General features: G+C 40.2%; 3 protein-coding genes across 6 annotated transcripts in view; all 3 read right to left on the reverse strand.

Annotated features, from left to right (window-relative positions):
- The window catches only part of LOC117479701 (prosaposin receptor GPR37-like), a 15,119-nt gene extending 3,036 nt beyond the window's left edge, over positions 1-12,083 (reverse strand). For both annotated transcript variants that reach the window (XM_034126784.1, XM_034126785.1), the window contains exon 1: positions 10,638-12,083. In XM_034126784.1, coding sequence (XP_033982675.1) covers positions 10,638-11,699 — 1,062 coding nt within the window. In that variant the 5' untranslated portion in view covers positions 11,700-12,083. The remainder of the gene's footprint in view (positions 1-10,637) is intronic.
- Positions 12,084-14,563: 2,480 nt separating this feature from the next.
- pot1 (protection of telomeres 1 homolog) lies at positions 14,564-109,655 on the reverse strand. Of its 2 annotated transcripts, XM_034126775.1 has the most exons (21): positions 109,608-109,655; positions 87,445-87,578; positions 86,098-86,170; positions 83,054-83,154; positions 76,488-76,595; positions 73,879-73,950; positions 72,476-72,602; positions 67,806-67,936; positions 66,004-66,297; positions 61,382-61,537; positions 32,673-32,854; positions 29,413-29,510; positions 27,600-27,647; positions 24,341-24,388; positions 23,456-23,612; positions 23,152-23,348; positions 20,578-20,713; positions 18,138-18,223; positions 17,858-17,952; positions 16,737-16,842; positions 14,564-14,926 (listed from the first exon to the last, which is right to left on the reverse strand). In XM_034126775.1, the coding sequence occupies exons 2-21, from the start codon at positions 87,562-87,564 to the stop codon at positions 14,778-14,780; spliced, it is 2,484 nt and encodes an 827-aa protein (XP_033982666.1). In that variant the 5' UTR covers positions 87,565-87,578; positions 109,608-109,655; the 3' UTR covers positions 14,564-14,777. The 2 variants fall into 2 exon arrangements, with proteins under 2 accessions (XP_033982666.1, XP_033982667.1); XM_034126776.1 differs by lacking the exon at positions 27,600-27,647.
- Positions 109,656-144,027: 34,372 nt separating this feature from the next.
- grm8b (glutamate receptor, metabotropic 8b) overlaps positions 144,028-144,179 on the reverse strand; it is a 144,538-nt gene continuing 144,386 nt past the window's right edge. For both annotated transcript variants that reach the window (XM_034126779.1, XM_034126780.1), the window contains exon 11: positions 144,028-144,179. This exon is cut by the window's right edge and continues 413 nt beyond it. The gene's annotated coding sequence lies outside the window, so the exon portion shown is untranslated.

The raw sequence follows: 144,179 nt of genomic DNA on the forward strand, positions 1-144,179 counted from the left end.
CATCAATATATTATAGGTCTCAGATATATACAGAGCCTGTCTCTGATTGGCTGAAACACCAAACAGATCATTGCAGCATTACCCATAATCCCCTCTGTTTCAGCCCTGTTTCCAAAGTGCTGATTCTCTGTCTGTTACTTAGATGAAAATAAGGAGCCCCTCCCCACGCCCCTCTGAGAGACATTTGGTTAAAAAGAACACAATGGTGCTCTAGGAGGAGATTCAGGTGATAAGGTGGGGGGGGGGTTACCTTGGTTGCTGATTGGCTAATGGTTACACAAGCCAAAACATCGTTATGACATCACAAAGTGGCCAAAATCTGATCAGCTCATTTTCAGACAGGTTTTTATAGAAATGGATCAAAAAGAGAGAGAATCTTTGTTCCTGAAACTTTCAGAGTCTCTTTACACAGAGGGGACACATGGTGATGAAGAAGAGACATGAAGAAGAGGGGACACATGTTGATGTAGAAGAGACATGAAGAAGAGGGGACACATGGTGATGTAGAAGAGACCTGAAGAAGAGGGGACACATGTTGATGTAGAAGAGACATGAAGAAGAGGGGACACATGTTGATGTAGAAGAGACATGAAGAAGAGGGGACACATGTTGATGTAGAAGAGACATGAAGAAGAGGGGACACATGTTGATGTAGAAGATACATGAAGAAGAGGGGACACATGGTGATGAAGAAGAGACATGAAGAAGAGGGGACACATGTTGATGTAGAAGAGACATGAAGAAGAGGGGACACATGTTGATGTAGAAGATACATGAAGAAGAGGGGACACATGGTGATGAAGAAGAGACATGAAGAAGAGGGGACACATGTTGATGTAGAAGAGACATGAAGAAGAGGGGACACATGTTGATGTAGAAGAGACATGAAGAAGAGGGGACACATGTTGATGTAGAAGAGACATGAAGAAGAGGGGACACATGTTGATGTAGAAGAGACATGAAGAAGAGGGGACACATGTTGATGTAGAAGAGACATGAAGAAGAGGGGGACACATGTTGATGAAGAAGAGACATGAAGAAGAGGGGACACATGTTGATGTAGAAGAGACATGAAGAAGAGGGGACACATGTTGATGTAGAAGAGACATGAAGAAGAGGGGACACATGTTGATGTAGAAGAGACATGAAGAAGAGGGGACACATGTTGATGAAGAAGAGACATGAAGAAGAGGGGACACATGTTGATGTAGAAGAGACATGAAGAAGAGGGGACACATGTTGATGTAGAAGAGACATGAAGAAGAGGGGACACATGTTGATGTAGAAGAGACATGAAGAAGAGGGGACACATGTTGATGTAGAAGAGACATGAAGAAGAGGGGACACATGTTGATGTAGAAGACATGAAGAGAGGGGACACATGGTGATGAAGAAGAGACATGAAGAAGAGGGGACACATGTTGATGTAGAAGAGACATGAAGAAGAGGGGACACATGTTGATGTAGAAGAGACATGAAGAAGAGGGGACACATGCTGATGTAGAAGAGACATGAAGAAGAGGGGACACATGGTGATGTAGAAGAGACATGAAGAAGAGGGGACACATGTTGATGTAGAAGAGACATGAAGAAGAGGGGACACATGTTGATGTAGAAGAGACATGAAGAAGAGGGGACACATGTTGATGTAGAAGAGACATGAAGAAGAGGGGACACATGTTGATGTAGAAGATACATGAAGAAAAGGGGGACACATGGTGATGAAGAAGAGACATGAAGAAGAGGGGACACATGTTGATGTAGAAGAGACATGAAGAAGAGGGGACACATGTTGATGTAGAAGATACATGAAGAAGAGGGGACACATGGTGATGAAGAAGAGACATGAAGAAGAGGGGACACATGTTGATGTAGAAGAGACATGAAGAAGAGGGGACACATGTTGATGTAGAAGAGACATGAAGAAGAGGGGACACATGTTGATGTAGAAGAGACATGAAGAAGAGGGGACACATGTTGATGTAGAAGAGACATGAAGAAGAGGGGACACATGTTGATGTAGAAGAGACATGAAGAAGAGGGGACACATGTTGATGAAGAAGAGACATGAAGAAGAGGGGACACATGTTGATGTAGAAGAGACATGAAGAAGAGGGGACACATGTTGATGTAGAAGAGACATGAAGAAGAGGGGACACATGTTGATGTAGAAGAGACATGAAGAAGAGGGGACACATGTTGATGAAGAAGAGACATGAAGAAGAGGGGACACATGTTGATGTAGAAGAGACATGAAGAAGAGGGGACACATGTTGATGTAGAAGAGACATGAAGAAGAGGGGACACATGTTGATGTAGAAGAGACATGAAGAAGAGGGGACACATGTTGATGTAGAAGAGACATGAAGAAGAGGGGACACATGTTGAAGAAGAGGGGACACATGTTGATGTAGAAGAGACATGAAGAAGAGGGGACACATGTTGATGTAGAAGAGACATGAAGAAGAGGGGACACATGTTGATGTAGAAGAGACATGAAGAAGAGGGGACACATGTTGATGTAGAAGATACATGAAGAAGAGGGGACACATGGTGATGAAGAAGAGACATGAAGAAGAGGGGACACATGTTGATGTAGAAGAGACATGAAGAAGAGGGGACACATGTTGATGTAGAAGAGACATGAAGAAGAGGGGGACACATGTTGATGTAGAAGATACATGAAGAAGAGGGGACACATGGTGATGAAGAAGAGACATGAAGAAGAGGGGACACATGTTGATGTAGAAGAGACATGAAGAAGAGGGGACACATGTTGATGTAGAAGAGACATGAAGAAGAGGGGACACATGTTGATGTAGAAGAGACATGAAGAAGAGGGGACACATGTTGATGAAGAAGAGACATGAAGAAGAGGGGACACATGTTGATGTAGAAGAGACATGAAGAAGAGGGGACACATGTTGATGTAGAAGAGACATGAAGAAGAGGGGACACATGTTGATGTAGAAGAAACATGAAGAAGAGAGGACACATGTTGATGTAGAAGAGACATGAAGAAGAGGGGACACATGTTGATGAAGAAGAGACATGAAGAAGAGGGGACACATGTTGATGTAGAAGAGACATGAAGAAGAGGGGACACATGTTGATGTAGAAGAGACATGAAGAAGAGGGGACACATGTTGATGTAGAAGAGACATGAAGAAGAGGGGACACATGTTGATGTAGAAGAGACATGAAGAAGAGGGGACACATGTTGAAGAAGAGGGGACACATGTTGATGTAGAAGAGACATGAAGAAGAGAGGACACATGTTGATGAAGAAGAGATATGAAGAAGAGGGGACACATGTTGATGTAGAAGAGACATGGAGAAGAGGGGACACATGTTGATGTAGAAGAGACATGGAGAAGAGGGGACACATGTTGATGTAGAAGAGACATGAAGAAGAGGGGACACATGTTGATGAAGAAGAGATATGAAGAAGAGGGGACACATGTTGATGTAGAAGAGACATGAAGAAGAGAGGACACATGTTGATGAAGAAGAGATATGAAGAAGAGGGGACACATGTTGATGTAGAAGAGACATGAAGAAGAGGGGACACATGTTGAAGAAGAGGGGACACATGTTGATGTAGAAGAGACATGGAGAAGAGGGGACACATGTTGATGTAGAAGAGACATGAAGAAGAGGGGACACATGTTGATGTAGAAGAGACATGAAGAAGAGGGGACACATGTTGATGTAGAAGAGACATGAAGAAGAGGGGACACATGTTGATGAAGAAGAGATATGAAGAAGAGGGGACACATGTTGATGTAGAAGAGACATGAAGAAGAGGGGACACATGTTGATGTAGAAGAGACATGAAGAAGAGGGGACACATGTTGATGTAGAAGAGACATGAAGAAGAGGGGACACATGTTGATGTAGAAGAGACATGAAGAAGAGGGGACACATGTTGATGTAGAAGAGACATGAAGAAGAGGGGACACATGTTGATGTAGAAGAGAGATGAAGAAGAGGGGACACATGTTGGTGAAGAAGAGACATGAAGAAGAGGGGACACATGTTGATGTAGAAGAGAGATGAAGAAGAGGGGACACATGTTGATGTAGAAGAGACATGAAGAAGAGGGGACACATGTTGATGTAGAAGAGACATGAAGAAGAGGGGACACATGTTGATGTAGAAGAGACATGAAGAAGAGGGGACACATGTTGATGTAGAAGAGACATGAAGAAGAGGATTTTCCATAACAGGTGACCTTTAATAATGAGAAGTGCAACATAAAAAATATATATATACATATTGACCATATGAAAATGTAGACCTAAGATGGAGATGTCAAGAATATTTTGGAGAACAAAAATTCAAAAACATTTGAGTTTTAAGTTTGAATTTTCTAAAGAGTTGTGTTTGGACTTTAAACGTTGCTCTAAATCCTGTTCTAATTAACATATTATAAATATTATTTTATATTTGCCAATCATAACATTCAACTGCTCTCAACTGTTTACTTATAGGAGGTTAGAAATATGTCTTAAAAATTACAAATGTATTCCTGTGAAATGTTTCCATGACTTGAAAACTAATTTTCAAATCAAATTCAGACTTTATTATAAAACACATGAATCTTTATTCCCCCTCAAACTATTTCACCAAGCTTTCACGATCAGAAGATACTGTAAATGACTTTATTTGACCTCACTGTGATACTGGAGCACGAAGGAGACTAAAAACTGAGCTGAGTCTGTAAACGTGTTAATGCTGCTTCACAGAGCAGCTGGTGTGTCTGCAGCAAACAGTTCACTGTGTGTGTGTGTGTGTGTGTGTGTGTGTGTGTGTGTGTGTGTGTGTGTGTGTGTGTGTGTGTGTGCGTGTGCGTGTGCGTGTGCGTGTGCGTGTGCGTGTGCGTGTGCGTGTGCGTGTGCGTGTGTGTGTGTGTGGACAGAGCGACGCTGCTGACAGTCATAAACAACATGATGTCACTTCCTGTCTAGCTGCTACTCCTCTAGCTTCTGTCAGTCAAAACATTATCACTTTGGTATCAAAATAAATCGTGTCCATGTGGTTTAATGTCGATATTCAAAGAAAAAATATAATATTTAAATATGAAAACATCCTGATTTTAACAAAGGACTTGCTAAATAGCATTAAAAAACTGCAGTGCAATTAAAGACGCACAATTTCAAATGTTTAGTCCATAATCTCTGCTGTGTTAAATCACATAATTCAAAATGTGCATAACAACATGAATGGATGGGACACAACCACAATTTGAAATGTATGAAAGGAAAACATATTGATTATATTTGTGGGTTTAATAATCTTAAGCAACAGAAGTGAAGTCTCGATGTTTGTCTGATTTTAGGAACATGATATCTATCTAACCCCTAATTGAATATATCAGAGCGTAAAAAGCATGAAATAGTGGTTTATAAGTGCAGGTAAATCAGAGACATTAGATCATTATTTGATGTCCAGATACATGGAGTAATTGTTGCGGTGAAGTCTTATTTATTCATATTTTATTAAGATGTAAGTGTGTGTTTTGTTATTAATTTGGAACTAAATGAAAGGACAGTCTACACTTAAATTAGATAATAAAAATAAGTGAGGAAAATGTTAAATAGAGAGGCGAAGTCTCGCCCTTCTACTTCCGACCCATGGGAACTTATTTCGGAAGTTAATGGGGAGAGAAAACGTCCGATCCCGTTTGAATTGTGCCACGAATTACACATGTGATGTTTGTCAATCTTAAAAAATAATTTCCACGTCAAAAAAGTCACAGTTTGTCGTAAAACTGTTGAAATATAAGACTATGAAAAATACGCATCTAGAAAGACTACAAATCCCAGAGTCCTGGTCCCGCATGCTGGCTCTTACGGAACCGACTAACTTCGCATCATTCTGACAGAAAGAAGTGAAATGTGCCAACGTGACGGCCGTCTTGGTGTGTGGTGCGAGACGGGAGATGTAGTTCATTGAGCGGTTTCACACAAAAAAAAGTGGTACTTCTCAGTTTTACGACACATTTAAAAGAAATTGACTTTTTTTTTTTTTTTTTTTTTTTTTTTACTAAAATGATCTTTTAAATGGACAAACATCATATGTGTAATTCGTGGCACAATTCAAACGGGATCAAAAGATAATCTTTCTCTCTCCATTGACTTCAATACATACTTTTCTCTGAAATAATGTCCCATGGAGGTCAACCGGAAGGGGAGGGACTTCTCCTCTCTATACGCTGACAGTTGGAGATCAGTAGATCATTAACGTCCTCATGTAGGTCATCTCCTCAAACAAAGAGCTGCTGCTGCTAAGAGCATTAAACTCAACAAACACATCGTTTACAATAAAAAGCTTTAAAAAACATGCTAACCTGCTGCTAACGTTCACATATCTGACATATCAGCGGATTTAAAACACGTCAATATTGTTGACTTCCGCTCAACTTCAACACCGGGATTACAGACGCATGTTGAACTGCACGGACAGAAGTATGTGGAGCGCTGAAGCTTTGTTATTCAAAATCCATTCTTTCTAAAACTGGCTGCAACGATTCGTCACCATTTTGCCCCAAAAGCAGCATAACGGTCCTAAACTGACGGTCTACAGAGAGAAGAACGGATCCTTCCTACAACCAGGACTTGGTTAAACCATGCGCTCTAGAACGGCCACTTAGCGCTGCATCGGCCAATCAGCTCGCTCCCTCACTGTTAGTGGGAATCAGGTAACCCTCTGATAAACCATTACTCACACCAGGTGCTTTCTATCATGCTTTTAATTATTTTACTCCCATTGTGTTATTTGATATTGTATGTATTGCCTGTACAGCACTTTGGTCAACTGAGGTTGTTTTACATGTGCTATATAAATAAATAAAGATTGAGATTGAACCCTCAACAAAAACACACCCGTTTGCAGCAGGGTCAAAATGGTGGAACGAGCTCCACGTTGATATCAGGACAGCAGAGAGTCTAAACGTCTTCAGCAGAATGAAAACCAAGCTGTTTCAACTGCACTTTGGTCCTTAAAATACAAACTAAATCCTTATCATTTCTTTATCTTGTACTTCAAAAGGTTTAGCTAATTTGAAGGTAATGTCCTAAGGCTCTGTTTAATAAAAGGTAGTGTTGTGTAATGGCGTTTATGTCTGCCTGATGGTTGGTTCCAGTTTCCCTCAAACATGTTGGAGAGCGTTGAGGTGCGCAAACAAGTGAAGTTATTCGGCACCAAACAGAAAAACTATTTATTTTTGGAGTTGGCTTTGTGCAGAAACTCCCATAACGTTTTAAGTATATCATATGATGTCATCCTGCAGCTTTAAGATTTCCTTAAAGGGGACCTATCATGCAAAATGCACTTTTGTACGTCTTTTATACATGAATATGTGTCCCCGGTGTTCCAGGGAACTCACCAAGTGTCAGAAAACACAACCCTCTCTATTTTCCTCCATACCCAAATCCAGTGGCGTCGCCTGGCCTGGGCATCCGGGGCTTTAGCCCCGGATGTTTTTTCTGTAGCCCCGGACAATTCTCCCTCAATAATATAATACATTAACCATGCTTTACGTGAACCTCATCATGACACAAGAGAGGACGGCAGCACTGTAATTTCCCGTGTTCAGTGAATGCAACAGAGGCATGACACCAGACCAATCAGAGAGTTGCATGGAAATAAACGTGTGCTTGTGTCATTCAAGCTCGGCTCTGTGTGTGTGGCAATAGCGCATTTAGTGTGATAGAGAGAGAGAGAGAGAGGGAGAGAGGGTCCGGTGTCAGCATGGACCGTGTTGTTAGCATCTGGTTAGCTAGCTGCACTAACGGACATAAGGAGCTGTTTGTTCCACAACAAGCTGGAGGAGAGTCCTCTCCTCTCAGACTGAGGGGCTCAGGTGAGCTAAAGGACTCTCTGAGTGTTTAGATAGTTAACTTTAGTCTAAGTTATCTCAGTGGGTCTCAAACGGTTTGGTCACAAATTATTCAAAAGATTATTTCCGCGGCACACCTTCATATGATCATTATAGTTATTAAAAAAAAGAGAATAAAGGAAAAACAGTTATGAAATACTATATGGCAGTAAAACAAGAATAGAGTTTAAAAGGGGAGTGATTAGTAAAATATCCATAAAGAAAAAGTACATCTGTTTACAGTTCTGCTTCATATGGGTGTTGAGAGAGGAACATAGATCTCTTCATTTTGCTCTCAAAGTGCACCAGATTGATGCATTTAACTTCAATATTTAAAAAAAAATCTTCCCGGGGGAGCATCCCCCCGGACCCCCCTAGAGGAGGTGAGCCACCCACTCATAAAAAATACCACTTTACCCCTGCCTATATGCCGTGAGCTGATTATCGAGCCTTCATTGTAACAGTCGCGGGTGTACTGTGTGTGTGCGTGTGGGGAGTGTTGCAGTAAAAAATGCCACTGTAGTGCCGCCGCCACTGTGGGCTAAGCCCCGAATGTTTTCAGGTCCAGGCGACGCCCCTGCCCAAATCTCTAAAAAAGGGGCTGCAACGGATCTGATAAAAACTGATCCAGATTTGAACACTGTCCTGACGTCAGGACGGTGGCGCTACGGCTATTGGGCCAACTCCACCAATCAGGAGGAGACAGCCACGGCCATTGCCGTTCGAAAGCGCTGGAGACGCTGTAGTACATATGCCAGGCCAGTAGGTGGTGCTGTTCTCACAGAATCTGCCCTTGCTAAAACAGAGCTAAAAAATGTCAAATTGAGCAAAATGAGGCATGGCTAAAATGCATGATCTGTTTGGTATTTTGAAAAAAAAAATGTATAAATATGCCTTATATAGGTATGGTCCTACACTATATTATTCAAATATAGCATGATAGGTCCACTTTAAGTGAGAACAAACGGACAGATTGATGTTGAAACCAAAAGAAGATCTGAACTATGAACGTCCAAATATATCCAGATCTGAACGTAGAGGAGGGGTCGCTGTCTGATCTCAGTCTGACACACTCTTCATTAATCCTGATCTCCTCTCTGATTGGACGGCAGGATGCTCAGCAGGTGTCGTGTTGTTGACTCTGATCAGATTAAAAGACATTAGGGCGACATTAAACCTGACTAAACCCTGAGTGCAGTCTGGAGACACTCTTTGAAGTCTAATCAACCTCATTTCCACATTACCAACTAAAGCTCATGAACACATCGAGGTCCGAAGAACGACTCCCAAAATCTGGAAATGGGAATATCGGAGGAGAAGGAAATGGATCATCGTCTGAGTGCCAGTCTAGTTATCACAGTATAATTAAATCAGTTAGTTTTAAACCACAAAAACGTTTAATGATCTATTTCAGACATTCAGAAATGTTAAATATTGTCTTATTATCAATCTGCCATTTTGTTTGAGTTTGAATTATCCAAAAATTTGTTTAGTTTCCAAGTGCTAATCACGCAGAAGGAGGTTCAATGCCAACAAGAAACTATATTTTGTAATACTTGATGTAATACTGAACAATTCTGAAAAATAATGTGTTATAAGGCTGTTAATGTCTGTTTAACATCACCATACTACATTTTTTATATCAGTAGACCTGGGCGATAGAAAATCATACATCACGATATTTTTTATCAATTATTTCAAACTATATTGTAGGGTTGACTATTGGCGCTTTCACAAAATATTCATACAATGAGATAATTGAAAAAAGTAACAACAGTCTGGTGAATGTAGAAAAATGATTCCTTAACGCAGCCTTTAAAACCATGTGATTTTATAATATCCAACACTACGAGGATATCTCATCTCATATCACGATATCAAAATAATATCGATATTGTCCAACCTTCACGAATTCACGAAGAGCAGAGATGGCAAAAGTACACACATCCTTTACTCAAGTAGAAGTACAGATACTCGTGTTTAAAAATACTCTGGTGAAAGTAGAAGTACTGACTAAACTTCTTTACTCAAGTAAAAGTAAAGAGGGCTTTGAAATGTACTTCAGTAAAAAGTACCCATAACTAGCAGCTGTTTTAAAGAGTACCTGACCTCCCTTTATATTAATAGAACAATAATGTCATTGTTAGCTAATGAATGTTTCCATGCTGAACAACGGCAACATGACAACGTTTTCATTGGTCCCTCTTCTTTAGAGAAGACCAGGAAATGATGGATACACGGATCGTGTTCAAATCAATAGGCACGCAATGACTCTAAATAATAATGATCACGCCACCAAACACACATTCAAACTAAAGGAACCAGCCTGTTTGGAAAATGAGAGAAGTAGAAAGTACAGGTATTTGTGTTCAACATGTAAGAAGTAGAAAGTACAGGTATTTGTGTTCAACATGTAAGAAGTAGAAAGTACAGGTATTTGTGTTCAACATGTAAGAAGTAGAAAGTACAGGTATTTGTGTTCAACATGTAAGAAGTAGAAAGTACAGGTATTTGTGTTCAACATGTAAGAAGTAGAAAGTACAGGTATTTGTGTTCAACATGTAAGAAGTAGAAAGTACAGGTATTTGTGTTCAACATGTAAGAAGTAAAAGTAAAAAGTCGTCAGAAAAATAAGTAGTGGAGTAAAGTACTGATACCAGAAAAATGTACTTAAAGTATTTGTACTCCACTACTTCCCACCTCTGACGACGAGTTACTTCCGGTTTGAACCCCCCCCCCCCGTCTCTTATCTCACCTCCAGGTAGGGGATGATCCTGCACGAGAGCTCCCCCAGCAGCCAGTTCTTGGTGAGCTCGTGGAAGAGCACGAGCGGCAGGCAGAAGAAGATGATGATGAAGTCCCAGAGCGCGAGGTTGGCCAGCAGCGAGTTGGAGATGCTCCTCATGTAGTAGTTGTGACACACGATGCACATCAGAGACACGTTCCCGATGATGCCCACGCTGAAGATGAGCGCGGAGAAGATAAGGATCGCGTACGCGCCGCACGCCTCCGCGGTCACCGGGTAGAAAGGGTTCTTCAGCTGCTTCCGGCGCGTGCGTGGGATCACCGGAGTGGTGTCGGGATAGTCCGGCACAGAATACTCTTCCTCCACCTCATAGTCCGTGGAGTTTAAGGGGGGTTCGGCCTCTTGTTCCTGCGCCATGGAGGCTTCGTCCGCGTCACTTCGCTTCCTTCTGCTGCGTTTCGCGCTTCGCTTCTGCCGAAACGTGCGTCCATGTTGGGTTTTTTCAAGCACTTCTCCCGGTTTGCATCCATTACTCACATCAGGCGTCTTTATAGCCGTGTGTAAAGCTTCCCGTTCGCGTAGGATGTGCTGCGATCCGTGTTGCGCGTCGCTTTTACGCACCTGTGATCCAAACGGCACAGAGGGTGACCGCCTGTGCCGCCTGTTGTGTCCAATCCTTGTCAAGTTACAAGTGCTTCCATGTTTTGTTCCAATCACTTCTCCCTGTTTGCACCCACTACTCTCATTGGGTTTGTTTATATCCGTGCGTAAAGCTTCGTGAACACGCTCTCCGTTTTGCGCGTCGCTTTTACGCACAGCGCGCCCGGGTGTCTGTGTCCCCAGCAGCTCAGAGGGTGACAGATTTACAGTCTCCAGCCCCGAGGGCTCTGCACCGCCCGTCCTCTCATTGTCCTCCCCGGTTACTGTGCGCCATCTCCGGCTCTGCGCACTCCTCTCAGCGGCTGTGGATGCAAAGTGAGGGCTGAAAGTCGGCTTTGTTTTGTGGATCTGAGTCGCGAAGGCCTCGCTGCACAGCCACAAACACAGAAACCCCGAAAATGGAAGCAGCATCGTGTGATTCTGTCTAACCCGTGACTTCGAAATGGTTCCAAAATGATCGATCCATCCCTGGTTTTTGACAAAAAAAGCGAAAATATCAACTTTAACTGCGATCAGTTTTCCTTCATCTTTGCGCGTAAAAAGCTTCCACTAACTCTTTGGTGGTGTATCAGAGGTGCACCTGTTTGGTTTGGGTGCGTCCCGGAGCAGCTCCAGTCTGGAGGCATCACCAAAGAGACCAGAGCGGAATAGTTTCCTCAAACTGGGTGGGAAAAAAAGTTAACTGACCGTTCAGATCCTCCGTAGCTAAAAGGTGTTGAATGAACCCGGGGAAAGTCCACCTTCGTCCCGGGAGGATTCTGTGAGAACAGCCGCTCCTGGGCGCTCAGAGGCCGGGGGGAGAGAGAGGGGAAATGCGGCCAGTGGAGACCCCGAGCTCCGTGTGAGAGAAAAGAGGAACAGAGAGAGGAGGAGGAGAAAAAGGGGGGAGGGAGGGGGAGGGGGAGGGGGTCATCTGTCAAACCTCTGATCCGATTATAAACTGTTCAAATAACACACTGAGATTAATCTGGGATATCATGTGGGAATTACAATTTCAAAATCAGTTATTTGTTTTATGTCAAAGATAAAGTTATTTTGGGCAATTTTGATAAAGTCACACTGATATCAATTAGCAGTGTTAAAAACATATATTACAATTTACCATTTTAAGACAATACATGTTGTAGTGTTTAGTATCTTCATCATGCAGCATTATTACCTTTACTTAGCACTGAGCAGGAACTTAGAAACACCGGTCAACTGATCTAACGCTTTTAAATAATACATAAACAAAAAGACAAATACCGAAAGATATTTCTTTCAGATAAACCTTTTTCCTACTTGCATTTGTCATACAATAACTAATAAACACAGGTTATTACAGTAACAGTTATCGATACTTAAAGAAAGTAAAATATTACTTTCTATTATTGGACATAGACTAACTTTATACAACGAACACAAAAACCCACACATTTCTAAATAACTGTATAGCAGTAAATTGTGATCTGTGTTATAAATGCCTTTTAAGTTTTGGGAATAGTTGTAGTAATACGTAAAAAAGTTCCAGTGATGAAATGTTATCTGGGTTTCTCTTGTGTTTAAAGGCAAGATCATTGAATTCACTGCGAGTGTAAATACTTAGAGGCTTTGGCGCCATCCAGCGTACACTCTGGGTATTACACCAGCTCTCTCCCGAGAAACTCATGAAAAGTGAACTCTAGATCTCCGTGGTTCCTCACAGGACAAAGCTACAACCATTTGATGATTTTATGGAATATGATGCATAACTGTAAATTAAACTAGCCGACAGTATGTCAACCACGAGCAATAACTTAAAGCAGGAGAAAAATGCTGAAATTGTAAAACATATCTGGAAAATATGCCAATAAAGTCTGGAAACGATCTGAAAATTAAATTAAAAATATCTGAAAACTACTTGAAAAAATGTCTGAAATTTAAACGGAAATAATTCGGAAAATTGAATGAAAACATTCTGGAAATGTAACGAAGATTATATAAAAAATATCTGAAAATGTTACGGAAAATATCTGAAAATTATATGAAAGTTATCGGAAAATGAAACAAAAAATCTGAAAAAAATCATGCAAAATAAATCTGAAAATTATATGAAAAATATCTGAAAGTATATGAAATGTCTTCTGAAAATAGAGCACGATGAAGTGACTAAACCAGCCAACTGTAGTAAAATGCAACAGTAATACTAATCCAGAAGCATCAACTATAATATTAAAACTAAACTACATTTACTTGTATTTTAAACACATTTAGTTGATAATACTTACATAGTTTGAATTGTAGTGAATTCCTTTCCTGTGTCACCTCTGCATAACATGAACAACTAAAAGGGAAATGTGACAGCAGAACCAGAAAAAACTAAATCTGCTCGATACAGTTTGTATTTTTGTACTTAGTTACCATCATGTGATTGCACTCTGCAGAATATATATCTTAAAGGCCCATGTCATGGCCATTTCTACTGATCATAATTCCATAGTTGAGGTCTACTAGAATATATTTAAATTGTGCAATTTTCCAAACTCACATTGGTTTCTCATACAGCATCTCTGTATAGTATGGGTATTCACTCTCTGTCCTAAATGGCTTGTTGGAGCTCCTCCCCCCCCCCCCCTCCCTGTGAGCCCAGTGTGCTCTGATTGGTCGGGACGTTGCGAGGCTCGTTGCTGCTGCGACAGGACAGGCTTCCGGGTCAGCGATACAGCGAGACACAGCGAAACTCATCCTGAGCACACACAAACACTCACAGCCGAAGTGAAAACAATAAGTGTGGCTTGATATTGAGTTAGAAAAAGGTTTATAACGCTGTGAGAATGGGTCTGCAGAGAGCATCTCTCCGCCATCCCAACTCGTCTATTACCAGCGTTCAGGGAGCTCTATGCAAGTCAATGGGGACTCCCTGTTAGTTAGCTAAGGGATCCTGGTGTGTGAGGTGCTCCACAGATTGGTCCATTTGGGCCAATCCGGTCATGTGTTGTTGATTTGGGTGTTCACACATCACAGAACCCAGGAAGTAAACAATGGAAAATGAGAAATGTCCAACGAGGCGTTCTGGGGCAGCATAGACAGGTCTTTTCTGTGTTAGAGTTTTACTCACTACAGGGTGTACTTTGAGGGTTTTGACTCTGCAGACCGTTCACATGCAGACAAACCTTCATAACACACAAGGGGCCGGGTAATAACCGGAAAAGCATGACATGGGCCCTTTAAGGATAAAAACAAGTGTTAAATAAATCATGCGTCATGTGGTCAGCTGAGCAGCAGAGGGCGCTGTGACTCCACAAAACAGTATGTTGTAAAAGCAAATTACTCTTTATTGAAACACTTCATTAAAAAACAGTCAGATGTCAGTTTTACACATTTTTGCAGCAACATTTATGTACATGTATCCAATTTAATCCAATAAATACAAATAAACAGCACAGATAATGTAAAATACACAAAGATTAAAACAGGAACAGTTTTTTTTTTTTAAGCAGGTTTTAACGACGGCCTTTAAATCAGGCGGGGTTAGCGTTGGGAGGCGCTGACGGTCGGGTTGGGTGGTGCTGACGGGCGGGTGAAGGTGCTGTGGCTGATCTGGTAGCAGATTTGGTTCAGACCATCGTCATCCACACTTTGGTACTTTGTCAGACAAAGATCCATCCATGGCCGCTCAGCTGAGGGAACAGAACATCGATATGAAACACCTGGACTCAGTGTTACTAAAACCCTTTGTGAACAGTCAGAAATACACTACAATTATACAGCTTTCTACACTTAACGTTTTTCGACTGTAAGTGTAAATATGCACATTCACTATTGTATCTCGTTGCACTGTCATCGCTACTACCTCTGCTTTTACCACTCTTATTTATTTATTTATTTGTGTCTATTTTTTACTGGGGTGTGCTAGTGACTTATCCGACCGGCCCACCTCGGTGCCGCAAGTAAATACTGCTAGTAAATGTATCCGACCGGCCCACATCGTCCGACCGGCCCACTTCAGTACCGGCCCTGGGTTCAACCAACGATTGACTTTTAGTCCTTCTTTAAAACGGTACAAGAAACTCAAAACGGTGCATGTGTTGCTTCATGGGAAACTTTACCTACAAGGTTCACGTTTGTAAATCAACAATTCACTCTGTGTTAAATTGCATTATTAAAGAAAGTGTCTTTTTTTCTCAAATATGGGGAAATTATAGGAAAAATATCGGGAAATAATATTATATGAAAAGGAGGAAAGCCCATGATCAAACTTCCTGTAGTTAGCTAACGTCACATGACATTTTTTATTTTCTTATTTTAGGAGAGAACCAAACCAGTTGCTCATCCAACTGGCTCTGGTTTGTACTTTGATTATGTTTACGATGCACTTCCTATCATATTTATTCCTCCCTAATCCACGAAAGGCTGATCTGTGTATCTACTCGTTCTAAATAAGCAGATGTATCAGTTAGTAACTCGTGTATAATGTTGCAGGACTTTCATCTCTTTACTCCAGCTGTTTGAATGAATGTAATGTACAGGGTTCATCTCATGGATGTATAATAAGAACTGGATACAGCGTGGGAGGCGGGGTCTCGTTCTTTCCTATGAGAGTTGCTCAGTGGCGCATGAAGACAAAATGGCCCAACTTTTGAGAGAGCGAAACGTCACGAAAGCATTCATATAATCATATATAATGGATAATTGATAATCCGTTCTTATTGTGCATCCATGGGTAAAGGTACAACTCATGTAGTGCTGAACACGCCACATGAACGTGCCGGGCGGCGCGGTCCCGTGGGTTGGATCCGCGTTCATAATGCTGAGGGAAATAACTCTCAGAATAACGTTATTAGCACATTTTACAACTTGAGGACTGAATGTTTTTAATAAGGGCTATACAAGTGTTCATACTGGGTAGCTTATTTAGTTTAAAAAAAATTATCCAACGATTTACAGACGTCTCTTTCCCCATGTTAGTCAATGGGAAAAAGTCTTTCCGGGCCCAGCAACCTATACGGAAGTGTAGTACCGCCGTTTGGCCACAACGAATATTTTCCTCAGAGTCCGGCGCACTTCCTGGGGGCTTGGTTCATACACTTTTTCACCAATGATTTTCAATGACTTCTCCATGACCTTTACCTAATTTTCCATGACCAAAGAAAGTACTCTTTCTCAGCGGTACCACTGAAAATGGTTTATTTTAACATGGAACAGGAAAATAAGGTCTGCATATGAAACATGTCGTGCCTATCTAAAACAAATCAACTAGAGGGCGTGATTGTAAACATCTCTCCCCAGCAAAATACCTCGACAGTTAAATGCCATTTTACATTTCCTTACTATACGATACAGTATTTATTATCATTATAGTATTACTATTTCGGCGATTAGATAAAATATAAATTATATTTGATGCAACTTTAGTTAAATTTCCTTGACTTTTCCAGGTTTTTAATGACCGTACGAACCCTGAATGTAATGTAATAATAACAGATGTACCGGTGCTGCCCCCTGCTGGACAGAGGGAGTCCATTGATTGGCTGATTATGTCCTGAGCTTCCTGATTGGCTGCCGCGTCCTCCGCTGACACGCCGAAGAACTCCTCCTGATGAGAGAGACAAAACATAATCATCATCGTCGTCATCGTCGTCATCATAATCGTCGTCGTCATCATCATCACTCATTAAAATATACACAACTCTTTCTGAACAGTTTCCGGTGGTTTCATCATGTGTTTTTTTCCCGTTAAGATGTTTATTTGATGTCAGAACTTCAGATCTCTGCAGAAGAGTTTAGATTTCATCAAAACGTTCCTTGTTATTTTCACTGATATAAAAGTAGTCTTTGCTGTCAGTCCAAACATATCACTCCACGTATTTAGAGCCGGAGAAAACACACTCCCTCATCATATCAGAGACATCTCATTCCTACAAGACATATTTTTATTTTAATGTGTTTTTTATTTCACCTTTTTAACTTAACTTCTGTTATTTATACAAATCTTTATTGCACATTTTCAATTTTGTTTATTTGAATATTTATATCCTATTTTCTTTTATTGGCACACTTTTCTTTAACTTATGTTATGTTCATATAAATATTTGTGTTTATTATATCTTTTATTATAATTATTTTGTGTCATGACCGAAAGAACGAGATGGCGGATACTAGGGGCCGAGATGGCTTTTCTCCGCAGGGTGGCTGACGTCATAAATATTTGTATTCCTTTTATTTCATTTAATCTTTTATTGTACATTTTTATTAACTTATTTCGTTAACATAAATACTTTTAATGTAACTTTGTTTGAAATGATCTTTTTCTTTCACATAAATCAATATCTGTATTTTATTGCACATCTTTACTTCTCATGCATTAAAATATTTGATTCTATTTTACCGGTCACATTTTCCCCGTGATAAAAAAAAGTATTTATTATCAGAGGAGATGAATTTGGTTGCACACACACAGTGACGAATAACACACACATGCCATGCAGGTCACAGTAGGTCCATATATATATACATTAAGACACACAGCAGTAACTTTTTAATCTCTCCTCCTCATGATCTAATCTCCTCTGATCCTGAGTCAGCAGCTTTTTAAACGGGGTGTAACTCACGGCGCTTCTCCACAGGAAGACGTGCAGCGAGTCGGAAACGTCCCGCAGCTCGAGCTTCATCAGGAGGACGAAACGCAGCGGGACCACGCCCAGAGCTGAGGAACCAGAGGAGACGTTAAAACACACACACACACATATGTGAGGAGCAAAGCTAACAGACCTGAGATCAGCCTGAAACAAACAGCTGAGTCAGGAGAACGACTCAAAGTTTGAGTGAAAGAGCGAGGAGTTCAGAAACTAAAGAAAGATTCAGGTATTGTCTGAAAGTCCTCTCTCTCACCTTCTGCGATGATCTTCTCATCCAGTATTCTGCCTCCTCCTGCACACACAGGTTCCCTCACTGCAGCCTCAGAGCATCGCTCACACCTGAAACACACAGGAAACATCAAGAGGACCGGAGCTTTTCGGGGCTAATGCTCATTGGAAGAGCCATTTGAATGACTTCATGTTTGGGTGTTATTCACTGTGTGTGCCATCGGGTGTCGCTGTCCGATTCCCTATGGCACAGGCATTTAAGGTGTGTGTTGGTACAGGCATTTAAGGTGTGTGTTGGCACAGGCATTTAAGGTGTGTGTTGGCACAGGCATTTAAGGTGTGTGTTGGTACAGGCATTTAAGGTGTGTGTTGGTACAGGCATTTAAGGTGTGTGTTGGTACAGGCATCTAAGGTGTGTGTTGGCACAGGCATTTAAGGTGTGTGTTGGTACAGGCATTTAAGGTGTGTGTTGGTACAGGCATTTAAGGTGTGTGTTGGTACAGGCATTTAAGGTGTGTGTTGGTACAGGCATTTAAGGTGTGTGTTGGTACAGGCATCTAAGGTGTGTGTTGGTACAGGCATTTAAGGTGTGTGTTGGCACAGGCATCTAAGGTGTGTGTTGGCACAGGCATTTAAGGTGTGTGTTGGTACAGGCATTTAAGGTGTGTGTTGGTACAGGCATTTAAGGTGTGTGTTGGTACAGGCATTTAAGGTGTGTGTTGGTACAGGCATCTAAGGTGTGTGTTGGTACAGGCATTTAAGGTGTGTGTTGGTACAGGCATCTAAGGTGTGTGTTGGTACAGGCATTTAAGGTGTGTGTTGGTACAGGCATTTAAGGTGTGTGTTGGTACAGGCATCTAAGGTGTGTGTTGGTACAGGGATTTAAGGTGTGTGTTGGTACAGGCATTTAAGGTGTGTGTTGGCACAGGCATTTAAGGTGTGTGTTGGTACAGGCATTTAAGGTGTGTGTTGGTACAGGCATTTAAGGTGTGTGTTGGCACAGGCATCTAAGGTGTGTGTTGGCACAGGCATTTAAGGTGTGTGTTGGTACAGGCATTTAAGGTGTGTGTTGGCACAGGCATCTAAGGTGTGTGTTGGCACAGGCATTTAAGGTGTGTGTTGGTACAGGCATTTAAGGTGTGTGTTGGTACAGGCATTTAAGGTGTGTGTTGGTACAGGCATTTAAGGTGTGTGTTGGTACAGGCATCTAAGGTGTGTGTTGGTACAGGCATTTAAGGTGTGTGTTGGCACAGGCATTTAAGGTGTGTGTTGGTACAGGCATTTAAGGTCACCTATTATGCAAAACCCTCTTCTTCATGTCTCTTCTACATCAACATGTGTCCCCTCTTCTTCATGTCTCTTCTACATCAACATGTGTCCCCTCTTCTTCATGTCTCTTCTACATCAACATGTGTCCCCTCTTCTTCATGTCTCTCCTACATCAACATGTGTCCCCTCTTGTTCATGTCTCTCCTACATCAACATGTGTCCCCTCTTGTTCATGTCTCTCCTACATCAACATGTGTCCCCTCTTCTTCATGTCTCTTCTACATCAACATGTGTCCCCTCTTCTTCATGTCTCTTCTACATCAACATGTGTCCCCTCTTCTTCATGTCTCTTCTACATCAACATGTGTCCCCTCTTCTTCATGTCTCTCCTACATCAACATGTGTCCCCTCTTCTTCATGTCTCTTCTACATCAACATGTGTCCCCTCTTCTTCATGTCTCTTCTACATCAACATGTGTCCCCTCTTCTTCATGTCTCTTCTACATCAACATGTGTCCCCTCTTCTTCATGTCTCTTCTACATCAACATGTGTCCCCTCTTCTTCATGTCTCTTCTCCATCAACATGTGTCCCCTCTTCTTCATGTCTCTTCTACATCAGCATGTGTCCCCTCTTCTTCATGTCTCTTCTACATCAACATGTGTCCCCTCTTCTTCATGTCTCTTCTACATCAACATGTGTCCCCTCTTCTTCATGTCTCTTCTACATCAACATGTGTCCCCTCTTCTTCATGTCTCTTCTACATCAACATGTGTCCCCTCTTCTTCATGTCTCTTCTTCATCACCATGTGTCCCCTCTGTGTAAAGAGACTCTGAAAGTTTCAGGAACAAAGATTCTCTCTCTTTTTGATCCATTTCTATAAAAACCTGTCTGAAAATGAGCTGATCAGATTTTGGCCACTTTATGATGTCATCACGATGTTTTGGCTTGTGTAACCATTAGCCAATCACCAACCAAGGTAACCCCCCCCCCCCCACCTTATCACCTGAATCTCCTCCTAGAGCACCATTGTGTTCTTTTTAACCAAATCTCTCTCAGAGGGGCGTGGGGAGGGGCTCCTTATTTTCATCTAAAGTAACAGACAGAGAATCAGCTCTTTGCTACCAGAGTAGAAATGTCTGCTTGTTTGCTATAAAATGTAGCGTATGACTGATCTAAAGGAGCTCTAAGTGTACCCGTAGTATGTCCTCGTGCCTCTGAACAGGAACGGGGCAGACGGGTGGAGCAGAGTCAGTTGACCTCCAGACGACCTCACAGGGACGATGTTCTGGTAACCGGACGAGAGGACACACGTTTCCTCCAGAGAGGAACCTGCAACAACAAAACCTCCGTCAGCAGGGATCTGATGCAAAGAGAAAAACTTGAAGAGGCCCTACTATGCTTTTTGGGGGTTGGAGAGGACTCTTTAAAGTAGAGACACTGGATACTGATATGAACCTGAACATCAGCAGGAGAGGACTCTTTAAAGTAGAGACACTACATACTGATATACACCTGATCATCAGCAGGAGAGGACTCTTTAAAGTAGAGACACTACATACGGATATACACCAGAACATCAGCAGGAGAGGACTCTTTAAAGTAGAGACACTGGATACTGATATGAACCTGAACATCAGCAGGAGAGGACTCTTTAAAGTAGAGACACTACATACTGATATACACCTGAACATCAGCAGGAGAGGACTCTTTAAAGTAGAGACACTACATACGGATATACACCTGAACATCAACAAGAGAGGACTCTTTAAAGTAGAGACACTACATACTGATATACACCTGAACATCAGCAGGAGAGGACTCTTTAAAGTAGAGACACTACATACTGATATACACCTGAACACCAGCAGGAGAGGACTCTTTAAAGTAGAGACACTACATACTGATATACACCTGAACATCAGCAGGAGAGGACTCTTTAAAGTAGAGACACTACATACTGATATACACCTGAACATCAGCAGGAGAGGACTCTTTAAAGTAGAGACACTACATACTGATATACACTTGAACATCAGCAGGAGAGGACTCTTTAAAGTAGAGACACTACATACTGATATACACTTGAACATCAGCAGGAGAGGACTCTTTAAAGTAGAGACACTACATACTGATATACACCTGAACATCAGCAGGAGAGGACTCTTTAAAGTCGAGACACTACATACTGATATACACCTGAACATCAGCAGGAGAGGACTCTTTAAAGTAGAGACACTACATACTGATATACACCTGAACATCAGCATGAGAGGACTCTTTAAAGTAGAGACACTACATACTGATATACACCAGAACATCAGCAGGAGAGGACTCTTTAAAGTAGAGACACTACATACTGATATACACCTGAACATCAGCATGAGAGGACTCTTTAAAGTAGAGACACTACATACTGATATACACCTGAACATCAGCAGGAGAGGACTCTTTAAAGTAGAGACACTACATACTGATATACACCTGAACATCAGCAGGAGAGGACTCTTTAAAGTAGAGACACTACATACTGATATACACCTGAACATCAGCAGGAGAGGACTCTTTAAAGTAGAGACACTACATACTGATATACACCTGAACATCAGCAGGAGAGGACTCTTTAAAGTAGAGACACTACATACTGATATACACCTGAACATCAGCAGGAGAGGACTCTTTAAAGTAGAGACACTACATACTGATATACACCTGAACATCAGCAGGAGAGGACTCTTTAAAGTAGAGACACTACATACTGATATACACCTGAACACCAGCAGGAGAGGACTCTTTAAAGTAGAGACACTACATACTGATATACACCTGAACATCAGCAGGAGAGGACTCTTTAAAGTAGAGACACTACATACTGATATACACCTGAACATCAGCAGGAGAGGACTCTTTAAAGTAGAGACACTACATACTGATATACACCTGAACACCAGCAGGAGAGGACTCTTTAAAGTAGAGACACTACATACTGATATACACCTGAACATCAGCAGGAGAGGACTCTTTAAAGTAGAGACACTACATACTGATATACACCTGAACATCAGCAGGAAAGGACTCTTTAAAGTAGAGACACTACATACTGATATACACCTGAACATCAGCAGGAGAGGACTCTTTAAAGTAGAGACACTACATACTGATATACACCTGAACACCAGCAGGAGAGGACTCTTTAAAGTAGAGACACTACATACTGATATACACCTGAACATCAGCAGGAGAGGACTCTTTAAAGTAGAGACACTACATACTGATATACACCTGAACACCAGCAGGAGAGGACTCTTTAAAGTAGAGACACTACATACTGATATACACCTGAACACCAGCAGGAGAGGACTCTTTAAAGTAGAGACACTACATACTGATATACACCTGAACATCAGCAGGAGAGGACTCTTTAAAGTAGAGACACTACATACTGATATACACCTGAACATCAGCAGGAGAGGACTCTTTAAAGTAGAGACACTACATACTGATATACACCTGAACATCAGCAGGAGAGGACTCTTTAAAGTAGAGACACTACATACTGATATACACCTGAACATCAGCAGGAGAGGACTCTTTAAAGTCGAGACACTACATACTGATATACACCTGAACATCAGCAGGAGAGGACTCTTTAAAGTAGAGACACTACATACTGATATACACCTGAACATCAGCAGGAGAGGACTCTTTAAAGTAGAGACACTACATACTTTAAATCTTGAATATAACATTTTAACTGTTGGTTGTGTTACCCATGAGGAAGAGGAGCTGCTTGTACATGAACTCTGTGGACAGGTGGACTCCCAGAGTTCGTGTCTTGGATCCCGGGGGGTTTCCGGGGACGTCGACCTGCCCAGAGACCGCCCAGTCGGGGGGGCTGAAGGGGCCGGAGTCTCGTGACGCCTCGGAGAAGAGACCCGCCAACATCTCGTCATCTGGGACTTCCTGCCTGAGACCAGAGGGGGAATATTTAATTTAACAGTTCGTTTAACTTGTTGTTAGTGTGAGTGGTGTGTGAGTGTGTGTGTGTGTGTGTGTGTGTGTGTGAGTTCCTACAGTGTAGAGCACTTGCTGCAGTACAGCTTCAGAGACTGGTGGAGTTTCTGAGGCTCGTAGGATTTCAGCTGGACTCTGACGTGATGAACTCCAGCCGGACCGGAGCGCTTCACCTCGGAGAGAGACACCGAGTGTGTGTCGTGATCACAGCGTCTCTCTGACACACACACACACACACACACACACACACACACACACACACACACACACACACACACACACACACACACACACACACACACACACACACACACACACACACACACACACACACACACACACACACACACACACACACACACACACACACACACACACACACACCACACACACACACACACACACACACACACACACACACACCACACACACACACACACACACACACACACACACACACACACACACACACACACACACACACACACACACACACACACACACACACACACACACACACACACACACACACACTTCATTATGATAGTCAAGAAAACTCTCCTGGTGAATTGTATTCAAATTCCAACAACATTTACCCCTCCCTCATCAACCTTGAAGTTTAGCCTCACGTAGGGTGGTCCTTAAAATCTCACACACCTCAATCTGACAACATGTACCCCCCCCCCCCCTCATGCACGGTGCTGCAACTGAGGCTACACTTCCAGGTCGATGAGGGGGGGGTACATGTTGTCAGATTGAGGAAAACATTCACCAGGAGAGTCTTCTTGACTAATAGAATGAATTCTGGGGGTTGGAGCTTAGACTTTCCGACTCTCAATTTTAAGGACCACCCTATTGTACATGTTCAGATAACTGCCACGTGTGGAATGAATACATAAATAACTAAACACTAAGAAAGGAATATAAAGTGTTTTGCTTGCAGACCTGTGGAGCTGCTGCAGTCTGTGTTGATGCTCTCCGATGTTTCAGCATCTACAAACAGAAACAGAGGAAACACCAGGGACTGAAACAGACTTGGTTCAAACCATATTTAGTTTTTTTTTAATAAAAAGTTCTTTAGATCTCCTTTTTTATTCTACAAAATGAGAGAGCAGCAGTTTCAAGAAAATATCTAAAATATCTTAAAAAAGCTAAAAAAAAACATTTGAATTTCCCGTTTCTTCAAGAACATATTTCATCTATTGAAAAGGATCAGTTATGAGAAACTAACCTACTTCTTAATCAAATATAAGCACAGGTTAGTTACATAAAAAAGAGTGTGTAGTTTGGAATACAAAATGAAATGCAATGAGGTCAAGATTGATGTATAATAGCAAAGGGAACAAATTGAGTTAACCCTTGTGTTGTGTTTGAAAGCTGTTACCGTTCATGGTGTTCGCGGGTCAGTTTTGAGCCATGATTTATCTCAGTCCAAAACACTCAAAAAAATGACTATCATCTAATATTGTTTTAACTACATCATAACTAACTTATAATGCATTCATAACCGTACAATCCTGTTGTAATTTAATGTTATGGCCCGAAACACATTACACCACATATTGCACACGTGACCCCGAGTGACCCACAACAATGCTGCTGGGTCTCCCCAGACCCGAACACCAAATTATACACTTTTTTTTTTTAGAGACCTTCAGACTTGGCAAAAATTGTTTAAAGGGGACCTATCATGCAAAATGCACTTTTGTACGTCTTTTATACATGATTCCAGGGAACTCACCAAGTGTCAGAAAACACAACCCTCTCTATTTTCCTCCATACCCAAATCTCTAAAAAATGGGGCTGCAACGGATCTGATACAGACTGATCCAGATTTGAACACTTCTATGTCGTCACAGAAGTGGCGTTACCGCTATTGGGCCAACTCTCCACCTATCAGGGGAATGTGGGGTTGGGCCACGGCCGGCCATTGCCGCTCGAAAGCGCTGGAGACGCTGTAGTACATATGCCAGGCCTGTAAGTGGCGCTGTAGTCTGCCACAAAAGCAGCGAAGAAGACTTCCCGCCCATAGTTACCATGGTTACCCTTCTGTTTATTCTCCGCTGTGGCTTTTTTTCTCCCTCCCCGAGGCAAGCATTTGCTCCCGCTGCTTTAATTCAATGCAATCCCTCCCCGTCGAGGCAAGCACTGTAATTATCTCCGGTTAGTCCACCAGCAGATGACAAACACCCACCTCTCCGCCTCTTCCAAGGAACGAGAGGACCGTGCGGCAGAGTTTCAGTTTCAGTTTCTTTCGCCGGTCAAGATGTCCGTTAAAGTTTAAATCTTCCGGACAAAATTAGAAAAGTGCCGGTCAAAGGTCTTCTTTGTTATTTATTGAGCTTTAAAACAAATGAATAACGACCAGTGGCAGCCGGTCCATAGGGGCGCCGCCCCACCTCTTCCCATATTTAAAAATAAAAATAAAAAATATATTTAAAAAAAAATATATATTTTTATTTTTATTTTTAATGAACAAGGTAAATATTATATAATTGGTATCAGTAAAATGTATAATCTACAATAAAATCTCGTTTAAAATTGTGTTACGATGTCTAAAGTTACTGATAAGTCACATGTTTCCTGCCTGGCCTTGCCCGTGTACCTTCTCTCGTCTGGGCGCTAAGAGAGGAGCCCTCAACCAGTGCAGCAGCAGCCACTGGCAGCTGACTGTTGCTATCTGTAACGTGTAAACTATGCCGCGAAAACATAATTTCAGCCAATCAGCGTCGTCAAATATGATGGTCACAGGGCTCCTACGTGAGCGCCCGGTGCAGTCTGTGAGTTGTTTGGACTCGTATCCAAGGAGACAAAACAGGAAGCTGTCATACACTCTGAAGCTACTAACTAAGCAGCTAATGAAAACTCAGTTTTTGACATAAAAATTGAATTATGGATCATCAATCATTTTTCAAAGTGACAGACACATTGGATTAACCTATGGATTAACCTTCAGCTGCGTTTTTCTCGTTTTTGATCAGAATTGTTATTCTGCAAAAGGTGAGCATATCTCCGTGTTTTGCTACCTAAAGCTACGTCGTGTGATGTCTGTATTTGCTTCCCCTGTCGCGAGTTCTGATCGCTCAGTGATGATACTTATATTTCTAGAATATGTGGAATCTCAGCTTGTAAGCTTGTTTGTGCATATCCGATAAGTATATCGATTGATTTATACCTAGAGTGCGTTAGCATTTTTCGCTCAGGGCTCATTTAGACGCTTCTTGTGAGACTTGTGTTTTGTTTCGGTAAACATGGTTCATATCATCAGTCAGCTGCGTTTCCTCTGAGTAGGACACATGAATAGTTTATTACATTTTAAGAAGCCCTGAGACACAGTTTCGTGAGAAAAAAAACGGGGGGAAAAAAGCCCCTTAACAGGTTAAATGGGAATTAAATCAGTGTTCCCAAAGCCCCGGTGTTCTGCAGTTTGTGTGGGCCTACTGTACTGTTGCACAGTTTATGCTGTAGAAACTATGTCCAGGACAAGGAGTTTGGAAGTTTTGGAAGATTCATAGCTAACCACACTGAAGTTATGGAGGTATTGATCAGTCTTCTCATATTTTTAAGCCTCAAATTGTCCTTCTCCCCCCCCCCTCTAACATCACCAGAAGTCATGATTTAAGGGGTCTTTGCTCAAAAAAAATTACCGGGGGAGCATCCCCCCGGACCCCTCTAGTATTGTTTGATCACCATTTCCACAGCCCCACCTAAAATATTTTCCACCAGCCGCCACTGATAACGACTCTATATAGGCTATAATAAAACACGGAGGACGGAGATCTCTTTTTCTCCCCCTCTTCTGACAGCCCAGCAGCTGATCAGAGCACGGCTCCCCTCTCCTGCAGGGGGGCGTGGTCAGCTGCAGCTCACAAAATCAGACCCGTAGACAGCAAACAACACATAGAGCGAAATGAGGCATGGCTAAAATGCATGATCTGTTTGGTATTTTGAAAACATGATAGGTCCACTTTAAATCAGTTGTGTAGTGTTTATATAGCTGTTGTGGAGGATATCATGAAGCCTTGGTCCGATAAAAAAAAAACTAGTAGTTATTATATAATTTGAACTTGAAGAGGGTCACGGGAGACCCGAACACAACATAAGGGTTAAGTGTTAAAACTATACTTTGAATTTGTTTTTACTTATTTTAAGGTATATTTGTAATATCAGTAGCTTCAAGTAATTAATTGAATATCCTTTTTACCTTCTCCTCGTGCAGACTCTGGTATCTGTGCCCTTAAAAGACTTGGCTCTGATAAAAAAACAAAAACAGAAACAGTGACTTTAGTCCGTGCACATTGTTGATAAAGAAGTGACTTTTAGAAAGACTGTTTGTTTCTGCTCCTGTAAAGAAACTGCGGCACAAATATTTTAAGAATTGCACAACAGAAATCATGCCTGCAGCTCTGCACACAGCTGCAGCTCTAAAAGATCCGCTCAGCACTCACAAAGCTGTGTGTGTGTGTGTGTGTGTGTGTGTGTGTGTGTGTGTGTGTGTGTGTGTGTGTGTGTGTGTGTGTGTGTGTAAACCTTGAGGTCACTGTCCAAGTTTGGACTTTCTATTTCATCCCCACTGAAGCGTGGGCTTTTAGATGCCCCTCTAATGGAAGCATCTCCTGCAGCTTCAGTCCAGCCTCTCTCCTCTTCCTCCTCTTCCTCAGTCTAAAAATCTCTCCGTGTGAGCCGCCAGGAAGCTCAGATTTACGCTCCGAGCAGACGTTATCTAATCAAAGAGCAGCGGGCGGGCAGCACTTACAGCACTCTGTCTACTTGAGATTTCAGTCACGCAATAAAAATATTTGAGATGTTTGAGAGTTTTTTCGGAAAACACAAAAGAGGATGATGTTACATTTTCAATTTCCAACGACGAGTGATAAAGTGGATGCCAACTTCTCCTTGAATATGGAGGGAACAGGGAGGCTGTGGCTCAGTGCATAGTGCGCTGGACTTCGAATCAGGGGATAGCAAGTTCGAGTCCCACTGCAGTCAGCATGTCATTGTGTCCCTGAGACACTTCACCCCAAATTGCTCCTGTGGGGATTGTCCACAGTACTGAGTATGTAAGTCGCTTTGGATAAAAGCGTCTAACAAGTGACATGTAATGTAATGTAATAGGCCTCCACTTTTGTATAGTTAGGACTTTTAGGTAGACTACAGTATATGAAGGTTTAACAATGATTTAATCACTTAAAGGTAGGGTAGGTAATTTTGGAGAAACCAGCTCGAGATCGCTAGAATTTGAAAATACACAACCGGAGAAAATCTGCCACTTCCTTACAGAGCCCCTCCTCCAACACACACGAACGCGCACATGACCAATGAGGGCACGAGATAAGTTTGTGCACAGATGGAAGGCTGACAGGCAGGTAGGCCATCCAGTTATTTTAGCCGGGCCGGCTAAAATGATTGGTCGTGCTTTTTACAGTACTACAGCTTCCACAGATGATATTATTTTATGGATTTTTTGTCAAAGCACTTAAGATTTTCATTGCTATCGGGATGTTAAGAGCATTCCATGGAATATAACAAAAAGTGTATCTCGAGCCGGTTTCTCAAACTTACCTACCCCACCTTTAAGGTTTTGACTTTTTCCTAGTGTTTAATATGGTAGCCAACAGATGCAAACACGTCCCAAAACATTTCCATTAGGAGAAACGCACTTAAGTTCACAAAACGATCAAATATAAAAACACAAATGTGTCAAAACAAACGCAAAGGAAGAAACATCTTCACCAACAGATTTCCCCTTCAATATGGAGAGGAAAGCTCAATTTCAGACGGATAAAATACATTCTTAAAAAGTGAAGTTATTGTACATCAGGACTTTGTCTCTCTGTAATCAAAAGATAAATCGATCTCTCCATAAACAATAGATATCCAACAGTCTACAGAAACTGAGCATAGGGACAGTAGTGCTGTTAGCTGAATGCTACGTAGCATTAGTTTCTCCTCTGTTATAGTCGATGGTTTAGTGGAAAGACTGATCAATTATAGATCTATCCAACATAGATTCATACCGATGGACTCAGGCGGCGTGCTCCAGATCTCCATCAACTCTGAGTCGTTCAGAGCGGAGAAATCGTCTTCATCATCCTCTGGACACGCCTCCATGACTCTACAGATACAGACACAAGGAGACACCTGGTTAGGAGACGTACGATCACAGTCACACATATATAAATACAGTTAGGAGAACTGAAGGAGAATGGAACAATAATCAACATGTACAAATGAAAAGGGATGCACCAACAAGGATTTAGTGTTATACTAAAGCTCAGTTAAAAGTCCTTTGAGTTCTCTTTTAAACAGTTGTTTTAATTCAGAACTAAAGCCAACTTGTAAACAACTGAAAAACGAAAGTCAGCCGTTCCTTACATCTCATTTGGCTGATGCTTTTATCCAAAAGCGACTTTCAAGTGCAATCAACCATGAAGAAACTAACTCAAAACAGCAACAATACTTCAAGTCCTGAGCTTTCACTCACTAAAACCTTTTGAAGTGCTACAGACAGAAAGATTTCAGTCTTTGACGGATGACGTGTAAGGCAAGGCAAGGCAAGACAAGGCGAGGCGAGGCGAGGCGAGGCGAGGCGAGGCGAGGCGAGGCGAGGCGAGGCGAGGCGAGGCGAGGCAAGTTTATTTATATAGCACTTTTCTGTACGCGACAATTCAAAGTGCTTTACAAAACAAATTAAAATACTTTTTATGAATAAATACAGTAAAAACACATTATATAATGGCATTTTACAACAGGCGTTACAAAGCAAAGATAATAAAAATAATAAAATAAACACCACCGGTATACAATACATGTTTAAAAGGCATACTGTAGTTCGAATATGAGCAGCTCAATTAAAAGCAGCGGCAAAGAGATATGTTTTTAGTCTGGATTTAAAAATGGTAAGCGTTTCTGCGGACGTGATTCAGGTAGTTTGTTCCAGAGTGTCGGGGCATAACAGCTAATGCTGCCTCTCCATGTTTTGTTGTTACTCTCGGAGCCGATAGCAGATCCGTCCCAGAAGACCTGAGGCACCTTGATGGCTCGTAATGATGGCTTGTGTAGGAGTTCATCAATATACTTTGGTCCTAAACCATGTAATGATTTAAAAACTAGGAATAGTACTTTAAAATCAATTCTTTGGCCGACTGGAAGCCAGTGTAAAGATTTCAGAACCGGACTGATGTGATCCACTTTCTTAGTGTTAGTGAGGACTCGTGCAGCAGCGTTCTGAATCAGCTGCAGCTTTCTGTGAAGACACTATTGCAGTAGTCGAGTCGACTGAAAATAAAAGCATGGACAAGCTTTTCTAAGTCCTGCTGTGACATTAGTTTTTTAATCCTCGATATATTCTTCAGGTGGTAATAAGCAGACCTAATGACTGTTGTAATGTGGCTGTTGAAATTCAGGTCTGAGTCCTTCACTACACCCAGATCTCTGGCTTTATTAGTGGTTTTGTAGTCATGCCGACTGAAGCTCTGCGAGTACTTTTAATCGGCCCTTCTTTGCTCAAAAAACAATGATCTCAGTTTTTTGTTTGTTCAGTTGGAGAAAGTTAGTAAGTAAGTAAGTCAAACTTTATTTATATACTGTAGCACCCTTCTCAACACGAATGTACAAAGTGCTTTACAGTACAGTACACAATTCACAGTACAACTAAAATGTAGAATAAAAGGCATAAAACAACAGCAGGTAATACATAGGATAAAACACCAATAAAAGACAGCTACTAACTCACCTCCTCCGACGCCCCAAAGGCCTGTCGGAAGAGGTGGGTCTTTAGCTGCCCCTTAAAAATCTCTATTGAGGGAGAGGTTTTTATTTTCTGGGGGAGTTTGTTCCAAAGCCTTGGGGCCACCGCCTCAAATGCACGGTCCCCCTTAGTCTTTAGCCTGGTTCGGGGCACCCTTAGGAGGCCTTGCTCAGAGGACCAAAGTTCTGAGTCATCCAGTCAGATGTGCTCAATGCACTTGCTCAGTGTACTGTAGACTTTATTGTGTCTTGATATCAATTAAACAACTGCTTTGGTGTTATCTTTTCAAATTGTGAATCACAGCAGGAACCAGAGCTCTGTTTGCAACATAAAGCACGTTCACGACTATTCTTTTCAGGATTCAAGATTCAGATTCAAGGCTTTATTGTCATGTGCACATTAGCTACAGTGTAGATATGGCAACAGAGCAACATGAATATATATAGGACATAAACTAATGAAACCAATACAAATAGGGAAATAAATAACAATAGAAATAAAATAGTGCAATTCAACCCATAGTTTATCTCAGTATACATTTGTCCCTTGTCTCCTGTATAAATGTGTCTTTTTTTAATTTTGTATATATAATATCTTTATTACATTTTTCAAATACAACACAAAACAGAACAGCTCAGACATGACAAGACAAGTAAGCGACGTAGATAAGAACAAGAAATAAAAAACACTGCACAATGTAGGGATCCCCAACCTCTACCATTCTCTATCCGGGGGATAGAGGCAACAACAACATTAAAGGGGACCTATCATGCAAAATGCACTTTTGTACGTCTTTTCTACATGAATATGTGTCCCCGGTGTTCCAGGGAACTCACCAAGTGTCAGAAAACACAACCCTCTCTATTTTCCTCCATACCCAAATCTCTAAAAAAGGGGCTGCAACGGATCTGATAAAAACTGATCCAGATTTGAACACTGTCCTGACGTCAGGACGGTGGCGCTACGGCTATTGGGCCAACTCCACCAATCAGGAGGAGACAGCCACGGCCATTGCCGTTCGAAAGCGCTGGAGACGCTGTAGTACATATGCCAGGCCTGTAGGTGGTGCTGTTCTCACTGAATCTGCCCTTGCTAAAACAGAGCTAAAAAATGTCAAATTGAGCAAAATGAGGCATGGCTAAAATGCATGATCTGTTTGGTATTTTGAAAAAAAAAAAGTATAAATATGCCTTATATAGGTATGGTCCTACACTATATTATTAACATATAGCATGATAGGTCCACTTTAAGTTAGATAGTAATAATTATCAAAAATAAATGGACAATAAATGTGTCTTTTGATTGTGTATATATATATATATACACAATCAAAAGACACATTTATACAGGTCTTAATGTGTGCATATGTATAAATGTGTCTTTTGATTGTGTATATAAAAAGGTATACATATTTTTATATATATTTGGTTTTGTATTCTGGATTGTGGGAAACGGTATTTTGATCTCTCTGTCTGTGCACCCAAACTGAAAGATTGACAATCAAGTTGACTTTGTCTCCTGCCGTACCTCTTCATCTCCTGCACGTCGGGGCAGTCTTCTGGAAGCACCCGGATGCCCCTCCCGAAGGCGTTTCCTCCGTGCAGGTGGAAGGCCAGGTGGTCCAGCTCCTTCTGGCTGCTGGTGAGGCCCGGCACCTTGCTGGATCCTGGGATCGCTCGCAGGTTGTAGATCCGCAGGAACTCCCCGGGCTGATGGACAGACAAACGAGACGAAGAGGACATCAGAAAAGCATCAAATATAAGAAATGATTATTAAAGGTCACCTATTATGCAGAATCCACTTCTTCATGTCTCTTCTACATCAACATGTGTCCCCTCTTCTTCATGTCTCTTCTACATCAACATGTGTCCCCTCTTCTTCATGTCTCTTCTACATCAACATGTGTCCCCTCTTCTTCATGTCTCTTCTACATCAACATGTGTCCCCTCTTCTTCATGTCTCTTCTACATCAACATGTGTCCCCTCTTCTTCATGTCTCTTCTACATCAACATGTGTCCCCTCTTCTTCATGTCTCTTCTACATCAACATGTGTCCCCTCTTCTTCATGTCTCTTCTACATCAACATGTGTCCCCTCTTCTTCATGTCTCTTCTATATCAACATGTGTCCCCTCTTCTTCATGTCTCTTCTACATCAACATGTGTCCCCTCTTCTTCATGTCTCTTCTACATCAACATGTGTCCCCTCTTCTTCATGTCTCTTCTACATCAACATGTGTCCCCTCTTCTCCATGTCTCTTCTACATCAACATGTGTCCCCTCTTCTTCATGTCTCTTCTTCATCAACATGTGTCCCCTCTTCTTCATGTCTCTTCTACATCAACATGTGTCCCCTCTTCTTCATGTCTCTTCTACATCAACATGTGTCCCCTCTTCTTCATGTCTCTTCTACATCAACATGTGTCCCCTCTTCTTCATGTCTCTTCTACATCAACATGTGTCCCCTCTTCTTCATGTCTCTTCTACATCAGCATGTGTCCCCTCTTCTTCATGTCTCTTCTACATCAACATGTGTCCCCTCTGTGTAAAGAGACTCTGAAAGTTTCAGGAACAAAGATTCTCTCTCTTTTTGTCCTGATCCATTTCTATAAAAACCTGTCTGAAAATGAGCTGATCAGATTTTGGCCACTTTATGATGTCATAACGATGTTTTGTCTTGTGTAACCATTAGCCAATCACCAACCAAGGTAACCCCCCCCCCCACCTTATCACCTGAATCTCCTCCTAGAGCACCATTGAGTTCTTTTTAACCAAATCTCTCTCAGAGGGGCGTGGGGAGGGGCTCCTTATTTTCATCTGAAGTAACAGACAGAGACAAATGTGTGATCTGTGGTATTGCTATATAAATAAAATGTTTCTAAAACAAAAACATAGAAAACCAGTCAATCACAAAGCAGCCACGCCCTAAGACACACGATGTTTTATCGTCTATTTGACTCTGAATTGGACAATAATGTACAGAAACAACATCATGCTGTATTCAATACGTCTGGAAACTAGAGATTAAGACTCCAAACTCATTAGAAATCTGCTCCCGAGGTAATTAAACAAGAAAAAAGTCGGCTCATTTTCTCATAGACTTCTATAGAATCAGACTTCTTTGTGCAAACAGTGGAGTCGCCCCCTGCTGGACAGTAGATCAAATGCAGGCTTAAGGCACTTTTGGGGCAATTGTCTTTGGATTTCCACCCACAAGATAATGATTACATGCATTTATTTCTAATATTGTGTCCCTAAATGTGTGTTAATGGCCATAAAGGTTGACATCCAACCTCCTTAACCAACTCTTCTGATACTACCAACAAGCGGACATGTTTCCTCAACCATTTATCTCATCTTTGATCACACTGTTCACACTGTGGAGGTGTCAGTGTAGCCTTCACCAGGTTTTATCAACAGCAGATGGCGCTGTTGCACCAACCTACAGTGACAGTGTTTCAGAGGATGCTCAAAGGACTTGGTTTGGAGGTTTGTCATTTTTAGTTTTTTCTCCCCGTCACAACGAGCTTGCAGTCAACAGAAATCTTTCCTCCCTCTCTTCAGTGAGCGCTTCAGTGATCTAGTGTCAGACGTATTCACTCTTTAAACTGTTTTTACGTGACAGGGTCTCGTCAATTTAAGACCTAGATATTCCCATATATACAGTATGTGATCTTTAATTGCTTTATAGCCTGGGAGCAGAAGAATGACTCCGAAAGTGAAGCTTTCTTTAAATCCATTTCCTCCGTACAGTGAGTGAAGTTGGAGTCAGTGTCAGGGTGGATTAGCAGCTTCTCTCCGGAGGCCTCTCGCCCTCTGGAGATACTCATGAAGAGCTGACAGTTTAACTGGGAGGACTGGCAACTTTCCCTCACAGGGATGGATGTATTATTCTCAAACTATATATACTCGTCTAGAATTATGTCATCATTGCCCGATGTTACTGTGAAACTGACAAATGGGAAATCCGAAAAATGTCCCCATGCAATTAACAACTTAGGCTCGATTTGGAATCTTTTTCAAATGTGAAGTTGAGATCAAAATGAAGACTGCGTTCAAAATTATCAAGGGAACCAGAAGTCAGAGGAAAGGAAGCGAGGAAAGCTCCATTGGTTGTACGCCCATGCCCAGATTTGGACGTAGCAGCTCGTGAGACACTATTTCGAGACGGTTTCTAGTTTCATTAGATAGACAATTACATTTAGGATGTCAATGGCTAACTTGAGTGTGTGTTTAGGACAGAAATGACAAAACGGTCTTTGTTTTTGAGATATAGGGACTCATATTCTCTCACAGATGTCACACACTTGTGTTCTTAATGGTAAGTTCAGAAAGCAAAGTCAATATTGAAAAAAAATTCTCCGAATTCATGTAAAGTCATTGGAAAGATGCAAGTGTACGGAAGAGGATTAGGGCAATATTTGAAACGTTTTTGACCAAAAGTGTTTGTTTTTTTGTGGATTGTGACTCTGAACTCAGAACTCACATGTGGTCCTAATACTCTAGTACAAGTGAGTGTGAACAGACACAAATTGTCACAAGACATGCTTGAAAGTTTTTCCAACTGAAGTTAAAAAAAATCACGCTAATCCAAAAAAGAGCCTATTCCAAAAAAAATTGGAAACAGGAAAAACTCAAGTCTATTCTAACAGACGTGTGGATGTATTATCTGGAACTATATATACTCGTCTAGAATGATGTCATCATAACTGGATGTTACTGTGAAACTGACGGGAAATCCAGAAAATAAATTCACAAGCTGCCATTTAACCCATCCAATTTACAATTTAGGCTTTTTGGAATCTTTTTCAAATGTGAAGTTGAGATCAAAATGAAGACTGCGTTCAAAATGAGGTGTGGTCCAAACAAGGAGACCAGAAGTCTGAGGATAGGAAGCGAGGAAAGCTCTATTGGTTGTACGCCCATGCCCACATTTGAAGTACTAGCTCGTGAGACACTATTTCAAGACGGTTTCTAGTTTCATTAGGTAGACAATTCAGTTTAGGATGTCAATGGCTAACTTGAGTGGATTCTGTACACTTTGTATGTGTTGCGGACACAAATGATATACAGTCTTTGTTTTTGAGATATAAGGACTTCTATTCGCTCACAGATGTCACACACTTGTGTACGGAAGAGGATTAGGGCAATATTTGAAATATTTTTGAAAGGTTTTGACCAAAAGTGTTTTGTTTTTTTGTGGATGGTGACTCTAAACTCAGAACTAAAAAATAAATTCACATGTGGTCCTAATACTCTAGTACAAGTGAGTGTGAACTGACACCAAATCTCACAAGACATGCTTCAACGTATTCCAAATCAAGTTAAAAAAAAGAACGCTAATCCATAAAACAGGAGAAATAAAAGTCTATTCTAACAGACGTGAATTATTTTAGCATTAGTTGGAAACATAGCCTACTAAAATGCATAGTTACTAAATACTTAATCCCATCGAAAGACTGGATGATTTTGTACTACAAGATTAAAAAAAAGATTTGTGTTTTTCTCAAAATACCAAACAGATCTAGCCACGCCTCATACCCCTCTATTTCACTTCCTGTTTCAAAAGTGCTGATTTTGGCGTTTGATGATGAAACGCCATATCATGGATTATCAAGGATTGTCTCTGAAACAGTATGGAGCTCAAAGGCTTTCTCTCTTGCCGGTTATACCACAAGGTGAGTTCCTTTTTATTTCCTGCTTCTTCACACACATGCTCTCCAGTACAGGTTAGCTCTGAGTGTTAGCGATGCTAATGTAAACACAGACCATATTACATCCAAAACAGTCGGGCATTGTTTCTGATAGCAACGTTTCTGATAGGCCCGTGGGTCCACATTTCAGATATTACGTCATATCGGACGCAAATCTAGATCAGCTCCGTTGTTCCCCCGTTTTTAGAGATGTGGGTACGGAGGAAAAGAGAGAGGGTTTTATTTCCTGACACTTTGTGAGTTCTCCGACACACCGGGGACACATATTGATGTATAAAAGACATCAGAAAGTGCATTTTGCATGATAGGTCCCCTTGCAATAAAAGCACAGAAGAAGCACTCTTTTCTTCAGTTTACTCAGCAGCACTTTCTAAGTATGAAAGAGAACATGCTATATGAACACGGATCATTTTAAAGACCATATGAATCCCACTGTGGGAGGAAGCAAACAAAGACACCAAACACAGTATTTTTGTTTGCACATTCGCAGACTTTGCTCGGGTTTCTGTGTCCCCGGAGACCTGGATGTTTAGCCGAAAGAGACAAAAGAAAACAACTTTAAATTGAGAGAGTCTGTCTGTGTTTTCTCAGGGACTATAGCAGCATTTACCACAGTTTGTGTTTGCAAACAGGTGTAGGGAAGAGAGCTCAGAGAGTGACTAATGCAGGGGGAAAAGCAACAGAAGACAGACGAGTGGAGGCGGTGCCATGTGGCGGAGCGTCCTGCCTGTAGCCACAAATTAAATCCTGTGCAGCGGTCCTGTGAGGCCAGGTGTGAGAATAATGAGCAGACTTTCAGCTGAGAGAAGCAGCACTAAGTTTAGACATGAACATGACTCATCTGATCAGAGGACTACGGTCACAGTATGTCCAAAAAGTACCGTAGCGGCTTACCGAGACAATTTTGTTGATGAAAGTTGAGAGAGGAAGTTCTTCTTGGGTTCCTCCCTTTCTTTTAATTATCTGTATCCTGATTTATGTAGGCACAGGTTGAAGGAGATCCATTAGGAAAGCCCAATTCAACACCTCTTAGATCAAGTGCGATATTGACCTCATCACCGACACTTTGTAAATTATTAACAATTTTTTTTAACCTTACAAGGTCCCGCTCAATATCGAGAAAGTACATATACAGTTATCCCAAAATGTTGCTGCTAATATAATCAAATTCTGAACAAATACGTGAATTATCTATGATATTGCAATATTGACTCACGTCCCCCCAGTTTGTTTCAACACCGTCACGCCACACCATTTACCCTCCTATTAAAATAATGGATCAGTCCATGTGTGATCTACATTGAGGGAGTGACATCACAAAAGTCTTCTGAAGAAAAGGTGGCAAAGAAAACCAAGTGTCAGTATCTTCTCTTACCTATATTTCTTTTTTTTTTAATTGTCAGATTAAGATTGTCAAACTCAACATTTCAACTCTGTTATATGAATTAATAATAGTAAACAATTGTTTGGTAAAAAATAAACAATAGTTTTGCAAAATATTAGAATTGTGTAATGTCCTTAACTTCCATGTGGTGCCATATCTTAGCTAAACAAGGTCTCATGGCTACTTTTTGTCAAAAACTTCAACCCCGTCACATTCAACCCCGTCACATTGTTTTGCATAACAGGGTTGAACTGTAGTGACAGGGTTGAATATTTTACTTTTCTAAGATGACTAAATGGTAGACTGTAATGTTTACTGTCTGTAATCATTCTTACAAGAGACATCTGATTATTAAGGTTCAACAAGAATTCACTTGAATATCTTTTCGAATCATATTCACACAGAGAATCACCCTTGTAATATATATATCTGCCAATGCATCCTCTTCAGATGTTTTATCTCCACTACAGTTGAGGCTCTAAGAATAGCTAACCCAACATGGATGATAGGAGAACATTTCATTTGAAGGAATTCTTGTTCTCATGTTTTATTGACCTTACAACCTTGAAAAAAAGTCAACTTTCAACATAGAAAAGTGCCCAAATTGACCAATCTCTTGAAGAACATTACGGGATATGGTTAAAAGATCAAGAACAGCTTTGTGGTGATATTGTTATCAGTCACATAACGTACAAATTGGATTCAGAAGCACCAGCATACTCTTTGTTCTGTCCAATACTTTGTTATCGTGGCTGAAATGACCACTCTTACATTTCTTCTGATCACAGACAAAATCCTTTCAATGATTTTCAAAGTATAGCCAACGATATGTCAAACAACACATCACACAGGCAAGATGAACTATACACAAGAGTCAGATGGTCATCACCTTTAGCATGTATGTGTTTGACTTAAAGGTCACCTATCATGCTATTTTTAGGCAATAGCATAGGTCTCAGATATATAAAAACATATAAAAAACATGTCTATGAAGTGTTTGGGTCAAAAAACCAAACAGATCACCCATTCTAGCCATGCCTCATACCCCTCTATTTCACTTCCTGTTTCAAAAGTGCTGATTCTGGGTATAAACGGGTCTCTCTTGAGAATGAGACCCTGTGTCTCAATGATATTTTCACCTGTATAAATAAATGCAAAAAAAAATAATATTTTTTTAAACTGAAAACAAATAAAAATAAGAGGGGCGGAGCTTATGCCGGCTCATGCGGGACCCGGCAGCTACTGTCTAAACTAAATACTGCCGTGATGAAACACCATATCATGGATTATCAAGGATTATTTCTGAAACAGTATGGAGCTCAAAAGCTTTCTCTCTTGCCGGTTATACCACAAGGTGAGTTCCTTTTTATTTCCTGCTTCTTCACACACATGCTCTCCAGTACAGGTTAGCTCTGAGTGTTAGCGATGCTAATGTAAACACCGACCATATTACGTCCAAAACAGTCGGGCATTGTTTCTGATAGCAACTTTCTGATAGTGTTGTGGGTCTGCCGCCGATTTGACGTCATATCGGCGGCAAATCAGCTCCGTTGTAGCCCGTTTTTAAAGAGATTTGGGTACGGAGGAAAAGAGAGAGGGTTTTATTTTCTGACGCTGCGTGAGTTCCCTCACACACCGGGGACACGTATTTATGTATAAAAGACATCAAAAAGTGCATTTTGCATGATAGGTCCCCTTTAAGCCTTATATATATGTTGTAGAGATATTTATCGATCTTAGTGCAAAGTGAACAATGAAACTAAACCACAAGATCAACAATATTGGTGTTGAACTATTGCTTGGTTGGTTGAACGGGAGAAAATCCCTGAAGCAAGATTTACCATTGGGGTGAAAATACTGAAACCATCAAATTGAAGGATGTCACTGTTAACTTGGTCCCAGAACTCTGCGTTTCTGGATTTAAACTCATAGATAATTAATCTTGTTGTGTTGTGAAAATATCAACGAATCAGACGTCTTAAGGCAGCTAGCTCCGTGAAGAATACACATCCAGGTAAAATACACCTCGATATATAAAGCAGATCAAAAAGTGTTTATTTTAGAATGTAATCCCTTTCAAATAATACTTAATATATGGTCTTATGGTTATTAAATCAGGGTTAGGGATGACTGATTTAAACCACATTTGGGCCAGTTTTAGGGTGCATTTAATCCATGTATGCTTATCTTTCCTGCTGACAGTATTCAAAGCATCAACTGGTGGCTAGAATTTATATTTCTAATTATGTAGTTTTGCTAAAAGAGTATTTATGTGGCATTGATAGCACAACATAGGTATCGTACTGGTAATCATTTGTCTTTTGCATCTGCAGGACCCAGAGAAATGGTAGATTTAAATATCAAAGCTACAGATGCAGTTAATAAAAAAAGACGTACATAAACTACATTAGAGCCGTTTGCATTACCAAGAGAGTTTCTCATCTTTCTTTGGCGGTACCAAAGAGTTAAGATCTTAATAAAAACAACACTACCTGAGAATATTTCTTATTTAAAGGATAATAAAAGTGCAGATAAAAGAGAAAAATCACCCCGCAGTTTTACCTAACGACAACAGTTGGTATAGCAACCAGCAGCAGTGGAATCAGAGGTATCGTTAGAACGCCTTTTTCTGTGTTTAGACCAATCAGATAATTTCTGCTGGGGCCACATTTGAGATAATGGGCACATTATCACCATCAGCATGTGCACAGGGGGTGCGTTCAGGGACCGTAGGACACGCTGGTCCGCAGCTCTGAGAATGATCAGCCTGTCTGACAGAAAATGGCTCCCAGCAGCGTTGCCTTCAAACAAACCATTTTCTTTTTCTTTTTTGTATGGGAGTGGAGCAGCCTGTGGTGGATTCTGTAAGTACTTGATCTGTATAAAAAACTAAACACTCCACCGTCCGCCCACCGCCCATCGCCCGCCAGCCAGGACGCGCTGCCGCTGTCTCATGGTGTTAGTGCTGCTCGGCTGCTCAGAAAAAGGGATTCCTTAAAATTCAAAAAGATTGCTTTGGGCTTCCACTCGTCAAGCTGAGGCCCCGATAAAAGCAGCCAAAAAACTTGTGCCCTCGCTGAGAAGGAGAAACCGTTCATTTCACACTGGGTTCTTTATGGAGCGGCAGGAAATGGGCTTTAAAAGCCCGACAGAGAGAGACTAACTCGACAGCGGGGCTCTTTGTGCTGGAAAATCTACTCCACGGGGAACAGGAGACATGACCGACTGAAGTAAACCTCATTTTAGATTAAAGCACTCTGAGCCTTAAATAAAACAATCAATTATTTGGCCCTTGGTGAAGTACTTTTTAATATGAAATGGAGCAAGGGGAGTATACTATAATGATCTTATGAGAACATATCCTAGGTCTCTTAATATTTAACCGTCTTGAATCAGCTTAAATCAAACTCTTAACCAGTAATTGTTTTGTGTTATTGCCATAATATGATTACCATTACATAAAGGTAATCAGTAAATAACCCACTGAAGAATATCCGAAGCTTCAGAGTAGCAAAAAACAGCGTTTGCTAACAAGTGTCTAAATGAGACGACTAAACTTCATCACGCCCAACATTAGCCGCCTTTAGCTTAGCGGTGGTGACGTGAAGTCATGTGACCGTGCTGTAGTTCCTTTATAGCCCAACATTAGCCTCCTTTAGCTTAGCGGTGGTGACGTGAAGTCATGTGACCGTGCTGTAGTTCCTTTATAGCCCAACATTAGCCACCTTTAGCTTAGCGGTGGTGAGGTGAAGTCATGTGACCGTGCTGTAGTTCCTTTATAGCCCAACATTAGCCGCCTTTAGCTTAGCGGTGGTGACGTGAAGTCATGTGACCGTGCTGTAGTTCCTTTATAGCCCAACATTAGCCTCCTTTAGCTTAGCGGTGGTGACGTGAAGTCATGTGACCGTGCTGTAGTTCCTTTATAGCCCAACATTAGCCACCTTTAGCTTAGCGGTGGTGACGTGAAGTCATGTGACCGTGCTGTAGTTCCTTTATAGCCCAACATTAGCCACCTTTAGCTTAGCGGTGGTGATGTGAAGTCATGTGACCGTGCTGTAGTTCCTTTATAGCCCAACATTAGCCACCTTTAGCTTAGCGGTGCTGACGTGAAGTCATGTGACCGTGCTGTAGTTCCTTTATAGCCCAACATTAGCCACCTTTAGCTTAGCGGTGCTGACGTGAAGTCATGTGACCGTGCTGTAGTTCCTTTATAGCCTAATGTTATCATAAAGTGGGGCTAATATGTAGAGATTATCCTGCTGAACAAAGTATGAAGTATCATGTGTTTGCCTTGGATCAAATGTTCTGCAATATTTCAAAATCCAATAGAAAACCCATATACCCCTATGATGCTATCCTCTGATAATAACAAAAACACATCATCACTTCACCACTATATAGTCTTCCCGAATGAATAAAGGTTGAATAACTTATTAGAAAGAGGTCCCTTTAATGCTAAGACAATATAGCTGTTTGTTCATCACTACTCAACATGACTGAAGCACTAAACAAACCACTAGTTTATGTACTGCTCTCTCTGCAAGAGGATCTTCTCTGGTTCCTTATCTCTTCTCATGAATAATAGATGAAGGACGACCTCGAGGGCGCCACTGAAGTCCTGTCCCTCACAACGTTTAAAAAACCTTCAGCGGAACAATATATTACTCCCACTGGAGAGCAAATATGGGTCATTTTGCTAAGCTAAAGTGAAAGGATGACCATCATCACTGGAACTCTAAAGACCTTGAATCTCTTTAGTTTGTGTTAACCACAAACCTTATTCATGGCCAGAAACACATGGACCAGGGAACCCAGAAGTGCTTATTTGTAATATGGTTTGGAGCATTTCTCAATGAGAGCTACTGAGAATGCTGACATTAGCATTTAGCACCATTGTGAACAACATTTGATCCAATTCTCTTTCATCAAAACATTACTAGTCTGTTTATACCGGATCACTTTGAGCGCATGTGTCAACTCATAAAGTTACAGAAACTAATTTGGAGTTTCTGTGCTGATTAACATCGACTTTTTGGAGTCATTTCAGTACAGATATCAGTTTGCTTCTCAAAATGTGACTTGGCAGAGCTGAGTGACAGCTGGAGCTGAAGAAAACTATCCCTACGTTTGAGGGTTGAAAAAAATACAGTGCAGGGATCAAAGCCAAAGCACTGGTGGACCATTAAAAGTTTAATCTGCACCGTCATTACATTTGGGATCTCTATATGGCATCTGCACGACTCCAAAAGACAATCAAATAATGTAGGGAGTCTGGAGCATCGTACAAATGCAGATACTAAAATGTAAGATATCTGCTAGGGTTGCACATATTTTAAAAATGGTATCAAAATAGCAAAAATGAACAGGTGCAGTATTCAAATTGCACAATAATTGCTAATTAAGTCTTAAATACAATTTTCAATGAAGTACTGTGGAGCTGCAGAGATATCCCAGCCTACAAACAGTATTCTACAGATTTAATAAAACACATTTGTTCAGGACAGATCCCCTTTACCTCATCACTTTGATATATTTTTCAATTATGATAAGATTTGTGCCATAAATGATCAATCATTCCAATATCATAATCTCAAAATTAGTCAAAAATAATCAAAATTCATCCTCTGAAGTAATAATTTAGCCTCAAAATGTGTAAAAGTAAATCCAACTTCATCAGGTTTTTACTCCATATCAGCATCTCATTTCTCTCATTTGATATTGATAATTAGAAAACTATAATATGTAAAATGCTATAAAGGAAACAAGGTGTGTGGGTGTAGAAACAGCGCACTATAATCTACACACGCTTCATGTCTTGGTGTACAGATGTAGGAGTGTTTCTGCTGATTAAGGTGGCGTAGGAGGGGTGACAGTTAAGTGTGACATTTTGCAGCCTTTCTTAAACAAGTACCATTGAAATAAATGTTCAATCAACTGTGTGTGTGTGTGTGTGTGTGTGTGTGTGTGTGTGTGTGTGTGTGTGTGTGTGTGTGTGTGTGTGTGTGTGTGTGTGTGTGTGTGTGTGTGTGTGTGTGTGTGTGTGTGTGTGTGTGTGTGTGTGAGAAAATAAGGGATTGAGGAGGCGACTGCAGCACTCCTCCTCCTCCTCCTCCCCACTCTTGTTCTCAGCCTATCTTTTTATCGTGATGGCCTCCTTTCTCTCCTAATGGCCTTCTCAAAGAGACGCCTGAGTCAATGTTACACAATACTGCCGATGATTCACCAGAGGAGGCTGGTAATTGGGGGGAATATTCCTGTTCAAACACTTTTTTTTTCTTTAGTGGAAGAGCTCTCAGTTTGTGTCACACACTTGAGAGTTGATTGACGATGTTAAGAATCAGCCGTTAAGAGAAAATCCAAACAAAGGGAAATTTTATCCATGATACATCATTCTGAGCTGCACCTAATGTGTGTTTTTTACAATGAATTCACCATTTACAGTTCAGATTAGGGTTTGTGCGGATCCTGCCGTCAGTCAAATGTGGTCACAATCACTAAATCAGCTGTCATATTCATGTGTTTCTTCTGTCTTTCAACAACGACTAATCTAACAGACGTTAAAACGGTACAATTCAAACACTGAATGTATTTTATCCATTTGAAATTGTTTAGTTTTTGCCCCAAAGTATGAATTCAGTGACTTAAACTACCATTTAGAGCAGCGGTTCCCAACCTTTTTCAACTCAGGGCCCACTTAAGAATCACATTTTTTTCAACCGTAAACAATACGGAGGCTAAATAAAGTTCTGATTGGTCAATTCAGAACATGTGACACGTTGTAAATCCAGTAGAACAGACCGCTGTCAAGGACTGTAATGACCGTTGCTGGGGACTCTAATGACCGTTGCTAAGGAGGATCAAGAAAGAGAAAGGAAAAGAGGTTAAAATTAAATAAAATCTTAATAATGAAAATGTTTCCACACAAATCATAATGTTTTGCTAATGATTTGGCGGCAAATATTGAATTTACATTTACACCCTTTAATATTTGATTTGGGCTTTTAGATGAAGACTGTTAATAAATACAACTATTCTTCTGGCTAAAATACATATTTTTAAAAGTCAATCAAGGAGTAATCTTAATTGAAGGGGTTTGAAGAGTAGTTTAAAAATACAATTTATTTTGAAAAAAATTATTGCCACAAAAAATCAAAGGGCGGCTGAACACGCCATGACATGGGAAATAATGAGCTCTAACGAAGAGTGGGATTAAAGGAACAATACATATGCCATGTTGTGTTTTTGGTGGTTTTTGGTCGTCAACCTATTTTTGTTGGTGAAATGTTGAAGTGATCCTACTGACTGTATCTTTATTTCTTCTGTTGTTGTCTGAGATGGGGATGTCATCTCCTATATGTTATTGTTATGTCCATGTTTGTGTCTTTAGCCTGTACAAAATAAAATACAAATATTTGGCGGCCCACTTGCAATGCCTTCGCGGACCACTAGGGGGCCGCGCCCACAGGTTGGGAACCGCTGATTTAGAGGATGCCCCCACAGTGTTACCTGAGATAACTGAGATTTGTTTTCCATTAATATCTTTATTTTATTCAAACCTTTTTTTGCACTTGTTTTCAGTGCAAAAAAAGGTTTTAATAAAATAGAGATATTAATGGAAAACATCCTCATTACTGCACATATTTTATTCCAATACAATTTCTACGATTTCAATCATATTCAATGTAAATACTGCTTTATTTTACTATATATTTTTTATTTTTTGTAATGTTATTATAGTTTTCTTCAAATGGTTTACTATCGGTGTTTCTGTTTTATTTGTATGTACAGTATGCACCACAACACCAATTCAAATTCCTTGTATGTGTTAACCTACCTGGTAATAAACATGTTTCTGATTCTGATACGAAACCACATTTCTCCCAGCGATAAATAAAGTATTCTGATTCTGACATTGAATCCAAACACTACAATTCAATGTGTTATACGTTTGTTTTTGATGCTCAACAGCTGGGAGATGGAGTCTGTTTTCATCCTGATGATGAAGACAGGGCGTTGAGTTTGAACAGTGTTGGTGGTTCGGATTGTAATGCTTTTATTTGTTTTCAGGGACACTATCTCTCTCCTTTCATTCATCGGATTCTGATTGCCTTTGTTGTTACAGTGACCTCGGCCCGATGACTCAGATCATTCAACACGTGGACGATGGAGGCGGAGAGAAACAAAGACGAGCTGCTGCCTCGCTATCTGCCTCTTCAAAACCCATTTCATTTGTCGAACCCTAAAATCTCACAATCAGGTTTTTTATCTCGCACCGACTGATGCATTTTGTTTCAACAAAAACTCAAGGATGAACAACCTCCTTGGCTTTGTGGGACTTACAAGTAAAGTAGTGGGTCTAAAATGTGTACCTCTATAGAGTGGTGCAGGAATGAGTCCTAAAACCAGAAATGAGTTGGCATTTTAGACTTCCAGGGATATAAAAATAGAGAGGAAAAACAGGAATACTGAATAATTTCCTAACTTTTTCAAGCATTAACGCTTTTTACTTCCCAAGAATCACATGACTATGATTTATTTTCATTGTCCTAAGTTTGATTACATGCTCAGGCCTGTAGAGAGTGGTGCAGGAATGAGTGCTAAACCCGGACATGAGTTAGCTTTTTAGCACTTTTTGATTCCCTTGTTTCAAAGTATTTTTTAATGTGTTTTTGGTTAGCTGCCTGAAATAAGGTCTGTGGTTAACACAAGGAGTTCGACGCTCGTGAACTGTCAACAGGAGGGCGGGGGGAGCCTCGCTGCGGGGAAGCAGTGTGTGGACCTGTCAGCGCAACTTACATGATGCCGAATTTAACAAACACATTTAAATAATTGGTTTGAACGGCATAATAATAAGGACGATCGTCCGTTCTGTGATTCTCCAGAACACACAGATGGCCAGTCCGCCCCTGTGTAGCATGTTATTTCAATGAGAGATGAGCAGATCGCCACTGGGCTTTCAACTAAAGACACAGCCACGCAAACACTGCGGCATTTGTACAGCTCCTTATGGGTACTGCAATTTGTGAAGTGCTTTCCTCTGTGGTGAAACGATCAGCCCTGCACCACGGAGGAAAGCAGCAGAAAGTCACCTGGAGTTAAAGAGAGCGGGGCTGCGCTGCGTGCATGGCTTCCTTCTGCAGGTAACGGGGAGACGCGCTCTGGCGGCGGTCTCGTTCAGGATCCGAAAATAAAATTTAAATATTTTGCACACTTATTCCACTTATTCCTAGTGTGCCACAGGTTACGGTGCCGCGTGCCACGCGGGGTTGCCGACCCCTGAGTTGAAGGATATTCTACCAAGAGACCCAGAAAATATGTGATTGGTTGCTTTTTTTTTCTAACACAAAACCACTGAAATGCGTAGTGCATGGACTGAGAAGGACAAACAAATCAACGTAACACTGTACTATTACAGATCAACAATACAGTATACGATTCTCATTTATTCATTTTATATACATTTTATTTATATAATTAAATCGATTTTTTGTTAGTTTTATCTGAGTGTTCCAGGGTATTCTCTGACGGTTCGCCACTGCTAAATACCCCACTGGGAAATAAAAAAGACGGAGGTTGCTAACAAGTGTCTATCACGCCCAACATTAGCCACCTTTAGTTTAGCGGTGGTGACGTGAAGTCATGTAACCGTGCTGTAGTTCCTTTATAGCCCAACATTAGCCGCCTTTAGCTTAGCGGTGGTGACGTGAAGTCATGTAACCGTGCTGTAGTTCCTTTATAGCCCAACATTAGCCGCCTTTAGCTTAGCGGTGGTGACGTGAAGTCATGTGACCGTGCTGTAGTTCCTTTATAGCCCAACATTAGCCTCCTTTAGTTTAGCGGTGGTGACGTGAAGTCATGTAACCGTGCTGTAGTTCCTTTATAGCCCAACATTAGCCGCCTTTAGCTTAGCGGTGGTGACGTGAAGTCATGTGACCGTGCTGTAGTTCCTTTATAGCCCAACATTAGCCGCCTTTAGCTTAGCGGTGGTGACGTGAAGTCATGTGACCGTGCTGTAGTTCCTTTATAGCCCAACATTAGCCGCCTTTAGCTTAGCGGTGGTGACGTGAAGTCATGTGACCGTGCTGTAGTTCCTTTATAGCCCAACATTAGCCACCTTTAGCTTAGCGGTGGTGACGTGAAGTCATGTGACCGTGCTGTAGTTCCTTTATAGCCTAACGTTAGGCTATAACGTAAAATCCCATTGCTTTTAGTCAAAGGACCGCTAGCTGTGCTAACTTCCTGTTCGGCCTACAATAATACGTCATCACTGCACCACTCCATTATATACCGGTAGATGACTTTATAAGAGCTTAATTTCATGGTCATTTTCTCTGATCTGTATTTAAAGCAGTGACCTCAGCAAACTCTTATCCTACACACAACTTCACAATCATTATCTCCCCTGTTGTTTTAAGTGAAATAATGTGTTGATGCAGTAAATTAACAGCAGTTACTGTAGATGTGCTTAAAGTGCAATGAGCCGACTGCGTTTGATTGTGAAGAGCTCTTTAACGCCTCCGGGGTCGAGTGTGGATGTGCGTCACAGAAAAAATAAACCCCACTCAGCCTCACACACTCGACATTTAAACGGCTCGATAACAACAAGCGACAAATGATCACTTCATAGGGCCTTAATTAGGAAAATGAACGAGAAGAAATTAACTTAACTTAGGCGAGGGATTGTTTAATCAAGCAAATATTAATCAGAGATATTCGAGTCATTTTCTGTCAGCATTGAAATAGTAAACTCACTAATTAATTCTCCACAGGAAGATAACGAAGCTCCCACTGTTTTCTTAAAACTCCATTACTAAACAATTGAATATTTCACCACAGCATTTTTCTTTTTGGTTAGTTAATTTATGACACAAGCTCAAACAGGGAATAATAATGCCGCTTTATGGTGGATTCTCAAGGTTTCTAGCCGTAAATTAACTCAGATTTTCATAACAAAAGTGGTTAATTAGTTAGAAAATTGCATTTATTGTTATATTTAGTTACGATTCTTTAGCCAGACTAGCACAGTTTTTCCCATTAAAATACACTAAACAATTTGTATAGATTGTACTCACAGCTACCTCATTGCAGTTACATTTCAATTAAAAAACCTGCATACAGTAAAACTGAATGTATCCAATGTTTGTATATTTTTTGATAGTACTATTCTATTCATTTCATGTCTTGTATTCAATAGATACTCTATATATACTACATTTGTATAGCCCTATTCTTTTCATTTAAGAGTCCTCTCCTGCTGATGTTCTGGTGTATATCAGTATGTAGTGTCTCTACTTTAAAGAGTCCTCTCCTGCTGATGTTCTGGTGTATATCAGTATGTAGTGTCTCTACTTTAAAGAGTCCTCTCCTGCTGATGTTCAGGTGTATATCAGTATGTAGTGTCTCTACTTTAAAGAGTCCTCTCCTGCTGATGTTCAGGTGTATATCAGTATGTAGTGTCTCTACTTTAAAGAGTCCTCTCCTGCTGATGTTCAGGTGTATATCAGTATGTAGTGTCTCTACTTTAAAGAGTCCTCTCCTGCTGATGTTCAGGTGTATATCAGTATGTAGTGTCTCTACTTTAAAGAGTCCTCTGCTGCTGATGTTCAGGTGTATATCAGTATGTAGTGTCTCTACTTTAAAGAGTCCTCTCCTGCTGATGTTCAGGTGTATATCAGTATGTAGTGTCTCTACTTTAAAGAGTCCTCTCCTGCTGATGTTCAGGTGTATATCAGTATGTAGTGTCTCTACTTTAAAGAGTCCTCTCCTGCTGATGTTCAGGTGTATATCAGTATGGAGTGTCTCTACTTTAAAGAGTCCTCTCCTGCTGATATTCAGGTGTATATCAGTATGTAGTGTCTCTACTTTAAAGAGTCCTCTCCTGCTGATGTTCAGGTGTATATCAGTATGGAGTGTCTCTACTTTAAAGAGTCCTCTCCTGCTGATGTTCAGGTGTATATCAGTATGGAGTGTCTCTACTTTAAAGAGTCCTCTCCTGCTGATGTTCAGGTGTATATCAGTATTTAGCAGGGATGCTCCGATCGATCGGCCACCGATCCATATCGGCTGATACTCACTCTCTGCCGATTGATCGGTGCTCTCTAAAAATGCCGATCGGGAGAGCCGATGGTCACATGACGTAAAATACATGACACTTTTCTCTGTGCGCGGCAAAACAAGCTCGCCAAAATGGCTTCACCAGTCTGGCAGTATTTTAAGGTGTCCGAAAATGACAATAAAATAGCGGTATGCAACGTGTGTGAAGGTGTTTGAGGCAGGGGGGAGTGTGTGGGAGAGAAACTCCCTCTGGAGGGAACACAGGGATTTTAGCCTTTGCAGACCATTTACATGCACTAAAACCTATAGAACAAACTAGAGGAAAGGGAAAACCCCCCAAAAGTACAATAGGGCATCTTTGTGTTAAGCAACACTAGTATGCACCTGAAAACTAGCAAATATGTCCTCTTTGAGTAAAAGTAGCAACGCAGAAATACTCTATTACAAGTAAAAGTCCTGCATTAACAGTAATAGCATTGTTATTGTGTACCAAAAGCAAAAGTTATCAAGCAAAAAGAGAAGAGGAATCTCTCTGAATAAAAGCCTGGCAGCAGTGTTTGGACCCTCCGGTATAGAAGATGTATCGGAGCAAATAAAGAAACAACAGAAAGCGACTGAAAGTACCCAGAGGACAAACTCATACGTCCTCAAACAGATTCCTGTGTGTGAAGTCAAACAGCAGCGGAGGCTGTGTGGGAGGTCAGAGCAGGCTGGTTTCCACAGCTATAATTCACTGATTTATCCTGTTAGAGGAGTTATTTGTGATTATTACAGGGTGGATGTCCTTGGAAGAAATAAAAGCACAAATGAGCTTTCCCCCTGTCGCTCCACAGGCCATGCAATGCTGATTACCAATGTACAAAAACCAAAAGGACAAAGACGTCAGGGTGTGGAAACACTAAGAATAACACACAGAAAGAAGGAGAAAGGGCATTCATGGCTGTGATTGCAGGAACTGTTTGTACATAATACTCTGTCATTTGAGGAAAGAGAGCTTTTACACAGGAGGGGAACTTTATAAAGATAGTCATTTGATAAGTGCTGCATGTAAGAGAGAAAACGATATGTCCTTTTTATGAAAGTACTTCCATGACAAGGTGGTGACTTTGGGAAGCATAACACACCGAACTTTGAAATCGTCTTAAAGCTCCCATGTCATGCTTTTCCGGTTATTACCGGTCCCCTTGTGTGTTATGAAGGTTTTTATGCATGTAAACGGTGTGCAGAGTCAAAACCCTCAAAGTACACCCTGTAGCGAGTAAAACTCTAACACAGAAAATACCTCCCCAAAACGCCTCGTTGGAGATACGTCATTGCCCATTTGAGTCTTCCATTTAGTTCCGGGTACGGCCTGATGTCATGCGGTACCCGGAACGAAATGGACCAATCCCGAAGAGCTATGGCCACACCCAGCGGCGCTGGCCGCACCCTCTGCCAGCCTAACATTTACTGTTGGAAGCTCTGGTTCAGTTCACAATCGATCCAGTCATGCCAATGCCAAGGACCTGTTTCCTGAAATGTGAGGAGAAATCTGAGCTGTTTGTCCTACCGACGGAAGAACCACGACGAAGTCAGTGGTTGAAATTTCTTTTTAACACTGTTCCTTCAGAGGTTCGAAGAACCGGCATTTCACAGACGAAAGCTTCCAAAACATTGCCCAGTTTGAGGCCGGATATGCACAACTTGTTTGGACCGTTTGGAGCAGGGGAAGATTCGGGTACACAACCTGTAAGTTTGCATTGTTATTTGTGTATTTATCAAACAAGGTATCTACCACGACTGTTTAAATGTGTAAACATGTTTCGGACTGCTAAGCCAGTGCTAACTGTGCTAACTAAGTTGCTAGCGTTTCCATATCAACTCTAATATCAGCAGATGGCCTTACATACATGTATGTAGAATGTCTGCATTCACACACGAAATACTCATAGACAGTATACTCCAGGTGATTTACCGTACGGTCAGTCGCGAAACGTAATTACATTATAGCTGGCGTTCCGAGCGTGTATGCTACCGAGCTACACAAACAACGAGGCTATAGTTTGTTTGGACCGTTTGGAGTAGGGGAAGATTCGGGTACACAACCTGTAAGTTTGCATTGTTATTTGTGTATTTATCAAACAAGGTATCTACCACGACTGGTTAAATGTGTAAACCGGACTCCTAAGTCATTGACATAGTGCTAACTGGGCTAACTAAGTTGCTAGCGTTTCCATATATCAACTCCAATATCAGCAGATCGCCTTACATACATGTTCCTCATAGCTGGATAATGTCTGCATTCACACACGAAATAGTCATAGACCGTATACTCCTGGTGATTTACCGTACGGTCAGTCGCGAAGCGTAATTACATTATAGCTGGCGTAGCGTGTATGCTACCGATCTAACCGACGGAGCTAGACCTTAGTTTGGTCGGAAAAACATTTTTGTTATGCTACGTTGCTAGCGTTTAAAGATATCAACTACAATGTCAGCAGATGGCCTTACATGTTTGTCATGGCAGGAGAATGTCTGCAGTCACACACACGGAATACTCATACAGTATACTCCGGGTGATTTACCGTACATTGTGACAGTACATGTACATACTGCATGTATAGCTAACGAGGCTAGCTGTATGCTAGCGCAAAACAATGTATTCATGCAAGTTACAATGTATGACCGAACGTAGCAGAATACCCGTATAATATTGCAATTATAAACACGTTATTGCTAGCCTAATATGAACCACTAGCTTTTGTTCATAGTAGTTTTATTACACTCCATTATAGTTGCCGTTCCTCCAAGCTAACGTTCATATCGTGTTAGCTACCAAGGTAAACAAAGCTAGGTTAGCATATTAGCAGGCAAGCTGTTCATTAGATAGATCCACACTCCTACCACAACTACTACTAACGAATCTAAAACAACTAAGTTTCTCTAATATTTTGTGATTTGCATTTGATTTCGTCCAGCCAGATCCTGGCGGACAATCCATGACGGGGACGGGACTTCTACTACTACTGAGGCCTCGTGCTAAAAGGCACCGGCTGCGCCCAGGCAAGATGCGGGGAGGAATGGATGATATACCGTGTATATATGTATATTTATGTTCATTTTGTACATTTCTAAAAATAAAGTTTAATGGAAATACTTAGTAGGCCTATCCTTTCTTCCCTGAATGATTTGCTCCTATAACATATCATTCATATATAGCAAACCATGATTTGATTTCTCATCAAACAGTAGTAGTTTATAACAGGTAAAAATAACTTACTCTTTGTTATGACCGGCTCGTAGGCCACAACGGAAAGACAAGGAGACATACACGAGTTTACAAAACCACGGCACATTTATTGTGGTAAATGCAGAGATAGGTGGTCGGGGAGAGAATCGCTGGGCCGCTGGGATTAATAGCACCTCGGCTACGGCCAGGTGTCCGTGATCGCGCTGATTAGCCTCTTCAGCTCCACCCCACCGTAAGACCTGCAACACACCTGCACAAAGGCCCTGGGGCCGTCACACTCTTCTATAACAACAGTTGTAGGTACAGTTTGGTTAGTTAGCGTATAAAATATACGGCTGTACCGACACCATTATTACACTGATGTTCCCCGAAAAAAGCGGGCGGAGCCTCTCTGGTGGTTGACTAATCAGAACAGAGTGGCCGAGCTGACCAATCGGAGCACACTAGGCTCACAGGGAGGGGGGGGCAAGAGCTCCAACGAGTCGTTTAGTGGAGAAAGTGAATACTGCTGAATACACATGCTTGACAGAGATGCTGTATGCGAAACCAATGTGAGTTTGGAAAATTGCACAGTATAAATCTATTTTAGTATACCTCAACAATGTAATTATGATCAGTGGAAATGGCCATGACATGGGCCCTTTAAAGAAAATTCACATTTACACTTGAGATTCACAGTAATGGTAGGTTTGCATGTAAGTAGACGGACCCCATGGTCTCTATAATGCATTTAAGTAAAAGAGTTTGGTTGCATGCACGTCACTTTAATCTTTTCAAAGACTTGAATCCTTGCTGAAGTTATGGGAGTAGCACATAAATAACATCTTGACTTTTCTAAGTCTCCAGGAGGTACTTAAGTCTTTGCAGGTGCAGATGTGACCTGACACATGTAATCACAAGGAGTCACAGTTTGTTAGTTCAGAAAGTGTTTGCAAGGTGCAAATCATTGTGATACAGAAATGTCCCAGAAAATAACAGCCCTGCTATACCATCTGTCTTTATGAAGCTCATAATGTTCCCTTTATGACAAGGAGGTTATGTTCTTGGCTCGCTTTGATTGCCTGATTGTTTGTCAGCTCCAGCACATTGTGTGTGTGCTAAGGGGCGGGACATCTCTAAACGGTTGACCAATCACAGCAGAGCCAGCCAGCTAACCAATCAGAGCAGACTAGGCTCTGGTTTCAGACAGAGGGTGAAAAGAGGTGCTGCAGCACAGGCAGTATGAGAAAAATAAAGAGCTTTTTGAACATTAAAGCATGGAGACATGTAGAGACACTACATACTGATATACACCTGAACATCAGCAGGAGAGGACTCTTTAAAGTAGAGACACTACATACTGATATACACCTGAACATCAGCAGGAGAGGACTCTTTAAAGTAGAGACACTACATACTGATATACACCTGAACATCAGCAGGAGAGGACTCTTTAAAGTAGAGACACTACATACTGATATACACCTGAACATCAGCAGGAGAGGACTCTTTAAAGTAGAGACACTACATACTGATATACACCTGAACATCAGCAGGAGAGGACTCTTTAAAGTAGAGACACTACATACTGATATACACCTGAACATCAGCAGGAGAGGACTCTCTTTAAAGTAGAGACACTACATACTGATATACACCTGAACATCAGCAGGAGAGGACTCTTTAAAGTAGAGACACTACATACTGATATACACCTGAACATCAGCAGGAGAGGACTCTTTAAAGTAGAGACACTACATACTGATATACACCTGAACATCAGCAGGAGAGGACTCTCTTTAAAGTAGAGACACTACATACTGATATACACCTGAACATCAGCAGGAGAGGACTCTTTAAAGTAGAGACACTACAGACTGATATACACCTGAAAATTAGGAGAATATGGCCCCCTTAATAATATTTACCTCTGCCAAGGAAGTTATGTTAAAACGTTTTGAAACATGTCAGAAGGGTGTAGCTTGGAACAGTAAAAAGGACTTGTACAATTTTAAATGAGTTCCAAATTAAGGACCAGATACACTCACTAAGATTCACTTTCTCAATTTGCACGTGTAACCAAGTTTCATGAAAACTGTGCCCAAAGTTTTTTATATTCCTCTGAACAGACAGAACAAGCTGAGCTGAAAACATATCCTCTCTTTCCTTTGGTTGAGGTAAAAAAAAAAAGTCGCAGATAAAAATAAAACAGAAGGGGTCACACGAAGTTTACCTCCCTTTAAGTGTGTGTGGGCTGTTAACTGTGACTGAACTGTGATAAGCTTAAGCAAATGCCTTAAAAACTGTTGTCAGTGTGAATTGTCCTAAAACGATGCATTTAGGGTCTGATGTGTTCAACAGAGCTCAGTAATAAATCCTGTCTCAGATAAAACAGAACTGACAACTATACAGCAGTGTGTGTGTGTGTGTGTGTGTGTGTGTGTGTGTGTGTGTGTGTGTGTGTGTGTGTGTGTGTGTGTGTGTGTGTGTGTGTGATTCAATGCGATTCTGCGACAAACACGGTGTGATTTATGTCTTACAGTCCTGATAAAGATAGATGTTTCCTCAATACAGTCCACACCCACACCCACCCACCCACACACCCCCCACACACACACCCCCCACACACCCACACCCACACTTCACAGCATATTGAAAGAAATCGCTCTTGAAAAAGGATTTGTCCTGTTTTAGATGCTAAATTCATCTCACAGTGGATGCAGCGATACCTTTTAACAACACACACAGCAAAATGATGTCTAAGGTTATTCTTCATGTAGGTTTTGTTCATACATCTCATCAAAAAACCCGAAAACAACCCCATTTTTTGAGGGAAAAACAGCATTGTAACCACGATTTTGATATCTGAAATGTAGAAAAACAGTAACTTCAATCATATTTAGACATGTATGTATTTATCAATGTTCCACCTACTTGTAAGTACACTATGGTTAAATGCTTACGTATCTCTTTACAACCTTGTAGCTGTATATATGTTTCTATATATCTGGAATATGATCTGTGAGTGTGAAAAACACTTAAAGGTGGGGTAGGTAAGTTTGAGAAACCGGCTCGAGATCGCTAGAATTTGAAAATACACAACCGGAGAAAATCTGCCACTTCCTTACAGAGCCCCTCCTCCAACACACACGAACGCGCACATGACCAATGAGGGCACGAGATAAGTTTGTGCACAGATGGAAGGCTGACAGGCAGGTAGGCCATCCAGTTATTTTAGCCGGGCCGACTAAAATGATTGGTCGTGCTTTTTACAGTACCACGGCTTCCACAGATGAATTTTTTTATGGATTTTTTGTCAAAGCACTTCAGATATTCATTGCTATCGGGATGTTAAGAGCATTCCATGGAATATAACAAAAAGTGTATCTCGAGCCGGTTTCTCAAACTTACCTACCCCACCTTTAATATTTGTCAAGGATAATGAATATTATAATGCAAAAAGTGTGATACCTTACAATACATACAAGTACAAGTATCAGTCACAAATAATCTCAATTTGTTATTTGTTTCAAATGTTGCAGTCGTACACTCTTTAAAAAAGGCATTCCTATAAAATAGTACTTACGAACGATACTTAAGTACATGTATTTAGTCACTTTCCTACCACTGGAAACTCCCACCCATGCTATTGAACAACAGTATAACTTATGAAGTAAAACTCCTTCATGTGAAGTGACAGCAAAGTCTGCGGAGTGTATGTAAATGAGCCTTTGTCTGCAGCGCTGATAAGAGGAGCAAAGAGGATCAAAGCTGCAGTTTCACTTCTAAAACAACGCATGCGAGACGGAGAAGAGCGAACCGAGATCTCAGATTGCATCTTTTTCTAAAACCCACACTGATTATTGTGAGGCGTTTGATCTGAGGTGAGCCGGAGGCGCTGGGAGTAAAAACAGTTTGTAGAACAGAGACAGAAATAAGTGTTTAACAAGAAGACAGAGGTCAATGATGTTCTGTACAGTAAAGAGAGGACAAGTCAAGAGTGGATACAGATCAATCTCTCAATACAAGAGTCTGAGGGTCCGTGGTTAAGTTTGATTTTAAGATTTGATGATTTAAATTAAATTACCACACTGCTCAGTTGAATACTCAATGCTGATTGGTCTATTTGGAACTATCTGTGGCCTCTTCTAATGAGAACGTTCTGATCAAGAGATGTTCAGTCATATAAGGAAGTCCGGTTAATTTAACGTCCACAGTATAGATAAGAGCACAAGAGAAGGAAAGAGGACTTGAGAAATCAGGAATAAAAGACACTAGTAAACACTAACGGGAACAATAGAAGAAGACAGACAGGAAGTAAACACTAACTGGAACAATAGAAGAAGACAGACAGGAAGTAAACACTAACTGGAACAATAGAAGAAGACAGACAGGAAGTAAACACTAACTGGAACAATAGAAGAAGACAGACAGGAAGTAAACACTAACTGGAACAATAGAAGAAGACAGACAGACAGGAAATAAACACTAACGGGAACAATAGAAGAAGACAGACAGGAAATAAACACTAACGGGAACAATATAAGAAGACAGACAGACAGGAAGTAAACACTAAAGGGAACAGCAGAGGAAGACAGACAGACAGACAGGAAGTAAACACTAACGGGTGTCACTACCCGATCTGCCGCCCTGCCCTATCTGCAGTGCGCATGTGCGAGATGGTCCGCCATATTGGACAACTCCGTACGGCAATCCAAGTAGGACACTTGACACAGTGGCGTTTGGCAAAGCAGAAAAAGAAAACTCGAGAGAGATGAGTTATTGTTATTACAACGTGACTTCACTATTATTTAACAACTCTTTTTATTGGGTTCTTTTATTTGGGTTTAAATACATTGTCAGAATATGAAATGGATTTAACTTCTGTGAGACAGCTATATGCCATACATTTTAGCATACATTCACAGTAAATATGTATTCAGTATGATAGCTGTCTAACAGAAGTTAAATCCATTTCTCACTTATTCTGACAATGTACTTAACCCAATAAAAAGAGTTGTTAAATAATAGTGAAGTCACGTTGTAATAACAATAACTCATCTCTCTCGTTCAGATTAAGATTGTCGGGTTTTTTGAGTGTTCTTTTTCTGCTCTGCCAAACGCCACTGTGTCAAGTGTCCTATTTGAGTTGCCGTACGGAGTTGTCCAATATGGCGGACCATCTCGCACATGCGCACTGCAGATAGGGCAGGGCGGCAGATCGGGTAGTGACAACGGGAACAATAGAAGAAGACAGACAGACAGGAAGTAAACACTAACTGGAACAATAGAAGAAGAAGACAAACAGGAAGTAAACACTAAAGGGAAAAGCAGAAGAAGACAGACAGGAAGTAAACATAAAAGGGAAAAGCAGAAGAAGACAGACAGACAGGAAGTAAGTAAACACTAAAGGGAACAGCAGAAGAAGACAGACAGGAAGTAAACACTAAAGGGAACAGCAGAAGAAGACAGACAGGAAGTAAACATTAAAGGGAACAGCAGAAGAAGACAGACAGGAAGTAAACACTAAAGGGAACAGCAGAAGAAGACAGACAGGAAGTAAACACTAAAGGGAACAGCAGAAGAAGACAGACAGGAAGTAAACACTAAAGGGAACAGCAGAAGAAGACAGACAGGAAGTAAACACTAAAGGGAACAGCAGAAGAAGACAGACAGGAAGTAAACACTAAAGGGAACAGCAGAAGAAGACAGACAGGAAGTAAGTAAACACTAAAGGAAACATGATAAGGGCTCTGCAGTGTTTCAAGACTTGTTAATAGAAAATAAAATGCAAACAGACTTGGACATTTACAGAAAACTTTGATCAGTGGTGCCGTCATTTTAAGATACGCTGATCACGGAGTTTCAGCCGTTGGTACACAGTTTCTTAACACAGTAAACACTGAGCCTTTCATTTCCAACTGACTCTATCCCAGCACCTCATACATATTCAACTCAAAACAAACATTAATGCATCTCTGGCTCCAATATCCACCCCTGTAGGGTCAAACAAACATCGAACAGAGCAACTAACCCTGACTGATTCCTGTTGTATCTGATAAATCCGTGTGCAATCAGCAGGTTGCATCAGAAACAATCTCTGCGCCTCACGCTGTAATCTCACTGAGCTCAACACACCGGCTCGGGTTTATCTTTTATTTACCAGAAATGTTGACTGAAGCTGTGAGCCGTCTTCCTCCAACTCTTCTTAGGACTTTCATTTGTTTGTTTTTACACACTCAATATCATAGTTAGACACATCATGTACGGATGCAAGCGGTTTTACAATAAAAGCAGTAGTAAGGGTGAAACGCAGGTTATTTTTAACCCTGTTTTCTAATGTTTTTGACACTAGGAGCTCAGGTCATAGGCTTTTGTTTGGTTTTGGTTTTTGTTAGAAAGGTTTAGGGTTGTTGTTGTTTGTGTGTTCCTGAAGGTATAAATGAAACATCTGGATTTGAAGATTTTTGCATTGTATTGCTGACCTTTCTTGGGAGTGGGAAGAGTGGAGAGTCACATCCATGTTATAGGTTCAACATGTCTGAATATATGTGCCAGATGTTCAAATCAAATCAAATCAGGTTTTATTTATATAGCACATTTAAAAGAGATTTTTGGTCGAGCCAATGTGCTGTACATGTAATAAAAACACATTACTACAAATCACAATAAACGACAATAAATTACAACAGATATATATAAAAAAAACAAAATAAAAATAAAACACACGGAAAAGTCAGGAGTCGTGCTCCGCTCTAACTAGAAAGCCAGAGAAGTGTGTTTTTAGTTTTGATTTAAAAAAATATTAACACCAAATCACACAAATCAAGTCAAACAGAGTCAAATCTTTCTGTTTCTGGTGATCCATGAAAACCAAGCAATCATTCAAACATTTTGAGATTGGTTTTGTGTTGTTGGACTAATTCAATTGGTAAAAATCGATAACAGATCAAGCGTGAGTCAGCAGTATGAGTTGGAGATTTCTCCTCTACATCTTATTTAGTGAACTATTCAAGTCAACAGAGGAAGCCTTCGAAAAGTATATTACAGAAACAGAAAAGCGAGAATGTTTCATTAATTTCCGAGCAGTGCATCTGTTCTGAGCATCACAGACTGAAAAGCTTTGTTTTGAAAGCACCATGGCAAATTAAAATATATGAATAATACAAAAAAAACACTTTCGTATTGACAACTTAAAAGGCTTTTTTGAAGCTGATGTGCCTGCTTGCTTCTTGCTGTTTTGAGTTTGTAACCTTATAGCTGATTTCCCTTTTCGTAAGTTGCTTTAGATAAAAGCGTCAGATAAAGTAAGTGTAATATAGCGTCATCCTGACCAAAATATGTTGTGAATATCCTGATCTGTTTGACGTTAATGCAAGAGGCATTTGGTCAAATGTTGTATGAACTCTCTTCAGTAAGGAATATTCGTGAAATAATAATATCTTAATAAAGATAAGAGAGATAAGATAAGTTAAGAATTGTTGTGCCAGAGTTACAAAAATACAATAAACACAGCAGCATAATAATAAAACTGAACACTAACAGTGCAGTAAAAAGAGCAATTAAATATCTACAGGAAACAGAGACGGTCACATAATGATGTAAATATGAACACTATTTAGTAGTGCAAAAAACGTATTGGCAGATACGTTTTTTATTCGCATGTTATTATAGAACATTATTAATAATAATGATATTGCACATGTTATATAGCAGCGAGTGTTTTGTAATGATGGTAATGATATTTATATTGCACATAGTGTTGGTGTGGAAGTTCTCAGTTCCCTCTACTGAAGGGTGAAGAGTTTAATGGCCACTGGGAGGAATGATATTAAACTATGAACTCAAGCCTTTGTAAGATATTGTGTTGCTCTGACCTTCAGCTGCCGAGCGTACTCCACGTGGTTGTCGTAGGCGAGGATGTTTGCGATGAGCCTCTCTCTCTCCGGGGGGAAAGAGGACGGTCCCTCCGTGGCGTCAGGCTCCACGATCACCTTCAGCAGAGTGTGAGCACTCCTGGTCCCGTCCCACACCTGGAGACAAAACACAGGACAGTAAGACTCCAGGGCATCGATGTATAAAGAGAACCAGAGGTGGGAGGTAGTGGAGTACAAATACTTCGTTACTGTACTTAAGTACATGTTTCTGGTATCTGTACTTTACTCCACTACTTATTTTTCTGAGGAGTTTTTACTTTCTACTTCTTACATTTTGAACCCAAATACCTGTACTTTCTACTTCTTACATGTTGAACACAAATACCTGTACTTTCTACTTCTTACATGTTGAACACAAATACCTGTACTTTCTACTTCTTACATGTTGATCACAAATACCTGTACTTTCTACTTCTTACATGTTGAACACAAATACCTGTACTTTCTACTTCTTACATTTTGAACACAAATACCTGTACTTTCTACTTCTTACATTTTGAACACAAATACCTGTACTTTCTACTTCTTCCATGTTGTACACAAATACCTGTACTTTCTACTTCTTACATTTTGAACACAAATACCTGTACTTTCTACTTCTTACATGTTGAACACAAATACCTGTACTTTCTACTTCTTACATGTTGAACACAAATACCTGTACTTTCTACTTCTTACATGTTGAACACAAATACCTGTACTTTCTACTTCTCACATTTTCCAAACAGGCTGGTTCCTTTAGTTTGAATGTGTGTTTGGTGGCGTGATCATTATTCTTTAGAGTCATTGCGTGCCTATTGATTTGAACACGATCCGTGTATCCATCATTTCCTGGTCTTCTCTAAAGAAGAGGGACCAATGAAAACGTTGTCATGTTGCCGTTGTTCAGCATGGAAACATTCATTAGCTAACAATGACATTATTGTTCTATTAATATAAAGGGAGGTCAGGTACTCTTTAAAACAGCTGCTAGTTATGGGTACTTTTTACTGAAGTACATTTCAAAGCCCTCTTTACTTTGACTTGAGTAAAGAAGTTTAGTCAGTACTTCTACTTTTACCACAGTATTTTTAAACACGAGTATCTGTACTTCTACTTGAGTAAAGCATGTGTGTACTTTGCCCTCTCTGAAGAGAACTGAGTAAGTGTTGGAGGCGGGACCCCGTCAATTACCATAATAGTTTCTCAGTTGTGCATGAGGCTAAAACGACCTCAGTCTCAAGAACAAAAAAAACCCAGATCATTTTGGATCTTCCACAGGCATGGGGTCCATTTTTTTAATGAAATACCTCGATTTAGACATTGTGACGGCGTTGTAGGTTTGGTGCTTTTATAAAATACTACCACAATGAGAAATGTGACAAGTTATCATTATCAGTAATGTGGATATGATGTCTAAGTAATGGCCAATTATAAAAGAGCTTCAACAGTTTGGTAAATTCAGAAAATGACATCACTTACAACCAGGAAATAACTTATGATAATACGATATTCAAAATCTAAGAAGATATCTAGTCTTATATCAAGTTAAGTTCCATAAAATATTGATATATTGCCAAGCCCATTAGCCCTTAAAATGTGTTGCAAGTAAGTCTCCGTCATAAATAATATTGAACAGCCTTATTCTTGATTCTGATGTGAACAGGCTCTAATATTACATATAGAGCATCACTGTTAGATGTGTTTAAAGGTCTCCTATCATGCAAAATGTACTTTTTCATGTCTTTTTGATATGCGTCCCCGGTGTGTCAGGAGACTCACAAAGTGTCCGAAAATAAAACTCTCTCTTTTCCTCCGTACCCAAATCTCTAAAAAACGGGGGAACAACGGAGCTGATCCATCAAATATATATATATTTTTTTAATGCTACGGACCCAGAATCAGCACTTCTCTAACAGGGCTGAAATAGAGGGGTATGAGGCTACAATGGGTATTCCGTTTGGTATTTTGAGCAAAACACTTCATAAACATGTTTTTTTATATATCTGAGACCTATAATATACGCCTACAAATAGTATAATAAGAGACCTTTCATATCATTCGTCACCTATCATGCAAATTCCACTTTTCCATGTCTTTTCTACATCAACATGTGTCCCCTCTTCTTCATGTCTCTTCTACATCAACATGTGTCCCCTCTTCTTCATGTCTCTTCTACATCACCATGTGTCCCCTCTTCTTCATGTCTCTTCTTCATCAACATGTGTCCCCTCTTCTTCATGTCTCTTCTACATCAACATGTGTCCCCTCTTCTTCATGTCTCTTCTACATCAACATGTGTCCCCTCTTCTTCATGTCTCTTCTACATCACCATGTGTCCCCTCTTCTTCATGTCTCTTCTTCATCAACATGTGTCCCCTCTTCTTCATGTCTCTTCTTCATCAACATGTGTCCCCTCTGTGGAAAGAGACTCTGAAAGTTTCAGGAACAAAGATTCTCTCTCTTTTTGTCCTGATCCATTTCTATAAAAACCTGTCTGAAAATGAGCTGATCAGATTTTGGCCACTTTGTGATGTCATAACGATGTTTTGTCTTGTGTAACCATTAGCCAATCACCAACCAAGGTAACCCCCCCCCCCCCCCCCACACCTTATCACCTGAATCTCCTCCTAGAGCACCATTGTGTTCTTTTTAACCAAATCTCTCTCAGAGGGGCGTGGGGAGGGGCTCCTTATTTTCATCTAAAGTAACAGACAGAGAATCAGCACTTTTGGAACAGGGCTGAAACAGAGGGGATTATGGGATGCTGCAATGATCTGTTTGGTGTTTGGAGCCAAACACTTCAGAGACATGTTTGTATCTGAGACCTATAATATATTGATGAGAAACAGTATAATAGGGGACCTTTAAGGGCAATCAATGCTTCACAAACTCTCAGCTGATGCTGATCTGAGGTGCTTTAGGAAAGGTATAAATATCTGTTCTCAGTGTAATAAACTGTGATGATTGGTTGTTGTGTAACAGCAGCTTTACAGACTGGCAGCAGACCAGCAGTGAGAGCCAGATCTGTGCTCACATGTATCTCCTCCATCAGCCTCTCTGGCAGGAAACCAGCAGCACTTACTGCCTCGTCTGCGCTCTGAAAACTGAGGAGGCTGCTGAAACAGCTCAGGTTAAAAAAGAAAAACGAGATGTCGTCCCTCTGAGGACTCCTGACTGTGAGGAGCGTTTACAATCAGACGGAGGAAGGCAAACCGCTCCATTATTCCAAAAGGGAAATACAATACGATTACAGTTTCCAAATCAAAGCAGGGAAGATGTTAAGATACATTGACATCAACAATATGAGAAAGAGCAGGGGACTCTTGGTAATAAAAACAAGACTGTAAGAACAAATAACTGCCTCTAGAGAAGCTAAAACGACGCCGCAGTGTAAACACAGAGACATGTGTTTGATTTTTTTCACACAAAAAACCATTTGGAAAATCCACACGTGATATAATAAAAAAATGCAACCTGACCCATTACCCTGTAGAAATGCAAAATCAGCTATAATGACTTTTTTTAAGTTGTTAAAGACTCCTTCAGTGCACATTAATCTTGCAACAGTTTCTTCTTGCACTATTTCGATTGTTTTTTAATTTGTTTTATATCTACATTGCCTTGTTGGAGGAGCCTGGGACTTAAGATTTTGATTACATATTGTTAGAAAAATATCACTCGTGACCGGCTTGAGCTTCAATCTCAGGATCCATGTATCTGTGATCCTCTCCAGAATGGAAGCAGTCATCACATACAGAGCATCAACTAGTTCCTGAACAGTGTCCTTCACATGCTGATATCCAAGAGAGGGAGTTACACAGTCACAAGATGGAGGAATACCGGTTCTTCTAGGTAATCATACATCCTGTCGTGTACAAAATACTGAGTTTTCCTAAAAAACTCAAAATTCGGACTTTTTTCTCAAAATCTCAAAACTCTGACTTTTTCCTCAAAAACTCAAAATTCTGACTTTTTCCTCAAAATTCTGACTTTTTCCTCAAAATTCTGACTTTTTCCTCAAAATTCTGACTTTTTCCTCAAAATTCTGACTTTTTTCTCAAAATTCTGACTTTTTTCTCAAAATTCTGACTTTCTCTGAATACTTAAAAATGTTAATAATCACTCGTCACCGGCTTGAGCTTCAATCTCAGGATCCATGTATTTGTGATCCTCTCCAGAATGGAAGTAGTCATCACATACAGAGCATCAACTAGTTCCTGAACAGTGTCCTTCACATGCTGATATCCAAGAGAGGGAGTTACACAGTCACAAGATGGAGGAATAGAAAGCAGTATTCAATGTTTACTTCAGATTAGCTCCACGTCAGAAATCATCATGCTTGTCATATGTCTATCTCCATAGAGGCTGAATCATCATGTTAATCACATAGCTATCATCTGCCTAAAACAGTCCTGATGCTCTTCTAGGTAATCACACATCCTGTCATGTACACAGCTACACTTGGGATACCTTTGTTATCATGTTACTCTCAGATTGGAAGAGGACATTCAGTGTTTTCCCAACACATATCTACCCTGTAGCTGTGCATATGTGAATAAAGCGTTTGAAGTGCCTCTCACCCTGAGCAGCGTGCAGGTGGAGTCGATGGGGGCTTTGGCCAGCAGCTGGCAGGTCAGGTCGAAGTACGCTTTGGGCTGGACGTCACACAGAGGCATTGTGGGAGATGGGGGGAGGAGGGACTGGTCTGAAGCCCAGGATCGCAGCTCCTCCACCCTCTTCCGGTCCTCCTGGTCGAAGCTGAAGGAGCGGCTGGAGGTCCGCGGCTCCATCGACCCCCCCACCGCTCCGTCAAACGCCATCACGGAGAAACCGAACGTTTTTACCAGCGTCATGGAGCTGTTGAATAACTGCACCTGTGAGGAGAAATGTTAAAATCATTCATCCCTCTTAGGGGTTTTCTGTTTCTGTCTTATCGTGTCATTGTGTATTTCCTTTTTTGTTGTTGTCATTGCTAGTGGACTTGGGATGTTTTTATTCCTGCTTTTCATATATTAAAGGTCCCCTACTAATGTTCATCAATATATTATAGGTCTCAGATATATACAAACATGTCTCTGAAGTGTTTGGCTCCAAACACCAAACAGATCATTGCAGCATTACCCATAATCCCCTCTGTTTCAGCCCTGTTTCAAAAGCGCTGATTCTCTGTCTGTTACTTTAGATGAAAATAAGGAACCCCTCCCCACGCCCCTCTGAGAGAGATTTGGTTACAAAGAACTCAATGGTGCTCTAGGAGGAGATTCAGGTGATAAATTGGGGGGGGGTTACCTTGGTTGGTGATTGGCTAATGGTTACACAAGACAACAAATCATTATGACATCACAAAGTGGCCAAAATCTGATCAGCTCATTTTCAGACAGGTTTTTATAGAAATGGATCAGGACAAAAAGAGAGAGAATCTTTGTTCCTGAAACTTTCAGAGTCTCTTTCCACAGAGGGGACACATGTTGATGAAGAAGAGACATGAAGAAGAGGGGACACATGTTGATGTAGAAGAGACATGAAGAAGAGGGGACACATGGTGATGTAGAAGAGACATGAAGAAGAGGGGACACATGTTGATGTAGAAGAGACATGAAGAAGAGGGGACACATGTTGATGTAGAAGAGACATGAAGAAGAGGGGACACATGTTGATGTAGAAGAGACATGAAGAAGAGGGGACACATGTTGATGAAGAAGAGACATGAAGAAGAGGGGACACATGTTGATGTAGAAGAGACATGAAGAAGAGGGGACACATGTTGATGTAGAGGAGACATGAAGAAGAGGGGACACATGTTGATGTAGAAGAGACATGAAGAAGAGGGGACACATGTTGATGTAGAGGAGACATGAAGAAGAGGGGACACATGTTGATGTAGAAGAGACATGAAGAAGAGGGGACACATGTTGATGTAGAAGAGACATGAAGAAGAGGGGACACATGTTGATGTAGAAGAGACATGAAGAAGAGGGGACACATGTTGATGTAGAAGAGACATGAAGAAGAGGGGACACATGTTGATGTAGAAGAGACATGAAGAAGAGGGGACACATGTTGATGTAGAAGAGACATGAAGAAGAGGGGACACATGTTGATGTAGAAGAGACATGAAGAAGAGGGGACACATGTTGATGTAGAAGAGACATGAAGAAGAGGGGACACATGTTGATGTAGAGGAGACATGGAGAAGAGGGGACACATGTTGATGTAGAAGAGACATGAAGAAGAGGGGACACATGCTGATGTAGAAGAGACATGAAGAAGAGGGGACACATGTTGATGTAGAAGAGACATGAGGAAGTGGATTTTGCATAATAGGTGACCTTTAACTCGCCAAACACAAGACATGGAGACTGAAAGAACTCATGTGCGTGACCTTGACTCTGTGCAGGCGGACGATGTCTCCGATCTGGTAGATCTTGGGATGGTCCTCCAGCTTCTCGCAGAAGATGCTGCAGCTGATCTTCTCGTTGGACTGATCGGTGATCTTCAGGCTGGAGCAGAAATCTGAGGAGGGGAAAACTTCCTGTGGTCAAAACGCTCAGAGATAAGAGCGACAAATACTGAAAACTGTACGGACAAGCTTAAAAAATACTAAGAATATGAAGCTCTACGCGTACGTGTTTGGGATGAAGGACGTACAATTCAACTTTAAAGGGGACCTATCATGCAAAATGCACTTTTGTACGTCTTTTCTACATGAATATGTGTCCCCGGTGTTCCAGGGAACTCACCAAGTGTCAGAAAACACAACCCTCTCTATTTTCCTCCATACCCAAATCTCTAAAAAAGGGGCTGCAACGGATCTGATAAAAACTGATCCAGATTTGAACACTGTCCTGACGTCAGGACGGTGGCGCTACGGCTATTGGGCCAACTCCACCAATCAGGAGGAGACAGCCACGGCCATTGCCGTTCAAAAGTGCTGGAGACGCTGTAGTACATATGCCAGGCCTGTAGATGGTGCTGTTCTCACTGAATCAGCCCTTGCACAAACAGAGCTAAAAGATGTCATATTGAGCAAAATGAGGCATGGCTAAAATGCATGATCTGTTTGATATTTTGAAAAAAAAAAAGTATAAATATGCCTTATATGGTCCTACACTATATTATTCAAATATAGCATGATAGGTCCACTTTAAGGATAAAGCACAGGTCTGAGTTTATCATAAACATAAAAGTACATATTCAGACTTAAAAGGCTTTTCAATTCTGACTTGATTTCACTGTGAATGGATTTGGAAATGGCACACCTTGGGAAAGGTTAACAAGATGAATCATGTAAATAAAGTAAGAGATGTAGCTGAAGGAAACGGGATCATAACCCTCCATCAATTTTCTTCTTAATATTTGCTTCTTGGTTGATATTAAACACGGCACCAATTGATTTAATTGAGGATTTAATATTCCCTGACAAATTGTGTCTTAAAAAAACCATTGGTTGAGTCAAACCTGACTTTGTTCGGCCGGAAAAAGCCATCCAATGTCAGACTTCGGTCATTTGAACCTGCTGTATTTCCCATAAATGCAGCTGTTTTGAATATACAGTACAGGATGCTCAAATGTAGCGTGCCGGTTGAACTGACGATGGATCCACTTTCTGTGTTTGCTTTCAGAGATAGACCCGAAAGAGGGAAGAAATGATTGATGGAATGAAAATGAAACCGTCAGCTGAATCTGTTGATAAACACACACATATATCCTGTAAATACACATATGCGCATGTATCTATCTGACAGTGTGTGTGTGTGTCTCTCTCTGATCAGATGGATTATAGTAATATCTGTGTTTACTCTAAAAGACGCCTGAAGGATCCACAAAAATGACAAAGTTTCCAGCCTGAATGCTGCTTTTTCTTCATCAACACACACACACACACACACACACACACACACACACACACACACACACACACACACACACACACACACACACACACACACACACACACACACACACACACACACACACACACACACACACACACACACACACACACACACACACACACACACACACACACACACACACACACACACACACACACACACACACACACACACACACACACACACACACACACACACACACACACACACACACACACACACACACACACACACACACACACACACACACACACACACACACACACACACACACACACACACACACACACACACACACACACACACACACACAATCAGCTCTGACTAATTAGCTTGCCGGCTCTGTTGTGATTGGTCAACCGCTTAGAGATGTCCCGCCCCCTTAGTCTATCATGTATACTAATGTGTTGGAGAGCTAGCCAACAGGAATGTGAGTGTTACGTAGGGATGTCACTATGTTCAAGAAGTAAACAAAGGAGTCCAATGGAGGCGTTTCAGACGAGAACACGGGGACTTTAGCCTTTGCAGACCATTTACATGCACTAAAACCTATAGAACAGACTACAGGAGAGGGGGAAAAGCAGAATAGTGCCTCTTTAAAAAGCACCTTCCTGTGTGATGCCAAAAAGAACTGACGTTTTTAAAGCCTGTTTAAAACCCAGACATCTATTATTGGACCATCAACACAAACTGAAAATATGTTGATATGCCTCTTCACACCTTTCTGAGTGTGTCTTATGAATAATGTGAGATATTTCCATCCAAACCAAACTGCGTCTGCTCTCTCTCCGCTGATCCATCTTATAAATCGCTTCATGGAATGAATTTCTCTCATTTTCTGTCTCAGAGGAGGTGATGTGGTTTATGTGTTTGGCTCTCTTTACCCGATGACTATCAATCTTTCTTACATTTTTAAAGAAACGCTAAAGAAATCTCGCTCAGAGGAAAAGGTTATTAACGTCTCTGTCCATGGTCCTGAAAACGGGTTATCCAGTTTCCCTATGTTTTAAAAAATAGTGACTGCTCTTTAGTTTATTATACTTTAACATAACAATAAACTGGCTTTTGGATGGATATTAAGAAAAAACTACTTCAAAATGTTGTAAAATTAAGAAAGAAACTGTAAAAACAATATTTTTTATGAACAAAAAAAATAAATGTTGAACTAAAATGATCAAATATTCATGTTTATAAATATTAAATTCTCTTTTTTAATGTAATTCTCAAAATACTGTGACTTTTGTTTTGAAAAATACGACTCAACGGATCGTCAAAAAAAAAAAGATGGCTTTGTGGAGAAAGAGCTACCTGATTATGTGAGAACACCATGCCTTTCGTTTATGATTTACAATATCCTTTTGCTAAAACTGTTATTTTTTATGAAATTAGGACTAGGAAATTGAAGATGCTGAACATGGTTGACATATCTTTCATAATCAGTATGTAAGTGTGAACTGTGAACATGTTAGCATGCTATGTTAGCATTTAGTTCAAAGCACCTCTGTGTCCAAGTGCAGCCTCACAGAGCAGCTAGCAGCCCCGTAAACTCTTTGTTTGCACTCTTATCTATTACAGCGGTTCTTAGGGCTGTGCAATTAATCGTATTTTAATCGCAATTACGATTTTGGCCTGCCACAATTACGAAAAACAACATAATCGAAAAAAACGATTATTTTGCTTTGCTAGGTTGTGACAGTGCACTGCAACATATTTGATCAAATGTATTTTAGTCTAATTTATTTGTATTTATCATATTTACATATGTTTAGTAGCTTGTTGAAGTGCGCTCCAAATATTTGTTGATCTTGTTTATTGGTATTTATTATTTTTGATATTATTTATTTAAATGTAGATATAAATGTATCATTTATTTAATTTATTTATGTATTGGTTTTTCAGTTGAATTATACGTTCAGGGAAATCAAAAGTTAAAAAGATACTGTTCAAATTATTATTAGTATTTAAAAGTTCAATAAATGGATGTTTTCAAAGTCAATGAATAATGGTATTTAATAATCGTGATATCAATTATTGACCAAAATAATCGTGATTATGATTTTTGCCATAATCGCACAGCCCTAGCGGTTCTCAAACTGTGGTCCGCGGACCACACTTTTTATTATCAAAGAATTTCGCGGACCACCTCATATGCAAACTGTAAAAACAAGTACATATAAAAACGTAGTGTTAAAACGCAGATATTTGTTATTGTTAATTATGGACAACACTTCATTTCACCACTGGTTACCCATGGTTACGTGTGCGCGTGCAAAACCACAAACATGGATCGGTGGCTAGCATCAGGTTCTCTGAAGAGAGAAAGGGAAGATTAAGAGAAAGTACAATGGGAAGTGGGATTTACCTCCACAGGCACTGAAGATGAGCCTTTGCCAGTATGCGTTCTGTGCTACGAGACACTGGCTAACGAGAGCCTAAAACCAGCTAATCTTCGCCGTCAATATTGGAATCTGGCTTGTAGATGCCTCTGACTCACTCTCATTATTCATTACTCTGATTCTACCGTGATGAAACGCCATATCATGGATTATCAAGGATTCTTTCTGAAACAGTATGGAGCTCAAAGGCTTTCTCTCTTGCCGGTTATACCACAAGGTGAGTTCCTTTTTATTTCCTGCTTCTTCACACACATGCTCTCCAGTAAAGGTTAGCTCTGAGTGTTAGCGATGCTAATGTAAACACCGACCATATTACGTCCAAAACAGTCGGGCATTGTTTCTGATAGCAACTTTCTGATCGGGCCGTGGGTCCACATTTCAGATATTACGTCATATCGGACGCAAATCTGGATCAGCTCCGTTGTAGCCCCGTTTTTAGAGATTTGGGTACGGAGGAAAAGAGAGAGGGTTTTATTTTCTGACGCTGCGTGAGTTCCCTGACACACCGGGGACACATATTTATGTAGAAAAGACATCAGAAAGTGCATTTTGCATGATAGGTCCCCTTTAACACTACGTTTATATATGTACTTATTTTTACGGTTTGCATACGAGTTGGTCCGCGAAAATCCTTGATAATAAATAGTGGTCCGCGTAAACAAAAAGTTTGAGAACCCCTGATCTATAAGACTTTTCGAGAAACAAACTTATTGAACTGTTTCCACATGTCAAGTCCATCTTATCTCAGCTTGCACACTGACCTGTGCCTCGGGTCTTGAACGGCTGCTTGAAGAAGACCACCACTCCGTACACGTTCACCACAGATCCAGCCGTCAGGTCTCCCAGTCCCACGTACGTATATTTAGGAACCTTTGTCTTCCTGGAAACCTGAGGAGGAACACACAGCTTATATTAGCACGCTATGCTAATGCCGGCTTTAACACAATACTGTTAGCATGCTCAAGAGATACTTCAGATTCTTTAACGCTGGGTTTTAAGAGTCAGTTTATCAGTTCAAGTGGACCAAGTGTAAAGAAAAATATGGTCCCAATTTTTACAAGGTGTGAGGTCTAAAGACTGTTATCAGTGACAGTCTCTATATCATCAAGAGAAAGTGAGATCTGTGGAGAGAGATGGCTCTCAAACAGCTGGGAGCTGACATGAAGCATCCTGACAGAAACAAGACCTACACTACACACACTCTCTAACACACACACACTCTCTACCACACACTCTCTACCACACACTCTCTAACACACACTCTCTAACACACACTCTCTACACACACTCTCTAACACACACTCTCTAACACACACTACCACACACTCTCTAACACACACTCTCTACCACACACTCTCTACCACACACTCTCTAACACACACTCTCTACCACACACCCTACCACACACTCTCTACCACACACTCTCTAACACACACTCTCTAACACACACTCTCTACCACACACTCCCACACACTCTCTACCACACACTCTCTACCACACACTCTCTAACACACTCTCTAACACACACTACCACACACTCTCTAACACACACTCTCTACCACACACTCTCTACCACACACTCTCTACCACACACTCTCTAACACACACTCTCTACCACACACTCTCTACCACACACTCTCTAACACACACTCTCTAACACACACTCTCTACCACACACTCTCTACCACACACACACTCTCTACCACACACTCTCTACCACACACTCTCTAACACACACTCTCTAACACACACACACTCTCTACCACACACTCTCTACCACACACACACACTCTCTACTACCACACACTCTCTACCACACACTCTCTAACACACACACACACTCTACCACACACACTCTCTACCACACACTCTCCACACACACACACTCTACCACACACACACTCTACCACACACACACACTCTACCACACACACACTCTCTACCACACACTCTCTACCACACACTCTACCACACACACACTCTCTACCACACACTCTCTACCCCACACACTCTCTACCACACACACACCCACACCCACACCCACACACACTCTCTACCACACACACACACACACACTCACTCTCTACCACACACACTAACACACACACACACACTCTCTACCACACACAGTAGTGCCTGCAGTTAACCAGGCACTGAGTCTGACCTCAGCGGAGAGCGAGGAGATCCTCTTGGCTGCCGGAGAGGATCTTGAGACAGGAGGAGGAGGAGGAGACACCTGGAGGGAAAGTGAGAGAGGAGACATTCAAGTGATGTATTTTTAAAAAGTATATAAGTATCAAGCGTCTGAAATACCCACTTTATTTGGGATTCTTACCTCTGAATTCTACCACATAAGGGCCACGGTACGTACAAAATAAAAAGAATGGGGGAGATTAAACTATGAAAAACAACTCTTATATTCTCTGAGATTATAAAGTCATTTTTTCGTGTAAAGGATCTGCATCACTTCAGATTTCAGAGTTGGATCAAGCTGTGTGATCAAATCAGCCAACGCGCATTTACATTTCAACTATAATGAAGTGGCGTCAATATGTGGAGATTATCCCGCTGAACGAAACGCGTAAGCATCATAAACGTGTGTTTGCTACAGTTTCATTTCTGCAAAAACCCAAAATACACTGGTTAACTGCCCCAACTTCTGGAAAGGATGTATCATATTGAAAATGAATGCATGACATTGAGCATAATGCACCATAATAAATCTACAGAATAAAACCCATTGGGGGCTTCTGTTAACCATTTGCCTGTGTGTGTTTTAGTTTTTAAATGTTTTGTAAAGCGTGCAAAGTTTATCTGGTCATGTGCACTTAAACTAAACTGAAGTTGAAGCTAAGGCTTTTGAAGTTCAGTTAACTTAAAGTGGACCGATCATGCTATATTTGAATAATATAGTGTAGGACCATACCTATATAAGGCATATTTATACTTCTTTTTTTTCAAAATACCAAACAGATCATGCATTTTAGCCATGCCTCATTTTGCTCAATTTGACATTTTTTAGCTCTGTTTGTGCAAGGGCTGATTCAGTGAGAACAGCACCATCTACAGGCCTGGCATATGTACTACAGCGTCTCCAGCGCTTTGGCAATGGCCGTGGCTGTCTCCTCCTGATTGGTGGAGTTGGCCCAATAGCCGTAGCGCCACCGTCCTGACGTCAGGACAGTGTTCAAATCTGGATCAGTTTTTATCAGATCCGTTGCAGCCCCTTTTTTAGAGATTTGGGTATGGAGGAAAATAGAGAGGGTTGTGTTTTCTGACACTTGGTGAGTTCCCTGGAACACCGGGGACACATATTCATGTATAAAAGACGTACAAAAGTGCATTTTGCATGATAGGTCCCCTTTAAAAGCACATATATACTATTATAAAATACTGTTGTTGGAATACAAACACATGTCACATTACACCTAACACACAGAGAGAACATTTAAAGATTCAGCTCAATACCCTCCTGGAACCCGAGGAAAAAAAGTGTTTTTCCAATTTCCTTTTTTTCTTTTATTTCCTACCTATTTAGGGTTAAAAAAAACATCTTGCAATTTAGACTTTTTTAATTTAATTAGATTTTTAAATGTTACAGTATGTCCACTGTAGAGGACGTCGGGTCCATTTTAGTTTGAAAAGACAGCCAAAAGGAACAGATGGACTATGTAACGTATGATGGTTATAGAGTGATATTAATACAAGAATACATTCAGCTTTAAAACATGAATAAGTAATTGATCCGAACATTGCTGTTTATTTGGTCACTAAAAAACTAGTTTGGTTTTTGGTGAATCTTTCCAGATCTTCAAAGACTTTGTAGTCAATGTATTGGGAAAAGTACCTCATTGACTCCAGTCGGCACGGGCTGTAGGGTCATCTTGACTAGTTTTATGGATGTGGTCTCCATTTGAGCATGCTCATAGAAACAAAGCTTGCATTCCTGAGGCAATTCTCATTTTTCATGGCTCCACTTAAAATGAAAACAACAATAAGACATGCGTGCTACTCTTGGCCCACAGAGGGCCATGTCTTTCCAGCTCGTCCCTATCTGTCGGTCTGTATCTGTGCGCTCATGGAGCCTCCTGCATCTTTCCCCCCCTTCTTCTGGACCCTCTTCTATCCCAGGTGTGAAATCCTCATCTCTCTCATCATCTGAGAGCTCCACATCTGAATCTCCCTTAACTATCTGGTACAGAAAATGTCTGCTTCAGTTCCGTCTCCTGCAACAATATTGAGTCATAAAGTCCATGAAGACGGTCCTGACGTCCACTAGGATGGACATTTATAAAAGAGCTGTTATTTGAAAACTTGAATTATTTAATTGCTTTCAGAACTAATTATATAGTTCCTCACATGTTAATAAACAAGAACATATAGGATTTTCATGGTAAAAATAACAATTATTCAACAATATTTGACTTCTCCTCCTGCTTCTATAAAATGTTGTTTTTGGTATGCCAGCCATTTTGGATGAAAAGAAAGAGGAACTTCCCAGCATGCAATTTTAACCAATGACATCTGTACAGTACATCAGAGATTGATAGAGTAGCTCAAAATAGTAAAAGGAGATGCATGTTAACAAAATGTCCACTACATTTTCAATGGGCTAGGTCCCAGGAGGATATACTAACTAATGTACAACCACTTATTTGGGTAATAACTGCATGTTTCTTGCTGTTCGGAGTTTGTATCTTGGTAATATATTACACTTATCGCAACCTAATGAAATGTTATGTACACATGACTTTAACTAACAAACATCCTCACATAAATGCAGGCGCTGTCCCCCCTCAGCAGCAGGTTAAACGGGTGCAGTTTGTCCTTTTGCACCGTGGGAGATTTCCCCACAGTGAAGCCGGCAGCCACCACCACATCCTGCAGGAAACAACAAGCGGAGAGTCAGGGATTACAAACTGAGAGCATCCTCCTTCCCAGAGGGAGGACAGATTGAAGCGGCAGATGTTGCCTCCTCGCAGACGTGGAGCCAGACGAAGATAAGCGGCTGTGAAAAGTGGAGATTGTCTTTTGTTACGGGTGTCAGTGTTAAAGCTGAGGGCTGACAAAGGGACAGCAGATAGTCTGAATAATCACGTTACAGAGACAAGCAGCGCAACAACACCTCCTGCCTTCAACACGCTTTGCGGTGATTTCAGCTCCATCAGGGTGTGGGGAGAAATAAAGAGCGAGCTGACGGGAGGATTATCCCCGATGTGTTCACTGTCCTCGTCCAGGTTAAAAGCAGACTCAGCGCTCGGTAAACAACATGTGACACTATCAGAGGAAACGGAAAGTAAAACCCCTGAGTCACTTTGTTTGTAGAGTTCAAGGAGCTGTCACCCCAGAGACAGGATGAATAAAGGACACGTTACTTTCTTTGAGACAGACGGTATAAGTAACAGCAAGTGCAGTTTAATACTTCAGGTCACAGAATGATGGAGGCAGCAATGCTTCAAAACACATTCGCAAGTCAATTCCCACACAAACGTATTAACACTGCATTGATTTAGATAAGAAGAGTCAATGATATAGAACATAATGGAGACATTGGTATACATGCTATAAAACACGATGTAAAAACATGCTAATATAAAGTAAAGCGTGAGGTATAACATGCTATAAAACATGCTAATAGAGTCAAACAGGACGTAAAACATGCTAACGTGCTATAAAACATGATGTAAAACATGCTAACATGCTATAGAACATGACGTAAAACATGCTAACGTGCTATAAAACATGATGTAAAACATGCTAACATGCTATAGAACATGACGTAAAACATGCTAACGTGCTATAAAACATGATGTAAAACATGCTAACATGCTATAGAACATGACGTAAAACATGCTAACGTGCTATAAAACATGATGTAAAACATGCTAACATGCTATAGAACATGACGTAAAACATGCTAACGTGCTATAAAACATGATGTAAAACATGCTAACATGCTATAGAACATGACGTAAAATATGCTAACGTGCTATAAAACATGATGTAAAACATGCTAACATGCTATAAAACATGATGTAAAAACATGCTAATATAAAGTAAAGCGTGAGGTATAACATGCTATAAAACATGCTAATAGAGTCAAACAGGACGTAAAACATGCTAACATGCTATAAAACATGATGTAAAACATGCTAACATGCTATAGAACATGACGTAAAACATGCTAACGTGCTATAAAACATGATGTAAAACATGCTAACATGCTATAGAACATGACGTAAAACATGCTAACGTGCTATAAAACATGATGTAAAACATGCTAACATGCTATAGAACATGACGTAAAACATGCTAACGTGCTATAAAACATGATGTAAAACATGCTAACATGCTATAGAACATGATGTAAAACATGCTAACATGCTAGGGCTGAACGATTAATCGATTTTAAATCGAAATCGCGATTTGAAATGATGCGATTATTAAATCGCAAAGCCTGCAATTTAACTTTCTTTTACATTTTTTTTTCTTCTTCTTGTGTGTCAGTCATCCACACCAATCAGAAGTGCTGTGCTCCACATGTACCAGCCATTGTTAACCAATCAGAAGTGGCCCATGATAGAAGGTGATAGACATATTGATCCAATCACCTGCCAAGTATTTTTGAAAGTGCCTGCCCTTTCAAAATGGCTTCCAATGGAGCTTTCCTAGATGGTTTGGTGAAACCATCTGAGTCAGGTTAGTAATGCTCCATCACATGTTCTACATCTATTACAGGGTGAATCTTAAGCTGAAGCTTGACTTTAAAGCAACCCAACGGAAGTTTCATGCAAGTTTAGTTCTTTCACTCGTAGCTCTGGCTGCGGGGGTGCTAGAGACGGGAGCACGTTGATACGACCTTCCTAGCCGGAGATATGGCCGCATTTTACAATAAACTTCCGTTGGGTCGCTTAAAAACAAATATCGCAAATCGAATCGCAATCGCAATATTTTCCCAAAATCGTGCAGTCCTTAAACATGCTATAGAACATGACGTAAAACATGCTAACACGCAATTAAAAATAATATAACATATGAAACAGGCTAATGTAAAGTAAATTAATTTGAATTACTTTACAGACTTAATCTGTAGGGAAGCTTGTGAATTGTCCCCTGAGATCACTAGATTTTTATCTTGGAAGAAATCATGATTTATTAGTTGATGTCCATCCATCCATCTATCCATCCATCCATCCATCCATCCATCTTCTCCCACTTATCCGTGGTCGGGTCGCGGAGGTGCCAGTTCCAGCAGAGAGCCCCAAACGTTCCTTTCCCTGGCCACAACAACCAGCTCTGACTGGGGGATCCCAAGGCGCTCCCAGGCCACCCTGCGGAGAAAACCCATCTCGGCCGCTTGTATCCGCGATCTCGTTCTTTCGGTCATGACCCATCCTTCATGACCATAGGTGAGGGTAGGAACGAAAATGGCCCGGTAGACAGAGAGCTTTGCCTTCTGGGTCAGCTCTCTTTTCGTCACAACGGTGCGGTAAAGCGACTGCAGTACCGCTCCCGCTGCTCCGATTCTCCGGCCCATCTCACGCTCCATTGTTCCCTCACTCGAGAACAAGACCCCGAGATACTTGAACTCCTTCACTTGGGGTAAGGACTCATTCCCTACTTGGAGTGGACAGTCCATCGGTTTCCTGCTGAGAACCATGGCCTCAGATTTGGAGGTGCTGATCCTCATCCCAGCCGCTTCACACTCGAACCGATCCAGTGAGTGCTGAAGGTCGCATAGTTGATATACAATAGATATTTAACTAATGTGTCAAATAAATGTAAAAAGTACAACAATTCCCTCTGAAATGTATCGGAGGGGAAATATAAAGTAGCATATAAATGAAAATACTCACTTAAAAACCATTAAAAGTATCATTTAAGCACGGGAGAGTCAGTTACACACACTTCTCCTAGACATACCATATGTAAATGAATTCATCTCATCCTACAGAATAATGTCATACTCATTAAAAAACAAAAACTATTCACTCAGCTCATTACTTTATTCAAATTAGAGGCTTTGTGATGCAGAGAAATACAATTTCCTCAGCCACGCCTCTCAAAGAGCCTCGTTCTTTAATGAAAATAACATATTACAATCTCATCAGCCTAACATGAATATTTATATCATAATTATATAAAAAGGAGGGAGCTTCAATGGAGTAGCTCCTACAAACTGACATAAATCAGTTTAATATAATATAGTAATTCCTCTCATTTAAAGTAGGGTGACAGGTGAGGAAGGGAATCAACTGAATAAGCTGAACAGCAACAATACAAAATGCAGTTTAATAAAGAAATAACATCAAAGAAAAAATTAATCAATTCTCATTTACACAGATTTTCAATTATACCATAAAATAAGTAGATTTAGAGCAAAGAAAACACACAAAAAATAGGTGTGTTTGGTTGTTAGTTTTACCCTTATATGAAGATTAAGAATTCATTTTACAGATAGAAACACGGTTAATAACGGTAGAAAATTTACTTTTGGAGGTGGCAAATGTAATATGTAAAGGCCCAGACACACCAAACTGACACCAAAGAACACGTCCCGACGGACCCGACTGTTGTGTCGCCTCACGTCTCCTGCGTCTTGGCCAACAGTCGCACTGGAACACACCGCAAAGACTTCAGCCGACGGCCAAGTAGCACGTACGAACTGCGCATGCGTGAGTGGCTAGGGCTGCTCGATTATGGCAAAAATCATAATCTCGATTATTTGGGTCAATAATTGATATCACGATTATTAAAAACGATTATCCATTTACTTTGAAAACATCCATTTATTGAAAAAGAAAATGTGAACAGTATGTTTTTAACAGTTGATTACCCTGAACTTTAAGTATAATTCAACTGAAAAACAAATACATTTAATTATTTAAAAATAATAAAAAAATAAAAATAATAGTTTTATTTCGATTATGTTGTTTTCATAATCGTTGCAAGCCAAAATCGTAATTGCGATTAAAATACGATTAATTGAGCAGCCCTATGAGTGGCAATAACTCTCCTTACCAGCGGGTGGCGGTAGTGTGTATTCGTCATTCAAAAGAGGCAACCGGAAGACAGACTGCGTGATACACCGAGAGAAGAAGAACAGACTGCGTGATATAAACAAACAACAAATAGTGTGTGTTCCATTTTCACTCTCGTCCATCACAGACTGTTTCACATAGCGACTTACAATCGAAAACATGTTTAGTGCGGTACTGGCGGTACACAGCCGTGTGTGTGCATACTCGTTTGTTTGCATACCTCACTTCCGTTTCGCTTCTCATGCACTGATTCGCTAAGCTGAACAGCCAATCAGAGTGATTTATTTTGCCGACAGAAAAAGACACGACGGTGCGGGACACACCAATCTGAGTAGGGCGACAGGACGCTCATCGACGGCCAGACATCTATCGACGGCCGAAACCGGCTTGGTGTGTCCGGGCCTTTATATGTACCAACATACATTTATATCTATTTGTTTATTTATCTTAGTCAGTGTTTAATATTTTCTGTGGTTTTCTGTTTTTTCTCTCTTACAGTATGTGTAGGTCTTTCTTTTGTATCATCTTACGACTATTCAGAAATATAAAAAAATATTGAACATAAAACAAAACAAAAAAGCTAGAAAAAGAAAATATAGAAATGGTATTATAAGGAATTGTTTGGGAGCATTAAAGCTTCAGTGAAAGCTATTCAGAGGTGCAACACGCTGGAGCAGATTCACACAAATAATGGCAGTAATTGTAATTTCGTCAAATTATATTTTTTCTTAAGACTTTTTTTTAACCTAAACTTCTTATATTTTCTTTAAATATTTGATTGTATTTTATCTTTTCTTATTATGAAACCTTTTTAACTTTAAATGATTGTCCTTATATAAAAAAATGGTATTCTCTTCTTATTCTAAAACGGGTAAATGTCTTGAAATCTAATTTCTCTCGGGGATGAAAAAAAAAAATGCCTCAGAGAATAATAATAATAATAATAAAGTTATTCTTTACTTGTTTGATTTGAGCTTAGTGTCGGACCTCTCAGGGCTTTGTAAGAAATCAATCATCTTTAAACTAATTATAAAAACACAGGTAGTGTAAGGAAACAAAAATCTATAAAACGAGGCCATGTTTTCTCGTCCCAGCTAAATTATTATTAAAATTCAATATAGTTTAAAAATATATATATTTCATTTGTTTAAATTAATATGAAGAGTCAAGAAAAAATTAAGATGATAGCGCAACAGAAAATAGAGAAATATTTGGCATTATTTTTGTGTTAGCAGCTTTTTCTAAAACAACCATCTGTTGTTATTTAGCAGGAAACAGTGAATGCATCATAAAAGACACATTAGAAAATACATACTTTTTGCTTTTAAAGGTCTCCTACTAAATTACACACACACACACACACACACACACACACACACACACACACACACACACACACACACACACACACACACACACACACACACACACACACACACACACACACACACACACACACACACACACACACACACACACACACACACACACACACACACACACACACACACACACACACACACACACACACACACACACACACACACACACACACACACACACACACACACACACACACACACACACACACACACACACACACACACACACACACACACACCAGAGGCGAGAGAAGGAAACAGAAAATAACTCAAACTGTAAATTAGATTTAGCAGCCAGGCGTCGTCATCTCCATCTTCCTCCACACTTCCTCACAGCAGGGTGTCTTCACACACTAAATATAGATCCATATGATACATAATTCATATCTCAGTTTAAACTAAAAATAGTTTTTCAATACGCAAATCTAAGTCTGCCAAGTTTCTTCCCTTTTATGGGCCTTGGTAAAAATAGCAAATGCAGTCTAGTTTAATTTAGAACTATTATCTTATTTTAAAGAGTTATGAGATGTGTAGGAATATTTAGAAAGAAAATATGTGCTATTTCTGAGAATTGTGTTATTATTATTTAAATTTTTTATTAAGCTCATCTCATGTTTTGTTGTTAACACTTGACATTAAATTTACCGGACTACTTTCTGCCGATTGATAGGACTGCACAAAGTCCCTTTAGCAAACTTAACAACGGTCTATTCTCCTTAGCAACGGTCTGTTAGCGAGAATTAACAACCTCTGGAATGTCAAATTTGACCAATCAGAATCGCGTATTCGGCTAAGCCATGGCAATAATAAATGAGCGGCTTCAAGAAATGACAGTGACATGACAGTTGTTGTACCGTCACACATGTTTCTGTCAGAAAGTGTTAACATCATGTGTTTGACGGCAGAGTGAACGTACCCCTTGATTGACAGCTCCATCGAAGTCCTTGGCGATCGCTCCGAACAGAATGACGTTGATGGACGGGTTCTGAGGGGAGGCGTCCGGCGGGGAAACTTCTTCTATGAAACAAACGCAGAACATGAACATGATGAGGCATTGAGGTGACATACTCCATCATGTATTAGAGGTACATACTGCATATGTCAACATGACATCTTCGCAGTACTTCTGGTGTCATGCTTTTGTGCTAAAGGTCACCTATTATGCAAAATCCACTTCTTCATGTCTTTAATACATCAACATGTGTCCCCACTTCTTCATGTCTCTTCTACATCAACATGTGTCCCCTCTTCTTCATGTCTCTTCTACATCAACATGTGTCCCCTCCTCTTCATGTCTCTTCTACATCAACATGTGTCCCCTCTTCTTCATGTCTCCTCTACATCAACATGTGTCCCCTCTTCTTCATGTCTCTTCTACATCAACATGTGTCCCCTCTTCTTCATGTCTCTTCCACATCAACATGTGTCCCCTCTTCTTCATGTCTCTTCTACATCAACATGTGTCCCCTCTTCTTCATGTCTCTTCTACATCAACATGTGTCCCCTCTTCTTCATGTCTCCTCTACATCAACATGTGTCCCCTCTTCTTCATGTCTCTTCTACATCAACATGTGTCCCCACTTCTTCATGTCTCTTCTACATCAACATGTGTCCCCTCTTCTTCATGTCTCCTCTCCATCAACATGTGTCCCCTCTTCTACATCAACATGTGTCCCCTCTTCTACATCAACATGTGTCCCCTCTTCTACATCAACATGTGTCTCCTCTTCTACATCAACATGTGTCCCCTCTTCTACATCAACATGTGTCCCCTCTTCTACATCAACATGTGTCCCCTCTTCTACATCAACATGTGTCCCCTCTTCTTCATGTCTCTTCTACATCAACATGTGTCCCCTCTTCTTCATGTCTCTTCTACATCAACATGTGTCCCCTCTTCTTCATGTCTCTTCTACATCAACATGTGTCCCCTCTTCTTCATGTCTCCTCTACATCAACATGTGTCCCCTCTTCTTCATGTCTCTTCTACATCAACATGTGTCCCCTCTTCTTCATGTCTCTTCTACATCAACATGTGTCCCCTCTTCTTCATGTCTCCTCTACATCAACATGTGTCCCCTCTTCTTCATGTCTCTTCTACATCAACATGTGTCCCCACTTCTTCATGTCTCTTCTACATCAACATGTGTCCCCTCTTCTTCATGTCTCTTCTACATCAACATGTGTCCCCTCTTCTTCATGTCTCTTCTACATCAACATGTGTCCCCTCTTCTTCATGTCTATTCTTCTTCATGTCTCTTCTACATCAACATGTGTCCCCTCTTCTTCATGTCTCTTCTTCATCAACATGTGTCCCCTATTCTTCATGTCTCTTCTACATCAACATGTGTCCCCTCTTCTTCATGTCTCTTCTACATCAACATGTGTCCCCTCTTCTTCACGTCTCTTCTTCATCAACATGTGTCCCCTATTCTTCATGTCTCTTCTACATCAACATGTGTCCCCTCTTCTTCATGTCTCTTCTACATCAACATGTGTCCCCTCTTCTTCATGTCTCTTCTTCATCAACATGTGTCCCCTATTCTTCATGTCTCTTCTACATCAACATGTGTCCCCTCTTCTTCATGTCTCTTCTACATCAACATGTGTCCCCTCTTCTTCATGTCTCTTCTACATCAACATGTGTCCCCTCTTCCTCATGTCTCTTCTACATCAACATGTGTCCCCTCTTCTTCATGTCTCTTCTACATCAACATGTGTCCCCTCTTCTTCATGTCTCTTCTACATCAACATGTGTCCCCTATTCTTCATGTCTCTTCTTCATCAACATGTGTCCCCTATTCTTCATGTCTCTTCTTCATCAACATGTGTCCCCTCTTCTTCATGTCTCTTCTTCATCACCATGTGTCCCCTCTGTGGAAAGAGACTCTGAACGTTTCAGGAAAAAAGATTCTCTCTCTTTTTGTCCTGATCCATTTATATAAAAACCTTTCTGAGTCTTAGTGTTTTTGACCCTAAGAAACACTGATGCATTAATCAATAACAATAATCCACAGCTCTTCTCTCTGCTCCAAATATATATCCCAATGCCCCCCCCCCCCCCCCCACTCAGGCAGCACCCCCCCAAAGCAGTAAACCTAGGGGAAACACTGGACTGCATATGTCAACATGAATTCTTATCAGTACTCCTGATGTCATGCTTTTGTGTTAAGCACAGGATTTATAGTAACAAAAAAAAGGGTCTGCTTTACTTATGAGACAACGACCCATCAGAATGACAGTGGATTTTAGGAATGCCTCGAAGAACACAAGACCAAAAAAACATTAGTGAGTCTGCAACTGATCAAACACAAAATCCCACAATGCACCAGCAGGTCAAATACTGTAGACAAATTGTCTATAAAACAACAATACAGGAGAGGTGAGAGACACGGGGGGGGGGGGGGGGGGGGTGTCAGAGAGTTAAATGGATAAAAGGAAGGACGTCCCCCTCCACAATAAGAGTCTCAGCTCTCTGTGGCTGCTCAGAGATAAGAGAGGCCGGAGACAAGACAACAATGGCGTCCATCTGCTTCTACTACACACTCCAGATAAACGGCTTAACACACAAACACACACACACACACACACAGTGAAGCACTACACACACCATCAACGCTGCAGAATAACAGCTCTATGATTCAGGATCCCAAACATCCTACCAAGAAATAAAGAGGGGCACATTTTAAACTGAAGACACACTTAGCTTAGCTTTTAATTAGCAATACCCTGTCTATTGGTCTTTATTTTCAATATATTTATTCGTGAATATATAATTATTTTTCATTTTTGTAGAGATGATATTGAATTAAATATAGTATATATGATATATCATAATAATAATAATAATAATAAATTATATTTATATAGTGCTTTTCATGAACTCAAAGACGATCATATTTTGAAATGTATTTCAAGAATAAACAAACAGCTGATAAACACAGAGACAAATGAATTTACCTTGGATGATAATCTTTAAAATAAAGTCTCCAGATGCTGACGACACCAGCGGGCATTTTCGCAACACTTTTCCCTGGAGGAAAACAAAAAAACACTTAATTTAGACAAACTGAAAAACATGTAGCGCCCGTCAGCTGATCAAAGCCACCTCAGAAGAGTGAGAAGCGATGATGAGCTGTGAGAGAGGCGCTGGATTATTCTGACGCTTTGGTTTTCACAAATATATTCGGCGGCGTACTAATCAAAGAAAAACAGCCTTGTGTTAATAAAGACTGAAACGAGAGAACAGGTGGTGACAGGTGACAGATAAGTGGAAAGGGGATGAATACCAGAGCAGGAAAACACTTGACTCCACAGGACGTTGAACCTTTGAAGGCTCTACAGAAGATAGTTTAGCTAATTTATTTCTTAAAGAGGATATTTTCTGCTCAGGTGTATATCAGTATGTAGTGTCTCTACTTTAAAGAGTCCTCTCCTGCTGATGTTCAGGTGTATATCAGTATGTAGTGTCTCTACTTTAAAGAGTCCTCTCCTGCTGATGTTCAGGTGTATATCAGTATGTAGTGTCTCTACTTTAAAGAGTCCTCTCCTGCTGATGTTCAGGTGTATATCAGTATGTAGTGTCTCTACTTTAAAGAGTCCTCTCCTGCTGATGTTCAGGTGTATATCAGTATGTAGTGTCTCTACTTTAAAGAGTCCTCTCCTGCTGACGTTCAGGTGTATATCAGTATGTAGTGTCTCTACTTTAAAGAGTCCTCTCCTGCTGATGTTCAGGTGTATATCAGTATGTAGTGTCTCTACTTTAAAGAGTCCTCTCCTGCTGATGTTCAGGTGTATATCAGTATGTAGTGTCTCTACTTTAAAGAGTCCTCTCCTGCTGATGTTCAGGTGTATATCAGTGTGTAGTGTCTCTACTTTAAAGAGTCCTCTCCTGCTGATGTTCAGGTGTATATCAGTGTGTAGTGTCTCTACTTTAAAGAGTCCTCTCCTGCTGATGTTCAGGTGTATATCAGTATGTAGTGTCTCTACTTTAAAGAGTCCTCTCCTGCTGATGTTCAGGTGTATATCAGTATGTAGTGTCTCTACTTTAAAGAGTCCTCTCCTGCTGATGTTCAGGTGTATATCAGTATGTAGTGTCTCTACTTTAAAGAGTCCTCTCCTGCTGATGTTCAGGTGTATATCAGTATGTAGTGTCTCTACTGTGACATGTCTCCATGCTTTAATGTTCAAAAGCATTTACATGCACTAAAACCTAAATAATATGCTACAGGAAATGTGTTTGTTCTATCTATAACAACAAACAAGGAGAAAAATATCAGTCTTGTAATTTTGTTAAAATGAAAGTACCTTGACAGTTTTGTCGGAGAAGTTGGTGCTGGTGCTGATGAGCGCGATGGAAACACAGCTCAGGTGTTTCGGTACCTGGGCGCCTGGCCCCGCCCCCTCTGAGAGCACATGGACAGGCATGACATCAAGGTGACCTGAAGGACACATCACACATTATATACTGTATAACAAACTGGTTAAAGTTGACCGATATTACAACTGAGATATGATCCGTGGTATCAGAGGGAATGGTCATCTTTTAAACATTATTCATATTAGTTAGAATTGTCTGGTTGTAGGCCAGAACTTCCCTACAATACTTAATTCATAAGAAAATGTTACTTGTCCGAAATGTATTCAGACAAGTAAATTGCCAAACTCACTTGTCCATGGACAAGTACTCTCTAAAAACTTTTTCTTACACTGTTAAGATAACTTGTAACCGTAAGTTATAGTATATCAGTGGTTCTCAACTGGTCAGGCCTCGGGACCCACTTTTTCCTTTGTCAATAAATCGAAGAAAATAAATAAATGTATTACAACCCGACATATTAATAATATTTTATGCCATTGTTTGTTTTTCACTTTGTTCTGACAGCTTGCTGCTCCTCACAGAGAGAAGAGCAAAGAGGAGATAGTCTGTGTGAATTACTTTAAATTGTGGGTAAGGTAGATAGCCCCCATTGTTCTGTGACCTGTCAATCATCAAACCGGGAGTCATATTTCATTATGTGTTCATTTGTATCTGAAGTTGTACCCATGGATGTATAAAGAATAGTTCTACTGCAAAGTTATTCTCCGTGGGGACTTCCGGCAACAATCTTGATTCTGATTGGCCAGAAGACTCGAAAAAACATCAAAACCGTTGATGGTCTCCGGTACTTCCAGTCCAACGCCTACTGCATGCACAGCGTTAGAGAATCAGGCCTTCAAAATAAAAGTTTGACTTCTTCACTCGCACATCTGCGACCCACTCGAAACGGGTCCGCGACCCACTTTTGGGTCGCGACCCACCAGTTGAGAACCACTGTCTTAAAGTGTATCTTATCTTATCAGATGCCTGGAAACAGACATTTAACAAGATATGACAATATGTTCAAGACTCTAAAGAACTAGAGAGTTCAGTCTCTGGTTTATTTCAGAATTACGTCTCCCTGAATCGTCCGATGTTCAGTTTGTCTGGTTTGAACAGAAGTGAAGGCTTCAATCTGTCGTCCCGTCTTCTGACAGACTCTGATCCGACCCGTTACTCCTGCTTTTTATTTTATTTTTTACAAGGTCTTCAGTTTGAGGTCCAGCAGAGTGACCGTCCTCCTCCACCACAGACGACTCATTACCAGGATAAAGAAGCGTCTGACAGTGATTACTACGGGGATAACATCAACGAGGGACAATTATTCAGATAACTTCTAACCGTAAGTTATAGTATATCTTAAAGTATATCTTATATTATCTTATCAGGTACCTGGAAACAGACATTTAACAAGATTAGACAATATGTCCAAGACTCGGAGTTCAGTGTCTGGTTTATTCCAGGTTTGTGAAGAATGACATCTCCTTGAATCATCCGATGTTCAGTTAGTCTGGTTTGAACAGAAGGGAAGGCTTCAATCTGTCGTCTCGTCTTCTGACAGACTCTGATCCGACCTGTTACTCCTGCTTTTTTTATTAAAGGTCCAGCAGAGTGACCGTCCTCCACCACCATGACGACTCATTACCAGGATAAAGAAGTGTCTGACAGGAAGCACCAGATCCATGTCGACAGCGCGGGTTAAAGTCTGCGATGGCATTTCAGAGAGGAACCCAGAAAAGTGTTGGCTGTGTTCCCAGCAGGTAGCACGTTGCTTCCTGTCAGAGCTTGTTAGTTTGATGCGCGGCAGATTTGACCGGCGAGTCCCTCGGTGGTATGGCGTTGAAGGAGGACGGCGGAGCGGGAACAGCCTGCGAGGGACGGAGAGATGTTCACTCGTCCGTACGCTCGCTGCTCAGCCAGGCGGAAAACACAGCCAGGATAAAAAAAAGAAATCAAACAGAGCTACCTGATTTAGACCAGAGGGCCTGCATTACTGCATGATGAGGGATTCAGTGTTCAGAGCAGTTCTGAAGCTCCTGAAGGTCTGTCTGTCTCTCAGTCTGGGCCTAAAAATATCTCAAACCTCTGCTACACATATATTTTTTGTCTTTTATTTTCTGCACACACATATTTAATGTATATGCCATTCCTTGCACACTTAAAGGTGGGGTAGGTAAGTTTGAGAAACCGGCTCGAGATACACTTTTTGTTATATTCCATGGAATGCTCTTAACATCCCGATAGCAATGAATATCTTAAGTGCTTTGACAAAAAATCCATAAAAAAATGTCATCTTTGAAGCCGTAGTACTGTAAAAAGCACGACCAGCCTGTCCGGCTAAAATAACTGGATGGCCTACCTGCCTGTCAGCCTTCCATCTGTGCACAAACTTATCTCGTGCCCTCATTGGTCATGTGCGCGTTCGTGTGTGTTGGAGGAGGGGCTCTGTAAGGAAGTGGCAGATTTTCTCCGGTTGTGTATTTTCAAATTCTAGCGATCTCGAGACGGTTTCTCAAACTTACCTACCCTACCTTTAATGCTTTAATAATAGCCTACGTTTAAATAGCTGTAATGTGGCCCTTCATATTGTTTATTTGTCAGACAGTCTGTCACGGTCAACTCAAATAATATGCAATGCCTTTGTTTTAACATGCTGCTGTGACTGTAACGGAAATATTTCCCAATTTGTGATCAATAAAGTATATCTTGTCACTTTTTAAATCTGCACAGCTCTCCACTTTGAATATATGTTTGTCATATTTTGTCATATTTTACAATACTCAGTTTCTCACATATTTATATTTTGTGTAAATATTGTCTTTATTTTGTATTTGTTACAATAGTCTTTAAAATTGCTTTTATAAAATAAAATGTTTTTCTTTCTTTCTGTGTCTTAGTACGCACCATTTACACCAAAGCAAATTCTTTGGATGTGTAAACGTAGTTGGTGATTCTGAATCTGAGTAATGCTTCTCCTATGACCTGATGATCTGACTGGGAAAACCTGGGAAAGACCGGCAGATTTAAATACTTTCGGTCAGCTGAAACTAAATTCCACTATGCAGAATTTGAAATGATTTGAAAATATGCTGAATAGACGAGTTAGCAGCACCAGCCGCTATCATGGAAGAGCACAACGAGATGCCATCACACTCAGGGAGAAACTCAAAAATAAAACACAGATAACATTTGACCTGAATTTCTCCCATTTGTCCCAGAAATATAAATATTTTTCCGGACATGTTGACCAACAACAAGCGGCCAATCCACCCGAAGCTCACATGGCAGCTCAGAAGGATTTCAACAGTGTAAACAAAAAAATATAGTCTTTTTTAGTCGGTGCACACAGGACTTGTAATAAAATCTGAAGTAGTGAACGTGTCAGATTCTTTGTCAATTTACACGAGAGGTTCTCAAAGTTTTGATGCCCGAACAAAGATTTAGGAAACCATCATTGATAAGTTGCACAGATATAACAATAGATCCTTCAAGCACCAAATTCACATTTTGCAGATCAGGAAGATGATATCCATCCCCCGACTAGATTTTATACTATTCCAGAAACCTTGATTTTCTCCTCAACCATACTGCGTTTATTAATGTTGAGGCATTTCCATCTTACTTCTACATTAAATTGCTGAGTTGTCCACCGAAATTGCTCAAAACCGAATACTTTGTTCATCCAAAAAAGGTCCAATAGTCAGTCTGAGAAAAGTCATCTTCTAGGTACATTTCATCAGTGTAGCCCACACTTATTAAAGAGACCCTATTATGTGTTTTGGGGTTCTCCCTTTCCTGTAGTGTGTTATATATATAGGGTTTCGTGCATGTAAATGGTCTGCAAAGGCTAACATCCCCTGTGTTCCCTCTTCTTTGATATCTCATGGCACCTTATTACAGCTGCCATTCACCCCGAATAAATAAAGACCCTCAAAGGGATTATACGAGTGGCTTAAAGGTTTCAATTTGCCCTTATGAACTAACATCAGAGAGTTGCATCTGATATCATCTTCTGCCAGGGATTCAATGAGAGATCCATTAACCTCAGAGTCTAGGGAAACAGGTTTTATGCCTAAGGGGAAACAGCCATCAGAACACAACCGAGACAGCACACTGTAACATAAACCTGAAGTATATCTGTGTAAGTTAACATTGAGGGCGTCAAGGCTCATTCTTGTAGGATATTTAAAACTGTGCCACATTAACAGGGCTCCGCTTCTTGACTCGCACGTTAAAAACAGTCCAAATAAAACTCTGTAGGCGCTGATTTCTTTTAGAGATGTCCCGATCCGATCACGTGATCGGCGATCGGAGCCGATCACGTGATTTTCAAAAGATCGGAATCGAGGGGGAAAAATCGGGGATCGGAATGTTTTTTTTTTTTTTTTTTTTAATAATAATTTTTTTTTCTTATTTTATTTAATGTTACAAAACAACAATGACCATGTTCACATCTTAAAGTCATCCTGAGGCCTTAGTTTTGGTTTAAAATGACACAACATCATGTATGTGTTGCTTCTTTTGGGCTTGTTTTCATAGACCTGGTTGCTTATTTCTCTCAAATCTGGCAACAGAGTGGGCGCAGTGTCTAATAGTAGCAGTAAGCTAACGAGAGGCTACGTTCAGCTGGTGCCTCGGGACAGAGAAAATGTCAGGAGTTTGGAAGTATTATAAAATTGAAAGCGAAGGCAGTGTAACAGCCAGATGCAATGTTTGCAAGGCGGAGGTTCTGCGTGGTGGAAAGAACAGAGCTACGTTCAACACGACCAATCTAATACGCCACCTGAGAAACAAACACCAACAACAACACGACGAGTACACAGCGGCCACTCACGTAACGGCACTGAAACAACCAACACTTTCAGAGACTTTTAAAAGGAAAGAGAAACTGCCCCAGAACAGTGAAAAGGCCAAAAAGATAACAGCCAAGATAGCTGAATTCATCGCGTTGGATGACCAGCCGTTATCTGTGGTGGAGAACGTGGGGTTTAAGGGACAACTTGAATGTTTTTCTCCTTTTTTTTTTCTCTTAATGCATTGCATAAAGATCGGATCGGGAAAAATCGGTATCGGCAGATTGTCAAAATCAAATGATCGGAATCGGATCGGGAGCAAAAAAAGGTGATCGGGACATCCCTAATTTCTTTGCATTCCTTTGGCTGATTTATTTACTTCTTCCATAAAATTAAACAAACAAATATACAAAAATGATGGGGGGTGCTAGTGGAGCACGCTCATGAACTGTTCGCCGGAGCGCATAAAGCAGACCCTTCACGTGATAGCAGAGCAAACGGGTACAGGAGGGGTAGAGCGAGGAATCATTGTCCACTAGTTAATCGATCGCAGATGGCGTCGTGCTCGCGGACGAATACAAAAGATTAAACCTAAATGGGTCGCGAAATATACTTTGGCGGACGTTAATATACCAGGGCGGCCCGCCCAAGTAAAGTCTATGTGTGGGAAACCCTGATTATCCTCTCCAGAATGGAAGCAGTCATCACATACAGAGCATCAACTAGTTCCTGAACAGTGTCCTTCACATGCTGATATCCAAGAGAGGGAGTTACACAGTCACAAGATGGAGGAATAGAAAGCAGTATTCAATGTTTACTTCAGATTGGCTCCACGTCAGAAATGAGCATGCTTGCTAGGGCTGCACGATATATTGTGTTGTGACGATAATCACGTTATGCGCATGCGCGATATTCACATCATGACGTGCAATTATTATTTTAATTTTTTTAGGACGTGCGATATTAAGTAGGCAAATTAACTCAAACACGTCATGTTACAATTCTTTTGCTGCTTGCTACAAAAGTGAAAGGTACTTGAGTGAGTGACATGCAGGCTCTGCATGCACAGCAAACCACCAATCACAATCATTCTTGATCAGATCACAGCAGGATAACCGAGCTAGCTCATCTTGTTGCTCTGACAACTTAAGATCCAGAAGTCCGTGACTAAAATCCTTCATCCGGTTAAATATCGTAAAGAAAATACCAATTGTATAGCATTAAAGTTCAAGAAAGGATGGTTTGCGGACAAAAAAAAAATGTATTTTCTTCAATTCCTGTATTTTTTCATATCGCAGGGGAAAGAAATATCGCAATGTCAGTTTTTTCCAATATCGTGCAGCCCTAATGCTTGTCATATGTCTATCTCCATAGAGGCTGAATCATCATGTTAATCACATAGCTATCATATGCCTAAAACAGTCCTGATGCTCTTCTAGGTAATCATACATCCTGTCATGTACACAGCTACAGTTGGGATACCTTTGTTATCATGTGGACTCTGATATTGGAAGAGGGCATTCAGTATTTTCCCAACAATTATCAACACAAAAAATTGATCTAAGAGAGGGTATCATCAACGCTTACCAGACAGCACACTGTAACATACACCTGAAGTATATCCGTGTAAGTTAACATTGACGGTATCATCCAAAGAGATCTTTCAACGTATTTTCAGGGATTAAAAACAGCCAGCAGCTCGTCCGACACATGGATCAAACCCCACCTGTGATAAAGTCCTGACACCTGGCCCTGCAGTATCTCCCCCTGTGTGTCAGCCTCAGTGAATGAACGGTTCAGTCTGAGCAACACATCACAGACCACCACCCGGCTGTAAACATTCGCCTGTTTCCCCCACGGTGGGAAAGCAGCTGATCCCTGCCAAATGTGGGCCAGGCCACCCCGAGCAGACGGAGACTTCCTGCTCCTCTGAGCGTCACCGAAACCCAACGCTCAGCTGCTCTGGGACCCTCATTAACTCTGAGGGTGACTCAAGTTCAGCCCAATGACATCAGGAGGAGGCTGAGAGGCAGAGATATGACTGCTGGGGAGGCTTGATGGTCACACAGACTGAAACATTACAGATCTGCTCCAGACAGAAGTGACACTGAGCAGAGAGTCTATAGCAGCTCAGTGAGTGGAATTGTGCAGACATATTTAGTAACTGAGGTCTCAAACTAATAAGAAATGATGCAGCCTTGCTAGGAAACACAACGATTAACTAAGTCGCAGGTTTTATTTCACGATAAACTTGAAACATGCAAGTGGGCATTTTAGATTTTTTCGCATCAGAGCTGGTTATCTTCGGCCATGACGACAGGTACAGATATATTTGAAAACTAATATTTTCTTCTACATTTTGGACTCTCACCAAAATGCAAATACAGCTTAAAGTCAAGCATTTTGTAAACAATAAAGTCCCCACATAAGAGTATGCATGCCCATTGTTGATCTGTGTACGAGCTCCATAAACATCAACAGCAAAAACAGCAGAGCAGCAACATACCATATCATTCCACTGCAGCCCCTTTGGCCGTGTACCAAAATGCTGTTAAACAAAGGGAAAACAACTCTAATTAAATATATAATTAGATACTAGTGTTGGTTTTATAAAGCAGTGGTTGAATGTGCGTTTAGTATTGCACTTAGGTTCAAATTAGAGCTACTTTACTTGAGTAACAGGAACCTATTGTCCTTTTTATTCTACTAGATTTATGTAACAGCTTTAATTACTTTTCTAAATAGGATTAATGCATTAATAAAAAAGCACAATAATTCAGGAAATATTATATTGTGTGCCAACAGTTCACACAAGAACAGCTAAATCAATTAATCAAGTAGTATATGCAAACTTTTAAAGTCAATTGTAATTTTATTTGAATATTGGAGTTATTTTGGGGGATTTTTCATAATTTAAATAAGACTTTTGCTTGCAACAGTGTAGGGCTGCTCAATTAATCGTATTTTAATCACAATTACGATTTTGGCTTGCAACGATTATGAAAACAACATAATCGAAATAAAACGATTTTTTTTATTTTCTTTTATTGGTTTTTCAGTTGAATTATACTTAAAGTTCAGGGTAATCAACTGTTAAAAAAAAAAAAATTCAATAAATGGATGTTTTCAAAGTAAATGAATAAACGTTTTTAATAATCGTGATATCAATTATTGACCCAAATAATCGAGATTATGATTTTTGCCATAATCGAGCAGCCCTATAACAGTGTGGTATTGTTCTTTGCATAAATAAAAGGATCTCAATACTTCATCCACCTCTGATTTTAAGTTACTACAGCCAAAAAGAAAACAAGATCTGAAAGTTGGAATCATAAGTTGTTGCATTCTCATGTAGACGGAGATATTCTTTATTGTTGACAGTATTTATTCATTATAAACAAAGGAGAACAACATCCAGTCGCAGAGAAGACCTGAGACTTAAAGTGGCTATATTTAACGATCTTTATAACAGAGGATCATTTCCTGTTACAAAACAAACAGTGGACTTTAAATGACTCTCCCATTATGCACCAGAGACAAACTAAACTCGCATATTTAATTGCTGTTTAACAATTTCCTGAGTGCTCTCATTAATTATGGACTGAGGTGAACTCCAACACACCGAGTCAGTGTCGAAGGTTTACTCTCTGCAACACAAAACCTCCAGGAGCCACAGGAGTATACGCTCCAGCAGTTTCACCTATTGAATAAATAAAAATAATAAAACTCCGGAGCTCAGGAGGTGATTTCAGGGTTTTTATCAGGTCAGGAGCAGCTTGCCAGTGCGGAGCAGAAGGAGTGTGTCGAGGGAGAGCAGCTCAAAGAACCACATTTATTAAAACACACACTCCAACTCTGAGTCACTGGTTCTCTGAGGACGAGAGCAGAAAACACACTGACCCTGTACACACACACACTGAAATCACACCATATCCAAAAAAGAAAAGAGTAAAAAGTAGGGATGTCCCGATCCGATCACGTGATCGGGGATCGGAGCCGATCACGTGATTTTCACGTGATCGGGGATCGGGAGAAAAAAATCGGGGATCGGAATTCCTTTTTTTTTTTTTTTTATAAAATATTTTTATACATTTTATTTAATGTTACAAAACAAAAATGACCATGTTCACGTCTTAAAGTCATCCTGAGGCCTTAGTTTTGGGTTAAAATTACACAACATCATGTATGTGTTGCTTCTTTTGGGCTTGTTTTCATAGACCTGGTTGCTTATTTCTCTCAAATCTGGCAACAGTGGGCGCAGTGTCTAATAGTAGCAGTAAGCTAACAAGAGGCTACGTTCAGCTGGTGACTCGGGAGTCGGGACAGAGAAAATGTCAGGAGTTTGGAAGTATTATAAAATTGAAAGCGAAGGCAGTGTAACAGCCAGATGCAATGTTTGCAAGGCGGAGGTTCCGCGTGGTGGAAAGAACAGAGCTACGTTCAACACGACCAATCTAATACAAACACCACCAACAACAACACGACGAGTACACAGCGGCCACTCAGGTAACGGCACTGAAACAACCGACACTTTCAGAGACTTTTAAAAGGAAAGAGAAACTGCCCCAGAACAGCCAAGATAGCTGAATTCATCGCGTTGGATGAACAGCCGTTATCTGTTACCTTTTTTTTCCTCTTAATGCATTGCATAAAGATCGGATCGGGAAAAATCGGTATCGGCAGATTGTCAAAATCAAATGATCGGAATCGGATCGGGAGCAAAAAAAGGTGATCGGGACATCCCTAGTAAAAAGGTACACAAATGCAAAAGCCACTTGGTTGCTGCTTCACCTTGCAGCTCATCACAATAGAGAGGTGCAGGAATGAGTCCTAAAACCAGGATTGAGTCAGCATTTCACCACTTCTAGGTTCACTCGTCTCCCAAGTCAATGGTTTTCTGAATGTGTTATTGGTTAGATACTGACATAAGGTCTGTGGTTAACACAAGCTGAAGAAATGTTGTACAACGACATAAGATATGTCAAAAAGGTGACGCTAAGTACAACCAAGAGCTTAAAAAGAATTTACATACAACTCAAATATCTACAATTAACTGCCATGAACTGACAACACACGGTGATAAAGTACAGGTTGTCAATCACAACGTAGCCCTGCCTTTAAGCATTCCCTCCATTGTTGTCTATTTTACTCAACTTGGGACCAAAACTGCCAAAATAACAACAAACATGTGATGAAGAAGACTTGAAACTAGCAATTGAGATTATAAACTCATCATGAACATGTTAGCAACGGTCATAAATCAAGTGAGAAGTAGGGACGTTATCTCATATACTTCTATTCAATCTGTTGTAAATAGCATCTACTAGAAACGATTAAAGTATAGGTGCCTTCAGACATGGAGGTTTTCACTTTTCTATTCAGAGCAAATAGGCTCTGATTGACATAATGTGCCCAATCAGTCCAAGAGCCAAAAAAGTAGACATACACATAAGACTTGATGGTGAAGAAAGTCGAACATTTGGCAGATAGAACCACAGATATTAGTTGGTAGAGACCAAACCAGAGCTAAAAGTTGAGTAAATATTTGATCTATTATCAGGTCTCCAATATCGTGTCTGTTGCATGTAAAGTTGGCATCTGTTTGCTATTTCTAAACGGTTGAACATGGTGCGTTCAATGTCAGTGAAGTGTAGATTAAGATGTCTTTGCAGATAGTAGATCAAAATAGTTGTAATACAATAATATTACAACTGCATGTGGATCTCTAAGTAGCAGGACATGCAACTTATAACTCTGACAGTGTTTGTGCTTTGTTGAAGTTACTATAAATCTAGACCAGAATGAACTGTTAAACTCAAGATTATGATTTCCTTTTCATCTCGTTTCATCTGCTTCCTCATCAGAAGAGGCTTAAAATATTCAGTTTTTCAGAAGAACTGGAGGAGGTACAATGATACACACTGCCTGTGCGGAAGAGATATGTTTTTTTATCCATGAATCCCCGCAAATCACCCGTCTTATCTCCTCACCCCTGGGTGGAAAACACAGATCTGAAAAGGATATATTTCCACACAGGCTGGGGGAGTTTCCTCTGCAGTAGGAATCAGAGTAATCCTCCCAGAGGGCAGCGGGAGATGGAGCTCCTTTCCCCCGCAGATAAGAAGAAGCTGACACAGGCTCGATAACACACACATCACCACTGTACACACAGGGAAACAGGACAGCTGTTCATTAGCCGCAGAATAAACAACATCATGATGAGCAGTAAATAGGGATGTTCGTGTATTCTGGTCCGAGCTGTCACAGTACAGTTGCATGCATAAAACACGTGATGTAGATTGATGCACGAAACTTCTATCTGTACGTCGTTAACTGAGGTAAACAAAACAAGCTGACTGGCATGAGTCAAAAGGATTATTGAGGGCGCACATTAGTTAGAAAAAGGCCCGCGGGGTCCCGTTAAGGTTCATTCTGAAAATCAGCAACGGAGAGAGGGTTGTGTAAAAGAAAAATTGAAATGATAGAGAGGTATACGATAGTACAAAGGTTGTTTGAACCCAACTTGTTCTTTAATAACTTAACATGGGACGGAGTGGTGCAGTGGGCTGTGCGTTGATCATCAGATCAAGGGTGGCGTTGGGGAACTCCAGTTCGAACTCCGCCCCCGCCGCCACTGCGTCAGGCCGTTGTGTCCTTGGGCAAGACACTTCACCCGAATTTGCTCCTGTGGGTACTGTCCACAGTACATAACCGTTACATGTATGATATGTGTGTAATGTGTACTTGTAAAGCGCCTTGATGACTTCGAGGTGTGAAGATGGGCGGAGTGGCGCAGTGGGCTGTGTGTTGATCATTAGATCAAGGGGGTGTTGGGGAACTCCAGTTCGAACTCCGCCCCCGCCGCCGTTGTGTCCTTGGGCAAGACACTTCACCTGAATTTGCTCCTGTGGGTATTGTCCACATTACATGACCGTTAGATGTATGATATGTGTGTAATGTGTATTTGTAAAGCGCTTTGAGCATCTGGAAAAGCGCCATAATAAATGTAAGGAATTATTATTATTATTAATTAACAGAGGGGAACTATGGCCACAAGACCTGAAATACAAAGTGGTATGTAAATGGAAACAGATCTTGTCCAGTCTTGTCTATTCAGCCCTCTTTTGACACACTTTTAACAAACTTTTGGGGGAATTTTCTTTGCCGGACATTATGATCGGAGAGATTTATCTAAGTCGGACTTCCAGAGATTTTCCTGGTTAAAGTCTGGTAAACACTAGCTAACGGAAACACTGGTATCGGCACTGCTTTACCTCTGGTGGTATGTAAATGGGAACACGCTAACATGCTAACGCACATTTGACAGCAGCAGATAACAGATTAGTCTCTTACTTTTAGTCAGAGCATTTGATTTATTCATTGCTGTCGACAAGTAAAGGTTATATTAAACAAAAACTGCTGTAAAGAATGTGCCTACCCTTACTTTAACTGCACTGGGAGGTAAAAACTCAAAGGTAAAGTTCTCCTTGATAGTGATGTACACTTTAGTGCTTGTAGAAGCAGATTTCTTTAAATTAGCTCCTGGAAACTGAGAGCCTGTAGAGATGCTGACTGCAGTGACCGGTTTTATTGGATTAAGATAGTTAGAGGTTTTAATGAGCTCCTATGGAGGTGACAGCTCGATAAAAAAAAAATGTCTACTAAAATTAAATCTCGCTTTTCTGCTGAGAAGCTGTCCGATAAGAGGAGTGAATCAGCAGCTCTGTAATTACTGGGAAGAGAAGAAGATAACTTAATAATGCCATTAAAGGAACAGAGGTATTTTGTATTAAACACCTTTCAGTAATGTTAGATATCAGGAAAGTATTGCAGGGTAAAGATAGGCACGTCATTAAAATCTGAAACTTCAGCTGATACAGCTGTGCATTGTCAAATATGAGACGTGGCTAAACATCCTTGATTTAGGGGATTACCTGAACTTTAACGTCTCAAACGATAGGAATAACATTCATTTGAACACCAATTACATCATTGTTACAGTTACAGTATGTCAATGAGATCCCTGCAGATGTTGCCAGGAAGAGGATGGAGAGTGTGTGCTCTTGTTATGAAAAGCTACAAAAAATGTCATTTATAATTCCATACATAGCCTATGTAGGAATAAACGTACTGTACAAAGTAATTCAAGTCATTATATAACATCGGGACGATTAAATGAAAATAAGATCAAGAAGAGCGCAGTGACAACAAAGTCATGTGCCATAAGTCACAATGGTTACTTGTTGACTAATCATTTACGTGTAATAATTAATGGTATATATGTTATTAATTGATGTCAATTTTTTTCTTTTGTTTGTTTGATTTGTTGATTGTTATTAAATTGATTTTATTTTGTTTGATTCACTTGTTAAAAAATATAATTTCTCAAAATGCTATGAGAATACCAGCATGGCAGACACACACACATACATAGGGGAATCTCACAGTCATAAACTGTATGTGATACTGATAACTGCCGCACAAACAAGCGGTAGCAGATCAGAAAGAAAGACAAGCTCCTCAACATGCGATGAAATCTACAAAAACATTGGATTCACAGATGGCCAACAGTGAAGGGAAATTGATCTCCGTCAAAAGCTGTTCGTTTTGTTCTACAATGCCTCAGTGTCAGAAATCAAGTGAGCCTTAGAAGTTAATTAATCCCATCCTGCCAAACCTCAGCCAATCAGGACGTAGCGAGACAGGGGGGGAACAAACACGTCCGACATGAGAGTGACAGCCGTGATTAGACGCTGCCTCTCTGACAAAGTGAGTGTCAGAACCACAAACTGTACTCTGCCATGCTCAGCCGACGCGTTCGCCAAGAAACATGATTTCCCTCCACATTAGCATAATCTTTGTCCTCCTCTCTTTCTGTGGGGATGAGAGGGAGCTAGGCTCAACAGAAGCAGAAAGAAAACAACTCCCAGAATAGATGTAGAGAGGATTTTCCCACACTGGAGTGTTTCTGTGTGAAGAATCAGCAGCTGACGGACATGCTGCTGCTCCTCATTTACAAACTCACTGGGCTGACACCACTACTAAAAGAGGGGTGCAGGAATGAGTCCTGAAACCTCAAAATGTGTCAGTATTTCAACCATTTAAGTCAATGTTGTTTATTGTTAAAATCCCACTGGTGAATGTCTGAAGCTTTTAAGTTAGCAGTTGCTAACAAGCATCTAAAGCAGGGGTCACCAACCTTTTTTAGGGTGAGGGCTACTTTTAAAAAATAAAACAAGTCGGGGGCTACTTTTACTCCTCTTTTTCTTTCTTTTTTGCAGTGTATATATTTAGCACATTTTAACATTATGATATGCTGACCTTTAACCTTTGTGTGCTGTTTGGGTCTGTGGGACCCGTTTGCAGTGTTTACTAAAAGAACATACATGCAATTTAATTATTTTAACCTGCTTTATTTGGGGGTGGACGGGCCTCACCTCCTCTAGGGGGGTCCTCACCTCCTCTAGGGGGGTCCTCACCTCCTCTAGGGGGGTCGGGGGGCATGCACCCCCGTGAAGATTATTTGTAAATGTTGAAGTGAAATGCATCAATCTGGAGCACTTTGAGCACAACATGAATTGATGTAAACAGCTCTCAACACTCAGATGAAAGAGAGATGTATACTTTTCAATAATCCAAACATCTTTAGAATATGATCACAACCAATAACAAATCATTTAAACTGGTTTATTCTTATCTTACCTAGTTAGCATTCTTTCTTTTGATGTATGCTTATTTTACTAATCACTCCCCTTTCAAACTGTTTTTTGTTTTTTTTACTGTCCTATACACATTGGAATGATTTCTTACTTTATCTATATTAAATAGATAAAGGTATGCTCTCCCTAGCGCTCTCTCTCTCTCTCCCTCCCTCCCTCCCTCCCCCCCTAGCTCTCTCGCTCGCTCTCTCTCTCTGTATCGCTCGCTCACAGAGGCTGTGTGCTCCTCCGTGGCGATCGACGGCTTGCGTTAAAAAATAATAATAAACATATTTGTAAAGTGGGGGGACACAAACGGGATTTCGAAAAGAGCGGGGGACATTTCCCCCCTGTCCCAGGTGGAAATTACGCCATGCGTGTGTGTGCGTCAAGTGCAATAAATATATATGCAAGTTGCAACACGCAGAGTAACACTCTGCCTCCCATGTGCTGTATAGGCTGGCATGATAGGCTGCTCAATGGGGCTGATGTGTTGTGTAGAATCTGCCAGAAGGAAAATCAGCGGGGAGGTGCCACATTGCTTTTCTTCCAGACTGCAACGCTGGTCCCGCAAATCAAGCAAGAACGTGATTGGTCGATATTCATTGTGGGGGTGGGGGGAGGAGGGGTGTTAGATAGAAATAGAGTTGTAGTAAGTAGATAGAGTTCGCTATGATTTAGGTTTCGTTTATGCATAGGGTAGATTCTTTTAATTACATTTCCTTTTTTGTTTTGTGTATTTCATACATTTTGGATTTGCTTGGCGAGCTATTTTTAGAACATGCCCCGCGGGCGACTCACGTTGCCCCTGCGGGCGACCAAGTGCCCGCGGGCACCATGTTGGCTACCCCTGATCTAAATGAATCGACTAATCGTCATCACACTGAACATTAGCCACCTTTAGCTTAGCGGTGGTGACGTGAAGTCATGTGACCGTGCTGTAGTTCCTTTATATTCCAACATTAGCCACCTTTAGCTTAGCAATGGTGACGTGAAGTCATGTGACCGTGCTGTAGTTCCTTTATATTCCAACATTAGCCACCTTTAGCTTAGCAATGGTGACGTGAAGTCATGTGACCGTGCTTTAGTTCCTTTATAGCTCAACATTAGCCTCCTTTAGCTTAGCGGTGGTGACGTGAAGTCATGTGACCGTGCTGTAGTTCCTTTATATTCCAACATTAGCCACCTTTAGCTTAGCAATGGTGACGTGAAGTCATGTGACCGTGCTTTAGTTCCTTTATAGCTCAACATTAGCCACCTTTAGCTTAGCGGTGGTGACGTGAAGTCATGTGGCCGTGCTGTAGTTCCTTTATAGCCCAACATTAGCCACCTTTAGCTTAGCGGTGGTGACGTGAAGTCATGTGACCGACTGTAGTTCCTTTATAACCTAACATTCATAATGCTAAAATCTAATAGCATTTTATTGAGGCATGATGCTAACTTCAAGGTCGGCCCAGAAAAAAAAGTAATGACTGCAGCACTCTATACTTCATATATAATTTGGATTTTTAAGTCCTAATGATTTGAGGGAAATATGTCATTAACATTTTTACGGACAAATAATCAGAATACTTTATTTCTTTCGGTAGCAAATCAGGTTTTGTGATAGTTCCCTTGATTTAGAATGACAATAGAAATACAGTGTAGCAGGTATCACTACAGAGCCTACAACAGTCGTCTGAGTCATATTTCATATTTCTTTGACTGAGTTGTATGCAGAACAGACACAGAAAACACTTTGTGGACTCAGTCTGCTCTTTCAAGCCTCGAATCAGCAAGAAACTTTTCATGTGGAAAAGGATGAAAAAGGGGGCAGGTGGTCTTTGTAATGCAGCAGCCAGCAGGAGGAGAGGAGAAAATAACCAGGGAGCCTTAGACAGATGAAAGTCCAGCGTCCTGAACCCCTCATACAGCCGTCCAGCAGGAGGTCGCAGGGTCATGAATCCACTGATCCATCCCACAGCGAGCGGCCGCACATTCAAAAGCAGGAGAGCACTTTCAACTCTCAGAGAGGAGGGGGAGGGCAGGCAGGGGTGGAAGAAGCACTCAGAGCCTTTACTTTGGTAAGAAATAGCTATATAGGTGCAGGAATGAGTCGTAAAACCGTGAAATGAGTTAGCATTTAACCACAGGTTTCGGGGTTAACTCGTCTCAAAGTCAGTGTTTTCTTTTTAAGTGTTTTTGGTTGTTACCCTGAAATAAGGTCTGCGGGTAACACGAGCTGAAGAGATTTTAAAGATTTCTTTGTTTGCTACAGAGATTATTTTCTTCAATATTAGAAAATCACATGGAGGTTTCCCATTGGCCTTTTGTGAAGGAACGCCTTACGATGGTAACTTTTGAGTCGGCCAACTAAAATGCGTCATATTATAGCAACGATTGAAGAATCCCAATTGAGGCACAGCAAGTGAGTCCATTATTTTACTACGGCAGTATCTTCCTAGGAAACTAGGTTAGAGACGATTGGTAAGCTCTCAAAACGTGTACAACAAGTTGACCTGCTGCGCTTATTAATCACTGCAAAGTGAAGAAACTAAATAACGGGTCATTTTCAATCAATCCCATGCTGAGCTAAATCAGCTGCTGACGCAAGACTGATATAATCAATGCAACTGTGACAGTTTAATGAATCACATCACTTAGTAAATGTGTCCCCTGCTGTGGTCTGTAGCACTGCTCATACTCCCTGTAGCTTCAACTACATTTGATAAAAGTGTAAATATAGCCTCTGGTTCTTGCACTTCTGTCATGAAGCAAGAGATTGTGCAAGGAATTTTAGGCAAACATTTAGTCGCACATTAATACAGACTATAAAAGCAATGTTGTATAATAAAACTGTGTGATATATATACATACATGTATTCTTTACAAATAATGAATGTTATTTATGGCAGCTACGTCAACCTACCTTTATAATGCTGCTACTTATTTTTTACTATGGATCTTTATTGATTTGACTATTATAGTATTGTGTGTTTGCCTTTTTATTAAATAATGTTTGTCAACTCATTTTATTTTGTCTTTTAAAGTACTTTCTCTTTGCTGTAGCACTCGCTGTGGCCAATTAAGGATTGGATTCAGATTGGGCGACGAAGTGGTATATTATTGGCTGCGGTCGAGTTTAGATTATCACAGACCGGCTCACTGCATACTGTCAGGTTGCAGCCTCTAAAAATCAAAGAAATCCACAGAGCCCGGGTTCAATTTTCATCTGTTCGGCCTTCACATCAACGAGGGAAATATAATCTGATGATTTTACAGAATATTCTGATTGCTTCGACTCACAAATTAATTGACGAGTGTCCCAGCGCTCAAAACTGCAAGCGTCTCTGCACATGGACTTGATTCAGATTACTTTTCACAACCATTTCTATACCATTTGTTGGGGTACCGGTAACATGCCAGGAAATGTAGAAGTGCATCAGCAAAAGGCTAGAAATAAAGCTTCTACTAGCAGGTTTTAGGCAATGTAGGTTTAAAAGTGAATTTGAGTCTCTTTGGCAAGTGTTTAATGATAAAGAAATTGCATACAATTTCTGTAAGAACCGCTGAGAGCTGTGTTTGTCTGTGCTTTGCTCAAGGGCACCACGGCAGGGCCCAGGAGGTGAACTGGGACCTCTCCAAGTAGCAGTCCACACTCCATGTTTAGGTCTGTTCGGGGACTTGAAGTCCAAGCCCCTACTGACTGAGCCACTGCCGGACAAGTATAACAACATGGGAGAACTACTAATATCTTAACAAACATTTTTGTTTTAATCTGTTTACAAGAAGATAGCTGATGTGTTGCTTAAAAGAGGAACATTCTGATACAGGATAATGGATGTTACCTCATGCTGTTGTACTTGTGAAAGACGTTTTTTTTTTTTTAAACGTTTAGTTCAGAGCAATTGATCCATGTTTCCTATATTGCAAAAGGTGACTGCCCTTTATTAAATCATCCATGCCAAGAAATATAACAGCAGGTTTCCATCTTATGGGATAAATGGTAGAGATGGGAATTATAAGAGTTGGTCTAATGAGAATTAAAATACTGTTCACTAACAATATCCCACAATATCCATTAACTATGGTTGAAATGGCATCCGTTTGTTTTCTTTTGAGGCACTTGTATCAGTCAGTTACAGGTTGGATAGATCAAAGTGAAGTTTTACAGTTCATACACTCGTAATTACGATTACTCCAATAGGACAGGAATGATGCAGACACCCACACTGCAAATACATGCTATACAACGGCTCAATAGGAGAAAAATGTCATTTTGTGCAGCAGTCACTTCTATTAAATACATGCAGTCACTTCCTTTGAGAAAATAAACTAGTGTGCGACGCAATTTCCAATCATTTGCTCTAAAATAAACACAGTAAAACAGCAAAAATCAATTTTCTGAGTCATTAGGCCCCGCACTGTCATCCCTCCATTGGATTAACCAAGCAGCACCTCAATAAAACGTCAGCCGTAAAAACAGAGAGCTGTTTTCTAACACAATCACAGCCTATTTCAACAGAGGACTCGGAAGACATAAGAGGGAAATAAGCTTTAAAGTGGGCCATTAAGGGCGAGACGACTGAATTCACCGGTGATGACTTCTCCTACTCCTGCTGCTCGAGGACCGTTTACTTTTATAGGAATTAAGATAAAACTGTCAACCGGAGAGAATCACAATGTGGTTAATAAGCTCTAGTTTGTACATGCCAAGCAACCAATGATAGAGAGGTCACAGGTTAAAAAGGTCACAAAGACAACATCAGTGAGTCACTGGCCGTTTCTCAATGTCGAGAATACCTGCTGCAGAGCCACTATTTCAAGTATACTACGTCATCGAGTGGCGCCGAAGGACTGTTTAAATGCATGTTAAATGCCCAGCATTCGGCGCCACTCGATGACGTAGTATACTTGAAATAGCGGCTCTGCAGCAGGTATACTCGACATTGAGAAACGGCCAGTGCCTCTCATTTTATAACCCAACAAGGACACTCAGATACTCCAATGCCTGTCTTTTAAAAGTACCTAAAGTACCTTGGATATTAGAACAGCAAACTCCCTTGGAATTTTTTTTACGTAATTTAACGACCTATCTTTTTAATTTGGCTTTTATTTGGGGTAATTGTAGTGGTATCACTGTTCATGGTTTTAAAAGGTATTCTGATTATCGGTTTTGTTCTTTTAAAGGTAGGGTATGTAAGTTTGAGAAACCGGCTCGAGATCGCTGGAATTTGAAAATACACGACCGGAGAAAATCTGCCACTTCCTTACAGAGCCCCTCCTCCAACACACACGAACGCGCACATGACCAATGAGGGCACGAGATAAGTTTGTGCACAGATGGAAGGCTGACAGGCAGGTAGGCCATCCAGTTATTTTAGCCGGGCCGGCTAAAATGATTGGTCGTGCTTTTTACAGTACTACGGCTTCCACAGATGACATTTTTTTATGGATTTGTTGTCAAAGTACTTAAGATATTCATTGCTATCGGGATGTTAAGAGCATTCCATGGAATATAACAAAAAGTGTATCTCGAGCCGGTTTCTCAAACTTACATACCCAACCTTTAACTTTTTTTAAATTATGTTTCTTACTTTATTTTTATTCATTTTAGGTTTTGTGTATCTTATCTTGCTCTGCAAAGCACCTTGTGATGCATCTTGCATGTAAGGTGGTATACAAATCAGAGTTTCCGTTAGCCGGTAATTACCGGACTTTGACCGGTAAAATATGCTGAAGACCGGCAAATCTAAATCTCTCCGGTCAAAATGTCCGGTCAAAATATGTGCGCCACTTATGTGACAGACAAGAATAGTATGTGACAGACAAGAATAGTCAATTCTAATGTCTAACATTTAATGTGGAGAAAGAGATGTCCTGTATGGGTTGATTGTGCGTTGATCTGTCGGTAATGCCTCGGGGTTCCGGTGGGCATGTAAACAAATGCATAATGCTGCGCTATACTTTGTGGCCTCACCCGGTTGCATAGCGACGCTTATTGTTTAGGTGTCTTTTAATAAGCAGGTAGTCATATCATTAGCTAGAAGAACTAGCTAGATCTGATCGATATGGACATAAATGCGAGTGAAGTCTAATCTGACGGGAGAGAGAGATCAGCTGCTGCTGATGAGTCGCAGCTCTGCATGATCACCTGCAGCGGTGAGCGGAGCAAAACACACACTTCAGGTTAGAAAATCACACTTAGCTATTTTAATTACCTCTCAAACTACATAAACTAGTTATAGATATGTTTATTTTTACTGTCGGGGGTCACTTATTACTGGATCAGCGAGCTGCATGATACTGACAATAATGTAGTTAATCTACTATAATTTGTTTGTTTATTATCAAATCATATACATTTGTTTTAAAGCTCAATTAATTACAAAGAAGAACTTTGACCGGCACTTTTCTCATTTTGTCTGGAAGATTTAAACTTTAACGGACATGTTGATCGGCAAAAAAATATTCTAACGGAAATTCTGATACAAATAAAGTTATATTATTACACTGCTTACATTGAATCCCTGCATAGTAATTAATATCAAGTAGAGGTAGCTTTCAATAAATGACCTAAACCCAATAAATGTTAAATAACAGAATTTCTCACACGTATATATATCACTGGTTTAACCACCCAAAATGATATAAACATATTGTGGAAATTAGGCAAGTATACTTAGTAGACAATATCAACACTGCTAATGCACCTGTCACCCTTCACCCATGCACTCTAAATTACTTGATAATAAACAACTAAGCGAACAATAACATAAAAGGGACGACAAACAAACAGCTTATGTGGTATTTGGTATAATTAGTCCATGTCTAATCTGCTGCTACAACGAGTTAACTACTAACGTTAAAGCTAGTTAGCCTGTTAGCCAACTTTAGCAAACACTTCCACTGAGGGAAACTTAGCCGGCTTAAACAGGAATAAAATCTTTGTACACATGACAAGTACACACTTTAAACTGCTTATATAACAGTGTTAAAGTAAGCTAATGACCAAAGAAATCCGTAGCGACATGTTCTGTATAGTTTCACCTAAAGTCAAGCGGACTCCATTCATAAACCCATAGTTTTAAAGTTGTATTGATTCCTTTCAACAGTAAACAGCAATAACAATCAAATGTTAAGCTGGTTTGTGAAATAAGTGGCTCTTTTAGTGAATTCGGCTTACATAAAAACATTTTAAAGCACGTTATTTAATAATATTTTCAACTTTTCATTTGCAGTCAAGCGGTGGAGAGTGGCGTGATTTAGGAAGCAAGAAGACTCTGGGAAGCGATACTTCAAAACAAAAACACCAAATAGTGGTTTCATAAAGGGGTAAATGTTTATAAATTGCAAGCCGAATTGTAAAGGGTACATCAGGGACTTGAAAATGTATACAAGGAAACTATACTTGATGTATATTTGTGGATTTAAGTACTGCAACCCACAACACGAGGATTTTCACATTGGGTCTGGCTGCACACTCAAACTGTCCTTAAACAAGCTTCGACAAAATAATAAACAACATCAGGAATAATATAGGTAATTGAAGGAACAACGTGGTAAAATCCCCATCTTTAGTAGTCATTTTGAGGAAGAAACAACGGCTTTTCTTGGTGGAAATAAGAGAGGAAGACTTACGGTTGCAGCAGTTTGTTTTCCCTCGCTTGGTTTCGAATTGACAGGCTGCTGTAGTGCGCATGCGTGAAGGGAACACTGGCGTGACGGGTGTTTATCAATATGAAAACTATGGGGAAGATAACGCCATAATAAAAACGGAATAATAGAGAAATAAATAATAACAATAAACCAGAGAATATAAGATGAAGAGGAACACATACAAAAAATAAAAACACAAAATAAAATATGGTATAAAAACAGTATTTAATAAAGTGAGCACACATATTGAAAATGTAAAACTAAAATAATTACACATTTCAAGTATAAAAAGTGAAGTAGCAGCATTATACTTTACTGATTTATCAAGCCTTCATTTAACAAAACTACACACATGTAAAGTTCTTCTCCCCCATTTTTCATTCACAATTGAACTACTTTTAGTGCCGACACTTCAATTTATACTTCCATACCTAAAAACTATACAATTTACACCTAAACCAACTAACCCGGACTATGAGGAATTCCACTTGACCCTTCCAGTTAAATATAGTCACTTAAACCTCAACTTACATTACATTTTGTCTCTTTCCTGCACTGTTACAGAAAATGAAAGCTCAATTTACATTTACACTGCTGTTAGCAATTCTGTTTCAACTGCCACCTCCATTTATTTCAGTGCCTCATCTTCGTAATGCTGTATGAGACATAACAAATCTACAAGGACTCAAACGTTTCCAGACATTAAACCTTTTGTCCATGTTTTGATTGCAACATAAGATAAGATAAGAAGGACCTTCAAGTGTCATGGCAGCAACAGAACAAGAAGACAGATATTACAGATGGAATATTACACGGTAATACAAATAATAAAAGTAACATTTAAAAGTAAATTAGAGTAAACATGTATTAACAGTATTACTAGAAATTACAGGAGTTACCTTGGTTGCTGATTGGCTAATGGTTACACAAGCCAAAACATCGTTATGACATCATAAAGTGGCCAAAATCTGATCAGCTCATTTTCAGACAGGTTTTTATATAAATGGATCAGGACAAAAAGAGAGAGAATCTTTGTTCCTGAAACTTTCAGAGTCTCTTTCCACAGAGGGGACACATGTTGATGTAGAAGAGACATGAAGAAGAGGGGACACATGTTGATGTAGAAGAGACATGAAGAAGAGGGGACACATGTTCATGTAGAAGAGACATGAACAAGTGGATTTTGCACAATAGGTGACCTTTAAGGTGCAGGTAACAGGGCGGGTTCAAATTCAGATATCAAACATTAAACATTGCTTTGTCACGTTAACAACAAATGACCCAGGCTCCACCCCCTTTTGCCCAAATTAGAACTTCCTGACAGAGGTTGTGACAATAGTTAACCAAATGACATGGTTAATTACCATCAGATCATTTTGGTGGACCACATTGTGACTAAGATGCTTTAATATAATGAAACAGCCAGATTTCCACAGGTTCACTCTACTCGGTGTGACAGCAGCTTTCTGTCCTGGGCGCCTGTGTTTTTAGGATACATTTTTTGCACAATCCATCCTGTCAGGAGTCAAAATAACGTCAGCTGTTGGCGTGAAGATGCTGCCATGTTACCCAACATTAGGGAGTCTATGTCCGTTTGAACACGTCTAATATAACATGCACTTGTCCTACTACCAGAGGTGGGAGAAGTACTCAGATTGTGTACTTGAGTAAAAGTAGAAGTACTCAGATTGTGTACTTGAGTAAAAGTAGAAGTACTCAGATTGTGTACTTGAGTAAAAGTAGAAGTACTCAGATCTTGTACTTGAGTAAAAGTAGAAGTACTCAGATCTTGTAGTAAAAGTAGAAGTACTCAGATTGTGTACTTGAGTAAAAGTAGAGATACTCAGATCTTGTACTTGAGTAAAAATAGAAGTACTCAGATCTTGTACTTGAGTAAAAGTAGAAGTACTCAGATCTTGTAGTAAAAGTAGAAGTACTCAGATATTGTACTTGAGTAAAAGTAGAAATACTCAGATCTTGTACTTGAGTAAAAGTAGAAGTACTCAGATCTTGTACTTGAGTAAAGTAGAAGTACTCAGATCTTGTACTTGAGTAAAGTAGAAGTACTCAGATCTTGTACTTGAGTAAAGTAGAAGTACTCAGATCTTGTACTTGAGTAAAAGTAGAAGTACTCAGATCTTGTACTTGAGTAAAAGGAGAAGTACTCAGATATTGTACTTGAGTAAAGTAGAAGTACTCAGATCTTGTACTTGAGTAAAAGTAGAAGTACTCAGATCTTGTACTTGAGTAAAGTAGAAGTACTCAGATCTTGTAGTAAAAGTAGAAGTACTCAGATATTGTACTTGAGTAAAAGTAGAAATACTCAGATCTTGTACTTGAGTAAAAGGAGAAATACTCAGATATTGTACTTGAGTAAAGTAGAAGTACTCAGATCTTGTACTTGAGTAAAAGTAGAAGTACTCAGATCTTGTACTTGAGTAAAAGTAGAAGTACTCAGATCTTGTACTTGAGTAAAAGTAGAAGTATTCAGATCTTGTACTTGAGTAAAAGTAGAAGTACCAGAGTGTAGGAATACTCTGTTACAGTAAAAGTCCTGCATTCAAAATGTTCCTCAAGTAAAAGTAGTAAAGTATTCTCATCTAAATATATTTAAAGTAACGACAGTAAAAGTAGTCATTGTGCAGATTGGTCCATTTCAGAATAATATATATGATATGTTTTATAATGATTGATCATGAAAGTGTTCTCAAAGCTGGTAAAGGTGCAGCTAGTTTGAATGACTTTGTATACTGCAGGGTAGCTTGTGAATTTACTCCAGGTATGTATTAGTTAAAAAAGGTACATTAATGATTGAGTAGTAATAATCTAATAATGAAATATGAAACAGTAACAGTGGACATTTGTCTACTTTTAATAATTCAAGAACCTTTTCCTTTCCTGGTTTTTCACTTTTAGGAGTTTAACTTGGAACAGAGCATTTTCACAATGAAGTATTAGTACTTTTACTTACCTAAATATTTGTATACTTCTTCCACCCCTATGGATTTGTCATTAACAGATTTAAAAATCTAAATTGCTTCCAGTGGAACTAGAGGGAAAGTTGTAAGGATTCATCCTCTGGTGAGCATGAACATATGAGAGGATTATTATTATTTTGCATAATAGGTGACCTTAAAGATATCTCCGTATGGAAACATCTGCATCAATTAGCTTTACAGTGCGTGGGGCAGAAACAGCGACTCATCAAACAGCGCTTTGCTCTGATATCCGTGTGACATCACAGAAGGAAACCTCAGAAGCTTTTACAACCAGATTACTGACTGTTTAATTAAATTGAAAAATGCCCACCGCTCACGTAGCCTGTGATAGAGAGCATAATTGTGCGGCTGTATTAGCAGGAGGCTCATTACTCAGCGCTAATGAGTTTCTCCTGCAGAGACACATCACAGGAGCAGGCCCGAGGTTCTGCTTTATGTTCCCAATCACCCGCTCTGTGAGGAATATCTCCAATAAGCCTCATGCATGGAGCTGTCCTCCACATGGAAAACAACAACTTACATATTGTCCTATTTGTCGCTGCCTGGGGAAGGGTATAGGGGCGTAGAGTAGTGAAGGAATGAGTCCTTAAGCCCAGAAAGGAGTCAGCATTTTAACAGCACAGGTTCACTTTTGTGTTTTGGTTAGCACCTTTAGCTTAGCGGTGGTGACGTGATAGTTGATAAGATAAGATAAGAGGTACTTTATTGATCCCAAATTGGGAAATGTTTGCGTTGCAGCAAAAAACAACAACACAAAACAAGACATTACACAATTAAAGAGTAGAAATAAACAATACTAGAATTTAAACATCTCAAAATAGAATAGAATAGAAAATATCCAGTAGGCCGTGAAGATAACAAAATCTATAAACTCTGACAATAAAACACTATTGATGGGATTCATGTGTTCATCACAGCTGATAAACGTGGAGATAGTTTCAATTACTTTACATCCTGCGGTTGGATATCTTAACCTGTAATTATATATGTTTATTTACACGTTTATTTATTTAGTTTGACGTATAATCGTAGTCTGTAAAGTATCTCAATCTGTCAGATACATTTAGTGGACGAAAAGGAAAATATTGGCTCAAACATTTAGTGGAGTAGATGTATCAAGTTGCATGAAATGATAAAACAGGTACAAGTACTTCAAAATTATACTTAAGTACAATATTGAATTGATTGTACACGTTACTCCACCACTGCTAAACTCATGAGCACACTTTCACACCCCCTGAAACTCCCCAATGGACCCCAGATTAAAAATGACTAATCTAACCATATCTACCATAGTCTATTATATTATTAATTCCAATCTAATGTTGGTTACATAAATCTTATTTACCAACTAATCTACTGTATACCCAAACCTAGTCTAGTCTCAGCAAACTGTGCATCAAAACAACACTTGACAGAAGCTCGAGTGCCAACTAGTGCTGACCTACCCAGCTGTGAAGGGATCCGGATCAATGCCTACATCCAAGCCTTGGTTAAACTTCGCTCAGCCAATCGGTTTGCTACTCCATCTCTGCGAGCGGGACCCCTCACAAATACGCCTGTTTGCGATCCTGGCTCCTAAATGGTGGAATGAGCTCCCCATTGACATCAGGATAGCAGAAACTAGCGGAAAACCCATCTATGAGTGTACCTTGGCAATTCAATTATTGCTGAAAAAAAAAACCTGAAGCACTTTATTTAGGCCTTGTAACTAATTCTCCAGCACTTGGTATGACTTGATTGAAGTGATATCTGGACGTTCTTTGTTGTTTGAATCTCTATGGTTCTTGCTCTTATTGTAAGTAGCTTTGGATAAAAGCATCAGCCAAATAAAAATGTAATGTAACTGTGAAAACTGGGAGAACTGTACAAACTGAGTGAGTTGACAAAGGTTGTTGTTCATGTTTTGTATTCAATAAATTCCTTAAAGTGCTTAAAAAATACGTTTTCTGGAGACGTCAGGGGCGAGAGTCAAGAATCTACAGTTCATGGCAAAAGTGGAAAAGGAGAAAAATGTTTATATAAGCTGTTTTGAGTGAAGGAGGTTGGCAAATACTTCTGAAACTACTTTTAAAAGTCACACTGACATCTAATCGGAAGCATTTCATTGGTCGTGCTGCACTAAACCCATTTCTCAGCATGCATACTGTGCAATCCTTTGATGATCTCAGACTCTAAGCTCAGAGACCCTGACGTGGTGACCCAGGTTTACAGCGACCGTCTCCTGTGACTTTCAGCATGGAGAGCCATTTAAAGCCTTTTTAAAAAGCTGCCGCTGGACCAGAGGTGTAGAAATAACGAGACTGAGGAGAAGGATCATTACAGAGAGTCAGGAGTGTGAGTGTGTGACAGTGTGTTGGACAGTGTCCTGCGGAGGCCTCTGGACACAGTGATGGTGAGTTAAATGTCTTTAAGTCTCCAGAGTGTCGGCCAATTAGACTCTGCAGGCTTCAGTTATTACAAAAGGTCATGCTGCTGATCTCTTACAATTCTTTAATGAAATCTGATTAAAAATCACTTTGCTGATTCAAGTCATGTTGTTCAGTTCAGGGAATCGTAGCCACCCACTGTGGAGTTTGTTAACTTTTCTCAAGGCTAAGTGAACGCATAATTGTCACTTGGTGTGTCTGTGTTATTCACACTTTCAAATGTAGCACTGTGATGCCCCTGTGGGTCCATCAGTGGAGAGGGTGTGGCTGTCCTGTCTGTGCTGCATTGATTGCACTGATTGCAGTAACTCAGGGCACCTGGGTCTGGTGCCCTATTTAAAGCCTCTCTGCTCCTCTCTGTGCTCTCTCTGCTTTTCCCTACAGGCCTCCGGTTTTGTTGAGTATATGCTGTTGTTCCTTTAGTTGCTTTACTTTGTGCACCTCAACAGCCTCACACATACACGTCCATGCAACCCTCACCCTGCATTTACACTACTGATACCACTGACGTCCACACCTCATGCTTTACTTATTGTTGCACTTCATTTGATTTGGCTAATTTGAATTGTTTGGGTTAAATAAACATATTTTAGTAAACGTTGACATGGTGTGTCGCCTCTTTGTTGTGGCCTTTTGAGCCGGGTCGTAACAAGCACAAAAAGGTATGTGTGTAATGCTAGACACTTTTGAAACTCAACGACCGCCATCTTGCCACTTACCAGCCGTGATTACACAGCAATATACAGAAAAGAAACCAAGGTTAATTTATATGGGATAATTGAGCAGTCTGTAATAATAAACTACAGGGAAAGATTTCTAGCCAGCTAGCGAATAGCGGCTATCGTCACTTCCTGTGAGAGTAAACTAGTAATGATGTGAAATATAATCAAGTGTTAAATCAGACTTTAGTTCCACCTGGAGTAAATTCACAAGCTACCCTGCAGTATACAAAGTCATTCAAACTAGCTGCACCTTTACCAGCTTTGAGAACACTTTCATGATCAATCATTATAAAACATATCCTATATATTATTCTGAAATGGACCAATCTGCACAATGACTACTTTTACTGTCGCTACTTTCACTATATTTTGATGAGAATACTTTTCTACTTTTACTTGAGGAACCTTTTGAATGCAGGACTTTTACTGTAACAGAGTATTCCTACACTCTGGTACTTCTACTTTTACTCAAGTACAAGATCTGAGTACTTCTACTTTTACTCAAGTACAAGATCTGAGTACTTCTACTTTTACTCAAGTACAAGATCTGAGTACTTCTACTTTTACTCAAGTACAAGATCTGAGTACTTCTACATTTACTTAAGTACAAGATCTGAGTACATCTCCTTTTACTCAAGTACAAGATCTGAGTACTTCTACTCTTACTCAAGTACAAGATCTGAGTACATCTCCTTTTATTCAAGTACCAGATCTGAGTACTTCTACTTTTACTCAAGTACAAGATCTGAGTACTTCTTCCACCTCTGGTACTGATCAAAAAAATATTTGGTAAGTCGGGAAACTTCCTCCTGCTGACTGTTTGTTGTTTTGCTGTGAATACGTTGCTTATTACAATGCCAGTTTACAAATGACTTCTTAGTTCTGTTGCAGCTGAGTTCAGTGTACTCTGATAAATAAGCTCTGTGGAAACAGACGGGGTTTGTTTGGGCAGCTCCATCATCAGCATCATTACAGCAAGCTGCAATATTTGTCTGGTTTGTTTAATTAAAGTTGTGTGTGTGACAGGGACGCTCCTCTCAGTTCAAACTCTGATGAGATGCGTTGTTTGTTGCCGCTCTCTTATTGGGTTTCATGTGAAGGATGAAAGCCGTTCACTTCGTATAGGATCTCAATTATCATATCATCACTTATACAGTGAGAGAAAAATGGCTCGTTATTAAAAATGGTTCTGGTGTAAACATTGATTAAAGACACAATCTGCATGCTGCCCACTGACTTTATAAAAAGTGGCTGATTGTAATGAATCCTCGAGGGCAGAAGCTCGTTTGTCAATCACGACTTTGAATAACCAAAGGAGACTTCTGGATTTCAACGATTCTTCATCATGAAATATTTTGCAATTACAACAGTGCTGCTGCTGCTGCACACACACACATCTGTGGTGTTTGCCGTTTGCATAATGACTACAGACGTGCTGAATCCAGAGGGACTGTTAGATCACACAGTTTAAAACAGGGAGTGTAAAGACGTTTACACACTTTGAGACCGTGTTTAACTCGGACTGTCTGTCAGTTAACGTGTTTATCTGTTCACGAAGGAAAGCTCTGAAGACGAAAAACATCGTGACACACTTTATGCAGATTTTCTAGCTTTGTTCATTTAGAAATGTCAGCCGGGTTTCTACATGATTAAGCAACACAAACTGCTGTCATACAGCGTTGTGTCACTTTAAAGCATTAGGCACCAAATGCACCAGGCAGGCTGAGTAATTAAGGAACAGCAGTATGTCTATCGGGAAGTGTGTGTGATAAAATTGCTGCTTTTTGTTGATAAATGCCCACTAGCCTAAATGACTTGTCACAATTTACAAAACATCTGTAGGCCTATAGAGTGGGCAGGAGTCCTTAAAAACAGAAATGAGTCAGCATTTTAGCACCTCCGGGATACCTTGTCTCAAATCTGTGTGTTTTGAATGTGTTTTTGTTTGTGAAATAAGGTCTGTGGTTAACACAAGCTGAAGAGATTTTGTTCTACAACATAAAATATGTCAATAAATACCCCACTGGTGAATATGAAAGTGGCGGTTGCTAACAATTGTCTAAATGAGATGCCTTTAGCTTAGCGGTGGTGACGTGAAGTCATGTGACCGTGCAGTAGTTCCTTTATAGCCCAACATTAGCCACCTTTAGCTTAGCGGTGGTGAGGTGAAGTCATGTTACCGTGCTGTAGTTCCTTTATAGCCCAACATTAGCCGCTTTTAGCTTAGCGGTGGTGACGTGAAGTCATGTGACCGTGCTGTAGTTCCTTTATAGCCCAACATTAGCCACCTTTAGCTTAGCGGTGGTGACGTGAAGTCATGTGACCGTGCTGTAGTTCCTTTATAGCCCAACATTAGCCACCTTTAGCTTAGCGGTGGTGACGTGAAGTCATGTGACCGTGCTGTAGTTCCTTTATAGCCCAACATTAGCCACCTTTAGCTTAGCGGTGGTGACGTGAAGTCATGTGACCGTGCTGTAGTTCCTTTATTTCCCAACATTAGCCACCTTTAGCTTAGCGGTGGTGACGTGAAGTCATGTGACCGTGCAGTAGTTCCTTTATAGCCCAACATTAGCCACCTTTAGCTTAGCGGTGGTGAGGTGAAGTCATGTGACCGTGCTGTAGTTCCTTTATAGCCCAACATTAGCCGCTTTTAGCTTAGCGGTGGTGACGTGAAGTCATGTGACCATGCTGTTTCCTTTATAGCCCAACATTAGCCACCTTTAGCTTAGCGGTGGTGACGTGAAGTCATGTGACCGTGCTGTAGTTCCTTTATAGCCCAACATTAGCCACCTTTAGCTTAGCGGTGGTGACGTGAAGTCATGTGACCGTGCTGTAGTTCCTTTATAGCCCAACATTAGCCACCTTTAGCTTAGCGGTGGTGACGTGAAGTCATGTGACCGTGCTGTAGTTCCTTTATAGCCCAACATTAGCCACCTTTAGCTTAGCGGTGGTGACGTGAAGTCATGTGACCGTGCTGTAGTTCCTTTATAGCCCAACATTAGCCACCTTTAGCTTAGCGGTGGTGACGTGAAGTCATGTGACCGTGCTGTAGTTCCTTTATAGCCCAACATTAGCCACCTTTAGCTTAGCGGTGGTGAGGTGAAGTCATGTGACTGTGCTGTAGTTCCTTTATAGCCCAACATTAGCCGCTTTTAGCTTAGCGGTGGTGACGTGAAGTCATGTGACCATGCTGTTTCCTTTATAGCCCAACATTAGCCACCTTTAGCTTAGCAGTGGGGACGTGAAGTCATGTGACCGTGCTGTAGTTCCTTTATAGCCCAACTTTAGCCGCCTTTAGCTTAGCGGTGGTGACGTGAAGTCATGTGACCGTGCTGTAGTTCCTTTATAGCCCAACATTAGCCGCCTTTAGCTTAGCAGTGGGGACGTGAAGTCATGTGACCGTGCTGTAGTTCCTTTATAACCCAACATTAGCCGCCTTTAGCTTAGCGGTGGTGACGTGAAGTCATGTGACCGTGCTGTAGTTCCTTTATAGCCCAACATTAGCCGCCTTTCCAATCCAGTATCATCCCTGCACCCTTAACTTGCAATCCTGTCTGATACTAGATACGATCTGCATTTACGGCACAATGGAAGTGCATCAACCATTGTGCAACCAAAACAGGAAGAGGATATCACTTTTGTTTATGGCCTAGCTATCCCTAGACAACATTTCTATGGCTTCTGACACCTGTACTTAATGATTTGGACGCTGATATTATCTTAGAAGCGACATGTAAAAAAGCTCTGCGTCTTTGAGCGCCAATAACAACATGGTGCCCCAGCGATATTGTGCAGATAAAGCTTTGGTCCAATTTGTAAAACATCATTTTCCTGCTGATTTAAGCCCTCAATGTCCCAAATCTCAGATCAGTATTCACGGACACGAGTATAACCTGATCATTCCAAATGTTGCCACGTCTAGAAAATAAATCCTTCAAAAATTCAGTTTCCAAAAACCTTGAAACTTCAACATCAATTGATTTTCTTGTTTTCTCCTCAGTTGAAGGTTTCCAAGTGTGGGTTTAGAGAACATCTGTAGGAGGCTGTTTCGTCGCCCTGCAGCATTAAACCTGACGCCAGATAAATATTAGTTTGTTCACTGAGCCTCCCAAAGAGATTCAGCAGAAAACTTGTGTAAACCTGCAGGTGATGTTGAGGAGACTCTTTATCAGCTCCATACAGATGTTCATATTAACTTTGATGTATTTAACATGCTTGCTTACCCTCTTCAGTCCACAGTAAACTCCTATTTTGTTGCCACTGCAGTGACCCAGTCTCATCTGCATTAATATTTCACATCGCCTAAAAACTATAAATGAGAGCGAGGCATCCCCGTCTTTTATTCCAATTTGAATAATTGATGCTGTTGGAATCTGATGCACCACAGAGCTTCAGCTTCTCCACTGGAGGAAATGTACATCCACTTACCCACTGATCTACAATCCCCATCAGAGCGCCTGCCAAAGCCTTCACTAAACAGAGAGATACCGGAGGATAAATTCATTGTTTAAGTGCAGCAGCTCTGTCTAACTGTTGTTAACAGTTTTATTTCTTCAGTGCTGAATGCTCTTCCATTTATAACTCAGATTTGATAGGATGCAGATGGATGAAGCCTGGCTAGCTGTTGCTATCTGCTTCTTATCTTTATGCTAAGCTAGGCTAACAACTTTGTACCTAAAGATAAACTCATTTGATTTTGACTTAAAAAATCAAAGGCTGTTTGGAAGTGTTTGGGAGCACTACATTGACCGTGCTGTAGTTCCTTTATAGCCCAACATTAGCCACCTTTAGCTTAGCGGTGGTGAAGTCATGTGACCGGCTGTAGTTCCTTCATATAGAGTCTGCCACAGTGACGTAAGGTAAACTTCTTCCGGTTCCTTCGACAAAAACCAATGCAATTTCTCCATAGGATTTTGGAAAATAGCTCGAAATAAGGTCTGTGGTTGAAACAAATTGAAGAGACAGATCACGTTTTGTTCAGCCGGATAATATCCACATGTCTACACTACTTTTATAATTTTCTAATCATAAATCTAATCGATAGATTTATGATCGATAGATTTATGATCGATAGATTTATGATTTATGTTAACATCTTAGTTAACCATTCTCTCTCTCTCTTCATCATCATATTTGTGTTTCGTTGGGAATAGAAGTGACTCATGTTCCTGCTTTAATGTCTGCACTCTCATGTTCTCTGTCTGTAAAATCACTGGTGTAGCTCTGGAGGTGTTTTTAATGTATCGGGGGGAAGTTGCTGTTTTTCCTCCAGTGGGGCAGAAAATGCGAAACGCTTCAGGGAGTTTCCACTGGCTCTGAACCGAGACGCAAACTCCTAAAGTGCTTTTATCACTCCGGGGACAAACGACATTTCACAGCTTCCTGAAAATGGCTTTCTGCTGCCAAATACCTGTGAGAGCAGCAATAAAAGGAAGGATAATGGTGCACCTGCTTTAATACTAATGAAAATCCTGATTTATAGCCATGGCTCTGTGTGTGAAGGGGACTCTGATGGCATTCCCAAAGTTTCTTCCTGTTTACCCAGCAACAAACATCACACATCCAAACTGCTCTTTTTGGACATTAAGCCATTTGAAGAGACAATTGTGGGCTAATTAAGTTTAATTTTAAGGCACTTTTGCACAACTTAACTGAAAGGCTTCCTCTCCTGCTGATGTTCAGGTGTATATCAGTATGTAGTGTCTCTACTTTAAAGAGTCCTCTCCTGCTGATGTTCAGGTGTATATCAGTATGTAGTGTCTCTACTTTAAAGAGTCCTCTCCTGCTGATGTTCAGGTGTATATCAGTATGTAGTGTCTCTACTTTAAAGAGTCCTCTCCTGCTGATGTTCAGGTGTATATCAGTATGTAGTGTCTCTACTTTAAAGAGTCCTCTCCTGCTGATGTTCAGGTGTATATCAGTATGTAGTGTCTCTACTTTAAAGAGTCCTCTCCTGCTGATGTTCAGGTGTATATCAGTATGTAGTGTCTCTACTTTAAAGAGTTCTCTCCTGCTGATGTTCAGGTGTATATCAGTATGTAGTGTCTCTACTTTAAAGAGTTCTCTCCTGCTGATGTTCAGGTGTATATCAGTATGTAGTGTCTCTACTTTAAAGAGTTCTCTCCTGCTGATGTTCAGGTGTATATCAGTATGTAGTGTCTCTACTTTAAAGAGTCCTCTCCTGCTGATGTTCAGGTGTATATCAGTATGTAGTGTCTCTACTTTAAAGAGTCCTCTCCTGCTGATGTTCAGGTGTATATCAGTATGTAGTGTCTCTACTTTAAAGAGTCCTCTCCTGCTGATGTTCAGGTGTATATCAGTATGTAGTGTCTCTACTTTAAAGAGTCCTCTCCTGCTGATGTTCAGGTGTATATCAGTATGTAGTGTCTCTACTTTAAAGAGTCCTCTCCTGCTGATGTTCAGGTGTATATCAGTATGTAGTGTCTCTACTTTAAAGAGTCCTCTCCTGCTGATGTTCAGGTGTATATCAGTATGTAGTGTCTCTACTTTAAAGAGTCCTCTCCTGCTGATGTTCAGGTGTATATCAGTATGTAGTGTCTCTACTGGGACATGTCTCCATGCTTTAATGTTCAAACAGCTCTTTATTGTTCTCATACTGCCTGTTAGCTGTCAGGCTCTGTTGTGATTGGTCAACCCCTTAGAGATGTCCCGCCCCTTAGCCTATATGTACAATGTGTTGGAGCGCTAGCCAATAGAAGCGCAAGTGTTATTATTATTATGTTCTGGCAGTAAACAAAGGAGTCGAATGGAGGCGTTTCAGGGGGGGGAGAGAAACACAGGGATTTCATATTTTCAGACCATGTACATGCACACAAAGCTACATATCACACTATAGAAAAGGCTGTTGAATGTTGTTCTTCTTAACTGGACTCAAGGACACGACGAAAGGACATGCACTCCGCCTCTGAGCACAGATGAATACACACTGTCACACTCCTGCACACATGCATTGCATAGAAACATAAACTCAAGCTCAATCTGAGCCGCCCACTCACAATTACAGTATGATTACTGAGCTCGTTATGCGTCTCTGCAGGGGTTCAGATGGTTTCTCTGCCAGAGGAACATTTTTAAATCAGCAGCTGGAACAGAAGGGATTAAAAAAAAAAAGAGAGATGCCAATAGAGACAAGTCACATCCATGAGGTGGAAGATCAAAATGATCAGTTTTCTTATTTATATGCATGTGTATGAGTTTATAATTGAAATCCTCCAATTAATAATTATTTTTGCATAAGAATCTGCAATGGCTGAAGATGTATTTAAATTATTCTAGTTTAACCACTGATCTGCAGTTTTATTGATCGCTCGCAAAGCAGAAAAATGTGAACATAAAAACTCCTAACAGTATTGTTCAATCGTCAGCAATAACAAATGAGAGTTTATAATCAATTACCTCCATATTGTGTTTGTTTTATTCATATTATTACTTGAGAATGACAAAAACATACTGGTTCTTTAGGAGCATTATATTTAAACGTACATCCTAATGAATTCCTCTTGTGTTGCATGGTTTACAGCTGAGTGTCCTTGAGAGGCAGCAGGACTTTTCCTCTCACTTGAAACAACAATTTCGTTCGTGTCAGTCGCAGACGGCGTAAGCATTTTGACACTCCAAATTGAATTTCCAGCTTTTTGTCTGGCTGTGGGAAGACTTATTGAAGTGTCACTATGAGCGGCGGCACTGCCCATTTATTTTTCCATTACTCCAGCTGATAAATATTTGGATGTCTCTGTTTTGTTGTGGCAGCGTTCAAGTGTCATCTGGAAGTCACAATAAGAGGAGAAAAATGCACAGAGGAAACACTTTTGTTTAAAAAAATTGCACTTAAAATGTGACTAAAATTAGACTCATTTGAGCGTGGATGATGCTATCAACGGTTTTGACATTAGGCTTCAAAACAAACTGCTCAAAGTCACTTCTAGTTCATTTGTTTAAATCCGCATTATGTCATTTGTGTTCAAACACTTTTGGGGTTCCCCAGTGTTGTTCTGCCGCAGAGGAGGGAGAAGTACTCAGATATTGTACTTCAGTAAAAGGAGAAGTACTCAGATATTGTACTTCAGTAAAATGAGAAGTACTCAGATATTGTATTTGAGTAAAAGTAGAAGTACTCAGATCTTGTATTTGAGTAAAAGTAGAAGTACTCAGATCTTGTACTTGAGTAAAAGTAGAAGTACTCAGATCTTGTACTTGAGTAAAAGTAGAAGTACTCAGATCTGGTACTTGAGTAAAAGGAGATGTACTCAGATCTTGTACTTGAGTAAAAGTAGAAGTACCAGAGTGTAGGAATACTCTGTTACAGTAAAAGTCCTGCATTCAAAATGTTACTCAAGTAAAAGTAGAAAAGTATTCTCATCAAAATATAGTTAAAGTAGCGACAGTAAAAGTAGTCATTGTGCAGATTGGTCCATTTCAGAATAATATATATGATATGTTTTATAATGATTGATCATGAAAGTGTTCTCAAAGCTGGTAAAGGTGCAGCTAGTTTGAATGACTTTGTATACTGCAGGGTAGCTTGTGAATTTACTCCAGGTGGAACTAAAGTCTGATTTAACACTTGATTATATTTCACATCATTCATCCAGATCTGTGAAGTAACTAAAGGTATTAAATACATGTAGTGGAGGAAAAGTACAACATGTACCTCTGAATTGTCGAGGAGTAGAAGTATGAAGTAGCATTACATATAAATACTGAATTAAAGCACAAGTATCTCAAAATTGTACTTAAGTAATGTATGAGTACATGTACTTAGTTACTTCCCACCACTGGCCAAGATGAACGCAAAACAGGTGTGTTTTTGCCTCATAGTTCACCTCTTGGGTCTTCATTATGTTCCCATCACTTTATACCAATGTTCTTGAATGTGCACCTGGATCCTCTGTGTGCCTGAAGGTAGCGAGAGCATTAAACTTTCAAACTCTCAACTTTGTAAATATAAATCAACAGCAGCTGTGTGTGTTAGTCGTTCCTCTGGATGCTCAGCGACTCTGTTGCAGTGGCTGATTTAAATTCAAATTCAAAGGTTTTATTGTCACATGCACAAAGCTACAGGGTAGAGATGGCAATGAAAATCTTATGACCTGAGTATTGTCTCTACTTTAAAGAGTCCTCTCCTGCTGATGTTCAGGTGTATATCAGTATGTAGTGTCTCTACTTTAAAGAGTCCTCTCCTGCTGATGTTCAGGTGTATATCAGTATGTAGTGTCTCTACTTTAAAGAGTCCTCTCCTGCTGATGTTCAGGTGTATATCAGTATGTAGTGTCTCTACTTTAAAGAGTCCTCTCCTGCTGATGTTCAGGTGTATATCAGTATGTAGTGTCTCTACTTTAAAGAGTCCTCACCTGATGATGTTCAGGTGTATATCAGTATGTAGTGTCTCTACTTTAAAGAGTCCTCTCCTGCTGATGTTCAGGTGTATATCAGTATGTAGTGTCTCTACTTTAAAGAGTCCTCTCCTGCTGATGTTCAGGTGTATATCAGTATGTAGTGTCTCTACTTTAAAGAGTCCTCTCCTGCTGATGTGCAGGTGTATATCAGTATGTAGTGTCTCTACTTTAAAGAGTCCTCTCCTGCTGATGTTCAGGTGTATATCAGTATGTAGTGTCTCTACTTTAAAGAGTCCTCACCTGATGATGTTCAGGTGTATATCAGTATGTAGTGTCTCTACTTTAAAGAGTCCTTTCCTGCTGATGTTCAGGTGTATATCAGTATGTAGTGTCTCTACTTTAAAGAGTCCTCTCCTGCTGATGTTCAGGTGTATATCAGTATGTAGTGTCTCTACTTTAAAGAGTCCTCTCCTGCTGATGTTCAGGTGTATATCAGTATGTAGTGTCTCTACTTGAAAGAGTCCTCTCCTGCTGATGTTCAGGTGTATATCAGTATGTAGTGTCTCTACTTGAAAGAGTCCTCTCCTGCTGATGTTCAGGTGTATATCAGTATGTAGTGTCTCTACTTTAAAGAGTCCTCTCCTGCTGATGTTCAGGTGTATATCAGTATGTAGTGTCTCTACTTTAAAGAGTCCTCTCCTGCTGATGTTCAGGTGTATATCAGTATGTAGTGTCTCTACTTTAAAGAGTCCTCTCCTGCTGATGTTCAGGTGTATATCAGTATGTAGTGTCTCTACTTTAAAGAGTCCTCTCCTGCTGATGTTCAGGTGTATATCAGTATGTAGTGTCTCTACTTTAAAGAGTCCTCTCCTGCTGATGTTCAGGTGTCCACATTTTTTATTGTCATATGCACAAAGCTACTGTGTAGAAATGGCAATGAAAATCTTATAACCTGAGCTCCTCCAACAATCCAACATATATAATAAAATACAAAAATATTAAATAAAAAGTCTATATACATATAAATAGAATATGATGATTTGATATGATGGCTGTCAGGGAACAGAGCGCAGAGGAAGAAGAGCTTAAAGAGGAGTATCTCTTCTGACTTACTGCTGCATGCAACAACACAACTGTATTTACAGAGAGGTGCGTTTGATTTTGATGCGCACAGACAGGACGGTGGGGTTCAGCGTCTCCGTCTGAAGACAACATGTCGGATGACAGCGGGGGGATGGTGAGTAACGGCTGAGCTAAAGGCTCCGGTGCAGCTCCACGTCTCATCTGCTCTGACAGATTCAGGACGGAGACATCAGCACGACAAAACAACAATAACTGCTGCACGTGTTCCTGCAGGATGGAGGAGTTCAGACTGCCAACGAAGCATTATCAGAGTATGCCAGGTGTGATAAATGTACAGGAGAAGAAGAATATGATTAACTCTGAAGGGATTTGTGTTTATAGACAGGCAGCAAAAAAAGAAGACTCAACTGTTTTTGAGATAATTCTGTGTTGACTGATGAAATGAACGGAGATGGCAAAAGAACACACATCCTTTACTCAAGTAGAAGTACAGATACTCGTGTTTAAAAATACTCTGGTAAAAGTAGAAGTACTGACTAAACCTCTTTACTCAAGTAAAAGTAAAGAGGGCTTTGAAATGTACTTCAGTAAAAAGTACCCATAACTTCCAGCTGTTTTAAAGAGTACCTGACCTCCCTTTATATTAATAGAACAATAATGTCATTGTTAGCTAATGAATGTTTCCATGCTGAACAACGGCAACATGACAACGTTTTCATTGGTCCCTCTTCTTTAGAGAAGACCAGGAAATGATGGATACACGGATCGTGTTCAAATCAATAGGCACGCAATGACTCTAAATAATAATGATCACGCCACCAAACACACATTCAAACTAAAGGAACCAGCCTGTTTGGAAAATGTAAGAAGTAGAAAGTACAGGTATTTGGGTTCAACATGTAAGAAGTAGAAAGTACAGGTATTTGGGTTCAACATGTAAGAAGTAGAAAGTACAGGTATTTGTGTTCAACATGTAAGAAGTAGAAAGTACAGGTATTTGGGTTCAACATGTAAGAAGTAGAAAGTACAGGTATTTGTGTTCAAAATGTAAGAAGTAGAAAGTACAGGTATTTGTGTTCAACATGTAAGAAGTAGAAAGTACAGGTATTTGGGTTCAAAATGTAAGAAGTAGAAAGTACAGGTATTTGTGTTCAAAATGTAAGAAGTAGAAAGTACAGATATTTGGGTTCAAAATGTAAGAAGTAGAAAGTACAGGTATTTGTGTTCAACATGTAAGAAGTAGAAAGTACAAGTATTTGTGTTCAACATGTAAGAAGTAGAAAGTACAGGTATTTGTGTTCAACATGTAAGAAGTAGAAAGTACAGGTATTTGGGTTCAACATGTAAGAAGTAGAAAGTACAGGTATTTGGGTTCAACATGTAAGAAGTAGAAAGTACAGATATTTGTGTTCAACATGTAAGAAGTAGAAAGTACAGGTATTTGGGTTCAACATGTAAGAAGTAGAAAGTACAGGTATTTGTGTTCAACATGTAAGAAGTAGAAAGTACAGGTATTTGGGTTCAAAATGTAAGAAGTAGAAAGTACAGGTATTTGTGTTCAACATGTAAGAAGTAGAAAGTACAGGTATTTGTGTTCAAAATGTAAGAAGTAGAAAGTACAGGTATTTGTGTTCAACATGTAAGAAGTAGAAAGTACAAGTATTTGTGTTCAAAATGTAAGAAGTAGAAAGTACAGGTATTTGTGTTCAACATGTAAGAAGTAGAAAGTACAGGTATTTGGGTTCAAAATGTAAGAAGTAGAAAGTACAGGTATTTGTGTTCAAAATGTAAGAAGTCAAAGTAAAAAGTCGTCAGAAAAATAAGTAGTGGAGTAAAGTACTGATACCAGAAAAATGTACTTAAGTACAGTAACGAAGTATTTGTACTCCACTACTTCCCACCTCTGGAATGAATAAGGGACACCAGTCCTCTGTGGAGCTGGTTTAAGGGTTATGTTTGGTTCTGTTTATTCATTAGATATTTGAATTCTAATGTTGAAACTATTTTTTGAATGAGACGTGGGTTGCAGCCTCTAAAGTGTCAAGCTTTCTTCTACGGTGGCCGACAGGTGCAAATTCGCCACCACAGCCCAAAACAAATACATTATGAGAGACACGCTGCAGCTTCAGAAACAATGTGAATATAAAAACACAAATGTGCCAAAACACATGAAGATGAGGAAACATCTTCACCAACTTCACGAAACATGCGCAGCCTACGGCCCCCATTTTAAACTTTCTACTACATCATTCAGTTTAGTGTATATATATATCAAGATGTATGGATTTGATTAAAAACAAGTATGATCAGGCCCACATAGTTAACTTTACACAGATTATTTACAGTATGTTCGGGTGCTTCTGGATTTGAATTGTTATGCAGGAAATATGATTCTGCTTTGAAGGATTATTGTTATTTGGCAACAATAACATGTTTCTCATGCACGACTGAAAGCAGGCATCTTCACACACATGCCTAAAATAAAGATGATAAAAGTTTGCATGTTTCTGTTTTACATAATCTTTTTGTTCCAACTCGTCCTTGTTTGTTTCTCTGCTAAGAAACATTTCCTCTTCTCCAGCGCTGTCTTCACATCTTTACAAGTATCCTCTATTGACTTTTTAGAAGAAAAGGCTTGAGATAGATTGAGTATATTCAGCGGCTTAAATCCTGCGTGCCGAGCCATCCATTGTCACAGCAGCATTTCTTTGTTGGATCACTTATCTGTCCGCAGCATGTTTTCTTGGCGGCTGCCGCCTCCTTCTGAATGCATTACAGAGAAAACATTCATCCTCTGTCAGCAGAAACACCTGTAGGCCAAGATACAGTTCAGCCGCTCTCCTCCAGCTGTCCTGCTCTCTTTCCCTGCACCGCTGAAGGCCTGGAGCAAAAACTACTCAAGTGTTTCTGTCTGCATCAAATCCCTGAGCAGTAAAACACACATCAACATCCTCCTCCTGCTCCTCTGGGTGTCATATTGATCCATGGAGCAGCCTGAGGAGGGAGGGGAAGTTTCCTGTACAATAAAATGTTTTGTTTTAAAATGTGTAAACATCATCACTGTCAAACACAAACCTACACACACTGCATGTATCCGCCTAAAGCAGCCTGTATATCATCCTGTTCATGACAGCATCATTGTTGTTATTTTCCTACAGTTTACCGATTTCATTGTGTTTTTTTATATAGATATATACTTTCTTTATTTATATTTAGAAGGGGCCTTATAAATTATAATGCTAACTTTACAGTTCATATTTTTGTATCAGTATGTAGTGTCTCTACTTTAAAGAGTCCTCTCCTGCTGATGTTCAGGTGTATATCAGTATGTAGTGTCTCTACTTTAAAGAGTCCTCTCCTGCTGATGTTCAGGTATATATCAGTATGTAGTGTCTCTACTTTAAAGAGTCCTCTCCTGCTGATGTTCAGGTGTATATCAGTATGTAGTGTCTCTACTTTAAAGAGTCCTCTCCTGCTGATGTTCAGGTGTATATCAGTATGTAGTGCCTCTACTTTAAAGAGTCCTCTCCTGCTGATGTTCAGGTGTATATCAGTATGTAGTGTCTCTACTTTAAAGAGTCCTCTCCTGCTGATGTTCAGGTGTATATCAGTATGTAGTGTCTCTACTTTAAAGAGTCCTCTCCTGCTGATGATTCAGGTGTTATCAGTATGTAGTGTCTCTACTTTAAAGAGTCCTCTCCTGCTGATGTTCAGGTGTATATCAGTATGTAGTGTCTCTACTTTAAAGAGTCCTCTCCTGCTGATGTTCAGGTGTATATCAGTATGTAGTGTCTCTACTTTAAAGAGTCCTCTCCTGCTGATGTTCAGGTGTATATCAGTATGTAGTGTCTCTACTTTAAAGAGTCCTCTCCTGCTGATGTTTCAGGTGTATATCAGTATGTAGTGTCTCTACTTTAAAGAGTCCTCTCCTGCTGATGTTCAGGTGTATATCAGTATGTAGTGTCTCTACTTTAAAGAGTCCCCTCCTGCTTATGTTCAGGTGTATATCAGTATGTAGTGTCTCTACTTTAAAGAGTCCTCTCCTGCTGATGTTCAGGTGTATATCAGTATGTAGTGTCTCTACTTTAAAGAGTCCTCTCCTGCTGATGTTCAGGTGAATATCAGTATGTAGTGTCTCTACTTTAAAGAGTCCTCTCCTGCTGATGTTCAGGTGTATATCAGTATGTAGTGTCTCTACTTTAAAGAGTCCTCTCCTGCTGATGTTCGGGTGTATATCAGTATGTAGTGTCTCTACTTTAAAGAGTCCTCTCCTGCTGATGTTCGGGTGTATATCAGTATGTAGTGTCTCTACTTTAAAGAGTCCTCTCCTGCTGATGTTCGGGTGTATATCAGTATGTAGTGTCTCTACTTTAAAGAGTCCTCTCCTGCTGATGTTCAGGTGTATATCAGTATGTAGTGTCTCTACTTTAAAGAGTCCTCTCCTGCTGATGTTCAGGTGAATATCAGTATGTAGTGTCTCTACTTTAAAGAGTCCTCTCCTGCTGATGTTCAGGTGTATATCAGTATGTAGTGTCTCTACTTTAAAGAGTCCTCTCCTGCTGATGTTCGGGTGTATATCAGTATGTAGTGTCTCTACTTTAAAGAGTCCTCTCCTGCTGATGTTCGGGTGTATATCAGTATGTAGTGTCTCTACTTTAAAGAGTCCTCTCCTGCTGATGTTCAGGTGTATATCAGTATGTAGTGTCTCTACTTTAAAGAGTCCTCTCCAGCTACTTTTTCCACCTTTGCCTAAAGGCTTCTCCCGAGTCAAAATATGTTTCCCTTTCTTCCTCTGGCGCTCCTCTTCGTCCCTTTTCGGCTGTTTCCCTGTGTGATGAAGAGTTTGACCTCAGAGGAAATTACCTTCACTTTTTATCAGCAGCAGCATCTCAGAGGGAGCTGGGCTCGACTCCTTCAGTCTGAATCAATAACAGCAATGATGTGGAAAAGAAATGAAGCGCGTGTCCTTGTTATGTTATGAGGAAGGTTATCTTAATCAGAGACTTCGGGGGGGTCGGCTTAGTGTCGCAGGGCGAGGTGAACGTGGCGTGTGATATCTTCATCTTCATCCATGAAAATACCTGAGCGTGTTCATGAAGCCATGCTATGCATTTTATGGGTTTCCCTTTCATGTAATTATATAGGTTTTAGTGCATGTAAATGGTCTGCAAAGGATCAAATCCCTGTGTTCCAGAGGCAGTTTCTCTCCGCTCATGTCTGTTACTATTCCTCATTAGTTTGATCCTCATCGCGTTATAACCACCCCATAACAAATCACTGAACCCACAGCTTTTCTCTCTGACGTCATCTTTGAGCCAGTTTCTATCTCCCACAATCCTCTGGGTGCCTTTTATATGAACATGATAATGAAGAAGAAAGCAATGCTTCCAATCGCTGCCAAAGTTAACGGTACAAATTGCCAGAGGTGGGAAGTAGTGGAGTACAAATACTTCGTTACTGTACTTAAGTACATTCTTCTGGTATCAGTACTTTACTCCACTACTTATTTTTCTGACGACTTTTTACTTCGACTTCTTACATTTTGAACCCAAATACCTGTACTTTCTACTTCTTACATGTTGAACCCAAATACCTGTACTTTCTACTTCTTACATGTTGAACCCAAATACCTGTACTTTCTACTTCTTACATGTTGAACCCAAATACCTGTACTTTCTACTTCTTACATTTTGAACACAAATACCTGTACTTTCTACTTCTTACATGTTGAACACAAATACCTGTACTTTCTACTTCTTACATGTTGAACACAAATACCTGTACTTTCTACTTCTTACATGTTGAACACAAATACCTGTACTTTCTACTTCTTACATGTTGAACACAAATACCTGTACTTTCTACTTCTTACATGTTGAACCCAAATACCTGTACTTTCTACTTCTTACATGTTGAACCCAAATACCTGTACTTTCTACTTCTTACATGTTGAACCCAAATACCTGTACTTTCTACTTCTTACATTTTGAACACAAATACCTGTACTTTCTACTTCTTACATGTTGAACACAAATACCTGTACTTTCTACTTCTTACATGTTGAACACAAATACCTGTACTTTCTACTTCTTACATGTTGAACACAAATACCTGTACTTTCTACTTCTTACATGTTGAACACAAATACCTGTACTTTCTACTTCTTACATGTTGAACACAAATACCTGTACTTTCTACTTCTTACATGTTGAACCCAAATACCTGTACTTTCTACTTCTTACATGTTGAACACAAATACCTGTACTTTCTACTTCTTACATGTTGAACACAAATACCTGTACTTTCTACTTCTTACATGTTGAACACAAATACCTGTACTTTCTACTTCTTACATGTTGAACCCAAATACCTGTACTTTCTGCTTCTTACATGTTGAACACAAATACCTGTACTTTCTGCTTCTTACATGTTGAACACAAATACCTGAACTTTCTATTTCTTACATGTTGAACACAAATACCTGTACTTTCTACTTCTTACATGTTGAACCCAAATACCTGTACTTTCTACTTCTTACATGTTGAACCCAAATACCTGTACTTTCTACTTCTTACATGTTGAACCCAAATACCTGTACTTTCTACTTCTTACATGTTGAACTCAAATACCTGTACTTTCTACTTCTCTCATTTTCCAAACAGGCTGGTTCCTTTAGTTTGAATGTGGCGTGATCATTATTATTTAGAGTCATTGCGTGCCTATTGATTTGAACACGATCCGTGTATCCATCATTTCCTGGTCTTCTCTAAAGAAGAGGGACCAATGAAAACGTTGTCATGTTGCCGTTGTTCAGCATGGAAACATTCATTAGCTAACAATGACATTATTGTTCTATTAATATAAAGGGAGGTCAGGTACTCTTTAAAACAGCTGCTAGTTATGGGTACTTTTTACTGAAGTACATTTCAAAGCCCTCTTTACTTTTACTTGAGTAAAGAAGTTTAGTCAGTACTTCTACTTTTACCAGAGTATTTTTAAACATGAGTATCTGTACTTCTACTTGAGTAAAGGATGTGTGTACGTTTGCCATCTCTAAAAATTCCACAATGTGCGTGACAGGGCGTGTGGATCATTAATTTCGGAGCGTCCATGATGGGTCATCTCTGCTCGCAGGGGTCCCGCGGGGCCACGGCTAATTATAACGCAGCCTCAGGAGGGGGTGATGAAGAGGAGGAGGCAGAGTCTGAGTGTGTCTCTATGTGCAGGTGTGTATCAGCAGGAGTGTGTGTAGGTGTGTGTGATGTGTGTTCAGCACCTGTGTGCATTTTGAGTCACACGTTATTCAAAGTGTGACTGAGTAAGTGTTGCAGCCTAACGTCTCGTCTCTCTGCGCTCTCAGAATCCGGAGAGGCGCCAGGTTCCTCGGATGCATTTAGGAGAAAAAGGCCAATTTAGTCATTTTTTTTAAGAGGAAACCAATCATTCCTGCTTCAAGTGTTGGACTTTGGACAGGTACCAACATGTGACTGGATGTGTTTGGGGAGGATGAGCTTTGTTGTTTTTCAACCGCTTAGAGATAGTGATGTAACTACAGGTTCAGGAAGTAAACAAAGGAGTCCAATGGAGGCGTTTCATGCGAAGGAACTTTGGGATTTTAGCCCTAGCAGACCATTTACATGCACCTATAACGCACTACAGGAAAAGGGAAAAGCCAAAAAATAGAATAGGGCCTCTTTAACCCTTAGATGCCCGAGTGACTGGACCCCACACTCTTCCATAAGTGGGTCAAAAAGGACCCGTATTAGAATAACATGTGTTTTTATGCCATTTTTGTCATTTTGGTTAAGAAAAATCACTTGCATAATATTTAGTATTATATTTTGGTTCACACTAGAAATATTTATATTTAATTTTTCACAATTCTTTTTTTTTTTACATTTGGAAAAAAATCCGAAATCCCATAGAAAATGCATGCGGGTCATTTTTGACCCACTTATGGAAGCTTGGGGTAGTAATACAAAAACTACAATTTCTTAAAATGTAAATTAAAAATGTGAATGGCATGATATCCAAAACATGTTTTTTGAGGAATAGCTGGAATATGAAATGATAAAAAAATGTAATTACAAAGATATTTCAAGAAAACCACCTCACCGGGTCCAAAAAGACCCACTTATGCATCTAAGGGTTAAGGGACCTGCATAGTTGGAGGAGCTCGATTCATAATCATTTCATTGCCATTTCTACACTGTAGCTTATGTGCATTTGACAATAAAACCTTTGAATTTGAATAAATATAGAGGACATTAATGAAAATGAAACCGTAGCATTTCAATCAATCTGTTCTGAAGCGGCCAGAATAACCTCTGATGACAGGTTTGATTGAGAGGATTAATTGCACTGATGCTTCCTGAGTATTTACTGTCTTTCTGTTGAATAACAACTGTTGATGAAAAGCATGCAGCGCCCTGATACACTCGACTGAAAGCAGAGTGTTCATCCTGCAGACTTCAGGGAGCTGTGACTGTGGAGCGACGGCAGGAGAGAGAGAGCTGCTCCTCTGCAGGATCATGTTTATGCATGAGTTTGCATTTTAAAAGTCAATTTGTGACAACCCAGCTTTCATTGTGCCGTTTATAAATAGTCAACAGAGTGAGATGCAAACAGCAGATTTAACACGCTTATCTTCTGTCGGATTTACATGTTAATATCAGCAGAGAATCAGAGAGAGAGATCTGAGAGCGGAACATCCGAATATGAATATGTCAAAACTGCAAAAATGTAACACCCACAACACACGCTTCCTCCAACGTTTGTGGAGGATACACGTCAGGCTTAACGTGTTTTCAAAAACATGGAGTGTGACAGCTGTTCAGTTATGAGAGGTATTCAGACATTATTTTAGATACATTTGGCAGAAAATGTCGTACTTTTTCAGTTATCATTTCAGATTAGTCAGAAAGAAATGAGGTCATTATTCAGTAATTATTTAGGATTATTTGGGCAGAAAATGTGTCATTTCTTTAGATTTCTTTGCCAAAATAAGGCAGAAAATTCACTAATTTATTTTGAATAATTGGCAGAAAGTTATGTAATCATATAGTAATTATTTCAGATTATTTGGCAGAGAATCCTCCTGAAAATGTGGTCATTATTTAGGATTGTTTTGCAGAAAATGCAGTATTTTTAAGCTGAAAAAGTGGCTGAATATTCTGTAATTATTACTGATTATTTGGCAGTAAATTCAGTCATTAATTAAGATTGTTTGGCAGAAAATGCAGTATTTTTTAGCAGAAAATGTGGCTAAAAAGTCTGTAATTATTTTGGATTATTTGGCAGAACATTCCACAAACAAATCTGTAGTTTTTGTCCAAATATTTCTTAAAATGTTTGTTCGTTCCTGCTTCTCAAATGTGCCATCGTACACCTCCTCCAATCTCAGGCATGATGTATCTAGCTGTAAGTGATAAACAGAAGTTATCATGAAGTACTTTTTACAACCCCGAAAGATGTGTAGCGTCTCAGTTTTAAGAGTTACTCTCCTGCAGCTTCATCACAGATGGCATTTTGAGGTCAGGAAAAAAATACATTCTAGTCCACAGTTTGTCTGAGGTCGTAAATCTGGAGAGAGAAATGCAAACTCGGCTCTTTGGGATTCACTTATCCAGCTTTTATATCTTTAAAATGCTCATTCCAGCCAGTCAACAACCGTGTATATTCGTATGATACAGATATATATGCTGAATTGCATTATTTGACATTTAGTTCTTGTGCTTTTTTAAGTGTTTTTATTCTATTTTCTATTAAATTGTAATTTCATTGGACATTTTCCTTAAACTTTTTGTGTTCATTTAATATTTTATTTTATTTTATGTTTGTAATGGACATTTTAATTCAACCTATGTTTTTATAATTATTATTATAATTTTTTTTATATTTCCCTTTAACTTTCTTTGTTTATATAAATATTTTTCATTTTCATTCGTAAATGAAGCAACTCTCACTAAACCCAATTTCCTGTCTGAACAAATGACGTATATTTATTCTGACGGCTGATCAAAACTATCCTTTTCATACACGTATGCAATGTCACACTTCCTTCACACACACACAGCCTTATTGACGTATACTGCATGTATGGAAACAGTATATATAGAGAAATAAATCAATATATATATAGATATACTGTTTCCACACATGCAGATCGTGCAGTGACCTGTGAGCTGAACCGCAACAAGGAGAGAGAGGGACCACCTGGGACTGAACCCACCTGCAGGCAATTAAAACCGCACGCACGCACACGCACACGCACACGCACACGCACACGCACACGCACACGCACACACACACACACACACACACACACACACACACACACACACACACACACACACACACACCTTTGAATCAATACCTGGGGGGGGTTATAAATACATTTCCCGTCCGTACGTCAGAATCCATCAGGCGGGATGTGAGGTTTCCTGCGATGAAAAGAATCTGAATCAATATTTATATTCTTTAATCTGAAAGCTGTCGGCGCGTGTGTTAAATAAATATGGATCAGAGGATCGGCAGTCTGCGGGTGTTGATGGAAGACCTCCTGACTCACTCACTGGCATCTAAAGGATCATTACGCTGTTTTTAAACCCCTCGTAATGTTCTCATCAGAGTTTCCCAAAGACACTTTAAAGCAGGCATTGTGGTAATCATTTTAGATTAGCTAGCAGAAAATTCTACAAAGAAATCAACAAAACATTTCCAGCAATTCTTTTAAATAAATCGGAAAATTAATTTGTCATCCAGTTTCTTTTTCATAATCGTCGGCATTAAATTAGGTGAAAAAAATTATAATATTTTTGTGAAAATGCGGTAATTTTCGGTATTTTCTGTTGAAAATGTTGCCAGAAAATTCAGCAAAAGTAAACTGTAATTTTTGTGCAACGGTTTCTAAAAACATTTGTTTGTTCTAGCCTCGTGACTGTGAAGATTTTCTCCTTTATTTTGGGTTACCAACTGATCTGATGTACGTATACTTCACTCATTTATCTGGCAGATTTTTTTACTTTACAAATATAGACATTAGCATGCAAGAAGACTATAAAGTATGATGAATTTGAGAATCAGCACTTTTGAAACAGGGCTGAAACAGAGGGGATTATGGGATGCTGCAATGATCTGTTTGGTGTTTCAGCCAATCAGAGACAGGCTCTGTATATATCTGAGACCTGTAATATATTGATGACAAAGACAATATTAGGGGTCCTTTAAGGTTTCATAACTGAATCTAGTTTGAATCGATTCCTCCTCTCTGGAAATGCAGATTAATTAAACAGTGTAAACTCTCAGACAGTAATTGGCCCCGGGGCCACCTGCAGCGTCTGGATGAAAGTGCTGAGTCATGAATAAACCCCACAGCGTGTCTGTCAAACAGCCAATTAAGCTGACGCTGCAGTTGTAACGGCAGAGAGGAGGAAGCTGCTGGTGTCTCTGTTATCTGTCAGAGAGGAGGACTTTATTCTGTCATGCCTTTACTTTTGATTTATCGTCTTAGTTCAACTTTTGACATACGGTATAAATAAAACACAACAACGGACCATGCGTTGTACAAAGAAGAGGATCAGGGCGATACAAACATTTTGAAAAAGTGTCTCTTTTTATAAATTCTGTGGAAAAAGGCAAAAGTAAGGGTGCCTATAAAGATCAAACTTCACGTCACGCTGAGTGAAGATGTCAGAGTTTCGTTTTGAGGTCCCGGAAAGAAACCATTTCAAAGTATTTCTCAGTCTGGTGGAAAAAAGTTTAAAAGTCCATTTTGAATCCAAGCCTCTGACTTTATTCACACAACAATTTTTATTTACATTAAAGTATTACATTAAAGGCCTTCTAAAATGTTTTTAAATATAACTAGGGTTGAAGAGTTTGTAAATTAACATGAACCCAAGTTGTTGCCTGGCAACGCAATCGCACAACGTCACCACCGTTAATTCCACAACCACACACATGGATTAACATCGATTTAATACATTAACGTGCCTTTGTTTCTGCTAAAAGAGGTGTCGACCAGCTGGGGCAACAAGAAAATCGGCGAAATTGAGTGTGACTATTAAAAAATAAATAATTATTATATTAAAGGTAGGGTAGGTAAGTTTGAGAAACCGGCTCGAGATCGCTGGAATTTGAAAATACACAACCGGAGAAAATCTGCCACTTCCTCACAGAGCCCCTCCTCCAACACACACGAACGCGCACATGACCAATGAGGGCACGAGATAAGTTTGTGCACAGATGGAAGGCTGACAGGCAGGTAGGCCATCCAGTTACTTTAGCCGGGCCGGCTCAGATGATTGGTCGTGCTTTTTACAGTACTACGGCTTCCACAGATGACATTTTTGTATGGATTTTTTGTCAAAGCACTTCAGATATTCATTGCTATCGGGATGTTAAGAGCATTCCATGGAATATAACAAAAAGTGTATCTCGAGCCGGTTTCTCAAACTTACCTACCCCACCTTTAATATTGACAATAACAACCGACCGTCGGGGTAGAGCATTTGCTTGGCATTTCCGGGTATTTCTCCAGTGGTTGGGCCATGTTAACAATACCGTGTAACTGTCACGTTTGAGGGGACGAAATCGTGACATCTTCACGTCTCCCAGCATGGTAAATCGTCACATGTTCACGTCTTGCCGTGATACACACGTGAACAAGAGCATTATTTAACAAAAGACACATGGAAGAATAAACTAAGCATGTATTACATATGCTTACAGAGTTTTAGGCCTGTCTTGTGTTGTTTTGCCCTCAGATTAATAATGTTTATGAATCTTTTAGCCTAATTCCTATTTCTGGAAACCTCAGTGGGCAGAATTAAATTTTCCTTTTGTTGAGTATTTATTATTTTGGCAGTGAAGGACTTCCTGGCAGTCGCTTCATAAATAAAATCTCCTGCCAACCCTCGACTCATTCTTCCTCCGAGGAAACAAACTCACTCCGTCTGTCATATTTCTCTTCCCAACACGAAATAATTATAAATATTATTATTGATTATTGGATGGATTTCTGACACACTGTCTGTATATGTATTATACAAACAGCAGCTGGAGAGAGAATGAAAACATATCCTGTGTTATATGTGACAGATGGCTGGGATGATAATGAGTTACATTTAAATTTAAACCTTAATGTTTTTAGCCGGCTTGTTTCTCTTTTTTTATGTTTTACTGTCAAACCACGCCTGAGGTGACATATTTGTAATTATCTGGCACGATGATGAAGAATTAATTTATCTTTCTGTTAAGAAGTTCAGTTTTCCAGATATTTATTCAAAAAATATTTCATTTATAAAGATTTGATCTTATGATTTGAAAACAAAAGTATATGTCACTGTAAATAGAAATACATTTTCAGACCTAATATTGATGTATCTCGTTCATTATCTTCCTCAGATGTCCATCTTTGTTTTCCATGTTGAGGCATTATTGGCTCCTTGTATTTCAGAGCAGTGGGGGTTAGAGGTCACCAACAAATGAGTCCCAATTCACCGAACAAACCACTAATGTAACCTGAAAATCGACCTCTGAGCCTTTCAAAGTAAATATTCAGGCAAAGAGGTAAAAATACAGACTACATATTTCAACGTTTCCAAACCAAAGGGGCCCTATCGTGCTCATTTTCAGGTTCATATCCGTATGTAGTGTCTCTACTTTAAAGAGTCCTCTCCTGCTGATGTTCAGGTGTATATCAGTATGTAGTGTCTCTACTTTAAAGAGTCCTCTCCTGCTGATGTTCAGGTGTATATCAGTATGTAGTGTCTCTCCTTTAAAGAGTCCTCTCCTGCTGATGTTCAGGTGTATATCAGTATGTAGTGTCTCTACTTTAAAGAGTCCTCTCCTGCTGATGTTCAGGTGTATATCAGTATGTAGAGTCTCTCCTTTAAAGAGTCCTCTCCTGCTGATGTTCAGGTGTATATCAGTATGTAGTGTCTCTACTTTAAAGAGTCCTCTCCTGCTGATGTTCAGGTGTATATCAGTATGTAGTGTCTCTACTTTAAAGAGTCCTCTCCTGCTGATGTTCAGGTGTATATCAGTATGTAGTGTCTCTACTTTAAAGAGTCCTCTCCTGCTGATGTTCAGGTGAATATCAGTATGTAGTGTCTCTACTTTAAAGAGTCCTCTCCTGCTGATGTTCAGGTGTATATCAGTATGTAGTGTCTCTACTTTAAAGAGTCCTCTCTTGCTGATGTTCAGGTGTATATCAGTATGTAGTGTCTCTACTTTAAAGAGTACTCTCCTGCTGATGTTCAGGTGTATATCAGTATGTAGTGTCTCTACTTTAAAGAGTCCTCTCCTGCTGATGTTCAGGTGTATATCAGTAAGTAGTGTCTCTACTTTAAAGAGTCCTCTCCTGCTGATGTTCAGGTGTATATCAGTATGTAGTGTCTCTACTTTAAAGAGTCCTCTCCTGCTGATGTTCAGGTGTATATCAGTAAGTAGTGTCTCTACTTTAAAGAGTCCTCTCTTGCTGATGTTCAGGTGTATATCAGTATGTAGTGTCTCTACTTTAAAGAGTACTCTCCTGCTGATGTTCAGGTGTATATCAGTATGTAGTGTCTCTACTTTAAAGAGTCCTCTCCTGCTGATGTTCAGGTGTATATCAGTATGTAGTGTCTCTACTTTAAAGAGTCCTCTCCTGCTGATGTTCAGGTGTATATCAGTATGTAGTGTCTCTACTTTAAAGAGTCCTCTCCTGCTGATGTTCAGGTGTATATCAGTATGTAGTGTCTCTACTGGGACATGTCTCATACTGTCTGTGCTGCAGCACCTCTTTTCACCCTCTGTCTGAAACCAGAGCCCAGTCTGCTCTGATTGGTTAGCTGGCCGACTCTGATATGATTGGTCAACTGCTTAGAGATGTCCCGCTCCTTAGCATATCACGTACAATGTGTTGGAGTGCTAGCTAATAGAAGCGCAAGTGTTTATTATGCCCAAAAAGCACAATATGGCCTCTTTAAACACCATACAGAAGGACTGGTAAAATATACACTGGCATGAAATGATTTAAGTTATTTCATATCTGTGAATACTTAAGAATTAGCAAAATAACATGTTGTGGTTTCACTTCCATCTCAGAAACTCCTGTCTCTTTCTTAAAATTATACAATTATGAGCTTTAAGGGACACAACATATTTAATATTGAACATATTTCCGTCACAAATTAGTAAAATGTAGACTCAGAGTGATGTGTTCAATCAGAGAAACAGTGAAGTAGGACAGACAGCAGTTAATGGGCCGCTTTGGGACACGATGTCAGTATCTATCAGCTGCTCCTTCATCTGAAATGTGCATCAGCAATAATCACCTCATTAACCCGTCTGTCGGAGGCCGGGCTCTCCTCATGCTGTCCTTTTTTCGACTGGAGGTTCGTTTGGGAAGTTAAAAGGAGTTCAACATTTTGGGTTTGAGTTGGATCAGAAGATCAATACGGCTGAAACATCTGTCACATGTGAGTCTGGAATCAGCAGGGGGGGAGACAGCAGGAATCAAGACGTTTCTGCGCAGAATACACTCTTTTATTCAATCAGATATTTGCCATTAGAGTGTCCCAGCACATGAACAATTTCACTCATATCTGAGGAGCAGTAATGACCTCACTGAAGTCTGCTGACAGATTCCTCATGTGGTCCCGAGGTCGAGGTTGAAACAGCGGGGAGACAGACGATTTGCACCCCCGATCAGATTTGCTCGCACTTTGCGATTTTTGATTGGGTTACCTGAGCATTAGCTACATATTTTATAAGCCAAATACATAATGGCCGCTTCTAGAATAACACACACTTATTATTGAATCTTTATTGTTGCAGTTTGTAAATGTGGAGCTAAGTTTTATTACTTCTAGCTCTTGGGATCAATTAGGTTTTATGGTAACCTGTAACATCATCATTCAGAGTATTTTGTATTCATAATCTGAATCTGTGTGGCTAAAACTGGGATGCTTTTCACCTTGGTTTGTTTGGTTGGTTTGTTTGGTTCCTCCAGAGAGTTCAGAGCACCTCGTGGTGACCGAAATCTGCTTCTTTAAAAGTCCCGGGACGTCCTCGAGCTTAAGGAGTCGTTCACATGGCGTGGTTGGTGTAGCTAACGTAGGTTGTTTTCGCTGGTAAATAAAGCTATAAAATACATGTGGTCAAAGTGTAACAAGAACATCATTAACATCTGAAATCTAGTGGAAAACATAAAAATGGAAATACTCTAGTTAAATACGAAATGTACTTCAGTGAATGTTCTTTGTTTTCTTCCACCGCTGTTGATTTCTTATATTCACTTGACGCCAGGACACATTATTACTGACAGAGGAACAATATAAAACCGTGTGTGTATGGACATAAATATAAATACACTCTCTTACCTGAGGGCTGTTAAAGTGTTACAGCTGGACGGCAAACACCTGATCAAACAGAAGAGACAACAAATCAGAAACCATCCGAGAGACTCCGATGAAGCCGTTTAATCTCCAGCTTTTATTTCAGTGTGAAGACAGAGCTTCTGTTCTTCCTGTTTGGAGAGGAAATGAGAGCGTCGTCGGGGGAAATAAAAGCAGGACGCCTCGAGGCTTCATCACTCAGCTCCACCTTCCTCTTCCTCTCTGCCAGCAGATGCAGAAATATTCATTACATGCATGGGGAGTTCTCCGTGGCAGCAGGTATCGATTCGACCTCTCCGGTTCCTCACCACGTATCGATCACATCGACTGTCTTTTTTTTTTAAAGTCTGTAACGAGGCACACACTGAGAGATGTTAAAGGTCAGATTCAGTGTGGAGGGAGTTTTTTTTATATCCTCTGCAGAGGGAAAGTATTAATTATGCATAATGGGTCGTTCCTGCTTGTTTATTATGGTATTGGATTTTAATTAGTGATGCATTAATGTGTTCAATACTTTTATGTAGCATCTGTTAAGTGGAGCTATTTGTACCTTCTCTATTTACTGCAGAGCAGCTTCTATAACAGCAGGTCAGCATTAATCAGCTGTTACATAATGCAGTATAATGTGCATAATTAACTTAACTTTTTATGTTAATATAACAATATTAATTATTGGACATTTTTTTTATTTTTTTATATAAGTATTTTGATTATATTTGAACTTTTATTTGACATTTGAGTTTGAGTTCTTATGTCTATATAAATATTTTTATTTAATTTCATCTTTTACTGGACATTTATCTTAAAGGTCACCAATCATGCTATTTTTAGGCAATAGCATAGGTCTCAGATATATACAAATATATAAAAAACATGTCTATGAAGTGTTTTGCTCAAAATACCAAACAGATCACCCATTCTAGCCATGCCTCATATCCCTCTATTTCACTTCCTGTTTCAAAAGTGCTGATTTAGGGTATAGAGCTTTATAAATAAATTGATAAATAATTAAAAAAGGAGGGGTCTGAGCTCATGCGGGACCCGGCAGCTACTGTCTAAACTAAATACTGCCGTGATGAAATGCCATATCATGGATTATCAAGGATTATTTCTGAAACAGTATGGAGCTCAAAGGCTTTCTCTCTTGCCGGTTATACCACAAGGTGAGTTCCTTTTTATTTCCTGCTTCTTCACACACATGCTCTCCAGTACAGGTTAGCTCTGAGTGTTAGCGATGCTAATGTAAACACCGACCATATTACGTCCAAAACAGTCAGGCATTGTTTCTGATAGCAACTTTCTGATAGGCCCGTGGGTCCTACTGATCAGACGTCTGAGTGGTAATTCAAAACTGTAATGTATATTTATTTTAAATCTGTGCATCCCTTAAACAGACCGAAACATGGCACCCACTTGTGAAACATTCCTTTATTATAAATAGATCATTTGTATAAAAAACGGGCATGCTTCAATTCAACCATGGCATTTAGACATTTCACAACCAAAAGCTACCGTCCAGTTTTCCGGAAACATCGACGGACTCTTCTCATAATGCAGGTCGACAGAGACGACAGGAGACAAGA

This window comes from Trematomus bernacchii, unplaced genomic scaffold (genome assembly GCF_902827165.1).
Source record: "Trematomus bernacchii unplaced genomic scaffold, fTreBer1.1, whole genome shotgun sequence".
In the NCBI taxonomy this organism is placed as follows: Eukaryota; Metazoa; Chordata; class Actinopteri; order Perciformes; family Nototheniidae; genus Trematomus; species Trematomus bernacchii.

What these genes read in the sequence shown, in the direction of transcription:
- pot1 (XM_034126775.1), bottom strand. Translation starts at nt 87,564, where the DNA reads ATGCCTGTCCATGTGCTCTCAGAGGGGGCGGGGCCAGGCGCCCAGGTA. An exon ending in TTTAAAGATTATCATCCAAG is followed by an intron (nt 83,155 to 86,097) that starts GTAAATTCATTT and finishes TTTGTTTCATAG; the next exon opens with AAGAAGTTTCCCCGCCGGAC. An exon ending in TCCAGCAGGGGGCAGCACCG is followed by an intron (nt 14,927 to 16,736) that starts GTACATCTGTTA and finishes CTGTTCCCTCAG; the next exon opens with CTGAGCGGCCATGGATGGAT.